Consider the following 131,603-nt stretch of genomic DNA (forward strand, 5'->3'; position numbering starts at 1 on the left):
GACTTCTTAAAAATCCTGGCTGTGATTTGTTATCGAAAAAAACTCAAGTGTTTTACAACAATTCGTTTGTATTGTTCGAAAACGAAATTGATCCCTGAGAGATTTTTAAAATTCTTATATTAAAAAGCCGAAGGCTTACCGCCGTTTAACCGAGAGACATTTCTTCCGAATGCGACCCAAATACTATTAACCTGAGAGGTCCCTGGGGAGTGGGGCGGCGGGTGATGAAAACGGTTTTTCAGTTTTTGACGCTCTCGTGATGCTCCGATCAGGACGCGACCTATCTCATTCGACGTAGACTTGTTTTTTAAATGTATAATACCTAATTTCTTTAAGTATTAACGAAATTAACGGGGAGATTGAGAGCAAAAAGTAGAAAAAAAGGGAAAACTTCGAAATGATGGGAAAAAGTTCGCTTCTAAAACTAGAAGCTGCGATTGCTTCTAATTGAAAGAAGAACTTTCCCTTTCATACATATGTAATAATTGGAGACACTATTTTCCCTATTCGCGAGATATTTGTTTAAAAAAAAGACACCCTGATAGAATTTAGCTCGATTCACAAGCAGACCACAGTATTATTTTTTATAGCTCGTCTGCTTGTGAAACGTCAGGCTCAATCAGTAAAAAAATATAGACGAGACAATATAATTTCATTGCATTTATATCTTACGCTGCGTATGAGCTCAATCAGTCAATTCACTAGGCTATTTCATGATATCGTTTTTCTCAAAAATTTCATTTCTTAAAATTAAGAGAATGAAAAGAAAATTAAAAATCTGGAAGGCGCCACGAAGGGGCTGGGGCAATCTCTGAGAGATTTACCTTGGTAAAGATGGAAGGCTATGCCGTGGTTATTGGGGCCCAAAATGTTTATTGTTTCCCTAGGGGTTCCAGCCGGGTTTTGATTGGCTGAAAATTATTGTGCGTAAACAGGGGAGTTGTTCGTTTTCATTTATTTTTTATCGGATTCGCCGTATTCAACTTCGTGCCAATGGGTTGTTTCTAAATATGTAGGTTTGTTTGTTAATTTTATATATTTTTTTAAAATCAAAATTCAAATTTCGGTCGTGAAAGTCGGGTTCTGATTGGTTGGTGGCAGGTTGGTGGATTTAGGGACCCTCCTGTGCCACGGGTTTTCGTTTTTTGGGTGAAATTTTATTACAGTTCGATTCTCCATGTAAAACTTTATGGAATAGGGTATTTTTTGTGATGAAAGGTTGGTTTGTTAATTTTCAATTTGTGTTTGTTTAGAAATGACGAGGGCGGCTGTCGTATGTCATTTGTTTGTTATGCTGTCATGGAGAGAAGCGGAAAACGTCAGGTTTTTTTACGGGTCAGCCCACGCAGCCCCACATAAATCTGGAAGGCCGACACCCAGTGGCGTTATTATATCTGCAGATTGGCACAGTGGAATAATATTCGACTGTAGTGCGGGAAACCCGCGTTCTAATTCTGACATAGCCTAATATTTTTTCAAGATTAGAGGTCCAATACATGTCACATTTATAGCCAAATGAAAGCCCGTTCGGATATCCTTAGAATGTCCGAAGGCGCTGTTGAGGGCGGTCAAAACCGAAAAAAATTACATCCATAGGACATCCAAATCGGATATAAGGCTGTCCGGAGGATATAAAAAAGATGTACTCAACATCTGACCCCGACATCTGTCGGACATCTGACGGACTGCATTGTGTTATGTGGGACCCAAGCTCTGGAATAGAGTTGACACCATTAGAACCTTTGTTGTGTACTTTTATCCTTCTTTATTTACCGTGATCTAACTTCACCCCGTATCGTATGATACCTAAGGATTCAGATTCTGTGTATGTATTGGAGCTGGAATGCCAACTAGCATGGCCAGTATAAACGTATTCTGTGTTGGTAAATATTGGTCCTGGAATGCCAACAAACATGGCCAGGGAGGCAAGGTGTCGTGGTGAGACAGATCTTGTGAGTGCAATACAGTAAAACAAGTACTGAGTAATTGCGTATGTATGTCAGGAATGTGTCCGAATTTTTGTGTTTATTAAAATTATCTTAGTTATTTTACAAACGTCGATAGCCCTTATCAAGAGCTATTCATTTCTGTAAAATTTTTAAATTTTGGTCTTATATATTTCCCGCAAAATATTATTTAAATATTACGTATTATTGGGGGTAGGGATTACCGGATACCCGCTAAACCACACCGACCTACCGGAAAAATGGCAAATCGGGTAACTCTTCCAATAAGTACCTTTTAAGCAATATTTTTGCAGAAATGGACAGATCTAATCAAGATATATCCATTCCTATAACTTTTTTAAGTTTTGGACTTATAGTTTCCCCGATCATTACAAGATCGGGTTTTGGAACCGCCAACGTAATGCTCATGAGATGACAATTTACACTAATTTAAGAAAACACACCGGTACTTAATTCAATCGATTATATAAGATAAAATAAAAAAACAATTAATGTAAGTAAAAATATTGTATTTGTAAAACTTAATAAAGAGCAAACAATAAATGTAAATAATAAAAATACACGAAAAAAACAAACAAATCAAAGTGGCAGCCCCACAGAAAACCACGCTGTGTACATCAGGAAAATGTGGGAGTGGAAAGCAGAAAGACATGGAAGGGTGTAAGGGTGGAGAGAGCCAATCAGAGGAACAGAATAGTCCCTCTGGGATGTAGCGGTGACCCTTTGAGAACGTCTCGCGGAGACCAAGTTGGACACAGCGGCTTTATGGAAAAATTTATCCTCACTTGGTTTACCAAGAGGGTCTAGACACCCTTTATTTCCCAACCTCGTTTTTCGTTTTTCCTGTTTTTAAATTGCAATTTACGTCTAAAATCCTTAACTTAAATTCATGCCGTAAACAGGGAAAGGTGGGTGCTCAAATTCCTAAAAGGTTAATTTTTTTTCCATGTTTTTAAAATCCCTAAATAGCGTTCACGGGAGTATTTTATGTGATAAAGGGGTGGAGCTTGACGAGTCGTTTTTTTGGTATTCGGTACGATAACGTCTAAACGGCTAAAAAAAACGTGACCGTGCTCCGTAGGTGAATTTTGGGCCAGTCCGCAGGTGAAAGTCCGCAGTTTCTCCTGTCCGCAGTCCGCGGTCCACGTCCCCATTTTATCCTGGCCCTCCGTTGGTCACCACTCGTGGCATCCGTTTTCATGGAATAACATACTTGGATCTGAATCCGTTCACGGGTGAAGACTGTGTTGTTTAGTTACGCCATGGACTACTCTATTGTTAAGGACGGGACTGTTCGACATTTCCTATGCCACCCATGTATTTTTTTTTATTTTCTATTAAATTCAGTTTAAAAAAATAATTATTGACTTACCAAATGTCCCTATATAGAAAATTTACCCTTAAAGAGATATTAATTATTGTGTATCAGAAAATCGGGAAATTGGGCGGTCCGCCGGTCCCATCTGGGAGCCAAAAATCATAACTCTTTGCTTGTTTTCTTTCTACAATTTCAAGTTCAGTTGTCAATTAGCAAGATCAGGACCTCGGTATATCGTGTACGCGTACCGTGTACCGTGTACCGGTATATCGTGGAAAACGATCGTGGAATGGCTAGCCCCGCCCAGAAGGGGAGGAGCTTATTATCGTGGAATGGATCGATTTCCACGGTATATCGTGGAAAGCGATCGTGTACCTACAGTACCCACCCAAATTATTGTGCACTTTGTCGTTTTTCGTCCCTTTTTACATGGCCTCTTATGGCACTACGTCCCCCCCTTTTTTTTAACTTTACGGATCAGGCGTAAGAGATACGAAAGTAAAAAAATTTTAGACCACTGGTGGCGCATGTTGCATGTCCCAAAAATACAGCTATAGTCGTTCTACTATAATAAGTTTTCTATGGAATGAAAAAACAAAATTTGGGTCGCAGAAAACAACACAATTTAGGGAATAAAAGTCGGGTAAAAAATAATTTGATTACACAAAAAAGAACTTGAGCTTATTCTTTTAACGGGGGAGAAAATTATAAGTTCGTGCGACTTTTTGTTTCAAAGATATGCACGAAAGAAAAAAGGGACATTTTTGGGGGGTACACTAACAAAAGTAATGGCGGCGCGAAACTGGGAAAAGAGGGAAATTTTGTACACCTGAACGCACATATACCGTTCAGGATATAACACGCTCATAGATGAGCAACACATCAAATAATGGCAAACTCATAGATGAGTATGCTGATTTTTTTAATTTTCTTATCTTTTACGCCTGAACCGTAAAGTTAAAAAAAAGGGGGGGACGTAGTGCCATAAGAAGCCATGTAAAAAGGGACGAAAAACGACAAAGTGCACAATAATTTGGGTGGGTACTGTATATAGTTATTCTATGTAGAATTGTCATATATAATACCTATATATAGTATCCTTATATAATATCTATAAAGAGGCATTGTATAGAAGAACTATATACAGGTACTGTATAGTACAAACATATAAGTACTATAAAAATGAAATACTATTTCATTATAAACTATACTGTTACATCTAAATATATAACTAGCTATATGTAGTAATAAATATTATGTGTAACAGGTATATACAATTATTATAATATAGAATTATATAGAATAATCACATACAGTACTTGTATATAGTTATTTTATATATAGTGTTGGATATATAGTGCTTGTATAATGTATATCTATATAACATTATACATGCTCCTGTTCAGACTTATTGTACTATAGACAGTGCTATATGGAGCATTGTACGTATCATTTTATAATAATTAATATACTTAAAATATGTACATGATATAAAGTGTATATAGTTATGGTATATACAATACTATACATAGCACGGTATATAGTATTATATAGTACTTGTATATAGTATTTATATAATATAAGTTTACTAATCTTTATTTATTCACTGTATAGTACTACTGTATAGTACTACTGTATAATACTACTGTATAGTACTACTGTATAATACTACTGTATAGTACTACTGTATAATACTACTGTATAGTGCTGCTATATAGCACTACAATATAGAACTACTATATAGAACTACAATATAGAAGTACTATATATAACTGCTATATATAACTGCTATATAGGACTGCTATATAGCATTACTATATATATATATTCCTTACAAATATATATATACATATAAATAGTACGTATAAACTACTATATAGTATTACTACTTACATATGATATACATATATATATAGTACCTATATATAGTAGTAGTATTTTTTTTTTAATTTTTATTGAAAGGCCTACTCAGATTTGAGTGTTGCCTTAGCTCAGACCATACAGTTACAGTGCTCATGTTTCGTTGTGCTTAACATATAACAATTATTGCAAGGCTATACAATCAGTTTAAAACTATACGGGAGCAGAATAAAACAGTACGTTAGGACAGAGGTTTTGCGCAGAAAGACAGACAAGCGAGAAGACGGAGAAGAAGGAAGAGAAAGAGGGAAGAACGAGAACAGACGAGCTGGAAAAGGCAATGGCTTGGAGGGCATTTTGTTTGATTCGCTAGTAACGGGTAAAATTAAGATTTGGGGTGGGCTTTATGTTGTTGCGAGCTGAGACTTTGGGCGGTACTACATATTTTTATTTTTAACCTTTCGGTCGTCAGGATGAAGTCTTTAAACTCTTTCCATATGCACCGGAACTTTGGGATGTCCTCGAGCGATGGTGGAAACGCTTTGTTGCTGCTTGAGCACGCCTGGATGAAGAGTGATCTTTGATTTGCGTACCGTGCACAGTGGAACAGAAAATGTTCTACTGTTTCGTCGCCATGGCCACACTCACATTGAGGTGATGAGGTTGTTTTGATGAGATGAAGATGGTGATTTAGTCTGCAATGCCCCGTTAGAACTTGGGTTATTTCCTGATGTATGTATCTTCCATTTAAGCAGCTGGCGTCCGATGGTCGCGGGAAGAATCTTCTTGTTTGTGTCCCTGTTTTGCTGCCAGCCCACTCGTCACTCCACAGCTTTTGAATTTCCGTCTTGATCTTATCTTTGAGAAGTTCTATTGACCAGGGTTGATTTTTAGTTACTTGAGAGCCAAGGTCGAGGGCAGCTTTCGCTGCTTCTTTTGCGAGATCAATACCTTCTGCTTCTTTAGCAGAGGCTAGATTGAGATGAATGTGGTCCCGATTGTCGTAGCACAGCTTTCTACAGGTGGTTGCTGTTTTGTTCAGTTTTTCATTTTTAGTGCAGTCCTTGAGGGCAGGGACGGATTTGCAAAAAATATTGCAGATAGTATAATTGCTCTTAGTTGCAGCAGCATATTGCAGTGCAGCTAGCAGGCCTAGGATTTCCGCCTGGTTTTCAGTTGTATTTGCGGCTAATTTCTCTTGTGTGGTTTGGACGACTACATTTGATGCACAACAGACAATCCCAAGACCTACTCCTGCTGTAGATTTGTGGCTTTTAGTGTAGATGGCCAGCCGTTTTCCTCTGTTGAAAGTGGAGTTTCATCATCTGATCTGTAGTTCAGTTTGCTCAGCTCCCATGGTGGGTGCCTTCGCGAGTGGAATTTTCGCGTGTTGTCCATTGTTTGATCGAGTTTTGGTTTATGCAGTACCACACCAATGGTTGCAGCAGAGGAGGGAGAAAACTCGACATGTTTATGAGAAAGATAATAATTGACCGAAAATTCAAGAATTTTTAGCTCGATAGGTAAGAGATTTGAAATAATTAAAAGGGAATTTAAGGGCACATTTTTTTAGAGATCTTGTGATACATTTGACCATTTCTCTTTGTACAGTTTGCAATTTGGTTTTGTATGATTTGATTAGAATAACTCGACACCACACTGATCATCCATAAAGGAGTTTGGGTACAATAATAGTTTTGTAGAGAGTGACCAGTTTTTTTGTGTCTAAACCCCAAGTGCGCCTTAAACATCTCCTCAGAATGTGGATTTGTCTTTGGGTCGCCCGACAATTTTCCTCAATATGTGATTTCCAACTGAGTTTGGTATCTAATTCGAAACCGACAAACTTGGAAGTCGCAGAGGGTGAGATGATGTTTTCTTTGATTTTAAAATTACAAGGCTCTACTGTTCTTTTGTTTGAGTAAATCATGAGAATTGTTTTGAGTGCGTTTATATCTAATAGATAGCGATCACATTTTGCAACTGTGTCGTTAGCTATTAGCTGTAAATTGCGGATGGCAATATCAATAACTTTGTGCCAGCAGACGATAGCAATATCGTCCGCGTAGCTAATTATTTTGTAGGGGAAAGGATAAGACATACTTATGAGCTCTTCCGCCAGGATGATCCACAAGAATGGAGAGAGGACTACGCCCTGTGGGCACCCTATTCGTATTGAACATTTGAAATGACCCTGATTTGTTTTGATTATCGCGGTCCGATCCTTGAGCAGGCTTGCGATTATGTCAATGAGATAGAGTGGGCACTTCCTTTTGGTCAGTGCGGCCAGTATCGCTGCCGGCCAAGCGAAATTTTCGAGCAAAATTTTCGGTCAAACGCCCCGCTTATGTCCAGAAAAACCGCTACTGTGTACCCTCTGATTTCACGGTTTGTTTCGATTGTACTGACCATAGAGTGCATGGCACTCACTGTCGACCCTCCTTGACGAAATCCATGTTAACTCTCTCCAAACCATTTCTCCGTCACCGACAACCATGTTAGCCTATTGTAAATAATTTTCTCAAATATTTTACCAAGGGAATTCAGAACACTAATTGGTCGGAAGCTTTTAACATTTTTATATGACTCTTTATTGGGTTTTTTAAGTATAGTTACCTTCGCGTCCTTCCATGGCTTAGGATAGTATTTGAGGTTTAAGCATTTATTGTAAAAGATCCGGAGGGTATCAGCTAGTTATGAATATACCTCTTGTATAATTGAGATTGAGATCCCATCTGTGCCCGAAGACGAGCTTGCGTTTAGTGCGAAGACTGCTGCTTCTACTTCTTCACTAGTAATGGTTGGTTGTACTTCATTTGCGCTTGCTTTCTTGTAGTTTGCATACGTGTCGATAATTTCTTCCTGCTCTGGGCCAATTGGTTTTGGGGCAGGAAAAAAGCTGTTACTTAGCTCTTTGATTATCTCTTCTTCTTCCGTCATAGACCTTCCATCCACAACAAGTTCCGTGGGCACTTGGCTGGTGTTCTGACTAATGTACAAAGGTTTGAGGCTCTTAAATAAGTCCTTATTCATGTTTATAGTGCAGAAGTTCTCGAACGCTTTTCCTTTGCTTTTTCTTAGCACTTTTTGATACATCCGTTTGGCTGAGCGGAAATTTATTTCTTGCGGTGAACACTCTTTACTGGTACGCTTCCTATCCTTGATGTTATTGGCTTTGAGAAATTTGTCATACTTGGCCGTTGCAGTGCGCATCGCCGCCTTCAGTTTATCCAGTTCCGGCGTCCAAAAATCTAATTCACTTTTGCTCTGTTTGTTTCTTGGCAGTTCCTATTTAATTGCACTATTACCTATTATTGCAGTTATATTATTAACAATACCATCTAGGTCTGCTTCGCTTTGCAAACCATCCCAATTTACATTTAGATTACGCAGTTCACTATCCAATGTTGATCTTAATTTACTTTTATCTATGTTGGTCAATTTTGGTACTTTTGGTTCTTTTGGCTGTCGGTTTGGTCGGCCAACCATAAGTTCAAAGTGTATGTATGGGTGGTCGGAGAGGGATACAGTATTCAAGAATTTCCACCCCGAAATTTTTACTTTGTCTCCATAAAGTGTGACATCCACTTTAGAAGTTTTTGAGGGTATATACTCTAGTTTGGAATTTGGGACGTTAGCAACATTCAAGTTATTTTTTATAATGAGGTGTTCAAGTTCTGCTCCCTTCTTGTCTGTGCGACTACTTTCCCAGAGCTTATTTTTTGCGTTGGTATCCATAGGGGAGACCGGACCCATATTGGACAGTTCCGGTTTTCGTCTCTTTTCTCCCATTCTTTAGAAAAAAAAATAAATTTTTCTTTACTAAACTAATCTTTACCCCTTCGCGCACCCCCTGAATTTTTTTCAACTTCATAACTTGAATGTAAAAAAAGTTATAGAGGTTTGAATTTTTGGTCGTTTTTTGACCTACCCGGGGTGAAATTGTACAGTGACCTGTACCACTTTAGACAGGGTCTAAATAAAGGGATGGGATTAAGTAATTTCAACCAAAAAAATCTGAAATATAGGTAATGCCACAACTAATTAAATGTATAATTTTTTTAAGTGATTTCCTATAAAATAAAAAAAAAATTCTTATAATAGAAAATAATGATAAGCGAACATGGAGGGGGGCGGAGCTTAAAATTGATTGGATATCAATCGATTCTTTATAATTGGCAGGTAGCCATTGCTTTGTCGTGATGTATGAATAGGCTAATGGCTGCTAGTTTTCGAGGAGAGCATTTTGTGAATGAATTGTGCTTCATAACGTTGGAAGAAACTACTGGTAATGTAATTTTTTGGCTTGACGATAGTTGTGGCTTATTCTTTAATAATGAAACAGCAGAATTTTGTCGATGTCCAGTCAGTAAATCGTTTGATGTAGGCCTAGGCATTGACATGGCACAAGTTAATGACTCTTCTCGTAATTGAAATGTAACATTTGTAACATTTGTTAATTATTACATAATTATAAACTTTCAATATAATTATACTGTTATTGTAAATTTGTAGTAGGCCTACTGCTGTTGCCTCACATTCAGCCCAGTTGCAGCAATCATACTTTCAGTGATAAACTATGTTCAAAACTGCAGTTTCCTTCCTACCAGCAAGTCAAAGTAAGAAACCTTCAGACTTTCAACGATACTTTTCCAACATTATTGTTTCCTTACTAGGCCTACCAGCAAGTCAAAGCAAGAAGCCTTCAACCTTTCAACGATACTTTTACAACATTGCAGTTTCCTTACTTCAAGCAAGTCAGTCCTGTCTAACAAAACCATGCCGAGGAATTATATTGCAAAGAGAGAAAAGCCAATTGAAGAATCATTACACGGAACGATTTCCGATGTTTTGAGTGGAAAATCTTCAATAAGGAAATCAGCGGAGAAATTCAACCTAAAACCATCTACAGTTGCATTTTATACCAAATGATTCTCCTCAAGTGGGCTGTTTCCTCCTGCACAAATCAAACGTAAAACTCATCCTTCGCAAATATTTTCTTCTGAAATGGAATATCAGTTGGCAGAATACTTGAATAAAATGCATCGTTAATTCAACAAAATCTTAATCTAAATTTATTGTTATGAAAACGCACCTAGAAACATACAAGTTAAAAGTTATTGGCTATCTATCGTAAAAATGAGTGCGCTACGTATCTGTTAGTCAACTGGAATTTTAAATTTCGCGCGTTGAATAGGCTCCTCCCATTCCACGCCCTTTGCTGTCCGATTTCACCCAAGTTAATCGTCCAATATTCCCCCAAAACACCCTATCCCGGTAAAAGCGTGATAACTGTCACAGTACATCACATATAATTTTTTTCTTTTTTACAGCGTGTATAGGAATGGCTACCGAACACATACATGCACGTAGTTTTATTTTACAATAATAAATGAAAGAGTTAACTCAATAAATTGAACGGAAAAATTTGTAAATTTTGACCGTGTTTTTTATTTTGTATAATAACTCATAAAATAATAGACATAAATGCATGAAAATTTAAACACATGAAGAATGCATAAAAAATAACATAAAATATAAAAATGAGATTTTTTAAACTTATTTTACTATTTTTCCGGACACTGTACAAGGTGGTACAGTGTCCAATATGGGTCCGGTCTCCCCTATCTATTATTGTTGTTTTGAAATGATTAAAATTAGGATTATAAAAAATGTTTATTACTGCGTCCAATTTGCTATTGGATGGCCTGCAGTAAATCGAAAAGATAAAGATTGGCTCATCAACATTTATTTTAATACCTATGCATTCATTGCTTACCGGGTTTGGGACTGTTTCCGCCAGAATCGTTCGTTTAGTTAGGATTATGGCTCCATAGGCATGATCTTTTCTATCAAGGTTTTGATGGACGAGATAGATATCGGGCACCGAAGGGACATGCAATTCATTATCAAAAATATTAATACACGCGTAGGGTTCTTGGATAAGGGCAATGTCTATACGTAGTTCTACAAGAATTTTAAAAAAGTGTAGTGAGGCCGTTTTGGAATGTTGTAGGTTAATTTGTATGCATTTCAGATTATTTAAGTTGTTAGGTTTCTCTGTCATCTATGATAAGAGTTTTTTGAGCCTATCTACTGCCTTAATCCGCTCCGGGCATTTTGGGTCATCCGATTTATGCTTACCATTTTTACAGTTAACACACTTGAACTTACTGTCCAGATGCTCACATTCTTTTGTTTTGTGTGTCTTCTCTGCGCACTTTCCACAGACTTCTGTCTTTGATGGGCAGTTGGGAGAGATGTGGTCTAGCTTATGGCACTTAAAACAAGATCTTATTTCCCGGTTGAGATTTATTTCTTTAATGTTGTGTTTCTTGAAACCATTGATATTCGTGTGGATTATACCTGCTTTTAGGATTGCTACTTGCGCCTTCTTGGATGTAACATAAATTTTTACATGTCCCTTTTCTCTGGACAGGATTTTGATGCTGCTTATGTTGCCTCGCAACAGCGCGTTCCGGTATTCGATTTCAGTTTGAAGTTCCTCTAAATCATTTGTTCCGGTGGCAAAGGCAACAACCGGGTAATTTAATTTCTGTTCTGAGATTGATTTTACCATCCCGGTTAGTTTAGGATCTTCTTTTATAATCTGTTCTGCCTTCTTGGCATCTGCTGCATTGTTGAAGACTAGGCGGGCTTGGTTGTTTCTCTTTGAGAAGTGTTGGAGCGTGGGCCATTGTTCGTTGCTTTTAAAAAACTGATCCATTGACTTACCCTCCAAATTGGTGGTATCTAATTCTGGGTCCAGCTTAGCTATTAACGTTACTGATTTGGCAGCTCCAGCGAGGGATGCTGGTTTCGAGGCCCCAAACGGAGTTATGCTGTCTTGTTGCCCTGTTTCGTCTTTCTTAAAAATCCAATCAAGAGTACCTTTGCCAATTTGGATGTGGATTTTGTCCATTTCAGTTTGTAGCTTGTTGTACTTTTCCGATAGTTCAACATTTTCTGCTTCTAGTTTTTGGATGATGCTAATAAAGTCTTCTGGAGCCATTTTGCTAAAATCCTTTTCGCTTTCTGTTCGTTGTCGCTTCTGTGAAATGTTACTGTTTGATCTGTCCCTTGATCGCAAAAGAGAGCAAATGTTTTTGCACTGCTTTGAGCAGTACTTGTAGTTACCTTGGCCTAATTGTGTGAGTTTCTTCTGACAGTTCCTGTGCATGCATTTTTTCCCCCCACCGTTAGCCTCCCCTGCCGTCCCTTCCATATCCATTCCCTCGTCGTCTGGCATGCCAGTTAACGGGGACGTTCAAGGTAGACTAGCAAAGTATTCTCTGGCTTACCCACAACAATGACTTTTGCCTGAGGCAAAATATGAGTAGGTCTGTCAGAGTAGGCCTTCAGTTGGGAAGATTATTATTACGTTAGCAGAAAGTATCCAATAAGAGTCACACACTCGATGCACTGAGAATCTGTCTCTTATTTTAGCCTAAGCTCACCATACAGGTGTCACTATTTTATTTGAAAATTTACTATAGATGAGAGCTAAAATACACGATATGTGTCTCATAACAGACGACGGTGGTATACGTAGTAGTATATAGTAGTAGTATATAGTACTATAGTTTATATAGTACTATAACTACTATAAATATTGTTTAAGAGTTGTATTTTAATCATATTTATCTGCTTAGATGCCATTTGCTCTATGCTAAAGATGAAATTGGAAAAAAATCGCTTGACACCGAAACTGGAAAGTGCTATCTCACAGAAATTAAACCAGGTGCGTCCGACTGCAGCCGACAAACGTAAGTTGCGCCAATATTGGAAAAGGCAAAAGACACAAAATCCACGAGATACATGGCATTTTTATTATGTAAGGGTCTGCATAATATAAAGAAATTTTGTTCCCCAATGGTTTCGTTTTCATTTTATTTTGTATACCTAAATATAATATACAATAATTATAATATAAATATATATAAAGTTTATATACAAATATTACATATAATTGTTATATATACGTGCTATATATAAATGTACATAAATATTATATATAAAAATAATATATATAAATATTATGTATGGATACTGTATATAAATATTTTATATGCATATAATATGTAAATATTATATGTGACCTAGTAATTTCCACCATAACGAGGAAGATCTTCCGCATTCTCCGTCGGTAATGCCAAATCTGCAAAAAGCTATAAAAAAGTTTTAAGATAAACAAGACGCGACGCAGGAAATAAGCAAAAGCTATGCAAAGAACTCCACAATCGCCGGTGTTTTCATCTTGCATCCGCTGGCATTGGGCTAATTCATATTCCATGCGTGAATCCTTTGTTCTCACCAACGACGACATGCAGGCTAGCGCTTGCTGTCTACCTTCCTCAACGAAGTTCATACTAGAAGCGGTGGAATCCGATATATCATTTAAAATTTTGTAATCCTTTATATGTTATCTATTATAGGTTAAAGGATAAAATTTATATATAAAAACAATGTACAATAAAAGCGTATTAAAATATTACTATATACAAATACTATATATAAGTACACGCTGCCAGTACACGATATACCATCCAACGACAGTCGTCTGCTAGGCGAAGGGCTCGGCCCCGTGTCCAATGGGTAGGTATTTGGGCGAATGGGTAGGTCTTCTCGGCAAAAAAATTGGATCCGGTGGGTAACGGTTCCTAAGACTTTGTGCCCACTACCTACCCGGGTACCATGTGGGTAACACAATTTCGAAAACCGTTTCCATTACCCGGGTACAAAACCTGATTATCCCCGATTTCCTACCCGATTACCCGAGTTTTTCCCTGAAATCAAGTGACGCCCTTTGAATTTCCCGCCACAAAAAAATTTTTTTTGCTACCCTTCCTTTTAATTTAACTTGGGGCTTTACAAGCCGCCATTTTCCAAGATGGTGGTGGGTATACCCGGTTTGCCCATCAAATCCGCCCAGCCTACCCACTTTGGCAAATAGACTACCCAGATCGCTCATGGGCGACTTTTTTTGGCGACGAACCGCTGGTAAACCGGGTTTACGAGAACCGGGGACGAGCCCTAGCTAGGCGTACTTCGTGGAAAACGTTGGTTAGACTCCGTCCCCATTCCACGATCGTTTTCCACGATATACCAGTACACGGTACACGGTACGCGTACACGACATACCGCGGCCCGCAAGATCATGCGATTTTAGTTGATAGATGGCACCCGAAAATTTCGACAGAGTAATAGCACGGTCTAACAGGAGAGGTAGACAAACGCGCTATCCCTGGCATCAGCTGGGATAGCTCACTGGGGTGGGAGGGTTCCATGGCATTCCGCTAGGAGCGCCACGCGCAGAAAAGGGCTAATGCGAAAAGACAAAAAAATATATCGTGCACCTCAGCAGTCAGCAAGCTTGGCTGCTTGGTCGCTCAAGCTGTCAACCGTGCTGTCAGGCTTCTTGCCTAATTATTATAAATTATTATTCTGTCAGCATCTGGTTTATTTTTAAATGGTGTCAACGTAGGAAGTTTCAAAAAAAATAGACAGCGACATCAGTCACGAAGAATGTCCAAATTATAACCATGCAAATTTTAATAACTGCCAAAAAAAATAACTGATTTCAATGTTCACTTTTATATCAATTGTATTATTCAGTGTTTCGGATTTTTTTTTCAAATCAAATCCAAATCCAATCAAATCCAAATCCTCCCGGATTTTTAAGGGATTTGGATTTGCCTTATTTTTCAATGGCTTGGATTTGGATCGGATTTGATCCCCCCAACAAAAACCCGGATTTTTTCAAATCCAAATCCTTTATAAAGAAGAAGGATTCAGTCATCTGGTCTTGTTGAGAACGATGTCTTGCAGTCCATTAGATCCGAACTGAAATACCGATACAAACATTTGCGTACGGACCATTTTTAACCGAAATTACGAATTCACAATATTAAACATTTGGTTTTTATAATTTAAGAGACTCCCAAGAAATTCAAGAGGGCACGGCAGGTAGGGCAATGAATTCACCTCCGTCTAAGCGCCAAACCTTGACTCGGGCTCTATTTTCAACGGTCATCCAGAAAAGGGCTCAATCTGCTAGCGCATCAAAGGTCCTTGATGAATTTGAACTCTACCTCTCAGAACCAGTGTACCAGTCAAGTGGTCCAGATTCTCTTGACAATGATTGTCCTTCTGACTTGCGCTTTAGTCCCTTGGGTTATTGGAAAGTAAACGCCCATCGATTCCCGTTGTTGGCTTTGATAGCAAGGGAGCTCTTCGGGGTGCCCGCTTCGGGAGGAGAGATCGAACGGGTCTTTAGCACCGCCACGGACATTGCAACGGCTAAACGAAATCGCATTAAGCCTCCTCTCTTCGCGAAAATGCTTTTCATAAAGCGAAATATGAAACTTAAGAGTCCTGTGACTCCTGTCAAACAAAAATGATGAATTGTGGCTAACTCTTTGTTTTTTTGCTGTTTTCACCATTGTCAGTCAGAATACTCAGAAATAAAAAGATTTAATCCAACTTAAGAAATCTAAAGGAACCTGTTATTATAGTTTTTTTTTTTATATGGATTTTGTAAGAAATCAAAAGTCGAACAGACTTTTTAGCAAAACTTCTATTAAAAAGTAAACTAATCCAATTAAGTCTTGGGTTTTTATTTGATGTTAAATTAGGGATTAAAGTCAAAAAAATTAAAAGGAAATTTTAAACATTTTTACCTTGACACAGAAATATGTAGAAGAATTTGTATGTAACTATGTGTTACATGTTGCAATCATAAAATTAACAATAGATTGTGAATTGGATTGGATTTGGATCGGATTTGGATCGGATTTGGAACGGATTTTCTCAAATTTAAAATGATTTGGATTTGGATTTGGATTTGGATTTGATTTGGATTGGATTTTGCTGATTTTTTCGAGCTTAGGATTTGGAGCGGATTTCAAAACACACGCAATGATTTGGATTTGAGTCAAATCCGGAAAATTTAGAAAATCCGAAACACTGGTATTATTCATGTTGTATTCAATTTAATTTGTGATATTCCTATTTTAATTTTTCAACTGTTCAATAAAACCAAGATTTGAAGCCTATCCCAATCTTTTTAAACTTTGTATAACACTATTTTCTAGTTCGTATTAATCCTGTACCCGCCATTCATAGATGCTCGAGCGATGCTGAGGTGCACGATATATTTTTTTTGTCTTTTCTCATTAGCCCTTTTCAGCTCGTGGCGCTCCTAGCGAAATGCCATGGAACCCTCCCACCCTACTGAGCCAGTCAGCTCTTATGGCGTTTGTCTACCTCTCCTGTTAGACCGTGGTAATAGCATGATATAAGAGCTTAAGGGTAGGAACACTCCTATCCCTGAAAAGTGTCGTCGTTTTCAGGAATGTAGTTGGCGCTGCTAAACAACGTAGTCGAGATTGTTAGGGAGGTATAGGAAAAAAACATGTTTTTCGATTTTTTTTAGTTGTAATGTTTTCATAGCTACCAAAATTTTTATTCCTATAGAAAATAGCTTTATATGTACTGTTCATTTTTCAGAAATGAATTAAAATTAATATGTAAAAAGTTATGAATTTTGAAAAATCGCTCTTTTTACCAACGGGGTTTTGAACATTTTTGGCGCGTATATAAGGGAAGCTTGGTTGGGCAATTTTCCCCATAAGCCCGCCAAATGGTTGCTGATTAGCATTTCTCATAGTTTATTTTCATTTTCATTTGGTGTTTTCTTTATTCCGTATTTTATTTGTAAAATAATAAGACAAGAAATGTAGCAATAGAGATTGTTTTATTGACTGAAAGATCAAAAACTTTGAAACGAGAATGCAAATACCTATGCGGCATTTTCAAAACCTAAACCAATTTATTACAAATATTAATGGAAGAAATGAAACAATTTTATTCTTTAAATATATCTTACGTTAATAGCTATGAAAGGAACAACGAAAAATTAAAAAACACATCACTTGTCACTTGAAAAAATTGATAAACACACTGAGAAATGCTAATCAGCAACCATTTGGCGGGCTTATGGGGAAAATTGCCCAACCCAGCTTCCCTTATATACGCGCCAAAAATGTTCAAAACCCCGTTGGTAAAAGTAGCGATTTTTCCAAATTCATAACTTTTTACCTATTAATTTTAATTCATTTCTGAAAAATGAACAATACATATTTTCTATAGGAATAAAAATTTTGGTAGCTATGAAAACATTACAACTAAAAAAAAAAAATCGAAAAACATGTTTTTTTCCTATACCTCCCTAACAATCTCGACTACGTTGTTTAGCAGCGCCAAATACATTCCTGAAAACGACGACACTTCAGGTATAGGGGAATCCGAGAGGAGTGTTCCTACCCTTAAGCTCTTATACCATGGTAATAGAATACTGGTGTAGCCACGGCCATGTTAACTCCCCCTCTCGGATTTTTTCCCAAAAGTTGTTGACAATTTCGTGTATCGATTGTGAGAAAAAAGAGGCAAGATATCGATTTAAGTGTCCCATAACCGTAACTGCCACCTATGAATTGAGTTTTAAGGGTTGTTTTTGTTATAACAACCCATATGTTTATGCATACATTTTTCACACTAATGAATTAAGCCACTTTTTGTTTACTTTCTGAAGTATAGACGACGAAAATGAGCGAAAACATAGTGAAAACGTAATACATCACAAGTTCACAACACAGCCGCTGTGGCGCTTTCGTTATGGGACAGAAAGACTTTCAGGCCAAAAAGGCAATGGGAGGGCCCGCCATAAGCGTGGCTACACCAGTATTCTATTACTCTGATTTCGAGTTCAGTTGTCAATCAGCAAGAACTTGCGATTTTTGGTTGATAGATGGCACTGGCGGCCCGCCCAATTCCCCCTCCTACCAAAATTAAAATTGCAATATCTTCTTAAATGATACGTTTTATAAAGAAAAATTAGATGATTACAATCGCCTTTTAAAGCTGCATTTAATTGTGTATTTTTTATTTTTCCATGAAAATAGCCCACAGACCCACAGTGACACCAGAGTAATAGAATACTGGTGTAGCCACGCTCATGGCGGGCCCTCCCATTGCCTTTTTGGCCTGAAAGTCTTTCTGGCCCATAACGAAAGCGCCACAGCGGCTGTGTTGTGAACTTCTGATGTATTACGTTTTCGCTATGTTTTTGCTCATTTTCGTCGTCTGTACTTCAGAAAGTAAACAAAAAGTGGCTTAATTAATTAGTGTGAAAAAAAGTATGTATAAAAATATGGGTTGTTATAACAATAACAACCCTTAAAACTCAATTCATAGGTGGCGTTACGGTTACGGGACACTTAAATCGATATCTTGCCTCATTTTCTCACAATCGATACGCGAAACTTGCAGCAACTTTTGGGAAAAAATCCGAGAGGGGGAGTTAAAATGGCCGTGGCTACACCAGTATTCTATTACTCTGGTGACACCCTTTAACAAGGCGTGATAGGGAAACAGTCCCGTCCTTAACAATAGAGTAGGCCATGGTTACGCCCAAGTTTGTAAAAGCAGGTAAAAGTAGTGTTGTGGGCATTGAGGAATGCTTTTTTTGTTGCCTTTGTATTAGAATCAAAAGATCTTGAAAAGAGAGAGCATGATCAATAGGTAGTTTGTGGTAATGTATGATGGAAAACAACACTGCTTTGAAATACCTAAATCCTGATTGGTATAAAACCCCAGAAGGAGAACTGATTGTACAACAACTTTATTGCCCAAACAACAACAAAATTCTGAAACATTTTGGTATTAAATGATCTTTTTGGAGAACTGTTTTTCAGGGAGAATTAACAGTACTTCATTTATATGTCTAGGAATTCTAGAACATCCAAGTATTGCACCAGGAACCCAGGAAGTTGTATTCAAAATTGGAGTGCTGGGTAAAGCTGGAAGTGGGAAAACAAAAACCATATCTGTTTTGTCAGGAAAACCAACAGTTTTCCCTGGTTATATTGAAACTATAGGAATCCATGTCAAAAATATTTATTGGCCAGCACAAGTTCAAGCTAAAACTTGCTTGTTCAAATTACAGTTTTGGGAATCAGGGGAATCCTGTTCAAAGAGATACAACTATATTTCAACTGTAAGAAAAACCATACAGATATTAGAAATAATATTTTAACTTTGGGTTTCTGTAGGCATGTCTGGAAAAAACTGATGCAGTGGCCATAGTCGTGAATAGGGCTGATAGAACATCTTTGGACTATGCAGATAGTAAACTTGACTCTTTGACCCATTCAGTTGTAATACTGTTTGTAATGGATACTGATCAAAATGTTCAAATTCATGATCAAGAACTAAGCCAGTATGCTAGAAGAAGAAGGCTTCCGTTTTTTTACCTCCCACCTCACACTCTTGATTTGAAATATTTAGCACCATTTTATAATTCCTTGTGTGATTTTGTGTTTTCAAATCAACACAAGATTATTTCGGACTCTCTGTAGATCAAGGTTAGGGGTTAAATTTTTTGGGTCCACCATTAATAAAGGGAACAACTGACTTTTTTCTATTCATATTCAATGTACATCACACACTTGAATCCAAAGTATTCTGGCTGCTTAAACTAGTATTAATTCTATTTTACATCAAATGTATCTCAATTTTATTGAATGAGAAGTACACATTTACAGAAGTGTCAAGAAGTATTATCAACATCAGTATTATTTGGAGCATTACTACTGGATGCTGTCCTTGCTTTGAATGCTTTCCTTGCTTGATTTTTTCCCCTTCACAATTTTGGAATTTCTTTCTGCCCTTCGGGCAATCAAATCCGCTTCCCATTGTTGATGAAACATCGTATACAAACGCAACGCAGCTTGTGCATCTTGTACCTTGAGAAATCGTGATCCGGCAATGTTAACAGGGTGTAAATAAAATTTTAGGTAAACTTTTAAAATTAATTCTTATTCGCCATCCAAGCGACATAGCGGATATAAACTTGATTATGTGGTTTTACCGAACTGTGTTCTCCCGTTTGAATTTCAATTCCCAAAAATTGTTGTGCCAGCCTTTTCAAACTTGGTGTTGCTCCATTTACTACTGAACGAAACACTTTGAATCTAAGAAAACAAAGGGAAAAATTTTTCATTGACGTTCGCCTAATTTAAAAGATAATTATATAGTAACACAGACCGTGACGTATCCCGAATGTTCGATTTGGGGTGTTTGATCATGAGTACTTCCAAATCGTGGTTCAAGCCATGCCCAATCAAAATTCGACCCTTTAAAATTTCAGCTACTTCATGGCAGACGATTCCAAGTTGAATTGCTAAAATATTCAGTTGAACGAAAGCTTTATTTTCACCAATAATCACTATTATACCATTTTTTAAATTGTGAGGTCTTATTCCTGAAAAGGAAGTTCTGTAGTCTGTAACTTCTTCTCCAGGTAAAACAAACTTGTCATAGATACATTCTCCATGTTGATTTACAATTGACACCCTTGCTAGTGCGGATTCTTTTCCTTCATTTCCAATCCCTACCATTTCACAATCCAAAGCCAAAACTTTGGTAAGCCTGATAGGAAAAATTAAATAAGATAATGTGATAAATGGAAACAATTTAAAAAACTTTGCATACTCTGTCGATTTTCCATTCAAGCCACTTTGAACTGTGCTTGTCACACAATTATTTTGACTGTCCAATAAAATGGGGTCAACATCATCAAACCAGACATCAAGATCTTCACTAGTTTTTTTACATGCCACAATTCCTTCAGAACTTTCTTCATCCTTCTTTGCTGCCTCCTTTTTCTTCCTTTCTAAGTATAATAACCTACCTTTCGACTGCACTGGCTTAATCTGCATGCTCAGTGTTTTCCAATTTGAAGATGCCTCACCAGCCTTAGTTGGTAATCTAGCAACATTTTTTGGACGTTTTGCTTCCAGTTGTTCTTTCAGTACTGGATTTTTTGTTAAGTTTGTGTTGGTAGATGATTTGAAAAAATACTTCTTCTTTTTTACAGTTGTTGCAAGAGGCTGTGAAACTTTAATTGGGTTTGATTTTACAGGAGGCATAGTGAAGAGCTTTAATGGCGGAGGAAATTTCAATACCTAGCTGAAGGAACCGACTTCAGTATTTGTGATTAATCTTAGAGCTTTGAAAAATAGAGTACAAATTTCACCACGTGACAAATTAAATGGGGGAAAGAATAACATGCGGACGCTGTACCGCCAACTGGGTAAACTGCAGACATTTAGATGCGGACGGGCCAGGATAAAATGCGGACGCGGACCGCGGACTGCGGACAGGAGAAACTGCGGACTTTCACCTGCGGACTGGCCCAAAATTTTTTGACAGATTTTTCGTGGACTTAGGGATAAAATGCGGGCCGTTTCGTACATGGAGCGATTGAAAGTGCGGACCGGACAGGATAAACTGCGGACTGGTATCTGCGGACTCCATGCCCATATCTGATATTAAATTTCAAACTAAAAATAGTATTTAAAAGTCAACATATGCATTATTCAAAATATGAAAGTAAAGGACAGTTTATATAACATGGCTACTTCTTAACTAGGTAAACTCTTGGTACAACAATGCAAATAAAACATGTAATAATTAAAAGGATTTGGGGTATTTCCAAGGGGTATTTAAGAACTCCTGAAAGGCATAATGCTGTTCTTTTGGAAGACATTCCTTGTGGCACCATTCTTTGCAAAGTTTGGTACCACATTGCCGCATTCTGAAGGACAACTTAACTGCGCTACGGTTGTCTAATTCATTCATAGTTGTGCATGAAAGAAAATAGAATATAATGGATTTGGCCTATAGGAAAAAATAAAATAAAATAGTCAACTGCTAAGAGCTGTGCGCATTTTTATTTTTATTCATTGGAATTATTACATGCATACATATTTTTTAAGAGCAACAGTTATCGAACAACAGCCAATGCTTGACAAAAATAAGGTTGATCTGTCTTGACTAGAGTAAATTGAATGCCTGTAAAAAACTAAAATTCAAATTTTGATGCTATATACAGTACCCACCAAACGATTAGGTACACCTCCGTTTTTTTAGTGCATTCTTATGGCCGAAAGAACGACATTTTTTTTTTATTGCTTCGGGCCAACGGGTTAACCTCAAATTTTTCCCCGCACCGCACCGGTTGAAAAAAATGGCACCTCAATTCAACCACGAATGCACTTTATCAGTGCGGGGCGGTTAACTCGATTAGAACTAATTGGGGCCGATCACTAAGTTTCATTATTAATTGTCAAAATTTCTTTATTTCCAAAAGGGGAAAACTTAACAGTGTTCTAATTTTACCCTTGAACATATTTTTATTTGAAGTCCAGCATTTAATACGAAAACTAGAAAAAATAAAGGAGTAATTATCTATTTGCCGGATGGTTTATTTTTAAATTTATTACAAAAAATGAATAAAATATATGGAAGTCGTGAGTTTGTTTGCACAGGCTTTCCATTTAGCTTACGGGAACCAAGCCATTGGAAATTAACTTACAGAAAATAAATATTATTCGGCATCTAATAATATTCAAAGCAAGTATACTTATGATAGGATTTTAATGTCAAATAATAAAAAACTACTTTAAACTTAATAAATCCTGCTGAAGTTTAAAATTCAAAAAATATTTAGCCTTAATTGTTTAATTTCAATTTATACACTTGTGGTTTAACCTAAGTTCGACATCATCTTGACTTCTTAAAAATCCTGTATGTGATTTGTTATCGAAAAAGCTCAAGTGTTTTATAAAAATTCGAGTGGGTGGGGGGGAGTGGGTCCTCAGGAAACACACGATCGTCGGGGTGTGACGGGGCGCGACAAACTGTGGGGCGTCCGGCTGAACTTCTGCTGCTTTCTTCTTTTCTTTTAAAATTTATTGTTTGAAAATCATGTATAATCTACCTATAGATTGGCACAGTGGAATAATCTCCGACTGTAGTGTGGGAGACCCGAGTTCTAATCCTGAGATAGCCTAATGTTTTTTCTAGATTAGAGGTCCAATACATGTCATATTTATAGCCAAAGGAAAGCCCGTTCGGATATCCTTAGAATGTCCGACGTCGCTGTTGAGGGCGGTCAAAACCAAAAAAAATTACATCCATAGGACATCCAAATCGGATATCGGGCTGTACGGAGGATATCAAAAAGATGTACTCAACATCCGACCCCGACATCTGTCGGACATCCGACGGACTGCCTTGTGTTATGTGGGGTTGTACCAAGAGTTTGCTAGTTAAGAAGTAACCATGTGATATAAACTGTCCTTTACTTTCATATTTTGAATAATCCCACATAACACAAGGCAGTCCGTCGGATGTGAACAATAAACAGAATACATCAAGTACCAATTTGCAAAGGAAAACAGGAAACAAAAAAAACTTACAAAGGAAAAATAAACAAAGGAGAAAAGTCTTCTGTTGTCTCCAGCTCGCCACGTTTAGAGGCCACGTCTACGTCTACTCAGGGATGATTCCCTGGTACACCCGTCTCGGTGCGCAGAGGATCTGATGGTGGTCATTGGTCCCGCACATGGCACAGAAGCGCTGGTGGGGACAAGCGGCCAAATTCAAATGACCGGCGACGGAGAGCGGGAGAAAACAGCCAAAACATCTGTGCTGTGCGGATAGCAGCTCCATCCGCTCCCGGTTAGTCTGCAGCATGAAGCCATCACATTCCCGGATCTTGCGGCCGCAGGACACCATGCCCGGCTGGTTGAGGTGGGTCCTCAGGAAACACACGATCGTCGGGGTGTGACGGGGCGCGACAAACTGTGGGGCGTCCGGCTGAACTTCTGCTGCTTTCTTCTTTTCTTTTAACAGGGATCCAACAAAGCTGCTAAGAATGGTTTCCCGTGCAGAAATGAAGTGGACGTGCACTTTTTTATGTCTTTGGAGTTTTCTTCTAGTTCTTGGTCGAGTTGAACAATGGCCTTTTGGTGGGCCAAAACCACGTTGATAGCCGCCGTTCGGGTCCTCAGTAGGTATTGTCGATGAAGATGAACATTGGCCGCTCACTCCTCTTCACGTTCACGGGAATTTTTCAATTTTTCTTTGATGGATGAGACAGATGGAGACAGATTTTTAGCCATGATGTTGAGTCGGCAATGATCACTTTGGTGTTGATAGTGCGAGAGCTTAAGGGAAACTGTCGTCTAATATTCGTAAAGGAGTAAACAGTTTCCCTAAGCGGTCAAGGGTTAGACAGTAAGCAACCTAATTTTGCCTTTGCCCTTTGAACTAGGTATAGGTGGCGTTGCCATAGGACATTTTACAATGAGATTTTTAGGGTTCACAATTTTTACACTTTACAGTTTTGACACTTGACATTTTTTTTACATTGGACAATTTAACAGTTTATACTTCATTTTACTCCTTTATACAGAGATTTTTTTTAAATTCCCTCTACGTAAACGTCCTGCTCTTTGGCCGTAGCCATAACACAGAGCTTAGTCACTGGACGAATACAGGGGTTTTTGCGGTTGCTGATTTGCACTTTTACCACTCGTACAATGTTATCCGATTCACTGGGGAGGACTTCTATCACCTTTCCCAATGGCCACTGTCCACGTAGGGTATTCGGCTCAATGACGAGTACTAGGTCCCCGACGCTAACGTTTGGCCGATTTTCAGACCATTTCCTCCTTTCCTTCAGGTGTGGAACGTATTCACGAAGCCATCTGTTCCAAAAATGTTGTATCATGGCCTGGCTTTGGAGGAATTGTTTTGCTGTGACGTCCATGTTCTCAGCATCTCCCAACTTTAGCGGCACGTAGGGACGGGCTCCTCCATGAAGAAAGTGATTCGGTGTTAACGGGTCGGGATCTTCTGGATCCATGCTGAGGTGGGTTAATGCCCGAGCGTTTAGAAAAACCGCTACTTCCGTGATCACCGTTCGTAGGACCCGATCGGTAACTAAACGATTTCCCACGCTGACTTGCATGCCCCGTTTGCACGACTGCACAATTCTCTCCCAAACTCCACCAAAATGTGGTCCGTGAGGGGGAGAGAAATGCCACTGAATCTGTTGACACGCCATCTTTGATTGTAGCTCTTGGTGTCGTTCTACCAATTCCGTTAGAGCCTGACGGAGTTCTTTCTCTCCAGTGACGAGGTTGGTTTCATTGTCACTGTAGACAACGTTCGGCTTTCCACGTAGACTCACGAACCGGGTAAATCCTCCAGCAATCTTTCAGATTTGATGTGGAGATTCCGCGTATGATGTTCCCATACAATGCGCTGCGCCACGAGTTGATTGGCTGGATGTAGGATGGAATGCTTTGTGGAATAGTCAACTGGAGCCTGTAGAATACGTCCACCTACTCGTAGCTGCCCTGCCTCATCCAGAAAAGGGCTGAACGTGCGTAATTTCGATTTCAGAGGTAACTCTAAGCTCTTTTTTAAAGCGTAGATTTTTTCCGCAAATGTCAGCTCTTGAGTACGTTTAACGCATATTGTGAGGGCCGTCGAAATTTTTTCGACCGTCAGTTCTCCCACGGTTGGCTTGCAACTTATCGTCTTAGCTCTGGCGTTTGTCACGAAATTCCTGCACCAAGCGATAACCCTCTGGATCCTCAGCAGACTAGAATACCTTCTTACGTAGTCATCAATCGAGTGGTTTTCTTCCTCCGTTTTGACAGAGAAGACTCGAATTACGTTTACGTCACTTTCCTCCGACTCTGCGATATCGTCCCAAATATCCCACTCCGACGGATTGAGTTTCAGAAACGATGGACCTTCGTGGAATTTCACCAACTCGTCGACGTTCTTCGGGTCGATGCCTCGACTACACAGGTCCGTGGGATTTTTAATTTCTGAAACATGACGCCATTGTCTTCGATTTGTGTTCCGAAGGATCTTGCCAATCCGATTGTTCACGAATGTTTCAAATCGGCAAGTGCGGGAATGGATCCAACGTAAAACGGTTTGCGAGTCGGTGTGGAAAGTAACTTCCCGTAAGTCGATTTCCAGCTCCCGACAAATTACGAGGGCGATGTTTAGGCCTTCCACAGCAGCCTGCAGCTCCAATCTTGGTATCGGGTGGCCTTTTACTGGTGTTACGTGCGTTTTAGCCATGACGAAGGATACGTTGATCGACTGGTCCTCGAAGACGAAGCGGAAATACGCCACAGCTCCAAATCCTTTTAAGCTTGCATCCGTGAATACATGCAGGTGCTGTTGCGTTCAACGTCCACGTTGATGTCGGAAACATCTTGGCACCATCAGCAACTACAAATTTTTCCAGGTGCTCGTACCAGTAGTGGAAACGTAGGCCTAATTCTTCGGGAATAGGATCATCACAGCCGATTCTTCTCTCGTACGTCCAGAAGTCTTGCAGAAGAGACTTCATTAGGAAAACCACAGGAGCGACGAGTCCCAACGGGTCGTAGACACTGGAGATGATACTGAGGAAATTCCTTTTGGTGAGAACGTCATTACTAGGCTGCTTCCGTATCTTGAACGTCAGCATATCCGTTTCCCCGTTCCACATCACTCCAAGTGTTCGTTCGATGGGCAACTTCTCCAAATCAAGGTCCGGTGTTGGTGAAGCCAAACCGAACTCACGTAGAGCCGAAATAACCTTCCTTGATGAGGAAGTCCAATTCTTTAGATTGAAACCGCCAAGTTGTAAGAGTTTCTTCATCTGGCGGGCCCGTTTTACTGCCCCGTCTTCGGAATCGACGGAATCGAGGTAGTTGTCAACGTAAAAGTTTCATAGAACGCTCTCTGCTTCCTCCGGATACTGGTAGCGATGATCGTCTGCAGTCCGATTTAGGGCGAAGATACAGGTTGTTTCGGAAGATACCGATCCAAAGACGTGGACTGTCATTTGGTACGTTAACGGTCCTTGATTAATGCCAGGCGTTCGATAGACAAACCGATAGGCCGACTGGTCCTCTACTGGGACCTTCACTTGGTGAAACATCTTCTCGATATCTGCGCCAACTGGTACCAGGTTCCTTCAGAAGCGTAGTAGGACACCGAGTAGGCTAACGAGAAGATTGGGTCCACGTAACAGGTTCTGGTTGATTGACGTTCCTCCATACTCGGCGGCTCCGTTGAATACAACTCGAACTTTGGTCGTAGAGCTGGATGGGCTTACGACGCCGTGGTGTGGTAAATACCACGTTTTACTTGGCTCTTTCCAAAACTGTTCGGTCGTCAGGAGTCTGGCGTGTTCCAGGCCCATGTACTCCTTAACAACTGCATCATACTTCCGGGCGAAGTCTTCATCTCGTTGAAATCGCCTCTCCAGAGAATAAAGTCTCTTCAATGCAGTTGCCCGATTGTCCGGAAGGTTTACGTTGTCGGTTTTCCACATTAGGCCGACTTGATACCGGTTACCAACATTCTTTACTGTTGACTCGAGGATACGTTGCCCACGTAGATTGTCTTCGGAGAGAACAGGCTGCTCCATGTCTACGTCTTTCGCCTCCAGCTGCCAGAATTTCTTGACTAACTCGTTGAGGTCTTCGGGACGTTCCTCTGCTACTATATGGGCGATGAACGGACGCCCATCTTGTGGCGGGCCCATTTGACCACCCAGGCACCAACCAAACGGTGTTTTGAAGGCGATAGGCCCAATTGTTCCAGCCGGCGGCTTGACGGAATCTATGTGATCGTGGGCTTCTGCTACGTCAATTCCAATTAATACTCCAGCGTCTTCGGGTTGTATGTTCGGGACATCAAGACCGCGTTGGGGTGTCCAGGACTCCATTTGACGAGGGTTGATTGGAGGGTTCGGCGTCACCTTCAAATTGTCGATGGCGTAGGCGTGTTTAACTTCAAACCGGCTTGTTCCGTCGACGGACGAGAGGGAGAAATCCACAACGGCAGCTTGGACGTTTGATGTGGCTCCATCATAAGATACAACGTTGATGCGTTTAGGCTGACCAACGAGTCCCAACCTTTTTACTTAATCTTTCCTGATCAGTGTGGTGTCACTTCCAGTATCCAAGAATCCGAAAGTGTCGACCCATCTTGCACCGACGCTAATACGAACAGGCACGATCTTAAAACGTACACGTCGCTTTACCGTTTCCTTCTGGGTTAGTGTCCCAAGAAATGCAGTCGATGTAGACGCTGATGGAGGTGGTTGATCCGTTTTTTCCCTCAGGGGGATGAATTCGGATCCGTGAAGCAGGGGATGGTGTCTTGATCCAACACATCTACCAATGGTACATTTGATGTCTCTGGAACACTCCCTGCGTTTGTGCTTGCCGGTGAGGCATAGTAGACACCTTCCGGACTTAAACACAACTTCAGCCCGTTTTGTGGGCGTGAAAGACATAAACACGTTACAGCTGGCCAAGTTGTGAGCCCTGCCGTTACAAGCAAGGCACATCCACTGGTCAGTCTTTTCGGCGGCTTTCTCCTCCGTGTTCGGTCGTCTTTCCATGGGAGCAGCTAGCGGAGGTGAGGATGCCGTTACTTTAGAGCCTTCCTCTGTCGAAACGTGTCCAATGGTTGACGTGTGAGAAGCGTTCGGTTTCTTGACTGGCTTCTTCTCATCAAACTGTACTGATTTGGACGTCGACGTGTTCAGAGACTCAAATACGTTTTTACCATGTTGTTTACTCATGGATTTTACTGTTACCCAGTTGTCCAGGTCTAGAACGTTCAATTCTGCACCTGCCTTTTTTCTCTTCTTGTTCCACTTCTCCTGCAGGTATGTTGTCAGCTTTGCTTCTATGGCCATCAGGGTAGTACGGCTGTGAAGTTCATGCACATATCTCGACTGTGAAAGGGTCACCACTGCTCCGTGCAACTGGATGGCGAAGGTCTTGAGGCTCGCAGCATCTTGGCTCTTCAAAGGTGGAATCTGCGGCAGGTCGTCGAGATAGGTCTGGTCCATGAATTCGGTGCGGCCGTAGACTGCGTCGAGACGATCCCACACAACGGAGTACATGGTTCCATCAGCAAGGAGCTCGCCGATCTCGTTCCGTTCTTCTTTTGACAGCAGCTCTTCCAACATGAACAGGAGGGCAGGAGAACCGTCGTATTCGTTTTCGTATAATGCTCGAAATTTGGCCTTAAACCGAGCGTAATTCTTCGGATTTCCATCGAACGGCTGGATCGGGAAGTTCGGGGTACGTGAGCGACTACAGCAGCCACCATGAGGATGGTTGGTGCTGCCATTTGCAGGCTGGTGCTCAGAAGACGTGTCCGAAGACGCGTTGTCACCAATGGAAGGGCCGCAGGCTGGATGCATGATAGGCAGTGGTCTTGAAGGCTGCTCTCGTGAAGAATTGTCAGCGTCAAGCAGAGTTCTGTGATGCCGTACCATGGCTTCGAGTGACTTCAAGGTAGACCGAGCAGAAACGTCTTGTCTAGCTGATAGATTCTGTGGTCGGCTAGGTATGCGTGCTCCTTGGTCGATGACTTGCTCCTGAATCGTTCTCAGGTGCCCCTTGCTGATGCCAATCTCCGTTCGAAGGCCCTCGATCTGTGCGTTAAAGTCTAACTTAACCATTTCGATCTTCTGATCCATGTCTTGCAACGTCTTACGTGAGTCTTTAACCAACTGAGTGTTGGCGGCGATTTCAGTGGACGTGACATGGGAGCTGTCTATGAGCTTGCCTAGTTGCTCACTCATACCCTTTAAAGCCTTACTCAACGTTTTCGTGACTGACGTTGCGTTGGCTTCCATCTGGGACTTTTACTGTTACAACTTGACTTCCAGTTTCAACATTTGCTTCTTGATGTGCAGATCTAGCTGGCTGGTTTGTGTGGGAAGATCGGTTGGCGCCGACCGAGTAGACCTCTTCTGCGATAACGTTGTGCCAATCGTGACGTCTGAAGCTGACGTCCCAATAGACTGAATGAACTGACTGAGTGACGAGACGACGTGGCATACCTAATGGCGAAGTTGAGGATTTCCACGTGGTCGGTGTCGAATTGAACCTTCCATTTTTCACAGGCTTAACGTTGTGGATCAGTAATATTGGGCAAACTTTCCATATACTTGTGATGAAGATCTTTGACGTCTTCGTTGATACGAATTAACTCGTCTCGCCATGCTGCAACTTGCAACTTCTTGAGTCTGATGGCTCCCATCTTGTGATCTGCCACTGCTCTTCTGAGCTGATTTGTTAATTTCGTGTGGGCCGCCTTTCATCTCCCACGTTTCTGCTTGAGATCGTTGTCTGGAAGGAGGAGGCCTTCATTCTTCATTGCTTCTGGCTTCATTTCGTCTTCTATTGAGATATTGCCGCCCGACTCAATACTTTCGGCTTTTGCTACGGCTTCAATCATGACGTAGAAACGTTCAAAGACAAGGAAGTAGTCACACGTAAACGGATGTCGATGATTCACGTAGATACAGCGACGATACAGTCAGATACGCAAAGCGTGGTAGACCGGGCTCTACCTTCAGGCTGGCGTAAACGTATGCCAAAGTCTTGCAACAGGGAATACCCGACAATTTTACTGAATCTTAACACGTTTTACTAGGGATGACAAGAGAAATGCACGTGTTCGTTAAATTCCGGGTTTCAGCACCATTTGTTACTCACGTTCACGTGCAATGGAACGTGATAACGGAGATGAGGGATGGAGGGTGAAAATAATGAAGATGAAAATGACGGGTGGGATGAGAACAACTGTATTCTTTGTTAGTAAAGTGATGGGGGACACAGTTCTCCAGTGACGTGGTTTAAAGAGAGAGAGAGAGAGACTGGGGGTACTTAATTACTCGATTACTAGGCCAATGCAAAAAAAAAAGGGGCAAGGGCTTCTTAACATTAACATAAATTAAGAGGGCCCTTGACAACTACACTCCTGCCTGTGAGGGCAGCACCGTAGGTGACACGTTGGTACGCACTTTCAATCGCTCCATGTACGAAACGGTCCGCATTTTATCCCTAAGTCCACGAATAATCTGTCAAAAACTTTTGGGTCAGTCCGCAGGAGAAAGTCCGCAGTTCTCCTGTCCGCAGTCCGTGGTCCGCCTCCGCATTTTATCCTGGTCCACATTGGACCACAGCACCACACACCATAGTCCCAGGTTTTTCGCAGGGCCAGGATAAAATACCCAAAAATTTTGGGCAAGGATAAAATGCGGACGTGGACTGTGGACTGGAGAAACTGCGGACTTTCACCTGCAGACTGGCCCAAAATTTTTGACAGCAGTCCACAGTTTCTCCATGGGGCAGCAGTCCGCAGTCCACGGATTATACGGGGATGCAGCATTCAATATAGACATGTGTATGTGTTGGTAAGGCAGAAAAATCGATAAGTTTAGTCTTAATTTCTTAATAGTATTTAACATTAAAATTTCTAATATATATAGCAGCAAAATTTTACTTTTGTTTCTACAGGCATTGAATTTACTCTTGTCAAGAAAGATCGACAGACCGAAGACAGAGACGAGGAGAAGATGATTCAGTGTGGTACGAAACATTGTAAAGAATAGTACCACAAAGAATGTCTTCCTAAAGAGCAGCACTATGCCTTTCAAGAGTCTTAAAAACCCCCCTGGAAGTGCCCCGAATGTCTTTAAGTTTATTAAATGTTTTATTTTCATTGTTTTACCAAGAGTTTACCTAGTTAAGAAATAACCATGTGATTTAAACTGTCTCTTACTATCATATTTTGTATAATACATCATGTGTTAATTTTTTAATACTATCTTTAGTTTTAAATTTAAATTTAAAATTTAAATAGGCATGTCCGCATCAATGGGTATGGGCAGTCCGCAGATACCAGTCCGCAGTTTATCCTGCCTGGTTCACACTTTCAAACGGTCCACATACGAAACGGTCCGCATTTTATCCTCAAGTCCACGAAAAATCTGTCAAAAATTTTGGGCCTGTCCGCAGGTGAAAGTCCGCAGTTTCTCCAGTCCGCAGTCCATGGTCCGCGTCCGCATTTTATCCTGGCCAAAATTTTTGACAGATTTTTCGTTGACTTAGGGATAAAATGCGGACCGTTTCGTACATGGAGCGATTGAATGTGCGGACCGGGCAGGATAAACTGCGGACTGGTATCTGCGGACTCCATGCCCATACCAAATATTAAATTTCAAACTAAAAGTAGTATTTAAAAGTCGACATATGTATTATCCAAAATATGAAAGTAAAGGACAGTTTATATCACATGTTTACTTCTTCACTAGGTAAACTCTTCGTACAACAATGCAAATAAAACATGTAATAAACTTAAAGGCATTTGGGGCATTTCCAAGTGGTTTTTAAAGACTCCTGAAAGGTATAATGCTGTTCTTTTGGAAGACATTCCTTGTGGTACCATTCTTTGCAAAATCACACTACCGCCTTCTGAAGGATGACTTACCTGCGCTACGGTTGTCTAATTCAAATTCTTAGTTGTGCATCAAAGAAAATAGAATACAATGGATTTGGCATATAGAAAAAAAAATAGTCAACTGCTAAGAGCTGTTCGCATTTTTATTTTTATTTATTGTAATTGCTGCATGCATACATTTTTTTTTAAAGCAAAAGTTATCGAACAACAGCCAATGCATGACAAAAATGAGGCTGATCTGTCTTGACTAGAATAAATTCAATGCATGTAAAACACAAAAGTCAAAGTTTGCTGCAATAAATATTATGGCATTTTAATGTTAAATACTTTTATAAAATGAGGACTTTACTTACCGATTTTCTGCTTTACCAACACATAGTCATGTCTATATGTAATGCTCTATCCCACTATATTACGCGGACTGCGGACAGCTGCCCTGTGGAGAAACTGCAGACTGCTGTCAAAAATTTTGGGCCAGTCTTCAGGTGAAAGTCTGCAGTTTCTCCTGTCTGCCGTCCACGGTCCGCGTCCGCATTTTGTCCTAGCCCGTTGGTCGCGTACAGTATGCTCCACAAAAATGAAGCATCCCCCCCCCCCTGTCGGAAATTCCGACGGACGAAGCTCACAGCCCTCGTCCGGGTGATGACCCTTTGGCCGAAGCAGCCTAGACTCAGCCGAGTCATCCTCAATGGATCGCCGCCCCACCGAGGATAGGGAAGTCAAGAGCGGAAACAAACGACTTAAGACGGCCTACGGCCAGTGTTGCCACGGGCTGATGTTAAATTCGTCCAGCTAGGTTGCCCGATTCTCCGTTTTTCTCCATTTAGCTTTTTTTTCTGGGATCACGCCACCTAGTGGTAAACAAAAAAATTATGCTTTTAGCAAACAATCATGGTTTGTTTCTGTTTTTAGTAAGGTATTTTAAATTGCGCAAACAATATTTAATAAGAAAAAAAAACTTTTAAATCGCGTTATAACAAGTCAACTCTGGGTTTCTTTATTAGATTTAGATTGCATTCACTTTAAACTGGGTTTTAAATTAAGGATCGAATATGATAGACCTGTGTCGAATGCTGCGTTGCCACTGCCAATGCATCGGTGATGTCAGTTCAGGAATCGGGACTACATCACCGATGCATTTTTATACTAGGCAACCCAGCATCCGACACAGGTCTATCATATTCGTAACATTTCTTTGATTAAATTAAATGACATAGATAGATAGATTAAGATATAGGATTAGGATTTAGGAAGTGTGTTTAATGCTTTGTTCGCCCTAACAGATTGCACCCGTTTCAATAATTGAAATTCAATTACCGATGGTGTCTTCCGCTCTTTCTTCAACCAGTATTTCGTTCGCATTAAAGAATCCAATACTTCCTCATCCATTTGATTTCGAATATCAGTTTTAACTAACTTAAGCAGGCTAAAAACCCTTTCGGCAATTACATTACTACATGGAATTGAAAAAAGAAATGAAATAATTGCACATAAATTCGGAAATCTTGGTTTTCGAGACAGCGTCATTTTTATAATTGACAACCAGTATGATTCTGCATCCAGCAGCTCAATCTCGCCTTCACTTGTCAACCCAATTTCTTCCAGTGACAAAATTGCCTGGCATCGCCATTCAATTTCAGCGCGGGCAGGGTCGCATATTCTCTTCAGATTAGGAAATTGCCGAAAGAGTTCCATAATGGTAGGAGGGTTCATACTGCGGGCGTTTTTAGGAAAAACCATCTTGATGACCAAAAATAGATCATCCTCAAAGTTGAATCGCTGCTGAATCTGTTTTATGGAAGTGATGTAGAAGTTACGGCAGGTTTCCCAGACGAAGAGTTAATAGGCTGGTCGCAAGATGGAATCTCCTCAAAGGCATTTATTCCTTAATAAAAAATGGTGAACACAAAATATCATGAGCAATTTGTTAATTCGAATTCAGAGATTATATAATTACCACGATACACCTTATCAATGGGCAAGTATTGATTCGTTAAGTCGGGGTTGATATCAAATGGATCATCCGATCGGACATATCTTACCCACACAGCACAGCTTCCTCTTGGGACCCTCCCAATAGGCTCTTGGCCTCCCAAGCTTTTATTAGACCTCCCAATGTTGTCCTGAGGAAGGTTATCGGATTTGCATATACGGCATCATTCGTAAAATTTACCCTGTTCTATTTATAATGTTTTCAGGATGCCTTTTGTATGGTAAGATTTTATCAGTATTTCTCTACAAATAGCATCCACCACATCACTTTGCCATCCGTAATCCAGCTGTATAAGCAGCATCGTGTTGTGTTAACTGAAATCGTTTGATGTGCTGGCAACACGTAAAACGATCAATCACTCTTTTTTCAACCTTAGCCGCTATTGTGGCGGTACGGGATAGTCCCAATTCCGACCGCTAGGTGGCGAACGATAGAAGACGCGTTGGGGAAGGAGAGACCGGCAGTTGGGCGCGAGACGTAGAGCAGAGCAGGCAGAAGAGCATCGTCCTCCAACATTTCAGTTTTGTTTCTTTTGTGTTTTACCTTACCGGATCTGTGCGGTCAAGGTGTTGAATACACTAAATTTGCGAGTGATCCAGCCGAACAGTGACTTTATCTTTAATTTCCCAGCCATCCGGCGACATTTGGTGTCAGAAGTGGGATCGAGTGCTCGCTTCCCGTGGCTGCGACGGCGTGGTGACCCCTTGCTAAAACTGATCATTCGGCTTTATCGGAAACATCCAGCTTGCTGAGGCAGATTTCAACATCCATCGACATTCTCCGGAAGAAAATCTTGTCGCTGAACGTGGCATTTGGGTGTTTGGGAGCGAATTTCATCCCGATTTGCTGGATTTTGTGGCGGATTCTTCCCATCCTTGGCGCCAAACCAACATGGCGGATCGGTGAATAGACATTTCTCGTTGCATTTTTTTTTGTGTATTTTTCAATTGCTGCTGGTAATTCGTCGAGAGGACGTTTCCAAGTAGATTTCAGCCTTTTTTTTTATTTATTTATTTATTTTTTTATTTATTTTTTTTTTATTTTTCGGTTTTGTGTTGTGTGGGGTATTTTGGCGCGCTTTTTCTTTGTGTGTGAAACAACAGCGGCTGGTGTTGCAGTGGCTGACGTTTATGCGTCGCTACCGCTGACATCCCTGCTGGTTGTGCAGAAGGGCATTTTTTTAAACCAACAACGGCTAGTGTTGCAGTGGCTGACGTTCATGCGTCGCTACCGCTGACATTCCCGTTAGTTGTGCGGAAGGGTATTTTTGTTGTTATACAACAGTGGCTGGTGTTGCAGTGGCTGACGTTCTGCGTCGCTACAGCTGACATCCCCGCTGGTTGTGCGGAAGGGTAATTTTGTTATACAACATTGGCTGGTGTTGCAGTGGCTGACGTTCTGCGTCGCTACAGCTGACATCCCTACTGGTTGTGCGGAAGGGAATTTTTGAATAAACGAAAACGGTTGGTGTTGCAGTGGCTGACGTTCTGCGTCGCTATTGCTGACATCTCTGACAGTCGGGAATAGAATAATTTGTAGACCAAAAATAAATAAATAGATAAAAATAAATTGGCAGTCATTTTATTTCGTTCTTTGTCGAATTCGCCTTCTGGATATCGTTTTCTTCAACTGAAAAGTGGATTACATCTTCTCGTGGATTTCGTCAACTATTGCTGCATTCTGGAATTGAATTACCTGATATTCTTGCCTTGGTAATTTATCTAAAAAATCCATTTAAGTAGTGAAAATTCCTCTTGGCATTGCAAAACTATTCTATCATCACGATTGAAATTTGAATCTCGTGGCCGTAACTGTACAGTCTACTTAATTTTCCATGCTCTACTCACTCTGAACTCTTGTTTTGTCAGTGCATTGATGCTCTAAGTTAGAGGTAAATTAGTTTAAAAGAATTACAGTCAAAATTTGTATTAATTTTTTTTGTTATCAGTGTTGCAGGCTTGCAGCATCATAGTTACAAAAACAACTTGGTCGTCAACGTCATACGTCAAATCAATTTATTCAAGGTAAATTTGATAATGAAAAGGGTTAATACTGCTAGCAGCACATCTCAGGCTCACATAAGGAGAATGCGTCGGGAGGCAAATCAAAACGTCGCTGAATGCACAACATCATCACATTATTCGGCCTGGACCGTCTCGGAATGAGAATTTACGCCCAAAAGTGAATTCAAATGCAGGCCAGGGAAGTATGCCATCTCAACAACAGTATGCTATCACTACTCCGTCTTCACGAGCTAATTCCCGTCAACAGTCATCCCAGAGTCTTCCTGAAATGCCGAATGCAGGTGATTTTTTCAACAATTTCTTTATTAAAACTGAATTTAATGTAATCCATTTTTTGGTACTTCATCTTTTAAGTATTTCAAGACTACACTAAAAGAAGTTAGGAATTTTTAAAAATCCAATTTCGAGAAATGACTGCAAAAATCGACGATCTTTTGGACTCGAGACCGAAACCGTGTATTTGTACAATACAAAGAATCGAAGAAAATGAACAGCAATTCCTTTTGCCTTTGTATTCGTTCGATGCTATTGAACATCTTGAAAATTCAATGAAGGACCAACAATCTCGACAACAAATGGTAACAGTAAATATTCAGTTTTTATTATTTCCGTTTGCAACCTTTTATTTTTTTCAGATCCTTTTGCTGCTCCGTATCGGTGGAATAAATCTCCAGAAAACGGTTTATGCAATAATGGAAAAGTTATTCTCATACGAAATTGAAACTAAGTTCACTTGGACGGGAAAATCCTCAAAAGGAATCGAGAAAGCTAAATTTTCTGATCTGAAGAATATCTATGCTGCAATCTCTGGTAAAGATCGATAAAGATAAATTTATTCTGGCTTAATAGTAACAAATTTTGCAATGTACTACAGGTGCCGTCCTCGGTAACAAAGACCTTGCTGGTGATGAGAAAACTATAGTTAAAGTGCAGTATCAAGTAACCGAGTGGCTTCGTCACTGTCAGCAGAATTTGAAAAGTCAAATGTAGTTGATGAATAAATAAAACATTTGAAAAATGTGTTTTGTTTATATGTATTCATTTTATCATAACAATTATTGCTGAAAATCGGAGCTGGGTACGGAATACTAGCCGGTATATATATTGTCGCGGGTGAAAAGGGATATTGGTTATCTCTTCGCATAGTTAAAAGTGAATAATTGTCTAGAATTAAGGTCATCACTTGTTGTATTCGTTTGTTCTTGTTCCAATACAACTCGCGTGACAATATGGTTAATTTGTTTCATTATTGGAGGTTATGGGGAGATCCTCGGGAAGGTGAGAGAGGTACTGAGGAGGTTATCAGGAAGCCACCAGGTAACCAAAAAGATGGTTTTTAGAGGAATTTAGGAAGCTCACAAGTAAGACTGAGGAGGAAATTAAGAGGATCTTGGGAGGTCCTGGGGAACCAAATGTGCTGTGTGGGTACAACCATGAAATTGATTGCCAAGGACGTCAGCATTTCACAAACTTCCTTTTGCAGTAAATGCAGTTTGGGCATTTCAGATTGGAAAATGGTGTTAAATTCGTTGAAATGTTTAAGAGCATATTTCATGAACAGAAGCAGTGGTTTGGTTGAACGTTCATTGAGTTAATGAAGGATTTCTGTCGTTGTCTTGGTCTTTTCATCCCTGTCTTCTTTCTCGAAATAAAGTTTAAGAGCATCAAATTGCTCTAAAACTCGCAGAACACAATATTCTAACGAAAGCCAACGTGTCTGTCCCGGTGAAACCCTGTCGCCAACGTGTCTGTCCATGTTCTTCGATGTTAACGAATTGCTGAAAAGCCACCAATTTCCGTCGACGGCTCGTGCTTCTTGAGAAGTGAGCGAAAATTGACCAAATCAAGTGTTAAAGTAACTCTGGAAGTTTCTTGTTGGCATTGGACGTGACCACATGGATGGAATGACAGGAACATTTTATGATGGCAATTGACGGAATCGTTTCTTGGAGAATCGTTAAATCCAATTTCTTTTTCCCGAACAATAACACTACAGGTGTCTGCGCAGAATCCCACCACCCTGTAAATTAAAGAGATGAATTATATTTTACATATATATATACGAAAAGACAATGAAGTGTCAATTCAAACAAAAATCGATTATACCACACCAGTCCTTAGGAATCTGTTGTTTCTCTAATAGAGTTAAGATAGACTTTGATAAGCCATCAGCTGACGGATCACTACAAACAATGAATTCCAACACGTCAACCACAAGTTGGCACAAGATAGCGTCCCAATATTGCACCATGATAGCCAATTGGCTTTGGACCTTGACATCTGTGGTTTTGTCTATCACAATGGAAAAGAATGTTTTTCTAAGTTTTTCGTAGAGGCTTAGTTTAAGGCCTACTCCAAAACCTAGGGACCAGTTACAAATACTTGCTGCATTATATAACTTCATGAATTTTTAACAGCATTTCAATTTACCATCTTTGATAATAGCAGTCGTTTTAGTTCTGCCCAACTGAAGTTTTTTTAATCTGTCATCAGTAGGATGAAAGCGACGAAGAGTGGACACAGTAGATTCAATCGATGAAATTGGCAAATTCTGATGGATTAGAAAGCAGACAAGGGTCATCTCATATTCTGTGACAGCATCGGCTAAAAGAACGCTTCCCGAAACCAAGTCTGCCAAACATTGTCGTTGTTTAACGACAACTTCATAGCTTGGTGCAAGCATGATGGGATTTTTGCTCTTTGAGTGGTCCTTTAACGTTGTTTTGTGGTTCCCAATCATTTTATTGCACGGGATGCAATAAGCTTTGATGATTTTAGATTTTTCAGTGGAAACAGTCCGTTTTTCTAGCCATGGTTTAAACTGTCCGTCATTCAGCCAAGCTTCGTTGAATTGCTGGTAACGAACATGGTTTGCCTTATTCGACTGATCAGGCTGATCGAAACTGCTAGCCTGCACGGAACTGGTAGCCTGCACGGAACTGGTAGCCTGCACGGAACTGGTAGCCTGCACGGAACTGGTAGCCTGCACGGAACTGGTAGCCTGCACGGAACTGGTAGCCTGCACGGAACTGCTAGCCTGCACGGAACTGCTAGCCTGCACGGAACTGCTAGCCTGCACGGAACTGCTAGCCTGCACGGAACTGGTAGCCTGCACGGAACTGCTAGCCTGCACGGAACTGCTAGCCTGCACGGAACTGCTAGCCTGCACGGAACTGCTAGCCTGCACGGAACTGCTAGCCTGCACGGAACTGGTAGCCTGCACGGAACTGCTAGCCTGCACGGAACTGCTAGCCTGCACGGAACTAGTAGCCTGTACGGAACTGGTAGCCTGCATGGAACTGCTGGACTGCTTAGAATGGCCAGGATGTATTGGCCAACCAGACTGGCTCGGATGGAAGGTTGCAATAAAAACGTCTGTTGGCTGAGAAGACTGATCTGTTTGACCAGATGCGCTAGCCAGAACGGTATGGTCGGAAGCTTTGGAGCCATCAGTTTGCTTATCGCTGGTAACAGACTTAGAAGGATTTTAAGGTGGATACGGTTTCTGGCGTAGAGGCTGGCTTATTTGAGACTTAGCTGGATAAGTGTTCTATATAAATAGAAATGAACAGAAAATGACAGTTATGAACAGAAAAAGAACATGCACAATATCAATTTTAACAATGTTTAACTCAATATACTTTTTGAAGGGCTGTTTCATTTTCAACAAGGGTAGATCGATCAACATTTTAAACAGTATTTGTTGAGGTTTTTTTGCTGGTATCAAATGAAAAGGATTATACATCACGAAGAAGATCAATTTCCTCCTCATTGTTTACGATCATATGGCTCTGAATCTCATAATCCTCATTTATGACATTTCCAGTTGTCTAATGAGAAGAAATAAGTTTTAGAGTTGTTAATGATTTATTAAATGTGGTTAAATAATGCTGATGGAAACAACTTACTTTTTCAGTGCTTGGCATACTGAAAAATGATGTCAGCTTCTTTTGTGAGTTCAGTTTTAAAGCTGCTTTCACAGGAGGAAATGCATTTCCAGAGCTTAAAGAACGCAATCTTTCATCTTGATGCTCAACCTTATTAACGGTTTCAGCTCTTAGCGGATATTCCTCTATAATATCAATATCTTCATTCATTGTCGAACAAGTCATTGCTGCAATACAAAGAAGCCTTCAAAATAAATCTCTATATTTGTTAAATCTTAAATAACATTCAAAAACAAACCCTACTTACGACATGAGAGGTAAACAAGTTTTGAATGTTGAGCTCTTGAGTCTTAAGATTTGACTAGGTTATTTTATCATTCGTAACAGAAGTTGAACACGTTTATTTTTATTCAAAAGTGACTGGCTGTTGTGTGTGTGTAGTGTCCTCTAGTGTCCTATATTCCTCTTGTGTGCTGTCTGCTTGAAAGACTAATAACAATAAAAGCTAAAACAGTTAAAAAAAGCTTGCTACATCCTACTGTAGTACTGACTAGTGACGTAGTGAGGTGCTGAGACCATTCATAGATCATAGGGCAGCGCGCGCCTCTAGTGACGTTTACATTTATACATAATTAAATTAAAAATGATTACTTTTGAAAATAATTGACAACTAATATTCAAAAAATAACCCAATTTGTGCAATTCCCGTGGAGAATGCATTCTCCACATGTTTAGATTATTTCATAAAATCTCCACAAAAAGGAGAATTCTCCGCTCCGTGGCATCCCTGCCAGTGCTGCCACGACTTTTTTTGGGCTATCCTTTCAACATTGCCAGATTATTCAATACTATCCTTTCCAAAAATTGTTTTTATCCTCACATTATCCGATATTCCGATTGTTTTACATACTGTTATTCTCTCACTAGGAGTGTAAATGTATGTGTAGCCATAAAAAGTTTAGGTTTTTCACATTTCTGGGATATACAAATATTCAAATTTGTATTGCAAATCATGGTTATCACTTGGGTTTTGAATTTTTATTATCTGAGTTTTAAAATGCAGTTTGAGACATTTTTGAAAAGCGACACAAATGTTGACAAGATAACGTAATTTACTAAACAATAAAACAAGATAAAGACAGAAATATTCTTAGATATTAGAATTCATCTGAAACCATGATGGCGTTTGCACCCACTTTTTGCACACAATCAATAAGCTTATCGGGAAATGTAATCGTAGCTACCGTTGACTTAGTGTTTTTAATCAGGAACTTTGTCCTCATTAAACCAAGAAGAACGTCATTACTCGTGCGATTCCTGTGATCATTTCGATTGATTTTGAGAAAACTAAAAACTCGTTCAGCGATTGCATTGCTGTATGGCAGTCAGACTGGCAGTCCGGCATGGCACTGAAACAAAGTGAGTGCTGATAGCGCCAGCGAAAGCGGACAGCTCCTCTATAAAAATATTTGTTTTCCTGCTAGAGCCAAATGATTCGCCAATACATTTTCCATGATTATCCAGGAAAAACAATGATATTTCAGTATTTTGGGATATTATCCTCGATTATCCATTATCCTGCAGCATTAGTTTTTGCAGTCATTTACGATCATTAGTAAATGACTGGTTTTTGTTCAGAATTATCCTCTGAAAGGATAATTATCCTCAATATGGCAACACTGTTTGCGACCATGTCCCGTATAATACGTGCAACTCCATCTCGTTCAGGGGCCTGAACGCTGTCAGGCAAAACATGACGACAACTCCTGTTAGGGTTCAGGTCCCGGCCTCAATTTGCAGCAAGAGAAGGCAACTCAATCGTACAGCGCTTTACGCATTCAGTTGCAACTCCATCTCGTTCAGGGACCTGAACCAAAAAAAAAAAAACCCCCAGCCGTTTTTTTTTTGTTTTGTGTTTGTTATTATTTATGTTTATTGTTTATTTTTCTTTCTGTTTCCTTTCCTTAATACAATGCCTTTAACTTATAATTTTGTTTCATTTATTAGAATATTACTTAATTAAGCAACAGTATAATTCATTAAAATTACTGTAATAATTGTAATTTCCACCATGGGCATTCGGGTAGTGGAACCGGTTCCAAAACCCGATATCATTACTGTATACCCTATTGACTTGGTTTTGCAATACATCATAGTTTTATTTATTTTCCTTCACTTCACACCCATTTTAAGTTAAGGCTGGCAATATCTTCTAAAGTGGGTTTTAAAAAAAAGAAAACCGCTTGATAAGCACCTACCCGAGTAATGACCCATCAGCTATTTTTCAGGTAGGTACGTCGGTGCGGTTTAACGTGTCTCGGTAATCCCTGTATCACAGTACACAAAATTAAAATAGCTTTTGAACAATATTAGGTCTAAATTAACAAATTTTACAGAAATGGATAGGCGATGATGGGCTATCCACTTCCGAAAATTTTTAAAAATACCTAACCGAGTAGTATGAAAACTAAATAATTTTTGCGGAAAACTATAAGTCCAAATTAAATAATATTTACAGATACAATAGCCCTCATCAAGATCTATCTATTTCTATTAAAAATTTTAAACAAATATTCATAAAAAAAGAAAAAGGATTATATTTTACTTTTGTCAATAGGGTCGAGTATATCCATAGAGCGCAAAAACTATAAAAAACGTCTTGTCTCAAGTTTTTGTTTATGAATATTTTTCATAATTTTACAGAAATGGGTAGCTTTATAGGGCTATCGATATCTGTAAAATTTATTTAATTTGGACTTATAGTTTTCCGCAAAAATTATTAAGTTTACATAAATCAGGGGGGGTTACCCGATACCCGGAAACCGTACCAACCAAACCAAAATATTGTAAATCGGTTTACTACCTAGTAAAATTTTTAATTTGATAATTTTGCACAAATGGATTGATCTAATCAAGAGCTATCCGTTCCTGTAATTTTTCAAATATAGAGCTTATGGTTTACCGATTATAATTCATTTAGTTCACGATCCGTCAAACCACACCGACAAAAATATCAATCGGTTTACTACTCGGTTAGGTATTTTTTAAGTAAAAATTTTACGGAAGTGGATAGCCCCATCATCGGCTATCCATTTCTGTAAAATTTGTTTATTTATACCTAATATTGTTACCTATAAAGCTATTTTAATTTTGTGTACTGTGATACAGGGATTACCCGAGACACGTTAAACCGCACCGACCTACCTACCTGAAAAAGCTAGCTGATGGGTCATTACTCGGGTAGGTAGGTGGTATTTATCAAGCGGTTTTCTTTCGATTAAAATACCCACTTTAAAAGATATGGCCCAGCCTTAACTTAAAATGGGTGTGCAAGTGAAGGAAAATAAATAAAACTATGATGTATTGCAAAAAACAAGTCAAATAGGGTACACAGTAATGATATCGGGTTTTGGAACCAGTTCCATTACCCGAATGCCCATGAGTGGAAATTCACAATTATTACAATAATTTTAATGAAATTATATCGTTGCTTAATTAAGTAATATTCTAATAAATGAAAACAAAATTATAAAGTTAAAAGGCATTGTATTACGGAAAGGAAACAGAAAGAAAAATAAACAATAAACATAAATAATAACAAACACAAAACAAAAAAATAACGGCTCGGGGGTTTTGTGTTTTTGCCTGACAGGGTTCAGGTCCCTGAACGAGATGGAGTTGCAACTGAATGCGTAAAGCAAGTTGCGCTAGTATAGCGAATTGAGCTGTCTATCTCTTGCTGCAAATTGAGGCCAGGGACCTGAACCCTAACAGGAGTTGTCGTCATGTTTTGCCTGACAGCGTTCAGGCCCCTGAACGAGATGGAGTTGAATACGTGGACTGCGGATTGTTTCGGTTTTCAGAATTGGGAAACTGCAAACTGCTGACAAAGTTGTTGCGCCGTTGAGCCAGTCCACGGCTAAAAGTCTGCAGTTTACCCAGTCCGCAGTCCGCGTCGGCACTTTACTTTACTCTGGCTTTCCGCCCCCAAGTATCAATATCAGTAGAGCGTGTGTTGATTCAATTTTAATAACCAAATTGGTGTATATTTGACAAATTAGTGTCTGTGACACTCCAGCCCTATTGTTGTGCTTTAACACGTTCTACTCGAACACGAAGTGTGCAAGATGAATGCTAATTTTGATGATCCACCTCCAGCCTACACTCCGTTTGTTCAACAGTCAATATCGAGCAAGTGACATCAGATTTCATAGCCGTGCTCAGCATTTCTAAGATGGTAAAAAATTATAACATATCTTTAAACTATCTTAGGCTCCCAAACCTATGGTTCTACTGGAGTCACAAGTTCTGGAACAACTACCGTTATAATTACTCCCAATCCAGCAGGAAACATTTTTCTTGTTAGCGGTTGCCCAGCATGCAGAGTAATGCAATAAAAAATTTTTTTACACATGAACAGTTATTGAAGGATGGTTGCTCAGTTCTCTCTTAGAAAGTTATAAAGAAATGTTATCAATTATACAACAGCCCCAGATGCTTGTATTATATATGGTTGGTGAGCATTTGTTGTGGTAGCGGAGGCACAGTTTCATGTGAACATTGGCTCCCTTCATTGGGCTTCATCCATTATCTACTACTTATGCAACCATCCTTTATGGCTGGAGGAAAGAAGATAGAATGTTTACTAATTTAACTTCTTGTTATTCAGGTTGGTGTTCTAGATGATGAATTTACCTTTTTGGGGCTATTGTGTTGCATTCTTTTTTTCCCTATTGGTATCCTTTGTTGCTTAGCTCTGCGACAAAGGCGGTGCCTTAACTGCGGAGCCGTTTTTTAGAAGATAAATCATAAAATTTATACATGTCTCATTTCCTGGTCAGCTATGAGCAACATGATTTTGAAGGAACCTACAGAATTTGTAAAGGATCATAAGTTATGTTTTATCTGATTTATTTTTCCAAAATCCAATATCATGTAAACTAGTGCCTCTGTAATTTTTTAATCATTCTGATTCATTTTTAAAGGACAATAAATCAATGGCTATAAATGAATGGGGTATATTTTCCCATGTACCTAGAAACAAAGTCTATACTATTTTCATGAGCATGATCTTTACTGCATTTATACTAGATACCACAGATGCAACTAAGCTTTCCAATTTTTTTTATTGTTCAACATTTTTTGTATTTACAGGATCAGTAAAAAATTCTTCATAAAATTAAGAGGATTTTTTTTTTAAATCACAAACAATGTAAATAATACTACTATAACCCACAAACCTATATTTTCTTTAAATAATAACAATAATGAAGTTTTTCTAGTTCACACATTTATCTTTAGAACATTTCGGGCAAGCAACGCCCTTTTTTTCAAAACAATGTCGATGAAATACACTGCGACAGTTCTCACATTGCGAGACGGAAACCTCGAAGGGAAAGACTTCGGGAAGCTGGCCACATAATCGACATACATGACCTTTACCTCGGCAGCCCTTAGATGTATTAATATTATTAGAACTATCAAGCTAGGAATTATTAAACTGAAAGGACAGTACCAAACAATCTTGCGTAATATGCCGAAAAAACTGACTATGTATAGGGTCAAGGTAAGATAGCATATCTTTGTTATAAATGTCGATGAGGTCCTATTCGAGTAAAAGATGAATTACGAACATTTCTGCATAAAAAAGTTTTGTTCGTTTCTATGTTACTTGAACACTGTAGTAGTCTGAGTTCTCCACGAAATGTTGGCGGTCTTCTAAGAGACGAAGCAGTTTAGCTTCTAATGCCTCTTTGCATGCTAGAATGTATTCCTTCATTATCATGAAGTTACTTCTCAGTTGCTGTAATATATAGTTGATAAACATTATTACTTAATTATTTTGGTTTTTCTAAGAAATCCCATGTACACCTTGACATAAGCTAGTTCTTCTACAAAGCTGAATAGCTTAGGGTTGATGGATTCCAAATTAAGAATAGATTTTTTCATCATTAAATTTAAATACTGTTTTGATCCTTTAGATACTGGATATCCTTGGAAGTCCCAGTTCAGCACCACTCTTGATGGAATTACACTTAAACTTCCCCAATGACATTCACTGCAGAAGTAGTGACCAGAGTAATCACACAAAAGAGGTTGGTTTAGTGTAGTGTCTAGAACCAGACAAACAAATTTGATTATATATTAAAATTTAAAAAAATCAAACAAAAATAACTAAAAACTTGCTAACAATCTAGATACAAGAAGCTTACTAAATAAGATACCGGCTTTGCATTCAGCACAACGGTAGTTTTGATTTCCTAAGCCTTTCTCTGGGCAAATTTCCAGAATGTAAGTAGGATTTTCTTTAACAATAACAGATGCACAGATTCTTTTGACACTGTTCAGACATTGCCCATGTGATATGTATTCACACTCTGGAATTTTACCAAAAATTAACTAGAAAAAGATAAGCTTTTATCAATTAAATATAAAATTACCCAAACAAGCAAAACAACTTTGAACTGGGATCCAAATCAGACCAGAACATGTTTCACAATAAATTTGAGATGCATGAAACTTTAGCTGTGTAACAGTTTGGCAAATAAATTTGTGATTTTGCACCACTTTGACTTGTTTAGGATCTGTGTATATTTCAAGTTCCTGAACTTCTTGAAGCCTCAGCCGCAATTTAACTAGCCGCTGGACTAAAAGGCGTTTTTCTTCAGATGTTTCTTTCAAAGCTAGGATACTTTCTTTGCACTTGTCGATAGCCAATTGAATTTCAACTACCTTTCCCATTTTCCATACGTCTTCGTGTTGCCGTGAATAGTAGTTTTCATACAATAGAAGGTTATTCAAGCAGCCAGGTTCTTTCTTCTTATAATCGACTTTTTCATTAATGTCATCGGCTGACATTTCCCCTTAACACTAACAGTGGCCAATCTACACCCACTCAATTATTAATATTTATTTACTTTGTAAAGCCTGCTTGAATAATGAATAAGATGTTTACAAACATTAACGGTCGGGCTACCCATGGCCAGTGCTTCCACTTTTTCACCAGCAAAAACCCTGTGACGTTGCCAGAAAACCTAAAATAGGTTTTTTTTTTGTAAAAAACCCGTGACAGTTTTCATTAAAAAACCCCGAAAAAAGCCAGAAAAAGTAATTAAAAATGCTGTAGAAGTAGAACAGATATTTTTCCCATAAAAAAATAGACCGACAACCATGGAAAAATCTAATTTCTATATTGCATTTTCATTAACAAGGAAATTTTACGTTCAAAAGCACACATTTCTGAATAACTTATTTTGGAATTCACAATTACGGCAGTAATTACACATTACAAACCCTGTGTTTGATTTTGATGGGCAAATTGGCCTGTTCTATGCTGCAGTGTTCTATTACGCTAGGGCTTTCGAGTTTCGACTTTCGACGTTTCGAGTTTTGACTTTCGACGTTTCGAGTTCGACTGAATTGTTTTTCTTGTCGTCTGCAACTTTGCATGCATCTATGTTTGTAAAGGCAGGCAGCGCCAGAGCTGCCAATCATTTTTTAACGAGTATTTTTTAAAAACCCTATAAAAAACCCTTAAATGTTGGAAAACCCCAAAATGTTTTTTAACCCAAAAGTTGTAAAAAAATAGTCTAAAAACCCTGAAACGGGGTAAAAACACTAAAAGTGGAAGCACTGCCCATGGCCTACTAAATGGTTAAGGCCAGTAAACTTGTATGGTCCTCCATGAAGGGGAGAGGCGTGGCCAAATTTTCTTGCAAGATCCAATCAGAATCCATTCTGATCACGTACTGATCAGATCCAATCAGGAGAGGGAGGATACGACGACGCCATCTAGCGCTCGATATTACCACCCGTAATAATGTATAAAAATAAAAAATATAAAACCAATTCAAAATAGGGAAATTGAAAATTTTACATTTTTATATTGGTTCTAAAAACGCAATCATTAAAATATAAATTTATTCGGTTGATATTCTAATGTGGTATTCCATTAAAAAATTTAGAAATCTTGTCACATGCAGTTACACACACATAAACGGATTTGCAAAAGGTAGGGAAACTTAATTACGGGATGGGAATTAAAGATAGGATCGTGAATCCCGTCAGCACGTGTTTCAGTCTAGAATGGTCACTCAAAGTTGCGTAGTGCGAGGCTGCGCTAACAGCAGTAAAAAAAAAACAGTTTCGTACCATGTTTTTCCGTCGAATGAGATTTTGCGGGACAGGTGGATCACTATTTTAAGACAACAAGGTTTGAAAGAAGGTTTTAAAGATAGTTAGGCACCTTTGTCTAAAAACTGTGTTTGTGGTGCTCATTTCTCTGTATCCAAATATCGAGAGTGTGGGCTATCTTCCTTGCGTTTAAAAAGTGATGCGGTACCAGACACATTTGAAGTCAAATCGAGTAAGTTTATTATAAGTAATGTATACATTTATTGAGAAAGACCATGAAAAATGGAAATTACGAGACTTTTGGAGGAACGCGAATATTGAAGTTGACAACATTTGAAAAACGGTGGGCAGCTAGTCAGGCGTGGTTTTCAAATTTGGGATTGCCGATCCGAAAACGTCCATGTGACTCCTGAAGCCAGGCAGTGTTCCTTACAGTGAGTGACAGAACGCGACACTGATATTGTTTTGAATCGTCTCATTTGCCTAATTTTAAATTTTAATTAATGAGACGTACAATAGTCATACGTCTGTGATTTTTACCATACCCTACTAATCATGTTGTCTTCATCTGTGTAGTAGATGGAATTTCGGAGCGGAAACGAAATTACTCAGCCAATCACAATGCGGCATTTAATCCACCTAAGAAGAAAAATACTGTGCTTACAGTTACGGTGCCCTTGTCACCGGATAGATCGATTTATCCAGCTACCTTAGTTACTCCGGCTACACCGGCTGTTACTCCGGTTAGATCTCCTTCTCCGGCTACACCAGCTGTTACTTTGGATACGTCCGCTTCTCCGGCTGTTGCTACAGTTGGCCTCACTTCTCCAGCTAGATCCGTTTCTCCGGCAAGATCCGTTTCTCCGGCAAGATCCATTTTTCCGGCTACACCGACGGTTACTCCCGTTGGCCTCGTTTCTCCAGCTAGATCCGTTTCTCTTGATGGTCCCATATGTACGGCTGCACCTGTTTTCCGGATTCCCCAGTTTCACCTTTAAACCCTATTTCTCAGGCTAGACCTGTTGCTCCGGTTAGATCCATTTCTCTGGCTGGAACACATGCACGTCAAGCGATTAGGTTAGTTCGCCTCCTAAATCCGCAATTACAAAGAGATGATAGCGTCGACTGGGTAGATGTTTTGCCAAGGAATCAAGCATCTGGCCGTGCGGTAGGGAACACCCGCTCTTTCCTATGTTCTGAAAAGCAAAGAAAATTAAGACACGAAAATTTGCTTCAGTTGCTTAGAAGGGAAAAGAAGAAAACAATTAAATTGAAAGACAAAGTTGCTGAACTGGAAAAAGAAAGGAATAGCGTTCCAACCAATATGAAGATATGAAAACAAGGGGATTTGTAGATGTAGAAAGTACGGTTACCTTCATGGAACGTCAATACCGCTGGAACTGCTTACACGATGTAAGTAGCGTAAAAGAACATTTACGCTATCGTCTTCCTGATAAAATGCCCTACTATTCCCCACTGGATGAACGGCTACACTTTTTGGAATGGGATTTTAATCCCAAATTGCATGAATGGCACCGGGAAGTCGACGACATTGTTAAAAGGATGCCAGATGGTACTAAGGAAGAGAAAGACGCTATCAAAGAAGCGAAGAAAAAGTTCCTGACACAGGAAACCTAAGAGGCCCTCACATTCACAACATCGTCTACTGTAGCATGCATTCGCCATCTACTACAAGAGTTAGGGTTTAAATATGTACTCACCAGAAGATTCTCAAGCGATCCTGTGGAGCAATTGTTTGGGGCTATTCAGCAAATGATGGGAGGCAACTTCAAGGGAGATGCAACAGCAAATTCACAGGCGTTCGAGAAGATTCTCCGAACTGGGATAGCCTACAATTCCATCTATGACAACACCACTTTGTCTCGGGAATCTGAAAAAGAGTACAAGTTAATACGGAATTCCGAAAAAAGTAAAATTAAAATGACGAAGGCACTGGCACTGTTACCGGAGTCAAATTTCATAATGTTAAATGAAATTTACAAAGCTCTGGGTACACCTATAATTTGATTCTAAACGTTTTAACTTACCCTATGGTTTTCTTTTTCTTTGAAATAGTAAGACCAAAAACATCATCCCAATCATGTACGGTAGCCTTCCTTGCTGGATACGTCGTCCGTGTGCTGACCGAGCAAGAGTTTTGTGAGGACTGTATTGCAAGATTGCAGGGTGTTAAATGCACCGACCCCTTGATGCAACTTATATACCGCCTAGGTAAAACATATCAACAATTAGCGTGACAAATAATTTATATAAAAATTTTTCAATTTGCATTGCAGACCGTGGTGGTCTACTGTATCCTTCCGTCGAATTTGTCTCCAGGCGGTGGGCAATCTATTTATTCGTAAAAGAAAGCCTTATGCAGATATCGGGGTCGACGTTCATGCTCAACGGCCTTGTAGAATTCCCTGTTCCCCAGCTGGAAAAATGCAGAACTTTTGTGGGTGAAATTGCAAGACCTGGGGAAAATAACAAGGACTTGATTGGAGTTATTTTTAAAAAATATCTTAAACCAATTTTGTCCAACAAGAGAAAATTGCATAAAATCCTAAACCAAAAAAGGAATAGGGGAGAACGGGGTCAAACTGGACAAAAAATTTGTTTCCTCTTTATTTAGATTTCTATGTTCTTTTTCTAATATTTATTTTTAGTTAATGGTGCAGCACCTTCTTGGGTAACTTTACAATTTTTTTGTAATTTTTAAGTCTTAAAATAAATGAGTTATAAGGATTTTAATAAAGTCGGGTTTTTTTAGTTTTTATTTAAACGGCGGGGAGTATCTGGACAGGGACGGTGTGAGATTGGACACTGCCAGTTTTCCTCATAAGGAGACATAAAATAAATATAAAAAAAATATGGGTAGACTGCTTATTCAATATTTTATTCATTCATATTGAAATATTTGCAATAGAAATGAAAAATAGAGAGTTATGTCATTTTTACGAAATAGGGGGCTGAAATGGACAATTTGTAGGCGGGTAGAGTAAAATGGGAGGGCTAAACAGAGTATCGAGTATCGATTTGTAATCGATATCTTATTTGGGCGTATATGGCTTCCCCACAAGCACCTCCCACTCCAATATCGAAGTTGTCCGATATGACCCCAAAACTGTGTGTCCAAAATGACCCAACCCGGTGCTATTTAGTATTTCGTTAATAACTTAACGCTGGAAAGGCATTAAAATTTAAGTTTTTTATCAATCATTAAAGAAATGAATTGGATATTTCACATATCATTATTTTATTCATTTGTAGTGTTTTTCACTTTAAAAATGCTTACAGTAATAGGGAAGAATGTTACATCAAACAGGGCCATTTTTTCACTTCTGCGATAACAAGAACAATAATGATTCGATTTTAATCAATATTTTTTCTAGAACGTTAAACATTGCAGTCTATACAAAAATAAAAAAAAAAAATAATTTCCATAACATGTAGCACTTAGAGTCTTTGTCCAATATGACCCGTGTCCAAGTTGACCCCGTTCTCCCCTAGTTTTGATCATGCAAATAAGGAACGTAGAGCTAAAACATTGAAATAATAAATAATAAAGTACTCACTTTTATCCTTCCTATCTCTTGCTTCTAACATTAACCACGAAAAAGGATTATCCAAAAATGTTGCAACTGTTGCAGCATAAAAAGAGATGAAAGCTTAACATTCAATTTTCTAATGTGAGTTGCCTGACATTTGGTTGCAACTGCACAACCTACGTCCTGTTCTTGGCATACTGTAAAAATAAGTTTTCAATTTATAAATTAAATGAGGTGGAGTTTGAATTCCGTATATATTCACATACCGTAAACCGAAATTTGATAAATCACACTGGGAATGTTAAAACTTAAACCTGTCACACCGCAGACGTCGGCCATTTCTGTCTGTCAAATTCCCTGTCCTCTGTAAATTGTTATTATTTAAGGAGTCACACTATCGAGCGCTAGATGGCGTCGTCGTATCCTCCCTCTCCTGATTGGCCCTAATCGGCACGTGATCAGAAAGGATTCTGATTGGTTTTGGTAGCAAATCCTCTCGCCTTCATAGGGAAGAATGAAGTTTACTGGCCTTAACCATTTATAGTAGGCCATGGGCTACCTTGCTATTTTACTGTCTCATTCTAAGGCATACTTTATGGCAACAAGGTTTGGGCTAGGATAAAATGTGAATGTGGACCGTGGACTGCGGACAGGAGAAACTGCGGACTTTCATCTGAGGACTAGCAAAAAATTTTTGACTGATTTTTCGTGGGCTTTGGGATAAAATGCGGATGGTTTTGTACACGGAGCAATTAAATTTGTAAGTGCGGACCGGGCATGATAAACTGCGGACTGGAATCTGCGGACTCCATGCCCATATCAAATATTAAATTTCAAACTAAAAAAAGTATTTAAAAGTCAACATATGCATTATTCAAAATATGAAAGTATAGGACAGTTTATATCACATGGTTACTTCTTAACTAGGTAAACTCTTCGTACAACAATGCAAATAAAACTTGTAATAAACTTAAAGGCATTTGGGGCATTTCCAAGGGGTTTTTTAAGTCTCCTGAAAGGCATAATGCTGTTTTTTTGGAAGACATTCCTTGTGGTACCATTCTTTGCAAAGTTTGGTACCACACTGCCGCCTTCTGAAGGACGACTTACATACGCTATGGTTGTCTAATTCAAATTCTTAGTTGTGCATCCAAGAAAATAGAATATAATGGATTTGGCCTATAGGAAAAAAAATAAAATGGTCAACTGCTAAGAGCTGAGCGCATTTTTTTTTTCCATTGGAATTGTTGCATGCATACATATTTTTTAAAAGCAACAGCTATCGAACAACAGCCAATGCATGACAAAAATGAGGTTGATCTGTCTTGACTTGAGTAAATTCAATGCATGTAAAAAACAAAAGCCAAATTTTGCTGCAATATTGTCGCGGGTGAAAAGGGAGATTTGTTATCTCTTCGCAGAGATGAGTCATCCGCTCCTTGGACAACGCTGCGATCGTGGCGAAGAAATTATCGGGAGAAGTCCGCTCTAAGAAAGATACGCAGATATGCAGTCCGGAAGGGGAGTAATTCGCGCGATGGTATAAAACACTGCCCCGAATCTGCGTTAGATGAGTCTCCATCGGGTGAGCTCCCGGAGCTCGGCTCCGTAAGAGGAGTTCCCTGGTTTCCCTAGAGGTCTTCAGACCCTTCTCCAACTTTTGGTAATGGTTATCCCTTTTTGTTCGAGTTAAACCATTGTTTAGAATTTAAGTCATCACTTGTTGTATTCGTTTGTTCTTGTTCTAATACAACTCGTGTGACAATTGGTGGAGACGCAGCTCGTTACCCGTAAGTGACGAATTCGTGCTGCAGAGTTTTAATTTTTGAGACGCAGCTCGTTACCAGTAAGTAACGAATTTGTGCTGCGGTGTGGCAATTGTTGAAGACACAGCTCGTTGCCTGAGAGTAAACGAAGGCGTGCTGCAGTCATTGTTAGCCGATGCCGAAGAGGACAAACCAACGGCTACCTAGTTGTCTAAGAGACCCAGCTGCCGATTACATCCGCTTCGAGAACTGTCAAGCGTTCCGGTAGAAACTTCACCTACCCCAGCCTCGTCGTTGGAGAGTGGAACTTCCTTTGTTGGTGAAGCCCTAAAATTTTGAAGGTCCTATTCCAAAGGACCATTTGACCAAAGAGCTGACAGTCAGGGTGAATCAGTCGAGACTTCAAGAGGCTTATACTCGGATCCAGAAACCGAGGTCGATTTGAGAGCGGCGACGAGTCCAGTTGTTCCGGTCGGGGGACAACAATTTGTAGTGCCTCAAGGCATATTGAGCAGCCGCAAAGACAAGCTATGGAAGCTGTCAGAAAATATATTAGCCCGCCAATCTTCCGAAGAAATTCGGAAGAAGATGCGCACCAATTGATGGAGCGCTTTGAAGAATATTCCACCCACAACAGATGGCGTGATATTGGAAAAAAAATAATTTTGAAAAGTATTTTGATGACGCCGCCAGTTGCTGGTTCAAGTGTGCAAGGCTCCCGAACGAGTGGATGGTAAATCTCAAACGGCCGGAAGGTATGCAGTTGCAGCGACTCTTCCGTGGCCGAAGGCAGGCGGTTTAAAAAAAAAAAAAAAGAAAAATCCTTAAGACTATCCGGGAAATACAAGAAACATTTGAACAAGTAAGCGCAACCGGAAGGAATAAAAACGAAGGAGTAAAAGTCCCTTATTTGCCAAGAGGACGCAAGCTGATTTTTTTTTGTTTCATCAACCTTCGTGGATCGCAGAAGATTAGTACAGTCGGGTCGCCTGTCTTGAAGAAGGGGGACCTGTCGCGGGTGAAAAGGGAGATTGGTTATCTTTTCGCAGAGATAAGTCATCCGCCGCTCCTTGGACAACGCTGCGATCGTGGCGAAGAAATTATCGGGAGAAGTCCGCTCTAAGAAAGATACGTAGATACGCAGCCCGGAAGAAGAGTAATTCGCGCAACGGTATAAAACGCTGCCCCGAATCTGCGTTAGATGAGTCTCCATCGGGTGAGCTCCCGGAGCTGGGCTCCGTTAGAGGAGTTCCCTGGTTTCCCTAGAGGTCTTCAGACGCTTCTCCAATTTTTGGTAATTGTTATCCCTTTTTGTTCGTGTTAAACCATTGTTTAGAATTTAAGTTATCACTTGTTGTATTCATTTGTTCCCGTTCAAATACAACTTGTGTGACAATATTATATGGATCTCTATATATTTACATCCTATATATCGTATATACTACGTATTATATGTATTAATAACTTAACGTTATCCGTAAAAATATAAATACGGAATAGACAAACTGTACAGAAATGGATAGCCCTCATCAAGATGTATCCATTTCTGTTAAATTGTCGCTTTAAAAGGATCTACTTGAGTAGTAAACCGATTGGCTATTTTTTGTGTAGGTCAGTGTGGTTTGACGGGTCTCAGGGAATTTCCTGCCCCAATAAAAATCATAATCGGGAAAACAATTAGTTAAATATTTTTAAAAATTGCTGAAATGTAATTACTCGAATGGTAAACCGATTAGCCATTTTTAGAACAGGTCGGTGCGGATTACTGGGTAGCGGGTAATCCTCTCCTCCCAGTCATACATGAAATTTTAAAAAATTTTATCGGGGAAAATATAAGCCCGAAATCAATAAATTTTACAGAAATAGATAGCTCTCGGTGCTATCCATTTCTGTAAAAGTAATGAAAGAATATTCATAAACAACAAATTTTAAGACAAGAATTTTTTTTGAGTTTTCCGCTCTATAGAGATACTGGACCTAATGGATGTAAGTCAAAAATTTCATTCTTTTTCAAATTTTTTTGTTTATGAATATTTTTTCATGGCTTTTACAGAAGTGGATAGCCCTCACCAAGAGCTATCCATTTCTGTAAAATTTATTAATTTTGGGCTTATAGTTTTCCCGATGACAGGCACGTTTGGCAAGAGCAGAAATTATGGCCGGATGCCAGGCGGAGTCAAAGGCACTCTTAAGGTCAAGAAAGGCAGAGGCGCATACTTTTTTATCGGAAAAGGCGCCTTCGATGAAGGAGATCAGGTAATGCGCCGCTGTTTCCGTCGACATATTCTCTCTAAAACTATGCTGATTAGTGTTAATCCAGTCCCCTGCATTGGTGAGACAGACTAACCGTCTTAGGACTACCTTTTCAAGAATCTTGGCTAGGTTCGATACAAAACTGATCGTCCTGTAGCTGTTTAAGGAGGAATAGTCGCCTTTGTTGGGCTTGCCGATCACTGCAACCTTCGAAATTTTGCCACGAAACCGGAAAGAAACACATGAGAATACAGGCGTTCAGGATTACGAAGAGGTAAGGTTTGATTAACGGTAGGCTAAAAAGTAGTAGGTCGGCTGATATGCCATCTCTTCCTGGAGCAGATTTTGGGTTTAATGAGCGTACGGCGGATTCAAATTCCCAGTCTGAAATAACAGGGGGTACACCGTCGTGATGGGCGTGAATGGAGGCCAGGGGTTCATTTTCAACTGCTGAGTGAGCTGTGTTGGATGGAGGTTCGTCCGGAAAAAAATGCCGGACGTAGCCATCAGCTATCGCCATCGGGTCAGTTGACGGAGCGCCATCGATTAGGATTTCAGATGGTAAGGGGATTGATTTAGATTTACCCTTGAAGTCTGAAAGGACACGAAAAACATATACTCTTCCTGACCTTATCCCAGGCTCTGCACTTAGCAGCTCTTATCTTCCGCTGATACATCGACTTGCTACTCCGGTACAGCTGTTCGCTTTGAGCATTCCTATGTTTTGACCAGGCTTTGTAGAAAGATCGGGTTCTGCTTCGAAGGGCACAGAGATTCTTAGTCCACCACATCATGTTTTTACTACCCTTGAGTCGAGAAACAGGAACCCTGGCGGCAAAGGCGCTCGCAGATAAAACAGAGGTAAGATTCGCAACCTGGGCCTCAACTGCCTCAGAAGACTCGATATGTATTGGAATGGGTAGTCGGCCAAGAGCTTTCGCTAGTTCGATGGAGTAGAGGTCCCGATTGATGCGGGGCAGCGTTGGTACAGAAGGCCGGTAGGATTTCTTGTTAGGCTTGTCAAAATCCCCGTGATCAATTTCAAAGAAAATCTATGGGTGAACAGATAGGGAGGGAATCGAGAGGAAAAGCCAGCGGTTAACGTTGACTTGGTCACCAGCAAGGGTGAGATCAACAAAAGATGTCCATGCAGGAACGAAATCGAGCTCAGTGTGCGGTCTGTTGACGACGTTTAGCCTAGAGCAGACCAAAAAGGAATCAAGTTCAGAGCCACGCTTGTCTTTGTATACACTATTCCAGAGCCGGGACCTGGCATCCCATATAGCACATTTCTGCCGTCGGATGTCCGAATCATGGCCGAATATCCGTTAGATATCCATGTACTCAATGGGTAGTTCCAGGGATGTCCGTCGGCTAGTCACCTTGGAAGTGCAATGGATGTAGGGAAATTATATTCTACGGACCTCCTTCCAACAGCCAAGAAGATTTTCAATGGTTTCATTTAAGGATCCTCCAGCCAGTCGGGGCGCTTTTTGCAAATCGGGTTTCTCATTTCGGGCCATCGAGGCGGGCTCAGGGTGGAAAATTCATCTCCCCGAATTCAATTGGGGTTTGCAATCAATTGGATTGCAATCAATCGATTCATCAATGCAAAAAACATTATCGATTGACGGTTTCACCCGATCGATCCGATAACAACCCCGATAATAGCTCGTTCTACCCGCTTGCTCCAATTTTTACTCTGAAACCGAAAGAACAGCATTTTTTAAAAATTGCATCGGGGCAACGAGTTAACCTAAAATTTTTCCCCCCACCGCCCCGGTTGAAAAAGTGGCACCTCAATTGGACCCTAAATGCACTTTATCGGTGCGGGGCGGTTAACTCGATTAGAACTAATTGGGGCCGATCACTAAGTTTCATTATTAATTGTCAAAATTTCTTTGTTTCCAAAAGGGGAGAACTTAACCATGTTCAAATTTTTCCCTTGAACGTATTTTTATTTTAAGTCTAGCATTTAATACGAAAAATAAAAAAAAATAAGGAGTAATTATCTATTTGCCGGATGGTTTATTTTAAAATTTATTACAAAAATGAATAAAATATATGTAAGTCGTGATTTTGTTTGCACAGGCTTTCCGTTTAGCTTACGGGAACGAAGCCATTGGAAATTAACTTACAGAAAATAAATATTATTCAGCATTTAATAATATTCAAAGCAAGTATACTTATTATGATAGGATTATAATTTCAAATAATAAAAAACTACTTTAAACTTAATAAATCATGCTGAAGTTTAAAATTCAAAAAATATTTAGCATAAATTGTTTAATTTCAATTTATACACCTCTGGTTTAACCTAAGTTCGACATCATCTTGACTTCTTAAAAATCCTGTATGTGATTTGGTATCGAAAAAGCTCTAGTGTTTTACAAAAATTCGATTGTATTGTTCGAAAATGATACATATTATATCTGTAGATTGGCACAGTGGAATAAGATTCGACTGTGATGCGGGAGACCCGATTTCGAATCATGGTATAGCCTAATGTTTTTTCATGAATAGATGTCCAATACATGTCATATTTATAGCCAAATGAAAGCCCGTTCGGATATCCTTAGAATGTCCGACGGCGCTGTTTAGGGCGGTCAAAACCAAAAAAAAATACATCCGTAGGACATCCAAATCGGATATCGGGCTGTCCGGAGGATATCAAAAAGATGTACTCAACATCCGACCCCGACATCTGTCGGACATCCGACGGACTGCCTTGTGTTATGTGGGATTAATGTCAATGCTAATAATTGCAAAAGGAGCGGAAGCCACCTCAAAAACGGGAGAAATCGTGGCCAAGAAATTCGAAATGGAAGGGCGAAGGTATATGGAGGAAAAGCGAAGGGGCCCTGCGTCGTTGACAGCTCAACGCAAGCAGCAAAATTGGAGATATGCTTACAGACTATGTTGCCAGCTTTGGCCACTGAGTCACGTACTCGAATTACAGCCCCATATGCATGGTCTGCGGAGAGCAGGTGATAGGATGAGAACCCAGGGGGGAAATTTGCTACAACTGGCGGGATACATGGATGCGCATAAGGGGCCGTCCACATAATACGTCACGCGATTTTGGACGCCTTTTTTACCCCCTCCCCACTATTGGTCACAGCCCGTAACAAAATAATATACCCCCCTCCTTATATTACGCTACAAAATGCTTGACCCCCCCTTCCTTTTTAAATAGAAATTTTCTTGCAATTTAACTTATATTCATTGTAACGATCAATCACTCATGACTACATATTCAACTGGGTTAATAAAATAAAATATTTGGATTCGTAATCCTGAGAAAACGGCAAATCATTGAAGACAAACCTATAGAGCAAGTGACTGACGCGTACCCCCATTGTCTTACGAACGCATCTTGGTGTTTTAAGATTAGCTTCTGCGAATGGAAATGGAAATGAAATGGTTGACAAACATTTTGTTGTTCTTAAAAGGAACATGCGAGGGAATAAACCCACTATTTGGGGTATCCAGCAACTCCTCAACGGCCTGGACGTTTAAAGGTGGCACAGAAACGTCGGCGCACTTAGCAACTAGAATTGAACTAGAGGGGTTGTTACGGGCAACAGAGACATTCGACGGACCAGAAAAAAGTGGGCTGGCTTTACCGGGGGGGGGGGGGCGGGCTAGCTAGCTGGAGTTTTAGGACGCAATCAGCAAAAGTTACCTTCATTTGTACAGCCTCATCTTTTAGACATTTAACTTGATCTTCCTGGATTTCCAAATCGCTACTAAGACTGGCGACTTTTGATTCCAGAACAGAAACGTTGTCATCACTAAGTCGAGAGATTGCGAGTTCAAGTTCAGAAATAACAAGAAGCTGATTCTCTAGAAGGGACAAAGCAGAATATAAGCTGGATATAAGATCAGTTTTACTTAGCGAGTTTATGGTGGCAAGTGGATGATCAGCAATAAAGGCGGAAACAGTGTCAGCCTTTTGACTTTTTCGTATCGTTGGAATCCACCTTGTCAGGAGATTGGGTAGTATCTTTTTTCCACGTGTTTGACTTTTTCGTGGCCGTAGACGTGCTGGAGGACAGACGTCTTAGAGCTTGCTGGGCTTTCATGCATTCAGGAGTGCAGCAGCGATGGCCGTTATGGACAATTTGGAATGTCTTGTTGCAATGTTTACATCGTCTGTCACTCCCCAGTGGGTCGCTAGGAGCGCCACCGTCGGACTGATCCATGGAGTGGGCCGAGATTAGCGTAAAAAACTTATCGAGGAGTTGTGGTATGAGACAAGGACACAAGTGAACCGAGATCAGCTTAAAAAACTTATTCATGAGTTGCAGTTTGTGGCAAGAACACTTCAAAAAACACACAAAATGATAAAGATGAGAGAGAGGATGAAAAACGGGACAGTTCGACGGTAGCAGACGAACGATGTGAGATTTAAAATATTATACGTAGTATATAGAATATACAGGACTTAAATATATAGGAATATATATAATATATAGGACTTAATATATAGGAATAATACGTATTATATATTTTATAGTAGTAATACGTAGTAACACGTAAACTGTTTACAGATTAAATGTGAAATAGGTGTTGGCTAGATGGTGAAGTATGGAATCGTTAAAAGACCGAAGAAGAATAGATTCTTTGGAAGGCCCTATCCTTTAGCATTGGCGTATTCATCATCTGCACGTTAAGACGCCGTCTCAGAGACCTTGTTGCTTTATGGTTAAGGCCCAACTAGATATCGATCATCGCGACGGCTCTTAGAGACGTTTCGTGGTGATTCCGAGTGATAGCAGCCTACAGCACGATGCACTTTTTTGCACAGCGCGATGCATTTTCCGGTGCACACTCTCCACAGTGGAGTTTTCTGCAGCGCTGCCATTTCATTTGTTTTTTTCTTTCCTCTATTTTTATTATATAGTTTATTGTTTATTATTTTTTTATTTACACAAATAGAATGTTTTTACCTATTTTAAATCTTTTTTTATTTTATGAATAGAATTTATTACACATCAGTGTTAAGTGTGTTTTTTTATTTGATTTACTTTATTGTTACCCAAGTTTCTATGCGTCATTCCCTTTCATTCGGATATAAATGTTTAACGGGAAAACTTTAAGTCAAAAACTTTAGACTATTATGGAAATGGTTACATTTTGATAAAATCTGTCCATTTCTGTAAAAAAATGGCTTACCAAAGTACTTATTGGAGGACTAAACCGATGCGCCATTTATCGGGTAGTGCGATTTGGCGGGTCTCCCCATCTCCCAATACATGATGTAATGTAAATAATTTTTTTGCAGGAAATCTATAACTCCAAAACATATAAATTTTACACAATTGATAGCTCTTAATGCGGGCTATCCATTTCTGTAAAGTAATTAAAATAATTTACATTAACAAAAAAGTTTTTGACAGAAAGGTTGTTGTAGTTTTTGCGTTCTATGAATATACTCGACTCACTAGACATATGTATTAATTTTATTTCTTTTTCAAACTTTTTTCTTATTCATATCTGCTCACAAATTATACAGAAATCGATAGCCCTTACCAAGAGCTATCCATTTATGTAAAATTTATTAATTTTTGACCTATAGTTTTCCCGTAACGAATTATTTAAATTTTAAACTTATATCGGGTAGGTCGGTGCGGTATATTGGGTCTCAGGTAATCCCCCATCTCCCCAGTAATACGCAATGTTTAAGTATTCTTTCACGGAAAAGCTATAAGAATAAAACATAATAGCTATAATAACTTTTACATAAATGAATAGCTCTTTGCAAAGGCTATTAATTCCTGTTATTTAAATTTCATGTATTGCTTTGGTATGGGGATTACCTGAGACCCGCTTAACCACACCGAACTAACCGATGTGTGTTTAAAATTTAAATAATTTCTTATATTTATATTAGTATATATTATATTACATTACATTGGGTACTTACATTAAATTTGGTGGTTGACACGGCTTGTGCGTGTTTAGCACGTCGTTGGTCGTATTGCATGCTCTGGATGACGCGGATGAGTTAATTTTCGTGACTGATGGCGGCGTCCTCCAAATACTGGATTCTTGCGTTTTGTCGGATGTTGAAATCTAAGGAGTCATTTCTTTTTGTCACAATATTGTTGATGATGGATGGTGTGGTAACTGCGGACGATCCCAATGGGTATTTAATGATGAAAAAATGGTTGTCTCCGATCACGGTCCAACTGTCAATTTTTTGGTCGCATTTCACGGTTTGGCAGCGTGGCATCAACCATACGTGAAAGTCCAACTGTTTGGAGTCGTCTTAGAGGATCCAAGTAACGTTCATTGAAGATTCGTACCAGAATCCCACGCCTTTCTCTAATTGTCGAATTGCGATATCAGTTGGTTTTCCGTAGGTGTCGATCAAAAATAATGTTAGATGGTTATGGGATAGGGATCCATGGGATACGTTGGATTTTCCTAGTTGCGTGTTTATCACAGTGGTGGTTCTTAGCCAATATCCTACGTCCTCCGGCTCTTGGTTCAATATCCATTTGTTTTCTGATTTCATCATTGGGCTCTCGTTGCATCGCCTCGACTGTCTCATTATATCGCACTCTACTGCCGTCGTTTCGTTTTTCGTTTTCTTCTCGTGTACGGTGGAAGCTGTATCGTAGTCTTTCTAGGAGTTTGTCCACGTAACCGCCTGATGAGGGTACGGCTTCGGAAACTGCCCCCAAAATTTTGTTTATGGGCAAATTGCAGTCCCTGCCGTGCATCATGTAGTATGGAGATTCGTTGGTGGAAGAATGGACGGATGCTCGGTATGCAAAACAGATTTCACCCAGTACATCTTCCCAATTATAATGTTGGCCGTCGACGAGTTCTTTTCTTAGCATAGTCGTTAGGGTACGATTAAATCTCTCCGTCTCCCCATTGCTCGCCGGGTTGTAGGCTGTGGTGAGTCTTTGTTCAATGTTGAGTTGTTTGCAGAAGTATTTAAATAACCCGGACGTAAAATTCGGTCCTCTATCCTAGACGATGGCCAGTGGGGGGCCATGGATCAACACAACATGTTTATACGCGAATTCTGCTGTGTGATGACGCCATCTGGCAGCACAGCCCCCACCCCCTCGGTAGTATAGTCGGTTTTTCTCGTACCTACACATACGTTTTCTGTGTTTTGTACATTTCTATTTGAACCGTAAATTGACTTACCCGGCTGTAGTATAAGTGTGCCGTATCGTGTGAAATCGACGCCTGATTGGCCGAGCGCATAGCCACGCACGAAGCTACCAAGTGACTCGCGTTTCTCTGACTTTTTGTTGTTCTAGGACTGAATCGTATCGGTGGTAATCGGTGACATCGCCAAGGGTATTGCACTTTCTACAGCTTGTGTCAGTTTCTTACATCTCACTGGTCTGTGGCCGTTGCCGAAGTGAATCGCCCGACGGTCCAAGTTGGAAAGAGTTAGTGCGCTGGACATCGGGGCTGTGGGGGTATTACACCAACATGGCATTCAAACGATACGGTAAACCGCCTGCGTTCAATCTCGATGAGTACAAAGACTCTTTTGAACTGAGGCACAAAAAATTGCAAATTTTCCTCAGTTTGGCGACGATCGACACGTCACTGGATGAAAATGCTCGAGGCGTATATAAAGCCCACACGCTGCTGTCTTGCTTGTCTACCGACACCCTTCAAGCCGTCCTCTCCATGGGCCTCACCGACGCTCAGCTTGACGATCACTCCATCGTGATCGGCCATATTCGCATCCGTTGCAACGCCGGCCACAACTACCACGTGTGGCGACAGCATTTCTGTGCAAAGAAGAAAGGCGTCCAACAAGCAGCTGATGACTGGTTGTGCAAGTTGCGTGACTTGGCCCGAAAGTGAGTTCGAAACCGATTGTTGTGCCCGCTGTAAACCCACGAATTATAGGACAGCTTATATTCAGCTTAGAAAAATGACGAAGTCCGTGTAAAACTCCTTGAACAAGGTCATACGCTTACGCTAGACCAAGCGCTGGCAATTTTACGCACAGCGGAAGCGTTCAACAAGCAATAAAAAACTTGAAAACCGGAGATGCAGCAGCAATCCAAATTGCCACTTCATCGTATGGGCGATTTAAGCAGACGTCGAGCCGACCACCACATCGTGACAAAACGGGAAAACTGCCATAGCTGGCAGTAATCCTTCCAGCGCAACGTTCTCGGGCTGCTGGAACTGCGGCAAAATCGCGGTGTAGGCCCTTGGCGATTTGCCCGGCCCAAGGCAGAAAGTGCAACAAGTTTGGCCTGCCAAATCATTACGCGCAAGTTTGCCGTAGTTCAAAGTCTACTACCCTGAAACAACAGGGCATTCATGTTGATTCATCCCTTCCCAGAGTGGGGGCAGTGAACGCGTCTGATCTAGTGGTACTATCCATTACGCCTGAAAAATGTCCTACGACCAACGGCGAGGACGCCGCAGTCATGGTTCATTCTCTTCCCGACACAGGTGCTGACCTCGATGCCATCCCGGAATCGCTTTACAGGCAGAAATTTAGTAATGTGTCGCTGGGAAAAAGCATTCAGTCAGTCACGGCTGTAGGTAGCCCGATCGTTAGCATCGGCGTTTTTAGCGCGTCTATTGAGTGGACGACAAATGACAAAAAATCCCGCTTAATAAAAACTGCCGTTCACGTTTTACGTGAGGTAAAGCAGCCAGTGTTATCGAAGACAAGCCAACAGGCGTTGGGGATGCTTCCATCCAACTATCCGCACACCCGTGTCGGGTGAGTGGCGCACACGCCACCTAGCGCCAGCCAACAGCAAGCCGACCTCCGCCAACTTATGAGCAAACAGCCGCAAATTTTCGATGGAACATGCCAACCGATGACCGTGCTGCCCAGTCATTTTCAGATGATGGAAAATTCCGAGCCGGTAGCCATGCGAGGCTCCCGTCCAGTGTCAGTGCCCCTGTTACCGAAACTAAAAGAAGAGTTGGACGCTCTCGAGTCCACCGGAATAATCCGGAAAGGGTGAAAGCCGACAGAGTGGGTGCACCCGTCATTAGTAGTGATGATAAAGAACGGTGACGTCCGGCCTGTTATCGACTTTCGAGAGCTAAACAAACGAATCATCATGCCAAATTTTGAAACGGCCACACCTTTTCAAGCGGTGCGCACCATTCCGCCCGAAATGAGATTTTTTGCTGTTATTGACGCGCTGAAAGGATATCATCAGGTGCCACTGGATGACCCATCTATTGACCTGACAATTTTCTCCACGCTTTTGGGGTGGTACCAATACCTCCGATTACCTTTCGGAGTCCCCCATGCCGGCGATGACTGTTGCAAATTGACTTTGCAATCCCACACCCTCTCTTTTTTTACCGTCTCGTACCCCTCCTCCTACGCACAACTTCTCTCTCTTCTCACCTAATAACCCCCTAATTTTGGCGCGCAGAAACAAGGAAAAAGAGGGTGGGGGAGAAAAGGAAAGAACGAAAAAGGAAAGGACAAGACAGCTCGTGGCGTAGTCGCAAACAAAAACTGGACCAGGAAGGTTGTCTCAGAAACCTAGGACAAACTACTCTGTTCCATTGTTAGTCTCCACTCTTTCAACAAATACAAATTGTTTCCAGCCAGCAATCGTTCTTTTCATTCCCTACAATGACTACTGTCACCGGGTGTCGGAGCTGTTTGACGATCTCCCTAATTGCAGACGCATTGTTGAAGACGTTTTCGTCTATTCCGCTACCTACGACGAGCACGTCGAAGCGGTACGAGCGTTATTCTCCCGAGCAGCAACCCACAATGTGCCCATCAATACAGTCAAAAGAATGTTCGCCCAACCCGCAGTGACGTTTGGCAGGTACGTCGTCGAAGCAAACGGTTTCCACCCAGACCCAGCGCTCACTCGGGTATCCGAGAATTCCCAGTGCCCACTTCAATCACCAACGTCCGCTCCTTTTTTGGGCTGTGTCAGCAATTCGGCCATTTTTCTGACCAGTTAGCCGCCGCCTTAGACCCCTTATCCCCTCTACTCAAATCAGGATATACTTGCACCTGTCCACAATCAACGACTTGGCGTTTTACGACCCAGGACGCCTTACTAGTCTCCACGTCGATGCTTCACGGCTAAACGGACTCGGATTCTTGCTCAAACCACTCGACGATTCAAATTTGTGGCGTTTCGTGCAAGCAGGTTCTCGTTTCATTTCAGATGCCGAATCATGTTTCGCGATGATCGAACTCGAGTGTTTAAGTGCCGCCGGGGCAATGCATAAGTGCCGACACTTCTTAGAAGGACTCCTTTCTTTCGAATTAGTGACGGATCACAAACTGTTAATCCCGATTCTTAACAGCTACGCAATGGAAAAGTTAGATAACCCCCGCCTACTGCGTTTGCGTCTAAAAATGAAACGATATTCGTTCGTCGCCCGCTGGGTACCCGGCAAATAGAACGCCGACGCCGATGCCCTCTCTCGGGCCCCAATTGATCATGTGACTACCGGGGATGAACTGGGCGATGGGTTACCATCTTTTCCCGCAAAAATCAGTCTCATCGAAGCCGAGTTATCGACGGCTTATCCAACTATCGACCCTGTGCTAGAGAAGATCAAAAGCGCAGCAGCCATCGACCCCATCATGATAAAACTAAAGAATCAAATAATTGCAGGTTTTCCGAACGATAAAGGCAATGTAGACATTGACTTGCGTCCCTATTGGTGCGTAAAAGATCGGCTCACAATCGATTAAACCGAAGTTATGATCGCCGTTGGGCCCCGCGTAGTGATTCCCAATCCCTCCGTGCATCCATTTTGTGTGATTTGTCGGCGATGCACCAAGGCGCTACTAAAACTCGCCAGCGAGCTCGACTTTCCGTATACTGGCCCGGCATCAACAATGATATTGTGAACGCCACCAAAAAATATGATGAGTGAAACAAACATCTGCCGTCGTTACCACCTGAACCTTTTCCTCTGCGTCCGCCGGCGACGCGCTCATTTGAGCAAATAAATGCGGACCTAGGTGACATTAACGGTCGACATTTCCTTGTCATGGTGGATGGTTTTAGTGGTTGGTCTTACGTGGTCGCATTTCGTGACACCAAAACTTCCGCTCGTGCTATCATGGGCCATATCTGTTTTTTTTCTCAGTGTAGGAGCTCCGATTGCCTTCTGCTCCGACAACGGGAACAATTCGGTGTGGCAGAATTCCGGCTTTCCTCTCTGAGTGGGGATTTATTCTCCTGACGTCTTCGCCATACTACGCCAAGTGTAACGACCGCGCAGAGGCCAAGATAAACACCAAGGAGTCCCTCGTTCGCTGCTCATTGACGTCGGGAGCGTTTGACGAAACGAAATTTGCGAAAAGTATTTTACTTTTTCGCAATGCACCACCCTCAAGTGGTGCATCTCCAGCACAGTTAGTGTTATACCGCCCAGTGCGCGATTGTTTGCCGGCTCACCGCCGCTCGTTTGCGCCCGAATGGCAAAAGGCAGCCGACACGCTGGAAAACGGGCAAGACGATCTAAGGAACTCCAAATTGCCCATTATAAATAACGTACTCGGCAATTGACCGCGTTTGTCGTCGGCAACCATATCTTGATCCAGCACCCCGTCAGTAAGCTGTGGGTCACCCTCGAATTATCGTGGAAGTTGGCCGGCACCGAGATTACCTCATTAAGACTCCGGCTGGGCGAATCTTTCGGGGCAACCGGCGTTTTCTCCGCCTTCGCGTCCCGATTTTTCCAACCCCCGGAAGTGCACCGGCTGCTATCCCAGTCCAGCCGGTATCAGCTTCACTACCTCAACCAGTACCGGTCAAAGCACCAGCCATCCAGTCTCAAGACGTCCAGCATCCAGCAACAGGCGGCCCAGCTCCACCCGTTCTACGTCGGTCGACGCGTCCCCGCCAACCGAGACGTCATTTCTTTTCAGCCGATTAGACACAAAAGGTCTTTCTCAACATTTCTATGATATTCCAACGTTTTGTGTCCCGATCATTTCCCTCTTTCCTATTCTTTGTAGAACAAAGTTAACACTACCGAATGTTATCTTTGCTCGTTGAAGGGGCGTGTGATGACGCCATCTGGCAGCACAGTCCCCACTCCCTCACGGAATCTAGCTCGGCCCTAAAAGCCCTTTTTTGTCCTTGAGTCTTGTGTATACATCTATGGCCGACGGTCAATTCAAATACAGATTCCGTATTCTTCACATCACGCCTCGTTCAGTTCATTACATGCTGTAGTACGGGCAGTTTGATCGGGTAGGGCAAAAGCGATCACGTATTTTGTGAAGTAATCGGTGATAACGCAAATACAGTTGTTTCCATTAGGGGACAGTGATTAGATAGGGCCTAAAAAGTCTATCCCGATTACTTGAAACGGGAATTTTGCTAGCTCATGAGGAAAAAGGAAAGTTCTGAGAGTAGAGTTGGTATTTGCTATGCACACTTCGCAAGCGGTAAAATATTCTTTTATATCTTTTCTCGTCGTAGGCCAGTAGTAATGATTTTTAACTTTTAAATAAGTCCTGAGATATGCCAGATGACCGGAAATGGGTTCGTCGTGCATCTGCTTCAAAACTATTCGGCGTAAGGTAAGGGGAAGAACCACTTGGAGATTTAAAAGATTTCTTCTGCTTTTCGACGTTGGAGTTTCTATTCGGTAGAGTATGCCGTTTGTAACTTGGTAGAGGCTAATTTCCTTTGCCCAGATTGGCATATTTTTTTCGGTTTCCGAGAGAACTCCATCTTCGAGGTATTTCTTGATTTACTAACATAACGGGTCCACGGCCTGGCTTTATGTCTGGGTACGTCTCGTTCGTTTGAATATGGGCTATGCGGAGGCGAGACAGACAATCCGCGTTTTGGTGCACAAGTCCTGGTCGATATTTAATTTTGTAATTCGTACCGGCTAGTAAAATAGCCCATCTGCCTAATCTTCCGTTGTTGTCTTTTTGTTCCTCTAACGACTCGTCCTGATCGCACTATGACGACGAAGAACAAGGAGAAAAAAATAAACATAAACCCCAAAACAGAAGAGACACGAGCCATTTTCGGCCAAGAATCAGTGCAAATAAACAATTTTCAACCAAAAGTAAATGAAAACAAATGAATGCAAAATTCAATGTAAACAAATTTCACAACAAAATGCTAGAAGGGTTACTGGTCAAACCAATAGACATTACCCCCCCCCCCTAAAAAAAAATTACTAATAAAACAATTATGAAACCAAAATAACAGCTACAAATAGCTATTGAGAAGAGAAAGAAAAGGTACACAAGAAACACCAACATAATTTCAGCAATTCAAATAATTCCCAACAGAAAAAGAGAGAGAGAGAGAGAAAGAAAAAACAAATAAAACGGGTCGGGTAATAGTTATAAACGCTCTTCCACCTCGTCCTCGTGAAAAGTCAACCCACCTTCCAATTCGACTATGCGTTGAAGTTCGATACGATAATTCAAACAACACCACTAGGTGGCTTTTTCATTTTTTGATGTCTGCGTGTGCGACGTCTGTGTGCGTCCCTTTTTAAGTAACGACTAAAAACGTCATACTACCGTCCTTTTTTTTAGTGATTAACTCCGTAATACCGTGTCCTAATTACTGTTGTCTCTTCTTGTGTAAACTAAAGGTAAGAACCAAGTTCTAATGCATATTTGCGTATTGCATATTTGTTTATTGCATATTCGTGCAGTGCATATTTATGCATAATCAAGTGAAGCCCTACTGATGAAGGCAGAGAGAAGCCCACATGCTGTATGTGATGGCTAGCTTAAATAAAGGACGAAACTAACGAGATGCCCTTGTTATTTCTATATTCAACAGGTTATGGGCCCAGTACCTAGGAACCAGAATAACACAAGATGGCAAGTTCAACAGAGGAGAAGAGCACGAAAGCTGTCCAGTTCAACGGCAGCAACTTTGCTGTTTGGAAGTTCAGCATCTTCCTCAAACTTAAACTCAGAGGTTTAGCCCCAATTGTGGAAGGCTCGAAACCAAAACCAATCCATGCTGAAACAGAAGATATTGACAGATGAGTGAGAGACGACACCCACGCCATGAGATATATATTTGAGACCTGCAACGAGGAACAGCAGCAGAACCTCCTCACCTGTGAAATCTCTCATGACATGTGGCTCTCAATAACGAGTCAACATCAGCAGGGCACAGCAGAGAGGAGACAATCTTTAAACCAGTCTTTCTTAAACTATAAATTCAAATCCGAACACTCCGTTCGCACTCACGTTGAGTCCATCAAACTGTTATCAAAGAGCTATAGCGATGCCGGAGGCATCATTGACGACGCCCAGATTTGTAACAAGGTGTTAACGTCATTACCTCCGAGCTACAATCACTTCCGAACATCATGGGAGTGCATGGCCGATGCCGACAAGACCCTGATCTCTCTCATGACTAAGGTATGCAGCCAAGAGTCTCCTCTTGGCTGACTCAATCTCAGAAACGGTGGACAGAAAAGCTCCGACGACAAGTCCTTCTTCGGCGAAATTCCCGCTCCTCAATCGACGTTCACTCACGCTCCCTCCCAGGACCGTGGCCGTGGAAACTCTCGACGCTTTCAAGGAGGAAGAAGCAGACCAAGAGGTAGAGGCCGACCGATAGAAGGCCGTAACTCTAGATTCGCAGATTCAAACGGCTCGTCACGGAAGAGAGGGCGATGCATCAATTGCGGTAGCCCGGGTCACTAGGCAGACGACTGCCGGGACGATCTGTACGACGAACCATATTACCCCAGCTGGAAACCCAAGGAGGCATCGTCAGCCACCGTCGATCTCTCATGGCGAAAGGAAAAACCGGCGAAAGATGACACGGCTAAGGTCGCAAGTCACTACATCACCTCCCCCACCGAATTTCTCCTCGACTCCGGAGCCACACAAAACATGTGCCACCAAAAAACCTGTTTAGCCAGTTCAAGGATATTCTTCCAGGGACCAGGTGGATCAATGTAATCGGTCAGGATCGAGTGGAGGTACTCGGCATCGGCAACGTATCCATCACTCCCATCATCAATGGCGACTCGTGACCTTTCACTCTCCGTGACGTTCTATACGCACCACGGATAGGCGTCAACCTCGTCTCAGTCGCAGCGCTTACCAATGACGAGTCACTCGTCCATTTCTATGAGTCAGAGGCATTCATCACTCGCCGTGGCATTCTTATCATGACGGCGAAACGAGTTCAAGAAGCACTCTATCAACTGAACTTCGCTCTCTCAACAGACGTCGCCATGCTGGTCCGCTCATCATTCCCAATTTTCCTTCGCGATTGGCACGAACGTTTCGCCCACCAACATTCCGAGCTTATCGTCAAGATGGCCGACAGCAAAGCAGTCACTGGACTTAATCTTCCTTCACGTGACAGGGAGCCGCTCGAGCAATGTCACGATTGCATCGTTGCCAAGATGACCAGGAAGGTGTTTCCCCATAGTACTTCCCAACAATCGCGTATCGGAGCCCCGGTCGTCAGTGACATATGCGGCCCAATGCAAGTAGACAGCATCGGTTGAGCCAGGTACTACGTCTGCTGCCGCGAAGTGTTCAGCAATTATCGAAGCATCTACTTCGTTAAGCACAAATCCGAGGCATCGGATTGTTCCAGAGCCTTAATCGCCTCTGTCCACGCTCAGACAGGCAAACTGGTCACCATTCTTCAAACTGACGGAGGAACAGAATACCTCAAACTTGATCCATGGCCCAAACGAAAGGGAATTACGCATCAGACAACTTGTCTTCCTCTCAGCCTCTGGGCGGAGGCAGCAAGTTGCGTAGTCTACACACTCAATCGATCACTCTCCACAACCTGTCTCGTCAAGACTCCTTTCGAGTCATGGACTGGTGAGAGACCAGACGTGTCGAATCTACGGAAATTCAGATCCGAGTTCTACGTCCTCGTACCAGAAGAGCTGCACCAGAACTCGTTGCCGTTGGAAAATTGTGTTTCTTCGTCGGCAACTCGCCAACACAAAACGGAGACCGTTACTGGGATCCCTCTACCGGCAAATTCAACACAAGTCGCGACGTGTCCCCCATTGAGCATCGCTACGAGCCTCGAATCCCCACAATCGATGTTCCAAAGGGGATTGACGTATTCTCCACTTGTAAAAAGTACGGTGAACAGCAACCAGTAGATGACGAGCCAGCCAACACACCCGAATAACGGCAGCCAATGGAACTCGGAAACAATGACAACGAATCTGAGGAAAACCGACCGGACGCCGAAGAAGAAGTACAGCCAATCGTTTCCCCAGCAGCAGTAGAGCCAACCGTCGAGCCACTGGTCCTTCTACCCCGTCGGTCCCAACGACAAGGAAGGAAGAAAGAAATGGTGAGCATGTTGGCCACTCTCGACCAAGACGAAGAACCCAACCACAACCGAGACGTAATCGTCACCCAGGACGCAGACGATTGGAAAATAGCCATTTACAAGGAATACAACTCCTTAATTGAGAACAACACCTGGGAGCTGATCACTCCTCCTCCCGGTCACTCAGTAATTAAGTCAAGGTGGACATTTAAAATCAAACCGGCCACTAGAACGAGGCAGAAAATATTCAAGGCTCGTTTCGTGGCCAAAGGCTTCTCACAAGTTCCAGGAGTAGACTACAACCAGGACGAAGTGTACACCCAGTCATCAAGCACGACTCACTCAGAACCCTGCTTGCCCTAACCGCAAAGCTCGATCTTTTCCTCCACACACTCGACGTCAAGACTGCTTTCTTGTACGGCGACTTAAAAGAATATCTACTAGTGGAGCAACCAGAGGGATTTGTTCAGCCCGGAACAGAGGAACTCGTTTGCCACCTGTTAAGACCACTCTACGGCTTGGTGCAGTCGCCTCGGAATTGGAACGATAAGTTCAACCATTTCCTTGGAAAAATTTGGCGTGACTCGCTCGACGGCCGACCCTTGTCTTTACTACAGCAGAGGAGAGAATCCCGACGACTACACCATCCTAGGCATCTGGGTGGACGACGGGATCATAGCTACCAAGACAAAGGAAAAGGCTGCTCAAATCATCAAGTACCTAGAGTCGCATTTTTAAATGACCTCTGGAGACGCGGACACCTTTGTCGGACTAGAAATTGCGAGAGATCGAGAAAAGAGAGAACTCTACGTCCACCAGAATAGCTACATTCAAACAGTTCTCAAGAGATTCAGAATGACTGGCTGTAACCCTTCGACAATTCCCACCGATCCTAACTCACGTCTCACCAGAGCCGATTGCCCGAAGAACACTGGTCGGCCTCCAATGGATTCGACATATTACCGATGCGCAGTCGGCGCCCTCCTGTACATCGGTCGGATGACTCGGCCCGACATTCCCTTTTCAGTAAACGCGGCCTCCCGATTCGGTGAAGACCCAGGAAAACCCGCTTGGTCAGCAGTTAAACGCATCCTTTCCTACTTGTCTGGTACCTCAGACTATGGCATTCGTTATGACGGGACACAGGACAATACTCTCACTGGCTACAGCGACTCGGACTACGCAGGTTGTCCCGACACCAGTCGGTCCATCAGTGGCCTGCTCTTCATGCTCAACATCGGCCCAATCTCATGGACCAGTCACTTGCAAAAATCAGTGGCTCAGTCAACCTATGAGGCAGAGTATTATGCCGCCGGCCGTGCATCTCGTGCTATTGTCTGGCTGAGAAAACTTCTCGATCAGTTAGGGTTCAGACAACCGGAACCTACTCCCCTTCTCTGCGACAACAATAGTGCCATCTCTATGGTGCTAAATCCGGTCTTTCACGAGAAAGCCAAGCATATTAGAACCAAACATCATTACATACGAACTCAACAGGAGAACGGTACTGTCAAAATGATCAAAGTTCCGTCCGAAGACCAACTGGCAGACTGTCTAACCAAGCCTCAACCGACGGCCTACTTTCAGCTGAACAGGTCCCGCGTAGGCGTCCGACCGGCTCCGCAACAAGTGTCGAACAATTTCAATTAAAATAATTCAAAGTTACTTCTTCTTACACTCTTCTCTTTTCCTCTCTTTCACTCAATCTTTTTTTTTGCTTCAGGGGAAGTATCTCTAAAGTGTGTTTACATTAAGGGGAAGAGTTCGATACGATAATTCAAACAACACCACTAGGTGGCTTTCGCATTTTTTAATGTCTGCGTGTGCGACGTCTGTGTGCGTCCCTTTTTAAGTAACGACTAAAAAAGACGTACTACCGTCCTTTTATTTTAGTGATTAACTCCGTAATCCCGTATCCTAATTACTGCTGTCTCTTCTTGTGTAAACTGAAGGTAAGAAGTTCTAATGCATATTTGCGTATTGCATATTTGTGTATTGCATATTCGTGCAGTGCATATTGATGCATAATCAAGTGAAGCCCTACTGATGAAGGCAGAGAGAAGCTCACATGCTGTATGTGATGGCTAGCTTAAATAAAGAACGAAACTAACGAAACGCCCCTGTTATTTCTATATTCAACAGTTGAGTCAAGGCTTTTATGGTTGCCCGGTTTGGCGCAAACGAACGAATAGAATTGCTCCCAAACCAAAGAATAAACTCGCCATAACCGCTATTAATTCAAAAGGGTACCGAACTGTTTCGGGTTGCCCCGCGCCCCGTCTAGCTTTCTAATCTTCCTTGAGATGTTCCCCCATGAGGGCTACGCGACCTTGAATCATCGCACGGCGCGTCAGTATCGGCTGGCTATTCTGGTTTCTTGCCCCCCTTTCCCTTTCTAGTATAGTCTCACTATCTTCGGGCGCTTTCAAAACTTGCCCTACCTTTTCAAGTTCAGTGAGCGACGGCAGTGACAAGTTGTTCAGTGCATACTTGACATTCTTCCTGAAGCTTGCTTGAAAAATCCAGTTATCCGTGTGTGCGGTACACGACATTGGAACTTCAAAGACATCAAAAGGTTTTCTTCTAATTAAAGTGTTTACCTTTTTCACGACTTTGTGGGCAAGTTATCGTTATTGTTGTATCTTCAGTAGTTGAATAACCCCACCTACTATGGCCCAGATATACAGTTTGTTGGCCAAGCCAAGGTGAAACATGAGTCGTGCACTGGGTGCGACTACGGGCCTCGTCCTTTACAAATAAAGACATTGCACACCCGGGTTCCCTGTGTTTCCGATTAATGGCGCTACTTATCGGACAAATTAAAGTCGGTGACATTAAACAACGAAATGCATCGTCTGCTGATAACTCTACAAAGGCTTGTCTATCAGTTGCTACGGCTAGGAATGGTGAAAGACGATAAAATTGTGCACCTTGCGTGGCATTGCCTAAAGGGCGTGGCAAACTGATTACTTTATAGAATGTAAAACGAAAAGGAAACTCAAAAACAGATAAATGAATAAAAAGACCATTATTAACCGCGGTCACGACTACTTTAGCTTCAGTGTACACCTTCCAGACATCGCATTTCTGAATGGATGGACTCAAGGACCATCCTGACGGCAGGACAGATTTAATTTCTTTCAGTTTGGCTTGAACTTGCAGCGGTGGAAAAAGAGTAGCTGGTAGACGTTCCATAGCCATAGCAGCCAATCCAACGGCAAAATTATCCATCATCTCTTCGATCCATCCCACGGCGGACCCAATTTGACGGAACGCATTTCCAACTTTCGTGGTAGCAATTCATTTCCTTTCGATCTCTTTCACCACACCGTTCATTTTGTTGTCCATTTTCCAGGCCTCTCGTTCGATTCTTGCAAAAGCCGTCTGTAGCTCGGCTACGGCGTCGCCACTTGCCTTAGTTTCCCACAGCGTCTCGTTAATGAGAGAGGCATGAACTTCCAGGGCATGCACAATGGATGTTGTCTCCGTCGAAAGCTTGCTGATCCGGCCATTCACGTGTTCAAGATCTTCTTGGGTAGAGACCCCAAAAAGCCAGTTAAGAAGTCGACCTCCATCCACTAGGCCACGTTTCACTCTGGACTCTTGTACACCGACGGCTGTTTTTAGTTCGTTCCAGCGTTAATGAATCTTCTGCAACTTCAACAATTCTTCTTGTGCCCGTTCTTTTACATGTTGTTGCAATGCCTGTTTAAACTGAGACTTAGCTCCGTCGTAGTGATCGGACATGGCATTCATTCGAATGTCGAACCACTCGTATAACGATTTTATCACTTGGTCCACTGGATCAAACGTAAAATCCGTCACCACTACCCACTCCGAGTCGGAAAATGCTAATTCTCTTCCCGACTTGAAGATCACCACGTGATAGGCGACGATTTCGCTGGCAGCTACCGGACCCGGACCCGACATTAGGGTAAGTAAAAACATGAACGGAAAGGCCAATAAGAATGTTTTCCTTGGTTCCCGTATTCTTGTAGAGCGCCGAAGGCCGACGACTTCGGGTGCGATGGATCTAGCATGTGACGGCTCATCACGTACAGCGGGAGTGTCACCCGGAGAGTTCTGGTTCAATACTCTTATTTCAGGTTCGCGGACTCCCGATGAGCTCCCAACGGCAGCTTCTCGTTCCGGCGTCAGAATGCTTATGCAATCGACGAACGGTTTCATACGTTCCACATGAACGATTTCTGTTTTAACCGTTCGGCCCAGCCGCAGCTCGTAGTTACTAGGGGTGGTTTGTCGTACGACCGTGTACGGTCCCAACCAACGATGTAAAAGCTTCTCAGATTTTCCTACCTTTCTGATAGGCTTGTAGATGAGTACCTCTTCTCAAGGCAGATATGTCGTTGCCTCCTCCGGCCCTCGTCGTAAACTGTTTTCTGCTTCTGCTGCACAGCAGCCATGTGAGCCTGTACTTCCAATCGGGCCTGTTGAAAATGTTCCACCGCCCACTCGGACGGATCCCGGTCAGGTTGGGGTGCCGAATTCGGATCCGCATTCAGAGCACCATCGATGGGGAGAACAGCTTTTCTTCCGTACACCAGATAGAATGGAGTTCGTCCCGTGCTTTCATGTCGGCTGATGTTGTAAGCAAACGTTACGAAAGGTAACAACTTGTCCCAATCCTTATGGTCGGAGCTGACATACATGGGCAGCATGTCAGCTAGGGTGTGGTTCAAAGTTTCCTCCAAACCATTGGCCTGGGGACGGTAAGCCGTTGTCGTGCGATGGTTCGTCTCCAGGGCCTGCAACACCTTTTGAGTTATCTCAGCAGTGAAGCAACGCCTCTGGTTGGTCGCCAGTTGGCGTGGAGCTCCATGTCTTAACAGCACACATTTCACCAAAAAATCTGCCACCTCCGACGCATCTGCTGAAGGTAGAGCTCGAGTCTCCGCCCACTTGGTGACTTAATCCAAGGCTACAACAATACTTTTATTCCCACTCTTGGACAGCGGAAAAGGTCCCAGAATATCCATCCCCAGTCTCTCAAATGGACGTTCACTCCTTTTAATTTCCATAAACCCCACTGGTTGCTGGTAGACTGGTTTTCGGGATCGGCACTCCCGACACGCCTGCACAAAATCACGCACGTCCTCGGCCAAGGCCCAACAGTAGTATCTACCCCTCACTTATCAAGAGTACGAGTGACACATAGGTTGCCGGCAGTAATGTCATGATGGCAAGAGCGCATTATCTCGTTCTTAAAGGATTGAGGCACACATAGCCTTAGTAAGAGGTCGTCGTCAACCACCTTGGTCTGGAACAGCAGACCGTCCTTAAGGCGATACTGGCTGTATTTCCTTCCTTTCTACAGCCCAGCGAAGAATTGGTCCCACTCCACTTGCTGCGCTTGCTGAAACTCACTCTTACTTTCAGTGTCAACACTGAAGGCAGCTAGAGTACAATGCAGCTGTTCGTCGAACTCCTGCGGTGCGTCGACCGGATAGCGGGAAAACGCATATGCATCCATATGTAGCCTTCCATTACGGTGTATGATCCGTAGCAGAAATGCCTGAAGCTGTAGGCTCCAGCGAGCTAGACGTCCGGCTAGATCCTTCTTGGTTAGAAGCCCACACAGAGCGTGGTGATCGGTCACCACCAAAGTATCCATTCCCCATACGTAAATCCGAAATTTCTTGACGGCCCAAACTAAAGCGACTCACTTGGAGACAAGAGGCGACTCGCGTAGGCCAGTGGCCTCTCGATGTTATTTATGCGTTGTAGTAACACCGCTCCTAAACCGTAATCGCAGGCGTCAGGGTGTATCTCGAAAGGCCTTGTAAAATCGGGATAGGCCAAAGTGGCCGCACTCACTAGAGCCTGCTTCATCAGCCCAAAGCTGACTTCTTGCGACTCTTCCCACACGAAGCAACCACCCTTTTTAAACATGTCCGTCAGGGGTTTGGCTGTGTGTGTAAACTAAGGAATGAACCGGCGATAATACGAGCAAAGCCCCACAAAACTACGTACGCACTTCAACTGTTCACTCGGCTTGCATAGGGTCGACGGAGAAGGAAAGTTTGCGACCGCATTTATCTTTTCTGGGTCAGGCCTAACCCCATCCCCACTAATGGCCCGTGGCCTTGACTTCGCTGGCCCCAAACTGACACTTCACCAGCTTAATTTTCAACCCGGCCTTCCGCAGGGCGGTCAACAATTGCCGCACTCGCACCAAGTGTTCCTCCGCATCAGCCGCGTAGATGATGATGTCATCCAGGTAAACGAGGCAAATCGTCCATCTCAGACCGGTTAAAACCAAATTCATCATGCGTTGGAACGTCCCCGGTGCGGAGCCCTACCCGACGGGCATAACCAGAAACTGATAAAGCCCGTCGGGGGTGACAAACGCCGTCTTGACCTTATCCTCTTCGTTTAGTGGTACTTGCCAGTACCCACTCTCCAGATCCAACGTCGAGAAGATGCTAGCGTTCCCCATCCGATAAAACGTCTCTTCGATCCTCGGCAACGGGTAAACATCCTTTACTGATATGGCGTTGTGGCTCTGATAGTCGACACAAAAATGCCAACCTTTCTTTCATCCATTATTTTTTCATCACTAAGACCACAGGTGATGCCCACGGGCTTGTTGAACGTTCAATTACACTTCGGCTCAGCATTTCGTCCACTTGTTTCTGCACAATAGCCCTCTCTTTCTGAGCACTCTTGTAGGGAGACTGATGTGCCGGCATGGCTGTACCAGTATTTATACGATGCTCTGCAATCTTGCTCACCCCCAGTTCTCCCTCCTTCAAAGCAAAACTAGGGTCAAATTCCTCGAGTAGCTCAACCATCTTCTCCACATCAGCAGGGGGAATCGTCGATGCTACTTGAGCCCGAAAAGCTTGACGAGGAATAGAGGTCACTCGCGGCGTAGAATCTGAGCCACTTTTCACTCAGCTGAGTCCTCCCACACATCGTCGCCCAGCGAATCTGGCGTTCCCCCCTTCATACACGGTGACAATGGAGGGTTCAACCGCTTCGATCTGCCCCAAAACGGTCCCCTCCCTTAGATAGGCACGCCGATTGGTTAAGTTAACCATCAACACTTGTCCTAACGGATGATCCGACACCAGCACTTTACCCGCCGTCACCCCCTTGGCTCGAGCCAGATGTTCCGAAGGTTCAATCATCCACGTTGCCTCATTGAGAGTCGTGGCTTCTATCTCCACCGGAACAATGGCTCTGGGCGGAAGCGTTCTACCCGTCTTCGTGACCAATCTACGTGCGTTCACGGCCTCTAGTTCTTCGATTACGTAAATAGGTAACTCTCCGAGCAATAATTCAGCGCTATTCGGGACGTAATATATATAGAGCCGCTTGAACTGGCTCAAAAAATCGTTGCCCAGCAGTAACTCGATCCCTCTCATTTCCAATAGAATTACTTTTCCACTGGCCTTCATTCCTCTATGCTCGATTTTTAGCTCGAAAGCTCCCAGCGGGGGAGCTTTCTGGCCGTTTACCATGACTACCGACGGTCCATCCCATCCCATACGACGAGCTCCTAGTTTCTCTTGCAAGCTCGGAGACGCCACCGACACCACCGCTGTTACCGAGTTGCCATGGCAACTCGGCCGGGCTTCGCACGCGCCTTTAATTCCCCCCCCCCTTTTTTTATCTATTGTTTATCTAATTCGCGCATCTTTATTCTTTTGTTTTTGCGTAAGTGATCGGATGACGTGTATTAACGAGGCAGTCACGTTTTTTCAACGGTAGCGTCTGGTCGCCATTTTTGTCACCTCATTTTATTTTTATTTTCGCCTGTGTCTTAAAGTTTAATACAAGTTCTTGCGCCCTGCCCGTTCGGTTTTGATCGTTTTTCGCAACGCCTTTCGAACGAGCGTTATCTTACGGTTAGTTTACAACATTTTTGGTGCCGAAACCCGGGAAGATTCGACCCTGGTAACTTAAACGCAACATTCGTTTTTCGACATTCATCCTCGCCATTCGTTTTTCACCCTTTATTTTCACCATTCGTTCTCGTCATTGGGTTTTCGTCGTTCATTTTTGTCACTGGATATTTCTTTTGTGCCTTTGTCTCTTTACATCCCAACGCTGAATCAACCACCAGCCCAGGAAGGGTAACGGTCAGAGTTCCCGGATTTTGAGCAAAAGCTTTCTTTACGTGCCAGTGTTTAAGTGGTTCTCCAAGCCTTTCTTTTTTCATTCCGAGCATCGTGTCCACTCTCTTGAATTCATCATGGCTACTCAAGATGAGCTTCGTGATGTTGATTTGATCGTTGCCGCTCCTGATGCTGTTATTCGAGGCCTTTCGCCGACTAGTTCGTTCGCCTCAGATTCGACAAGTCGTCTCGATCCTGCAACCTTGATCAGCAAACGTTTCCATCATCGGAGAAATTTCACCCGCAACGTGAATAAAGTCAAGATGGTGATTCACGAGACAGGTCCTTCCATCTACTCAAACGATCTCCTCACGAAGGCCAACGATCATTATGAGCAATGTATGTATTACCATCATCGTTATTGTGCAAAATTGGGTGTCACCGACGACACTTGGTTGGAGAATTTGCGTCATGATTATAATACGGCTCATGAAGAACTTGCCACAGCCCGTCACACCCGGCCATGATACCGAACAACCAGCGCCTAGAGCAACGACCCGCACGAGAGCTCAAGTTCGCCCCAGTTCTGTCGAGTCAATCCGTCAACCCGAGTTCGCCCCGCTGGATGTGCCCGTCAGCACATCTCGACCCGGTGTGGTTGAGTCGACCCGTCAACCCGAATCTGCCTCGCGGGGTGTGCCTACCAGTACATCTCACCATTCCCGTGAGGAAGATGTCTCTCACACCGAAGTGGTTGTCTATCTCGTTAGTGGCAGTCGTCATCAGGCCGAGGGTAGCCGCCCGTCTTCTTTGGCCAGCTCAAGGTCTTCGGTTGCCGCCAGCATTTCGTCTTCTCATCGTTCGCGGAGCTCTTCCATTTCGTCTCTGACTAGAGAACGCCTTGCTGCCGAACTCGACCTTGAACTGGCCCGCAAGCGGCGAGAAGAAGAACAGACTGAAAATGACCTTCTGAACGAGCTAGCCCGTAAGTTACGTGAGGAGAAGATTCGTATCGGGGCCAAACGAAAAGAACGGAAAATCGAGGAAGAAATCGCACGTCTTCGTATGAACGAAAAGTTGTCAAAGAGGTCTGTTCTTTCGCCTTCGCCGACCTCCTTGAGTTCTTTCAGTGAACCAGATGACGATATCCATATTCCGTTGCCGAAGAGTAGGCCTCGCGACAAAGTGCTGCTTCCCACCGGGCCGTCCGACAAGAGCGCAGATAGCTGGATCGAAGATCTGGGACAGAAACCGACGGCCTTACCCGCTGCAGCGCCCATGCCTTGGATGTTTGGAGGATCGCCTCGGTTCACGTGTAGGACACCGTTTAATGGCGACCCTCGAGATTGGCTTCTCTTTGCCTCAAGATTTCGAGCCCTCGTCCACGACGTCATTCCGAACGATGCCCAGCGTTTGGCCATTCTTACCGAGTGGGTTGGCCCTAGCGTTTTTCGCCGCATCTCCCCATTGTTAAAGGCTCCTCGTGGGTACACTGCGGTTCTTGCCTATCTTAAGAAGCACTACGGTTCGAGCGAGCAGATCGCTCGCTGTCCAATACACGATCTTCTTAGTCTTCCCTTCGTCAAGCCGGGTGATCGCCAGACGCTTGAAAGTTTTTATGATCAGCTGCACGGAGCTGTTGTGGTGTTGGAACAAGGGGGATTGGAGCACGATCTTAAGAGTGCTGCTAATATTGATCAGGCAGTAAAGAAGCTGCCACCTGTCTTTCGCCATCGCTGGGCCCGTTACGCACGTAAGCGTTTACCGAAAGGTGTCGACCTTAGCGACTTGGACCGGTTCATGGAAGAGGTCGTGGAAGAGGAGCGGATGGCTCGTTCGGCATTCGAGTTGGCGCCTAAGATTGATCTTCGTGAAAAGCGTGTTACGTTTCCCAAGCCAGCCATTGAAAAGCACCCTTCAAGCAGACCTGCAATTCTGAAACCGCCACCCGTTCGTCCACCCCCTACCATCTTAGCCACCCAAGTAGCGAAAGACGTAGATGTCGAGTGTCCAGGCTGCGGCGGCGCTCATCGATTTGTTTCTTGCCCCGAATTACAGAGGAAGTAGCCGAGTGAACGAGCGCTGGTTGCGAAGGAGAAAGGCGTATGTTTCAACTGTCTTGGAGGAAAGCACCGCAGTGCGGATTGTCGTTCAAAACCCGCTTGTGAATCCACCGTATGCCGTGCACGTCATCATTCGCTTTTGCATGGTGCGGAGAGAAGTTTTCCTGAGAAAAAAAGCACACCTCGTCAGTTCCCGTCATCCGTCGGAGGCCAAGAATGTTTTCAAGGACCTCAAACACTCGCCATTGCTCCCCGCTTGACATCTGATGTTCTCTTGGCCGTGGTTCCCGTCCGACTTCGTGCGGGTTACCGGACTCTTGAAGTTTTCGCCCTACTCGACACCGGGAGCCAAGCTACCCTTCTGCGTGAAGACGCGGCTAATGCGCTTGGTCCTACGGGCCGGCCACGCAAAATTCGTTTTGGAACCTTTCATGGGAAAGACCGGTCGTCGAGACTCGTCTTGTGGGCTTCTCCGTGTCGTCGCTAGAGGGAGACCAAAGCTACAAGGTTTCCGACGCCTTTTTTGTGCCTCGTCTAAATGTTGGGCAACGCAAGATAAAAGATGTTCTCGCTTCGTTCGATTATCTTCGTGACCTCAACTTTCCTGCTCGAGACGCTGGTGAAGTCCAGATTTTGATCGGGATGGACGTTCAAGACGCCCATCTAAACATCGAGGATCGTCGCCCTCCAACTGGAGTTCGGGGTCCTAATGCTGTGCTCACCCCATTTGGCTGGTGCGTTGTTGGAAAGACCTATCCATTACCGGCAGTGGAAGATCCAAGCATAAATTTCGTTAAGCTGGGAACGATCGAGCAGCTGGAAGAGTGCGTCGAAAGGTTTTGGAAAACCCAATCTCTCCCAGTTCGTGAGGCCCCCAGTACATTTATGTCGTCGTCAGACCGTGTCGCAATGGACCAACTCGAATCGACCATTCGGCACACTGGAACGCGTTACGAAGTAGGCTTTCCTGTTCGCCCGCATTGCCCGAAGTTGCCGGACAACAAAGAGTTTGCACGTCGCAAGTTCTTCGCACTGGAGAGGAGACTTCTTTTAGACAACGACCTTCGCCAAGCAGTTACGGCGCAGATGAAGGAGGTGTTTTGCAGCGGCCACGCAGTGAAAATCACTTCTGCAGCTCCCGATTCCAAGGTGTGGTTCCTTCCTTATCATCCGGTTCGACATCCAACGAAGCCTAGCAAGATTCGTCTCGTTTACGACGCTGCTGCCCTGTTTAAAGGAACCGCGATCAACGACATCCTGCTGAAAGGTCCAGATCTCACCACGCAGTTATTGGCCGTGCTGCTTCGGTTCCGTGAAAGGAGAATTGGCGTTACTGCGGACATTGCGAAAATTTTTTATCAAGTGCTGGTTCGTGAGTCAGATTGCACGATGTTTCGTTTTTTGTGGCGCGAGCCTGGAACCGAAGATCCTATCCAGGAATTCCAGATGACGGTGCACATTTTCGGTGCTGTCTCATCGTCAACGGTTTGCAGCTTTGCCCTTCAGCGCCTCGAAAAGGATGCGCCCGAATACCTGAAGGAAGTCGCGAGGCGTATTCGTTCCAGCTTTTATGTGGACAACCTGTTGTCGTCGTTCGACGAAGTGGATGAAGGCGTTTCCATCAGTCAGAAGCTGGTTGAACTACTCAAGCTCGTTGGTTTCGACCTCGTCCAGTTTCTGAGCTCTTCGCGTTCGTTGTTGGACCAACTTCTGTCTTCCTCTCGTCTGTTTCCCGAGCTCGGTCTAGATTTCGACGATTTGCCCACCGAGCGCACGTTGGGGTATCTGTGGAGTTGTGAGCGAGACGAGTTCGTTTTTCGTTTTAAGAAGACAGAAGAGGCCTTTTCAAAACGCTCGATTCTTTCTGCAATTTCGAGCATCTATGATCCCCTTGGTCTCCTAGCACCCGTCGTTTTGGTGGCGAAAATCATCTTCAGGACATCTGGCAACTCAAAGGTGGCTGGATGAGATTCTGCCCGCCGATATTCTAAATCGTTGGGGGCGCTTTGTGGAACATCTGCCGATGCTCGAACTGCTGAACATTCCGAGAAGTTTCTTGACTAGTCCCCAGTCGGCGTATCGTTCTTTAAAGTTGCACGCTTTTTCGGAGGCTTTGAAAGATGGTTTCGGTGTTGTAATTTATCTTCGAGCTGAAACCTCTGGCGAGGTCGAAGTCTCTTTCGTAATGGCAAAAGTAAGAGTTGCTCCCATCCATTAGCTTTCGATTCCGAAGATGGATCTCAAGGTGCTTTGCTAGCAGTCAGGTTAGCAAACTATCTGTTGAAGGAGCTGACTCTGCCCATATCGAATGTTTTTTTCTGGGTTGATGCGATGACTGTTGTTCGGTGGATCCATGCCAGCCATCGTCGTTACAACGTGTTCGTCGCAAACAGAATAGCTGAGATCCTGGATTCAACGACCCCTCCGCAATGGAGACATGTTCCTGGTGTACTTAACCCAGCAGACGAATGCAGTCGTGGTCTCTGTCCGTCCGAGCTCGATCCAAATCATCGCTGGTACCGTGGACCTGAGTTTCTAGTTTTGCCGCCCGAGCAATGGCCGGCCCAGATTCCAGCGACAGAATTGATCGACCACGAAGACGAGTCTATTGGCTGTTTCCTAATCGCCAATCCTAGCGGGCCAGTAGATGACGTGGCACGAGCCGATAATCTACATCGCCTAATTCGCATCGCCGCTTGGATTGAAAGATTCGTTCGCAACATCCAGATCCTCGTTCATCGGAGAGGTGCCAGAGAAAGGTCTTTTCTGGATGGCAATCATGAAGAAGCAGCGACCGGACAAAGTGAGTAGTTGAAAACGGGCCGGCAGCAGAGTGCGGACGAGCTGAAGTCAGCCCGTCTCCTTTTAATTCGTGTTTCGCAGCGCGACTCCTTCCCTGACGATTTAAGCAGTTTGCGGAAGGCAAAGTCCGTTCGCCAGGAGTCTCGGTTGCTGAAACTGGCCGTTTATCTAGATGACACCGGAATCATTCGTGTTGGTGGCCGCCTCGAAAATGCCCCCATCAGCGCTGAAGCCCGTCATCCTGCCGTTCTGGAACCCAAGCAGCCGCTCACCCGATTGTTCATACGCTGGGCGCATATTTCCGTGGCTCATGGACGAGCTGATCGCACTCTTGCGGAAGTTCGTGCTCGCTACTGGGTTTTGAAAGGACGCGAAGCAACAAAGTCGGTCATCACGACTTGCCTGTACTGTTCCCGCATGAGAGCCAAGCCGTTTCAGCCGATGATGGCCCCGCTTCCAGCGGAGCGGGTCCAACCGTTCAGCCCTCCATTTACCCGTATTGGAGTGTACTTCCTCGGTCCCTTCCCTTTTTCAATTGGCCGGCGAACAGAAAATCGTTGGATTGCACTTTTTACCTGCCTCTCCACCCGTGCTATCCACCTCGAAACTACCCCGTCCATGGATGTGAATTCCTTTTTAATGGCTTTTACCCGTTTCGTCAGTCGTCGGGGTGCCCCGACCGATGTTTTTAGCGACAACGGTACCAATCTGACAGCAGGAGAACGTGAGCTGCGTGAGGCGGTTACCCGCCTTAACGACGTGAAAATCGCTGACCAACTTGCTCAGAAAGAAATTCGTTGGCACTTCTCCCCGCCTTCTGCCCCGCATTTCGGAGGTGTTTGGGAGCGTCTGGTTCTCTCGTGCAAGGAGGCCCTGCGCGCTATCCTCGGTCAGCAGACGGTGAAGGAGGAAACCTTTGCAACGGTCATCATCGAAGTTGAGGGCCTGCTCAACAATCGACCGTTGACGGATCTAGGTGCGGTCCCGCAAGAATTCGAGCCGTTAACCCCGAATCATTTTTTGTTGGGGCGCCCCAATCCCCACTTGCCCGCTGACGTCATCGACCCGGAAATCAAATGTTTTCGCCGAAGATGGTTTCATGCACAGCAGATCGTGGATCGTTTGTGGAGCCGGTGGTTACGGGAATACCTGCCGACCCTCACGACCCGCAACAAATGGACCCGATCGCGAAACAACTTGGAGGTGAACGACATGGTGCTTATGGTGGATCCAAAGTCGCCGCGCGGACACTGGCCAATTTATCGTGTTGCCAGAGTTTTACCTGGCTCTGATGGTGTAGTACGCGCGGCTGAAATCATTACGAAGTCCGGCAAGACCTACACCCGCCCAGTTGTGCGATTATGTCGCTTGGAAGCCTTTAGTGCTGCTTAATGTTTACCGCAGCAGGGCCGGCTGTGTTACCGAGTTGCCATGGCAACTCGGCCGGGCTTCGCGCGTGCCTTTAATTACCCCTACTTTTTTATCTATTGTTTATCTAATTCGCGCATCTTTATTCTTTTGTTTTTGCGTAAGTGATCGGATGACGTGTATTAACGAGGCAGTCACGTTGCAACGGTAGCGTCTGGTCGCCATTTTTTGTCACCTCATTTTATTTTTATTTTCGCCTGCGTCTTAAAGTTTAATACAAGTTCTTGCGCCCTGCCCGTACGGTTTTGATCGTTTTTCGCATCGCCTTTCGAACGATCGTTATCTTACGGTTAGTTTACAACAACCGCTCCAGTGTCAATCACGGCCTTGATCCTTTTTCCCCGGCACACTACCTCTTCAGTTTCAGGCGGAAAGAGTCAATAAGCAGTACGGCCGCCTCTCCTGAGCCGTTTTCGTCGGCCGACACCATGCCCTCGGTGTTCCGGTCATCTTCTTCGGAGTCCCATCACCTAGCCTGCCAGGCCTTTCCATCTTCCTTACGCCTATCGTTTCTCCATCTGTTCTCTCCCTCGTCTCGACGATCACTCCGCTGACCGCCCATCCCATCTTCTTTCAGGGCCGCACTTTTCTGGTCTTGGCCCTTCTGCGCCGTACAGAAACGAGTGATGTGCCCCGCTTTGGCACTATTATGACAGATAGGCTTCCCGTCCGAAGTCCGAGAGGCGAACGACACATCATTTTGAGGTCGCCCCGAGTTTCCCCGTCCACCTTCCAGCCTGGGAGATTTTGACACGCGTTTTAACTCGGCGATCTCAGTTTTCAATTCCAGCACCAGGTCTCTCAATTCGGTCCCAGCTTCCTCCTTTGGAGGAGGTAACCCCTTCATTGGTCCCAACACGCTCACGGCCCATTCGAGTCAAATAGCCAACTCCGACGCTTCCCTGTGCAGCTGAACCACAGTCAAGAATTCCGCTGTAGTTCTCGGGCTAGTCACCCAGATCTTCTCGACAAGGGTAGGCTTCAAACCACAAAACAGATAGTCCACTTTTGCCTCTTCCAACATCCCTGGGTCTACCCTCCGACACAAATCGATGCCGTCGTAGAAGTATTCCACCCGTTATTCGTCTATCCCTTGCTTCCGCTGTCGTAACTTTGCCTCTTGATAGCGGCCATAATGTTGCTGCTGGAAGGCCCTAAGAAATCTCGTTCGTAGTCCGTCTGTCCCAGGCACAGCCACCACCCCCGGTTCTGCTGCTACTGCCGGTGTATCCCGCCACACCGCCGGCGCTCCCGAGCAGAGAAACCATTTCCTAGCCACCCCATCCAGCTGTATCCCAAAATTCTCGGCCATCTCAGCTGGTCCCCAGCGGTTATAGAGAGCCGTACTCTCATAACGCTCTAGCCAATCCACTGCATCCTCATCCTTCCCCCCGTAGAAGATCGGAGGAGCCCGGTACTTCAATTGGGGGACAGGTGGTCGTTGGGCCATGACTACTGGTGACGCGGCCCGAGAAACCGCTGAACTGCTTGACGACTCACTCGCAAGCTCCTCTTCATCTACCGAATCTGCAAGTGATGACTCTCCCGAGGATATGGGTCGGCTTCTCCAACCGTGCCCTCCTGACTGGTGCTCTCTTCCGCCTCGGGAGTCGCCCTGAGCCCTACCGCGTCCTCTCTTAGGTCGCCGGAATCCCACTGAAGTGACTCCGTGTAGTAGGCCCCTTCTATCCTCGCTTCCACCAAGTTAAGCCTACTCTCGGCCCTACTACTTGGCAGGGGTGGATAGGTAGCGGATCGCTCTCTTGCGCCCGCCTCTTCTCCCGAGTCGTCTGGATCCACAACCGTCCGTTCCCCTAGACCGCGGTCTCTCGGCCTCCGCTGTAGCAAGAACTTCCGATAATTGCACCCCCGATTCGCCCTCTCTCCAGAACTCCCGACCAGATTCCCTGATTCAGCTCCGAGGCTCGGGGCGGGGTGACTAATCGCTAGAGAGGGTTGCGTCCCAGTACTAACACAAACTTTGGTCGTAACTTCCGGTTGAGCTTTCGTTACGTTGGCCCCCCCCCCCTACGTTCCCTTACTTCGCCCTCGGGTGACGCTTCAATCCCCCTTAACCGTTTACTTTGCCGCAGTGGACGAGTATTCATCTACACCCGATCATTCAGGATCGACGATCCCCCCGGTAGACCTATTTTAACCCGCAAAAAACAATACAAGATCCGCTCTCTTACTTGAGTTGTGGACGTTCAAACGAATAAGAAGCTCGGTAAGCCCTGTGGTCCTATACCCAAGCAATTTAAGGTACCAATACCCGCTGGTCACACCTTCCAAGGACCTCTCAACAGCACCTGCCTCCTAGTTTCTTACTCTCTCACTTCGTCCCCCAACAACTCAGAATCCAGCCCAATGATCTTACCTTATTTTAACAGGAAGGTCTACCCTGCATCTCCACCATGTAACGAGTTATCGCCGATGGGTTCGGTGTATCAATCTCGATGTATTTTAATCTCTTCAACACTCAAGCACTACACAAAGTAAACATAATTGTTCTATTAAACTACTGGCCACGAAGGTCTACACTACAGTCCCATTTATAGTCTTTCAGGCGTGGGAAAGAGTCAGTCGGCAAATTCGATGTATCAGCAATCGGATGACGCTCGAATGACACTTCCGTCGGTCGTTTGTCTATCCGTTACAGCTATAACGGATGGCGAGAGTTCTCTTACGAATGATGCGTGAACGCTACAATATATTCCCTCTGGTAAATCCATACTCTGGGAAAATAAAAAGAGAGAGCTAGTGTCTAATTTATCACCCTGCTCCTTTAATCCGGTCTCTATAACTTGAGAAGATCTAGGGCAATTGAAACCCTTCTAACTAGAGTCATGGCTACGTTGACCGCCGGCTCTTGGCTCGTCGGTAATAAGCCCTTTTTTTTAACTTCCCTATTACCTTCCGGTTTGTCACGGACAAGAAATATAGTTTTAGAGCGGCAATCAAAAATAAACTCGTGTTTGTCTGCGGCGTCCAGACCCAATGTACATGATTCTGATATACCGTTCGTGACGATAAATTCTTTGTCTAGTATATTGCACCGTAAACAACTGGTAGGGAAACTAACCCTAACATGAAAAATTTTTTATGGTGTACATCGTATAGTTCTACGTCGGACTCACAGCGATTCACTCTTCCAACGCTATTCGATTAAAAATATCCATATGGAAAAGGCTCCGCGCTGCACGCGTATCGAATAATGCTTTAAACGGAATATCGTGAATTTTCACAGAAAGTCAAGGGGCTACTAATTTACTGAAAACTGTAATTCTTACGACTGATGGTAGGGTTTTAGGGCTTAATGACCTATTCTTCGTTAACCCCATTTTATGGCTGGTCTTTATTCGTTTCCCTGGTTCGGTGAAGCATCAGTTTCGTTAGACTTAATTAAGTTTTTCTTCTTGGGGAAAAATTTCGTTACATGGCCTACTGGTTGACAAAAGTAACAGGTAGGTGGCGTCTCTGGGGTCGTTTGCCGTTTTATAAATCAAAAGTTTCGATGCTGTGGTTGGTGAGGCCGCGGTTTGAGCCCCCAGCGGCATTTTGCGTTGACCTATTTCGTTGGAAAGTTTGCTGACCTGAGCTATTTTCGTTAGCCCTACCGAAAGTGTTTCCGACTGGTTGTCGGAATCCGTTCATTGGGCCTTGGCGATTAAAACTGTTTTGGGGGCGTGGTTTGAGAAATTTCCGTGTCTTGATTGGTTCGGGGGATAGCTGAAGTTATTTCTGAGTGGTTGACGTATCTCATTTGTTTGGCGAATGTTAGTCTGCATGATGCTGCCGAGGTTTGTTATGACGTCCGTTAAACGGTCAATTTTTCCGCTCACGGGCGATGTGTTTGTTTCTTGTCGAGCAGGTTCAGTGGTGGCTAATTTCACGCAGGATGCGATTGAGTTTATGTATACACTATGTTTTTCGATTGCTTGTAAGATAGCTGTTTCGTTTTGAGTGCTAGCTACCGCGTTAACAAATATCCTTTTGTCTTTTTCTATCGAATCCGATTCGACGCGCTTTGCGTACTTCTGTGTGATAGATACGAGTCCTTTGAATGTTGATACCGATTTGTGTCTTACGATGTTTTGAAGTTCTTGTTCCAGTCCTTGCAAAAAATTTTGTCGAAGTAATCTTAGTTGCGTGGTTTTTTCTTCGGGCGTTTCCTGGTTGTTGGAGGGATTGGCACGTGTGTATAGCGTTTTAACTTTTAAGTCTGTAGGCATAATTTAAAATAATTTCTTTTGGCTTCCGCTCTATGTCGTCGAATTGGTTTTGATAAAAGTCAATGTCTTGGTGTGTGGAGAGATGGATGTCACCATGCATGTAACCATGGATGTCGGATCCATGGTAATTTTCTTGGAAGAGCAACTTGATATCTTCGTATTCGTAAGTATCGATGGATTCCAAGATATTTCGTAGTAAGTCGTAGCCTTCGACGGACATTTTAGTTGACAGCATACTGATTATTTCTGCGTTGTCCCAGTTTGATATGGCTACGACGTTGTCGAAAAGCTTAATCCAATGATGGAAGCGAACAGCGGGGCTGCCTGAGAAATTTTGCAGTTGATTCAGCATGACAGACTGTGAGGATTTTGTGTCTTTTGTGGGGGATAATAAACTGGTCCGTACGTATTTGGAAAACGAGGGATCGGATTCTGATCTTCAAAAGTGACGGAAGGGGTGTAACGTTGTTGAGGTCGAACAGGGGTTTGATCAGTTGACTGAATCTTGTACAAAATAGCGTGATCCCGATCCGGTGTTTTTTGTTCAGAGATATTGCTAGGATTTCGAGTGGCTGTATGAGAGAGTAGGTTTCTTGTCGTGTCGTATGTTTGGTACTCGCTTGTTTCCGGAGCACTGTGGTGTACGTCTGCGCTACGAACGTGAATTGACCCGTTATTTTCACAAAGTGGAGAATGGATCTTATTTCGTTGACTGCAGCTCGTTCGCTTCGTGCTGCGACAGTTGTAGAGCTTTCGTGAGTTTCTTCTTTTCCGCGAGTTTGATTAAGTTGTGCAATAGTTCTGAAAAGTGGGGCTGAAGTGGAAAGTGGGAATGATGGTCACACGTCTCTAAATAAGCACGCTGAATGGCCCGTCAGAGGGGATGGATTTGCTGTTTGGATGGGGTGCTCTCTAGCTCCGTTATTATCCAAGCGATTATTGCCCTGCTTGTAGGTACGCTGGGCTTATGTGTTTCAGCTCTTGCCGGAGTAGATGGGCGTACTGTTTGTGTAATGTCGCAATCCTCGTCGTGATGTTCCACTTTTCCATGCGCGGAAATTGTTCTTAAAGGGTATTGTATGATATCGGGGCTTATTTCGTCTCCGTCGATAGCGTTGCTGGGTTGGCTTAGCGCTGTCAGGATGTGTTCGATTTTGATTTACGGCGTGAAAGGTAGGGGATTATTGATGGCGTTTGTGGTGGAGTTGAGCGTGTTAGGTGTAATGTTTCCTTGGGAAGTACTGGTATTTGGTGGCGGAATATGGAGATGCCCTGTGAGACGGTCGACTAATTCGAAAAATGAGTTCCTAGTGGGCAGGGAAAGATCGGAAATGTTTGGAATTATGGTCGAGAGGGTTTCTTCAATAGTCTGGTTTTCAACACGATCTTGGTGGAATGTGATGGCCTCCTTATTTATTACACAGATATTTTTTATTGGCTGGTCGGTGCTAGTTTCGTCGGATGGGGTGTTATTTGTTAGGACCTTGCTGTTTGCTGGGTCCGTTTTGTCACTTACTGAGCTGATCGTGGGCGCTGTGTTTGCGCTCCTTGTTGAGGGATGACAGTAATTTGCGGGGCTTGGGAAATATGGCCTAATTGCGTAGTTATGGTTTCTGTTTTAATACTGCCTTCGTTGGAGCTTTTGCTACTTATTGATAAATTGATTTGATTTGTCACTTTTTTTGGGTAAAGAAATTTGCAATCCTGGTTATAAGTGGCGGAATTACGTTGTGAGTGTTTTGGGTGCGTATCTTCTTAGTTCGTAAAATAGCCTCGGGAATATTTACTTGCTTCAAAGGAACGTACAGTATCCTCCACAAAAAAGAGGCACCCCCCCGGTAGCCCAAAATATAAAAATTATTTATGAGCGCTAGATGGCATAGTTTTTAATTGCAAAATACAAACAAAAAAAGCATGCAATTTTTTTTTTGTTTGTTTTGACTGCAAAAACGAGACGGTTGCCATGATTTCAGTATTTTTTGCTGCGAGCAAAATTTGGAAAACGGAGAATTCGAGAAAAAAGTCGGGGAAAGGCTAACCTCTGAATTGTTACCTTTCCCCCACCCCGACTTTTTTCTCAAGTTTTCCGTTTTCCATATTTTTTCGCGACATAAAAATTTATTGGAAACCATGGCAACCATTTGAAGCTGTGTGATTTCGATGGACGCGAAAGATTCCCGAAACAAAGAAGAAGATTTTGCCCATACACAGACCGCTTGGCAAAATCTTACTGAAAAAGACGCTTATCGTAAAAAATTAGCGAATGACAAAAAGACTTCAATTATGCTTTGAAGCTAACGGCTGGTGGAAGAAATATTAAACATATTTCATTTGTCAGTTTGTTTAAATTAAATAAATCCTCTTTAAAAAACAAGGCTCAGGTAAACCCCCCTTCACTGTCCCCTCTCCCATGGGTACGCGCAATCCCCCCCGCCCGACCCCCCTTCTGGCCGGCTCGGCAGCGCGTCAGTTCCGTAAAACTTGAAACTTTGTACGCGTTTTACGGACACTCCCGCTCATTTGCACACCCTAAACCCTATATTAAAAATGATCAGCGTAAAAAGATCTACAACCATGTATTAATTGTTTTTGGATTAGAGAAAACTTGTCTTGCTAGGTAAGAGCCAATTTTTTTTATGTTTTCTTAGATTTATTTTCTAAATGATATAATTTTATCCGTCTTTTAAAATCGTCTGTAACCAATAAGTTTTCATGTTGCGAGAAAATATGAAAAACGGAAAACTGAAGAAAAAAGTTGGGGTGGGGGAAAGGTAACAATTCAGAGGTTAGCCTTTCCCCAACTTTTTTCTCGAATTCTCCGTTTTCCAAATTTTGCTCGCAGCAAAAAATACTGAAATCATGGCAACCGTCTCGTTTTTGCAGTCAAAACAAACAAAAAAAAAAGTTGCATGCTTTTTTTTTGTTTGTATTTTGCAATTAAAAACAATGCCATCTAGCGCTCATAAATAATTTTTAGATTTTGGGCTACCGGGGGGGTGCCTTTTTTTTGTGGAGGATACTGTAATTTAGCGTTGAACGTGTAGGTCTCTTCTGGGAAGGAGGAGAATTGAGAGGAGTGTACGTATTAGGCTGAGTCAGATCAGCCGTGAAAGGTGGAATTACAAAGAGTTACGTGGAAACGTTCTCAGTCTTTCAGATTTTTGGAAAAAGGTACGTCTAGTTTTAGGCTTAGCACCCGTATACAGCGACATTGTAAGTGAGTTTGAAAACCGCTGCCACCAGATGTAAAGGAGTACACGATGTTATCATGTTGTCTCCAATACGGAAAAGTTAAATTTAATGCGGCGTCTTAACTCACAATGTCTTGTATACTTAGCAAGCATAAAACAACACGCACGCAATAAATTGAGGAAAGAAGACTCATGAGACTTAAACAGTTAAATGTTACCAATGGGTACTAACTTCGAGGCATAGACGTAATAAAGTAAGAGTCAAACAGCTACTTAGTGACTACTTAAGGGTTACTGATTCTACGGCTTGCAAGAGTTACGGTAGCGGGCTCGGCGGGAGAGCGGCAGAGGCCTAAGTTGGCACACGGAACAGGCAGAGTAGATCTGAATGTCCTTTGGGAGTTTGCGGTGGCTTATTTTAGATTAGTAAATATAGTAGTCGATTTTATTTTAGTAAAATTATTTTTTTTCTAAAAGTTGAATGAATTAATTTGTGGTAGTCCCATATAAACCCATGCATAATCTGCCCCATTCAACCTAAACGTTGCCATTTACGGAATATCATTTTTTGGTCCATATACGCCCTCTCGAGTACGCCTACCATCTATTCTATACCTTGGCTATGACTGAAATCACACTGTCAGACGTTTAGGCATTTTATTAAACCTACATAAAATTCTTTGAATGATAAGAAATTTATTATATTACCTAGAAATTAACAAAATATTCTTACTTCTAATGTAAAATTGTTTTAATGTTGTCTACGAGTTAAACACAGCAAGTTGTTTTTTAATTTAAAAAGTGTATTTTTTCGATCGGGGTGCATTTTGCCAATCGGGTTTTGAAATTTGGGGCTCGGGGCGGGGGGTTCGGGGCTCAGGGTGACAATTTTTGAACCCCGATGTCAATCGGGGTTCAGGGTCGAAATCGATTATTATGATGAAAATCGGGGAGTTCGCCCTGGTTGCCCCGACAAAAACCCGACCCATTTTTGTAGTTTGAATTCAGGCGCCATTTTTCAAATGGTGTCGGGGCAGGCGGGTTATCCTCAATTTTGCCCCGCCCCGCCCCGGCTGACGAAGTTGCACCCTGATTCAGCCCCGACTTCCTTTTCCAGGGCGGGGCGGTTAACACGATTTTGGCTAATCGGAGCCGATCGCTAGGTAACGGAGACCAAGTTGGTATTAGTTCAGTGTCGATAGTGAAGCGCTGCAGAATCGTCTTGTTTTGTCTGATTTTTTTTTGGCGGGCTTTTGCCGTTTGTTAGAGAAATGGAGGATATTCGCTACGAACGTAAAGAGCTTGCATATGAAGACCTGTCGGCTACATTCAAATTAGCTGATCGAGATTTCAATAAGCAGTATGCTGGCATATATGCTGTAAGGCTTTTGAAGTTTCAAACTTTGCTGGAGGCTCGCGTTGAAATAAAATGGGGTATAAATTTACTTTTCCAACTAACTGTCATTTCCAGATTTAACTAAGTATTTTATCCAGGTAAACAGTATGAAATAAAAAAACTCGTTGATCTTGTTCCCCATGAGAAGGTGTATATATTTTTGTGTCATTTAGGTTTCAAGTGTGCATTAAATAATTTTTTAAATCTTAGGTTCTTGTCTTTGGAATAATTTACAAACAACAGGAACTGAAACCCAGTATCTTGAGAGAAGTTAGTGATGAAGTAAGTTCATTATTCTGTGGGTAAAATCATTTTCCTAATTTGATTTTTACTAATTTTGATGATTATGTTTTAGCATCAGTTACTGCCACTTCCCCCCAAAACAAAATATATTTCAGGAAATGACTTACTAATTTTAGAAGATGAACTGCAGCGCATTTTGCTTGTTGGCAACATAAATGCAGGTGACTTTGTCACTGGTGTCGTTGTTGCATTACTTGGTCATGAAGATGATTCCGGCAAGTTTATTGTAGAAGAAGTTTGTCCTGCTAATATGCCAATCATGGTGACTCCAGAAAAACATCATATTGATACAACAAGGTTGTAAATTTTTTATGTCCCTTATGTTCCAACTTTGCTTACCCTGCTTGTAATTTTCAAGGTATATTGCCTTCATATCTGGCATAGATCTAGGAAGTGGCAAAGATTCCCTGTTACTTATTCAGGAAATGATGTTCATGTTAATGGGAAAAACTGGGACACCACAAATTCAGGAAATGATGTCTAAAGTTTCCAGGTTGATTATCGCTGGTAAATGAATTAAGTGAATTGACAACCTGAAAAATAGGAAATACTTATTGGGTTATTATTAATGTATATTTTTTAGGAAATTCTTTAAGTTCTTTAACTCAAGATCGTGATATTTTGGATAAAGCAAAATATCTTGTTCGAAATAACATGGCAGCCAGCATAGAAGCAGTTCAGCAGTTGGACGACATCGTTTTTCAATTAGCCGTAAGTACAAAGAATGATAAAAATTATTTCATATTTCTAAACGGTTGTTGTGATGATAACAGAGCTCCATGACCGTTGATTTAATGCCTGGTGCTCATGACCCTGCTAATTTTGTCCTCCCTCAGCAACCACTGCACCACTGTTTGCTTCCTCAAAGTTCCGAATTGTCGACGTTTCATGCAGTTAGTAATCCATATAGTTGTAGAATTGGGGGACGCTTAGTTATGGGGAACTCGGGGCAACCCGTGTTGGACATTCTGAAGAATTCTACGTTAGAGCATCCATTGGATGCTATGGAAAAATGCTTGGAATGGAGACACATTTGTCCGACTGCACCGGACACGCTTGGCTGTTATCCATACATTCATGACGATCCCTTTATTTTTCCTACTTGTCCTGATATCTACTTCGCTGGTAATCAGGAGGCATTCGGAGATCGAATTTGGAAGAGTAAGTTTGTCTTGAATAGTTTCTCAATGGTTATCTGTTAATTTTGTCCTATTTTTTATTATTAATTCAGCTGCTGAAGGTTACCCTGTCAGGTTGGTTTCATTGCCGCGGTTCTCAGAATCTGGTACCATAGTAATTGTCGATGCGGATACTACGGAATGTTTCACGCTGTGCTTCGGAGCTGAAGAGGATTCTTTCGTAGATCATTAAAACATAGTTTGTTCCTCGAATGGAACTAATAAAGATAAGTTTTTTTTGTGTGCAAGTTTATGTTTTATGTATTTTTGAATAACGGGGTGTCTCCGCGGTGAATGCGTTTTCTCACCCTATATATGTGGCGAGTCATGCCACTATTGTGGTTAGCAGGAAAGGTTGGGGGAGGGGGGGTGCTCCATGTGGTACACCAAAACCGTGAAATCTATTGCCATGTCAGTACGTCATGGTAATCGGCATTGGAATTATTGTTTTCTAATCTCCATCTTCTGACACGCACAGCATCTAGACCAAAAGACAAACATGATAGGCCACAAATGGTGGGAAACGATTCCACTTGAAATAGTTACTCTGATGGCAGAATAATTACATAATAATCCTTGTGTTGGGATATCTATTAATATTTTTAAAATACCAGTCCTTGTGTCGAAATAAACTGAAAGGATTACGAAAAGGTTAACCCTAGTGTTGAATTAAGTCCACATTTAAATGAAATTAGTCATATCGATTTTTTGTCCTTAAGTCAATTTTAATATCTTCATTTAATAAAGCTAATAGCTTTGTCGTGTCTCATTTAAATACTAGTCCTTATGTCGAATTTATTTCGGAATTCCATTCCTCGGCCCCGCGCCAATCGGGGAGCTTTTTAGTCGATCCGGTGCGGGGATAATCTTAATCAGGGAAGTGATTTCGGTGATCGGTGCCTTCCCCGATTATCAATGAATATTGATCTAAATTGGCAGTTGCCCTGCGGCCAACAATAACAAAATGTGACCCTAGTCACGTGATTCTCGTTGGCCTATCAGAACGCAAGGTCACTGGTAAGACTAACCCACTATGGCTGAAGCAGTGCTATCGGTGCAGCACCGATTATAGTACCGTTCCGCACCGAAAAAAGAAACCCCCGCACCGCACTTCCCCGATTCATTTAAATCGGGGAAGCTTAGCGGTGTCCCCAATTAGAATGTGATCGGGGATGAGCCCTAGTTGAGGTTCCTCCACCACAAGCTAGGCGTTGCCGTCATTGGTGCAACATGGTCCCTCCCCAATCTACCAGCACTGCCGCTGCCGAACGGTCGGGGCAGGTCGGGGACTTTATTAGTTTTGTTAACTTATGTTGATCGTTTTTTTATTCGTGCAATACAATGCCTTTTACCCTTATAATTTTGTCTACAAAAATGGGGTCTTTTGGGTCGGGCATGGTCAGGGGGTATAAGTGATTTTCCGCCCGGTGGGACTGCCATCTGTCGACAAATGCATTTTCTGCGTGGATTGAATCAACACACCCGCAAGAGGCATTCCCACCGGGCGGAAAATCCCTCTTTCGTCCCGACCCCAAACCCCCGTTTTTTTGTGTAGTAATCCTCGCAAGAGGGTACCCCTTTTCTGTGAGGGAAAATAGACAGAGTGGAGGAACCAGGGGTCTATGACTCTGCGTGGAGTCATGAGGACTCTGGTGGAGTTTTCAACCCATGTAATCTATGACTCTGCTAGAGGGGACTTCGCATACTGGTTCTCAAGCGAAATCTGTCAAAAATACTAGTTATCAGAACTCACCTCCCGTAGCATGGACTACTCTACCTAAAGGACGGGATTCTTTCCCTATCTCGCCTTGTTAAAGGGTGTCTTATTATAAATGGTGTTTAATGGGTGGGCTATTTTCACGAAAAAAATAAAAAATATACCGTTAAATGCAACTTTAAAAGGCGATTCTAACCACTTAATTTTTTCTTTATAAAACGTATCATTTAAGAAGATATTGTGATTTTAATTTTGGAAGGAGGGGGAAAAGGGCGGGCCGCCGGTTCCATCTATCAACCAAAAATCGCAAGTTCTTGCTGCAGGCTGGTCGCGGGGCAATATGTCAACTTGGTCTCCACGAGACGGTCTCGAAGGATCGAGATCATCACCGCTATATCCCAGAGGGACTATTCCGGCCCTCTGATTGGCTCTCTCCTTCTCCTCACCCTAAAGCCCCTCCACCCCTTCTGCTTGTGGTGTGTGGTGTGTGTGGGGCGTGTGTGGAGTTTTTCGTCGGGCTGTCGCCTCCATTTGTTTATTTTTCGTGTGTTTATTTATACTATTTATGTTTACTTTTATTGTTTGTAATATATTCTAATACACTATTTATACCTTTATTAAATCGTTTTTCAATTTATAAAACAAGAATGAATTAAACATCTGTATGTTTCAATTAGAATTATTGTGAATTATCACCCATGGGCATCTGGGTTGGTGTGGGCCGGAGAAAAACGGTTTCAAAACCCGATTTTGGGAGAATCGGGAAAACTATAAGTCCAAAAGCTTTAACAATTATAGGAATGGATACATCTTGATAAGATCTATCCATTTCTGAAAAAATATTACTTAAAAATTTCTTATTGGAAGAGTAAACCGATTTGCCATTTTCAGGTAGGTCGGTGCGGTTAAGCGGGTATCCGGTAATCCCCACCCCCCAATAATACGTGAAATTTAAATAATTTTTTGCGGGAAAATTCTAAGACCAAAATAAATAAATTTTACAGAAATGGATAGCCCTTAACAAGAGCTATCCATTTCTGTAAAATTTATTTATATATATTTAAAATTTATTTAAAAAATTAAGTTAATTTTTATAAACAAAAAAATTTTGGACAAGATGTTTTTGTAGTTTTTGCGCTCTAGACAAAGATCGGATGCTGAGTTGCCAAGGCTGAATTCCGACCTGGGGTATTTTCCCTCTCGGGCCCTATAGGAGGGAAATGAAAAATAATATATTTAATTAAGTTGTAGTTAGTTTTATTACAAAATCTTTTGGAATCGTGTACTATACCTCTGTGCTGATATAATACAAAAAATTTTATCTCCAAAAAAGCTGTTATTTTTCCAGAAAACTTTTTGAAAGGTACTTGTTTACCTTTCCACAACACCCCCCCTCCCCGTATTACAACTGTAGAACAAGAAGCAGACGTTTTTCTAAGTAAATTTCTGTTTCCTTATGAATAAGTCCTTTAGTATAATCAGATAACTTAAAAAGACTAATTGTGTCAAATAACTCATTACTGACATCACAAACTACACTACTCATGACATAAAAAACGAAACCAGTTTGACACTACAGTCATTAGTCACAGTCAATCACTTAACGTCTGCTACGGTACATTGTAAACAAGTACCTTTCAAAAAGTTTCCTGGAAAAATAACAGCTTTTTTGGAGGTAAAATTTTTTGTATTATATCAGCACAGAGGTATAGCACACGATTCCAAAAGATTTTGTAATAAAACTAACTACAACTTAATTAAATATATTATTTTTCATTTCCCTCCTATAGGGCCCGAGAGGACAAATACCCCAGGTCGGAATTCAGCCTTGGCAACTCAGCATCCGATCTTGGTCTCTAGAGATATACTCGATCCTATAGACTTAAGTAACAATTTTCATTGTTTTTAAAAATTTTTTTTGTATTAATATTTTTTCAACCCCGATCGCAATCAATTGATCGACGTAAAAACATAATCGATCGAGTCGAAATGGATTATTATGATGAAAATCGGGGAGTTCGCCCCGGTTGCCCCGATAAAAACCCGACCCAAATTCGCAGTTTGAATTCAGGCGCCATTTTTGCAAATGGCGTCGAGGCAAGCGGGTTAACCTCGATTTTTGCCCCTTCCCCCCGCCCCGGCTGACGAAATGGCACCCCAATTTAGCCCCGATTGTCTTTTCCCGGGGCGAGATGGTGGTTAACCCAATTATGGCTAATCGGGACCGATCCCTAACCATACATAGCAGAGTTTCGGATTTTTTTTTTCAAATCAAATTCAATCAAATCCAAATCCTCCCGGAATTTTTAGGGATTTGGATTTGCCTTATTTTTCAATGGCTTGGATTTGGATCGGATTTGATCCCCACAAAAAAAAACCCGGGTTTTTTCAAATCAAATCCAAATCCTTTATAAAGATTTGTTTCGGATTTTTTTCCAATTTAGAATTTTTTTCCTGTACCACCCAGCCACTGTTTAGTATTTACCTTTCTTGTCGTCTGCAGACTCTGCACTTGATCCTCTTACCTCCATCGTGTGTAAGACCAGACATATACTCTTTACCGTTTTATTAGATTGAAAAATTTCGTTATTTCGTCATCGTATATTAAAACTATTAGAAGGTAAGGAATGCTACCAGTTACCCGTTTTTTCCACTAGGCACTAGGCAGCCATATCTTTATTTTATTTTATCCTCTTCTTTTCGCGAAAATGCTTTTCATAAAGCGAAATATGAAACTTATGAGTCCTGTGACTCCTGTCAAAGACAAATGATGAATTGTGGCTAACTCTTTTTTTTTGCTCTTTTCACCATTGTCAGTCAGAATACTCAGAAATAAAAAGATTTAATCCAACTTAAGAAATCTAAGGTTATAGTTAAAAAAAAAAATATGGATTTTGTAAGAAATCAAAAGTCGAACAGACTTTTTGGCAAAACTTCTATAGACCAAGATCGGATGCTGAGTTGCCAAGGCTGAATTCCGACCTGGGGTATTTTTCCTCTCGGGCCCTATAGGAGGGAAATGAAAAATAATATATTTAATTAAGTTGTAGTTAGTTTTATTACAAAATCTTTTGGAATCGTGTCCTATACCTCTGTGCTGATATAATACAAAATATTTTATCTCCAAAAAAGCTGTTATTTTTCCAGGAAACTTTTGAAAGGTACTTGTTTACAATGTACCGTAGGAGACGTAAAGTGATTGACTGTGACTAGTGACTGTAGTGTCAAACTGTTTTGGTTTTTTATGTCATGAGTAGTGTAGTTTGTGATGTCGGTAATGAGTTATTTGACACAATTAGTCTTTTTAAGTTATCTGATTATGCTAAAGGACTTATTCATAAGGAAAAAGAAATTTACTTAGAAAAACTGTGCAAGTGCAATGTAGACTGTCCCTACGTACTGCCAAAAGAAATGTGGCAGAAAACTATCAGTGTTATTGAAAAGTTTTTACCACCTATAAGAGAGCATGAGCTTTACATGTATTTAATTGCAAGACGGGCAGGGATACAAAAATTCAACTTAATGCAATCAAGACCATACATGAAGCAATCAAGTATGTGGAAAGTGGTATGTGGAAAGTGCCATGTATCCGAAGTGTGTAATTTATTCTAATGTGCTGTTGTCAATGTATGATGATAAGTGTGCTTGTTTATTCTGTATGGGTTTCTTCACAAAGTCAATTTCAGTAAAAAGAAATATAAAAGTCCTAGGAATTTTCGTATCGTGTGGTTTAATTAATTGAAAAGTATACATGCAATAAATGATTCCGATTAGCATATCAAGGTTTACCAGAATGGCAGATGAGGTAATATATTCAGTGTTTCAGTCTAATTGTAGAGTTTTCAAGAAAAACTAATGGAAAAGGTTTAATGGGTAGGGTTGTTTTCCGAAGTTCAAATTCCGCGCCTTAAAAAAATGGCCGCCATTGTGGACGTCAAAAGAGTTTGTTAAGTTTTTTAAATGAACATTAGACCGCAAACATGATTTCAACAAGATATTGTATTACAGATACCATGGATGACACAATATATTATTGACAGAGTCTTACCCTATGACCAGTTCTTAAGAGATTGAGAGCACAGTTATAGAGACAGGTAGCAGACATCCACTATGTCATCCTAGGGACATTTGACGGGGAGTGGGGTTAAGCAACACCAGGGTTAAGCAAGACAACACCCCTTGGGCGCGCTTGAGTTGGAAGGATTTCACAACACGTCCCTCAAGTTAAGCCCACCCCAAACAAGAATATTGGAATTCAAAGGTAGGAAGAAGAAATGTCCCTCAATGGGTTTACCAGTAAATAAGGATGCAGTTCAAAGGCATTTGGAAATATGAGACTTCATTATATGTAGGGAAACTGATCGTCCCTTAAATTAGGCATTCCGAATACTAAGCTCTTGAACGCCCAAGTTGTGGCGCAACATTTCGAATCTCGGAGTCGGAAGGGCTTTTGTGAAGACGTCGGCTAACTGAAGTTCTGTCTCGATGTAAAAAACATCAATTTTGCCCTCCTGTTGAGCATCGCGTACAAAGAAGAAGCGTACGTCCATATGTTTTGTGCGTTGATGGAATATTGGGTTGAGAATCAGAGCAATGGCGCCTTGATTGTCGCAACGTAAGGGAACGGTTAGATCGGCACCACCTAGTTCAGTGTACAGACGCCTTAGCCATATTGCCTCCTTTGTTCCATCAGAGGCTGCGATAAATTCTGATTCTGTAGTGGATAGAGCAACACAGATTTGGCGACGGCTGCGCCAGGAGATGGGCCATTATTGAGGATAAATACTGCTCCAGATGTTGACCCCCTTGTAATAGTTTCTAGACTGTGTATTTGCCAGTAAACTAACTCTACTTAAGCCGGTACAACCATGCGCTTATATACCAAAAGATTGAAGGTTAAGAAGGGAGGGGTTTACAATAACTTTTACTTTTATCATAAACTATTATCCGCAGGGAAGGTTGCATTCGTAACGACCTTCTTGCTGGATGGGGCTGCTGTTGCTGGGAGGAGTTGCTGCGGTCTATTACAGCCTGTTCTCCAGATCTCCGGCATAATCCGCGTCGACGTAACCACAGAGTTTGTTGCTGCCACAACCAAATAAGAGTCCATGGTTGATGGTTTTGCGCAGGTAGGCCAGGATTCTCTTCAGTCCCTTCCAGTGCTCCATGCCAGGGTATTGGGATAAACGTGAGACCTGTCCAACGGCAAATGAGATGTCTGGTCGCGTCAGATTATCAAGATGCATTAGGGAGCCGACCCCTTCCAAAAAAGGAACATTGGTCATTGGGGCTTTTTGTTCTTTAGTGCGAGGGCACATGGATGGCGACAGTTTCACGCAAGGGTCAGCTGGAACGGTGATAAAGCTGCAGTTTGTCATGCCGAATCTTGCTAGAATCGTTTTTACGTAGTCTGGTTGAGAAAGGTGAATAGTCCGATGAGTGCGGTTGCGTTCAATGTTGACACAAATGAATCGGTCTGCTGGAAGAGAGCGTATTTCGAATTCTTTGCCAAGGAATTCAATCATTTTCAGCAGAACTGCATTTTGATTGCTCAGGATCAGGCCGTCATCTACGTACAGGATGAAGAAGGTTATTTACTCATCTGGCTCCCCTGGACGGAGGTAGCGGTAGTAAATGCAAGGATCACATTTAGATCTTTCAAGGCCGAAAGCTACAATGAATTCATTAAATTTTACGTTCCAAACGCAGGAGGCCTGCTTTAAACCATAGAGACTCTTGACAAGACGACACACCTCTTCTTCTTTTCCAGGAATTATGAAGCCTTCGGGTTGTTTCATATAAATTTCTTCTTCTAGTGTTCCATAGAGAAATGAGGTTTTTACGTCGAGTTGGATCATTTCAAGATCTTTTTCTGCTGCAATGGCCATAATCATTCGGAAGGAGAAGGTCTTGGCAACTGGTGCATAAGTCTCGGTGTAGTCGAGGCCGTGAATTTGAGAGAATCCTTTGATCACGAACCTTGCCTTGTATCGTGGGGAAGTCGTCTTGAAACCGGGCTTGTACTTTAAGACCCATTTGCCTTCGATTACTTTTCGGTCGGATGGCAGTTGGCATAGTGTCCAGGTGTTGTTCTGAATTAGAGAGTTGTATTCTTCATTTATCGCTTCAATCCAGAATTCAGCCTCTGGACATTTAATTGCCTCACGATAGGTTTCAGGCTCCGTTGGATGGAGTGTTGAATCTTGATTGGCTGGGTCATTAGAAAGAACGGCTTGTTTGGCGACTGACTGGATCTGTCTTGCTCTAATGCGCGTTGACCGGCGTGGTTGATCGATGCTGTTGACTTGAGGAACTTCTGCTGCAAGTGGAGTAGCATCGTGGGCATCTTGATCTATGATCAATTCGGTTTCCTGAGTAACTTTGTTGTGGATCAGGGGGTGAGTTGGAAGGTTTGATCCTTCGCGAAGTGTTTCGTCTGTGACGAGGGGAATTTCGTCTTCGATTGCAGCTACTGGGCAAGCTTCGTCTTCTTTAGGAGTTTTTTGGGTGATTGGAACGTGAGTTTCTCTTGTGTCCATTCATGCTTCTTCGTTGCTTTCAGCAAGCTGTAAGGGGGGAAAAAAAATTGTATTTTACATGAATAATAAGAAATAAGTAGAAATAAATATAGAAATATAGAAATGTATATACATATATATGTATATATATATAGAAAATATAGAAATATGTATATAAGAAGAAATATGTATGTGAACGAACCTTCGATGGTAGCAGGTCCTTTGTTATATGGTCACGGTAAAGAACGGTTTCGTCGATTTTGACGTCTTTGATAACGACGATTTTTCCTGTTGTGGGAATATAGATTCTAGACGCGTTTTGAGTTGAGCATCGCCCGACAAAGAAACCTTCTTGACTACGGGGTTCCAGTTTTTATGAGACGGTTGGGTTTCTGACAAAAGCTCTTGATCCAAATATCCTGATATGAATCATGTCGGGTTTCCTTTTGTTCCAGTATTCATAGGGAGTGAGTTGGGAAGTTATTGATAGGACCCGATTCTTTATGTAGGTGGTGTATGAGATGGCTTCTGCCCACAAGCAAGCGGGTAGGCCGCTTTCAATTATCATACATCGGACTGGTTCTAAAAGGGTCCGGTTGAGACGTTCTGCTGAGCCGTTTTGCTCTGGTGTGTGAGTAGCACTAGTTTCATGACGAATCCCATGTTGGGCGAGCCACTCAGCGTTTTCTTTGTTGACATATTCTCCTTTGCCATTGTCCGAACGAAGTGTGAGCATGTAAAAGCCGGTTTCGTTTAGGAGAAGAGCGTGGTAAAGTCGAATCAAGGCCGGAACTTCGTTTTTCCTTTTCATGAAGTAGACTGTCGTGCATCCGCTATAGTCGTCCTTGAAGTTGACAAAATAATGGGCCCCTCCGATGCTTGTGGTGGCGATGGGACCCCATACGTCTGAGTGGGTCAGTTCACCGATCCTTGTTGCTCTGTTCCTTCCCGTTTTCAGAGGTATTCTAGAAAATTTGCCAAATTCGCAGTTGGAGCAGAGTGTCGCTGGGATGTCACGGTCGCCATTGATGTTTAACCCAATGGTCAGATCTTCTTTTACCATCTTCAATAGTGTGTGGTAGCCTATGTGGCCTAAGCGGTGATGCCACGTGATGATTGACGCTCGAAGATCTGCTCCAAGCGCGACGAGAGTGAGAGGTTGGATGTTGTCACTTTGGGTCGAATGAATGTCAGGCTTCATGTGGAGTTGGAATAAAGTCTCGTTTTGTTTCTCCCCGGTGAGGACTGTTTCGCCGTTTCTCTTAAAGAGAACCTAGGGAAAAGAGCCCCCAAAAAAATTGTGAATGGTTTGTTATATAGCTGATTTTGAGGATAGTATGATACCTTGTTATCGTCAAACGTGACTATTAGACCATTGGCATTTGCTGCACTCACGGAAAAGAGGTTTGAGCCAAGTCCAGGGACATATAGAACTTCCGTTAGTGTCCTGGATGTTGTTATCTGACCAACTTCCACAATAACGTCAATGTTGCCGACGCCTAGAACGTCCAGTTCAGAGTCTCCGATGCCTGGGATGAGAAGAAAAAAAAATTTGAGATGAGAGGCTCCTTTTGGCCAAAAAAAATGATTATTTACCTTTGACAGACCAAGTGCCAGCTTTGATCGGTTTGAAGGTTGTGAAAAAACTTCTTTTATCACTCATGTGTTTGGAAGCTCCTGAGTCCACGAGGAATGGATCCAGATTTGATAAAGACAATAGGGCGTTGGATGAATTGGATGGGTGACCCCCACCTCTGCCTCTACCTCGTCCTCTTTTCGTAGTGGCCCAGTTTGGTGGGTAGCCGTGTTTTTGGAAACATACTTTTTCTTCGTGGGTTGGGCTGTTGCAATGGCCGCAACGTGGCCGTTTGTCCACAAAACTACCTTGCAGACCCATGACAATGTTCTCTTCCAGATCCTCCGCGACCAGAGTTGAATCTTTGGCGGCTGTTGTTGGCGGTGAATGCGGCTTCATTATTGTGTTCTATTTTTTGGTATGACTTCAGAACATTTTCTTCAGTTATGAGTCGCTGCAGTAGATGATCAAGAGTCCGGTCATTTGCTGGAAGACTGGTCCAAACAGTCCTGACGATTCGGAAGTTTTCCGAAAGTGTTGCAATGGCCTTAAAGACAAGTTGGACTTCAGGCAAGACCTGTTCTCTTTCTATTAGCTGGTCAGCTATATTTGAGAGTTTCTGAATCATGGTTCTCATATCGTCTCCTGTTAAAGAGAAAAAAAAACCTTGATTAGTGAGAAAGAAAAGAAAAAAAAATGATAAGGAAAGGTACCAGCTGTATGTTTGAAGTCGTAATATTGTTGCCATAGAAGATGCAGCTGTTCTTCGGTTTAGAGCTGATATTGTAGAATTAACTTCGCCCATATTTGTGCGGCATTGAGGCCAGGAGTGTACAAGTTTTCTTTCATTTTTCTCGTAATTGAGGCAAATATGAAGTTAATAGCGGTGATGTTTTTCTTCGTCCATAGCCTTTTATGGCTGCATCATTCAGAAATTCCCCAGCTTTATTTCGATCCTACAAATGAAGAAATATGATGTTAATATGGTAGCGCCAATGTACTTTGTCGCTTAGCACCGGATGCTAAGAGATGCAAATGTGCGATGTCAATGGACTTTGCCACTCTGGCCGGATGTCAGAGGACTCAAAAGCCCGTCTATGACCGGCCAGAGGGGCAGTCCAATGTAGTGATTCAGACTAGTTGTTAGTGCTGTCAGTGCTGTTACTGTGTAATGCTGTGTGTGTGTGTCGTGTAAGCTGTCTATGACTGAATACATCTCTTAAACCCAGTGAATCTGTTACATGGTGGAGATGCTCCTGCGTTGTTCACTGATCAGGCACACGTTTAAACTCAGGTAGGCGTTCGCTGTGAGGGGTCTCTGGAAAACGAACTCAACAATTTATTGCCGGGCACGAGGCCACAGCAACGGTCTGGGAGAGCATGTATTTGGAAGTGGGATCGCAGTGGATCCTCGTGTGAATGTCACACGGGAGAGGTGTGATAATAGACGCTGGGGAAAGGAGCCGTAGACGAGCAGCAGAGGAGGCCGCCAAGGAGATTCAGACCAATTACTCGGGTTTGAGGGCGGCGACACCTCTAGCACGATCTTCAACAGGATTGCAGGCAGCATGCGCTGCTTCAGCTCGGTCAAAGGGCCGTTCGAGAGGCCCTCCTGGAGAAGTGAGTGACCTCACTTTGGGACAGAAAGGTACGTGGTTGTCCAGGGAAGTTTCCCTACCGCGGGAGGTTCCAGATCCGTCACAATTCCAGTCTGATTCCGAGCCACGGGGAGAGGAATTCGAGGACGCACAGAGCTGCCAGGATTCTGGGAATCCGAAAGCAGGGGGTGCTGTGACGGAAGGGGCATACGAGTCCGTAGCTGCACGTAAGCAGCACGAGGGGGCTCGTGAGGTAGGGAACGAAGGAGGGGTTAACGCACGTACCGGGGCGGGTAACGAGAAGCGACAGGAAGTGCGGGTCGTCGATCATGATCAGGGATTGCGCACGCGTCAGGCGGAGTTCGACGACCGCGAGTCGCTTATCCCGCAGGTGTCAGTCTCCAGTGTCCAGGAAAGGATCGACGAGCAGCGGAGGAAGTCGTACGACCCAAATTCGCTCGGAACGCAGGGTTCGGTGACCGGAAACCGAGAGGTGTGACAGGGGTCGGCGTGGGCGGAAGACGCTGCCGACAGAAAACGCATAGTTAGCGTGGAAGCCGATACCTCCGGGGTCATCAACAGATCGTCGGGTAGCGACAGCGGACAGCCGTTGGAAGCGAGGGGTGACGAGAAGCGAGGGGTGGGCTTGGAAAGAAGAAGCCTGCGCGAAGGCCTACGGCCTAGAGCATTTAGTACTCCACAGGAAGCGGCAACGGTGAGACAGGGACGCGGAGGATTCAGTGTAGAAGGATCGCCAAGCCGACAGTCTCTGGAGGATCCTGAACTCGAGTGGGACCCGTTTTTGGAAGAGGAGGAAGACATGGCGGAACGCCCAATGTTCCACTACAAGGAACCGGAAAAGTTCCGGGGCACGCCAAAGGAAAACGCAATTGAGTGGATAGACCGGTTCGAAAGGATTGGTCGCCATAATCGTTGGTCGAATAACGATCTTGCAAGGGCTATTGATGTTTCGCTCGAGGGTGCTGCCTACAAATGGATTGTAGGCCTTGAGGCGAGAAACGCACGCCCGGAGCACTGGGAGGACCGGGAGGTCCAAGTAGCCGGAACTGACGACGAGCCAGCGCACTACAGAGAGGTGCGTGGGCTCAAGACGCTTTTCCTGAAGCAGTTTGTGGCGGTAAACCTGAAGCGGCAGACGGAAAGGAAGCTGCGCATGCGGGTCCAAGGGAAGGAGGAAGACATCACGGAATACTACCATGATGTTATGGATATGTGTCGCATGGTTCAGCCAGATATGGCTGAAGAGGTGCGCATAGACCACCTTTTCAGGGGATTGAGCCCGGCTCTCTACGAGAGGCTGTACGTTTTAGGCATTAAATCGTGTGAAGAATTCCTGGAGGAGGCCAGACTTCACGCGGACGCCATAAAAACAGCCTATGAGAGGGGGTATGAGGATGCGCGTAGAGAGCGCGAGAAACCGGCAGTCGGGGCAGTAGACCTTGACAAGGTGCAAGACCTACAGCGCCAGATTCAAGAACTGAGGGACGAGCTAGCCCGGGCAGGAGATCCTTCGAAGAGGAAGGAGAAAGAAGAGGATCAAGGCCAGCCCGACCCGAATGCAGTCGTTTGAATATTGGTGTTTAACCCGGATTAGTTTTATCAAATGTTAAAGTAGAAAACATGGGGACTCTATTTGTTATGCCTTGTGGGGTTTGTTATCCAGTTTGGGGAACCCATGTCAGTAGGTAGGAGGGGGATGTAGCGCCAATGTACTTTGTCGCTTAGCACCGGATGCTAAGAGATGCAAATGTGCGATGTCAATGGACTTTGCCACTCTGGCCGGATGTCAGAGGACTCAAAAGCCCGTCTATGACCGGCCAGAGGGGCAGTTCAATGTAGTGATTCAGACAAGTTGTTAGTGCTGTCAGTGCTGTTACTGTGTAATGCTGTGCGTGTGTATCGTGTAAGCTGTCTATGACTGAATACATCCCTTAAACCCAGTGAATCTGTTACAATATGATGAACATAAAAGTAATGACAAAGTATACATATTGAGTGTAATTTATATATATATATGTGTATAAATGAACTGCAGCGTTAAGGCTAATTAGATTGTTCTGTGTCAAAAAGGCAATGAAATGGATAGCATGTAACTAATTGGTATGACTGCACAGTAACAATGGAGTAAGCAGCGTTAAGGCTGATTGACAGTATCCCTGAATAATTGCAGAGCCATCAAGCAAGCTGAGTAGTGAAATGAGCAGCATGAAGGCTGACTGATGTAAGTTTGCAAAGAACAGTAAAAAATAAACAGCGTTCAGGCTGACTGTGTTGACCTCTTAGTAACTGCAGCGCAGTAATGAGTAAGCAGCATGAAGGCTGACTAATTGCAAATAAGGAACATTAAAAATATGCAGCGTTAAGGCTGAATGCAAAATGCTGTGTGTTCTGATTAAGTGGATTGTCCATATGAGAATCGCATTCCTCAAACTGCAGTAAACAATTAATAAGACAATTGCTGACAGAACGATACAGCTGAATCATTAATATTTACAAAAAAAATAAAATGAGCGAGATTGTTACCTCTTCTGGGAGACTTCATTACCCAACACTACGTCTTTCAAGTCATGGTGTTGGAAGACTAAATCAATTTCAAAATTCCACTCTCGGTGGTTAATGCCATCGAATTTCGGCAGGTGGGCAATTGCCCTTAAAGGTTGGTTATCTTGAATCTCGTTCTCGTCCATTGTCAGTCAGTGTTCAGCAACGTAAATCTGGGCCCATAACCTGTTAAGTTTTGTAACTGAACATTAGACCGCTAACATGATTTCAACAAGATATTGTATTACAGATACCATGGATGACACAATATATAATTGACAGAGTCTTACCCTATGACCAGTCCCATATAGCACATTTCTGCCGTCGGATGTCCGAATCATGGCCGAATATCCGTTAGATATCTATGTACTCAATGGGTAGTTCCAGGGATGTCCGTCGGCTAGTCACTTTGGAAGTGCAATGGATGTGCGAAAATTATATTCTACGGACCTCCTTCCAACAGCCAAAATGATTTTCAATTGTTTCATTTAAGGATCGGCCTCGAGCCAATCGGGGCGCTTTTTTGCAAATCGGGTTTCTCATTTCGGGCCAAGGAGGCGTGGCTCAGGGTGGAAAATTCTTCTCCCCGAATTCAATTGGGGTTTGCAATCAATTGGATTGCAATCAATCGATTCATCAATGCAAAAAACATTGTCGATTGACCCGATCTATCCGATAACAACCCCGATAATAGCTCGTTCTACCCGCTTGCCCCGATTTTTACTCTGAAACCGAAAGAACGGCATTTTTTTTTTATTGCTTCGGGGCAACGGGTTAACCTCAAATTTTTCCCCGCACCGCCCCGGTTGAAAAAGTGGCACCTCATTTCAACCCCGAATGCACTTTATCGGTGCGGGGTGGTTAACTCGATTAGAAATAATTGGGGCCGATCACTAAGTTTCATTATTAATTGTCAAAATTTCTTGAGAGGGGGAAAACTTAACTGTGTTCAAATTTTTCCCTTGAACGTATTTTTATTTGAAGGTCAGCATTTAAAATGAAAAATTTAAAAAATAAAGGAGTAATGATCTATTTGCCGGATGGTTTATTTTAAAATTTATTACAAAAAATGAATAAAATATATGAAAGTCGTGAGTTTGTTTGCACAAGCTTTCCGTTTAGCTTACGGGAACCAAGCCATTGAAAATTAACTCACAGAAAATAAATATTATTCGGCATCTAATAATATTAAAACCAAGTATACTTATGATAGGATTATAATTTCAAATAATAAAAAACTACTTTAAACTTAATAAATCATGCTGAAGTTTAAAATTCAAAAATATTTAGCATAAATTGTTTAATTTCAATTTATACACCTCTGGTTTAACCTAAGTTCGACATCATCTTGACTTCTTAAAAATCCTGTATGTGATTTGTTATCGAAAAAGCCCAAGTGTTTTTTAACAATTCGATTGTATTGTTCGAAAATGATACATAATATATCTGTAGATTGGCACAGTGGAATACGATTCGAGTGTGATGCGGGAGACCCGAGTTCGAATCCTGATATAGCCTAATGTTTTTTCATGAATAGATGTCCAATACATGTCATATTTATAGCCAAATGAAAGCCCGTTCGGATATCCTTAGAATGTCTGACGTAGCGTTCTCAGTCGATTTGCTAATAATCGATTCCAATCGATTATAATTGACTAATTAATCATTCGATTATAATCGACGGCAAAATTAACCAATCGACGCATAATCGATTAGCTTTTTTTTAAATATTAATCAATCGATTTGAGAAAAAAATAATCGATTAATCGACCGATTTTCTATTAAAAATTTTCAAATTTTTTTTTTTTCGCTTTTGCTGCCACTAAATTCCATTAAACAGTTGTCAAAAGAAGCATTATTCATTCTCACCTCCACGTCCACGTCATTCTCACATCGTCTGTAGTAGACAGTGGATCTTCGAGACTTCGACAGTTAGTTCAGAGACGACTCGATAAAGAATTAAAAATTGAAAATTCCAACAATTCCAACATCGTTAGGTAGGTTGAATGAATCTTGAATTATTATTCTTATTTTATTTTTATGTTTTGATGTGATCTTAGTTATTTATAGTGAGTGACAAAATAATGTCAGACTCAGATCGACGTCCAACTAGTGCAACTACAACTAGAAAAAAACGAATTTGGAATTTCCTTAAGCATCAACACCATTACGAACTCGATTATAACTCGATTATAATCGATTATAATCGATTGTAAAAATTTTTAATTTTTTTTCCTTTTAATCGATTTTAATCGATTATAATCGTTGCGAAAAATTAATCAATCGATTATAATCGATGGTAAAAAATTCTAGTCGATTGGAAATCGATTAGGATTTTTTAAATAATTAATCAATCGATTGGACCATTTTTCAATCGATTAAGGTCGAGTGAGAACACTAGTCTGACGGCGCTGTTTAGGGCGGTCAAAACCAAAAAAAATACAGGACATCCAAATCGGATATCGGGCTGTCCGGAGGATATCAAAAAGATGTACTCAACTACCGACCCCGACATCTGTCGGACATCCGACGGACTGCCTTGTGTTATGTGGGGTTCTTAAGAGAGTGAGAGAACAGTTATAGAGACAGGTAGCAGACATCAACTATGTCATCCTAGGGACATTTGACAGGGAGTGGGGTTAAGCAACACTAGGGTTAAGCAACACCAGGGTTAAGCAAAACTAGGGTTGAGCAACACCACTTGGGCGCGCTTGAGTTGGAAGGAAATCACAACAGAGTTATTTGATCAAGCGACATTTACTGATTGAAAAATAGAAATATTAAACTATATCTTTATACCTCCGTGTTCCTAACATCTCGAGGAACATAAATATTACATCGTTTACGTATTTATACGAAGTATAAGTACCGAACGATCGGTGCAAAGATTCGTTATCTTTACTTCCTTCCCCTCCTCCTTAAATCAATTAAAAACCTTCAAAGTTATTTTGTGGGCGAAACAAACCTCCAAACTTGATAATTTTTACGGCAATCGATACCCCTGATAAGGGCTATCGATTTCTGTGAAATTTATTTTACAATTTTGAAACTGTAAAAAGTTTCAGAAAGAATTTTTTTTTCGGTTTGATCGGTTGGGTCCCATATGGCTCGAGATCGGAAAAATGAAAAAAACTTAATCTTGTTTTTTGTTTTTTCAGTTTCAAAATTTTTTAATGAATTTCACAGAAAATGATTTTCGGCAATCGATAGCCCTTAATAAGGGCTATCGATTGCCGCAAAAATGATCAAGTTTGGAGGTGTGTCACTGTCGCGTTTCGTCTGTTGAATAGGTATTCCATTTTGTGCACTTCACAATCCCCTTTAGGCACGTATATTGATATAAACTCAGTAGGGTTGCTGGTTGTTGACATGACACTTACACCGATGGCTTCCACGGTGGCTGGAAGATTAAGGTGCAACTGGGAGAAAATAACATATTTATTCACTAGGATAGCCACTCCTCCGCCTTTTCTGTTAGGGTGGTTCTTCTTGAGGACGTGGTATGAGTTAAACTTAATGTTGAATGAGTTATTTCAATGGGTTTCACTTAACAGAACTATTTCTGGTTTAACTGAAGAAAGAAAATTTCTGAAGACTTCTTATTTGGCTTTGGTTAACCCTCTGGCGTTCCACTGGATAGACTTGAAATTGGTAGGCGTTGTCGTGTTCGTTGGTCTATTTTTCATTGTCAATTGTGTCCATGTCGTCGGCCCATTCATGTCATCAGTTGTCATGTGCTGGTGTACCATATTGTGGTTTTTAAAGATATCTCCAGTGGGTCCGGTGTAGTGTCTGACACTGACTTGGCTGGAAGGGCCCTCTGCCCACTTAAGTTATTTATCATACGTTCCAGTCTGTAAAATCTGTTTTTTTGAAGGCTTGCGTTATCCGAATGCTTTTTGTCTAGCATGTTGAACCGCTTATTGAAATCATTGATCTTCCTGTTTGTGTTTTGTTGCGGGGATATCCCAGATACCCCGCTGGCATTACGACAAATCCCTTTTCCCCCTGCTAGATGTCACGACTGGTGACACCCCTTATCTTCGGCCCTCACCCTCTCTCGGCACAGAGTCTCAAGTCACTCGAACTGTCAAGCTGGGAACATTTCCCCCCTTCTCTTGCTGGGATATTGTGTAATACGGGTGCCATGCTAGGCCCCGTCGTGTAAAAAAGGTACTAAGATTGATTAAGAAGTACATTTGATGGTCCTGTAGATTGTTTGTATTTCGATTGTGTGAAAGTCTTGGTTGTGTGTCTAGAAATACAAACCCTCGTTAATTCACTAGCGTCTGAATAAAATAGGCTTGTGGGCCTTTATCCCGCAACAATTGGTGTCAGAAGAGGGATACTGGCCTCAGAAAAGATTCACACTCGTGAACTGCTCGCAGAACCATCGTCGTGGATTAATTATATTTTTTTTCTTTGCTCAAATCGTATTTTTTAAAAATTGTTTTTTTTTATTGTTTTTTTCTTCTTATTCTTTTCTCTTGCTAATATTTGATTTTCGGGTTCGCTAATTTTGTCTAGTCGTCGGGGGCGATAGTGTGGTCTTGCGTAAAATCATTTTGTTGCCGGTGGCTATAGCGTGGTCTTACGTCATTTCTCTTTTTGCCAAGGCGATAGCGTGGTCGCCCAGACACTTTTTTTTTCTCTTTTTTTCTCTTTCTCTCGCATTTATTCGTCCCTGCTTTCGATTCATTCTATTTTATTTTATATTTTTTTTATTTTATTTTTTTTTTCTATTTATGTCGCCGAAACGGGTTGCTGTAGTTGCTCCAGTAGATTATCATATTAGGACGCGAAATGCCTCGAGTAATTTGATCCCAGTAGTCGTTATGCCTCGAGTAGTTGCATTGATCCCCGATAGCGATTCAGAAAGTGAAGAGAGGCCTTCGCGACGATTAAATTTTGATATCTCGCCTGTTAGACAAGAGCCGGAGCAAGTAAACGTACCGGTAAACATGGATCCCGACCTAGCCCAGGCTCTCGCAAATTTTGCAAATGGCGCTGCTCAGGATCGGGCACAGTATCAGGGGCGTCACGATGCATTAATGAATCTTCTAGCGGCCCAGCAACAAGAAAGTGCAGCTTTGCGTGCACTGGTAACTGCTCAGCAGCAACAAGCAGGGGCGGCGCTTGCACATGTAAATAATGCAGTTGCAGAGTCAATCCCCATGTTTGAGAGTAAAGTGGGAGAGTCCGGTAGACATTTGGTCCGTATCCTCAATCAGGCCGGAGATGTAGAAGGGTGGACAAACGCACAGAAGCGACAAGTCGCCGTCAGGCGTCTAGGAGGAATTGCCCTTCAGTGGCATTTGCAATCGGGCGCCAATAATCCGAATTGGCAAAACTGGTCCAATGCGCTGGGGACTAACTTTACACAACGTTTATCACCATCGGAGTGGTATAAACTGATCGAGGAAAGGGTCCAGAAAGCGGGGGAACCAGGGATCGCGTATGCAGTGGAAAAATCTCGTTTGCTTGATCTTTCCCCCCGTGTTTTTACAAATGCGCAGAAGGTTTCGTATCTGATAGGTGGGTTGGCGAATTGGCAGCACGTGGCGGCCATGATGAATGACACGCCGGCAGACGTCGACGAGTTCATGACGAGGTTAAGAGACCTCGAGACGTTATTCTCTACATTGCGGCCAAATGGTTCCCCCTTCCCCCCGAATAATCCGTTTTTTCAGCCGTCTACGTTGCCACCAGTGCCGATGCATCCACCACCGGTTCCGACACCCCTTCCTCCTGCAGCACCACACATTGATGTCGGATCGGCACTGCTGTCAATGGGAAAGCAGATCGCTGGATTGACGGAACGACTGAATGGATTGACGCTGGGAGGAGGCCAGCGCCAAATGCAGCGCCAGCCGGATAATCGCAGCTGCTTTGAGTGTGGAGCGATCGGTCACATCAAGAGAAATTGTCCTCGGGGGGCGGGAAACGGCCAGGCCCCTTCAGCTGGCCCAGGCCATCGCTGACGGGAGAACACATGGATGAGTCGTCCCGACCAACTCAACTGCCTGTCATCCGCGTTTACATCCAAGGAGTTGGTGAGACAGACGCCTTGCTGGACACAGGATCCAGCATAACAACAGTAAGGTTACCAGTAGTAAGACGAATTGTTAAGAATAAAGGCATTCGTATTCTTCCAGGGATAAGGGGAATAGATAATAAGGTTGTAAGAGCAGTAGATGAAATTCCTTTACAAATTTGTTTTAAAGACACTAGAGTGTTTCTTGAAAAGGTCGCAGTTGTTGAAATGGCCCCCTTTCCCTTGATTTTGGGCGTAGATTGGCTGGTGAAAGCCAATATAAATTTAATCTGTAAGGATAATCAAATTGTTCCAGTGTTCATAAAAGATGTAGAAGAGGAAGCTGATATTGACAAGACCAACACATCGATTCCGGAAGAAGTAAAAAGATCACTGCCGTCAGAAGAATTTTTTCAGGATTTGGCTAAAGATTTGCCGGCGGTGCGACGGAAAGGATCCGTTAGATTTAGCGTGAAGAAAGCCGTTGAAGTTCCGGGCGAATCGCTCCGGATGTTAAAAGGATCAGTCCCAATTGATTTCATCGGAACGGGCATCGTGCGGTTCGGATTTTCAGCAGAGCCCTCAAAAACCTGGGTGGTACCTTCCGCCTTAGTTTCGTTCAAGAATGGGAGGGCCAGGGTCCCATTGTTGAATTTGGAATCAAAGCCGGTAATAATAAAGCGGAGAAATTGTGTAATTTTCATTGATATTGATTTAGACGCTCAAATTGCCGTCGTTCCAACGGAACAGAAAGAGGAAAAGGATTCAAATGACGGAGTAGCAAGGCCAGTGCGAATGAGTTGCGCTGCAATTAGAGGATATTTACGAGCGACAATTCGTGAGGACGTCAATACGGGACCTAATCTATCGGGAGCCGAGAAGGAAAAAGTCTTCGAATTGCTGGACCAGCATCGTCGCTGTCTCCCTTCTGAAGAGACCCAGCTAGGCAGAGCGATGGAGATCCAGCACAACATCGATACCGGTAACTCTCGTCCAATCACTAGCCGCCCGTATAGGATTTCACAGTTTGAAAGAAAGGTAATCTCAGAAAAGGTGAATGAGATGCTAAAGGGTGGAGTAATTCAGCCCTCCAATAGCCCGTGGTCATCACCTGTAGTTCTTGTAAAAAAGAAATCCGGCGAGTATAGATTTTGTATTGATTATAGAAGGTTAAATGCTGTTTCTAAAAGGGATGTTTATCCGCTACCACGGATAGACGATTTTTTTGATAGACTCGCCGGCGCAAAATATTTTTCCACGTTAGATCTTGCTAGTGGATACTGGCAGGTACCAGTTGCGGAGAAGGACCGTCAAAAACCTGCTTTTGTAACGCCCGATGGGCTATTTGAGTTTAAAAGAATGCCGTTTGGCTTGGCAAATGCGCAGGCCACATTCCAGAGATTAATGGATCAGGTGTTAAACAGGCTCAAATGGACGGTATGTTTTGTCTATCTAGATGACATTATTGTTTTTGGTAAAACTTTTGAAGAGTATCAGAGTAGGTTAAACTTGGTTTTGACAGCCCTGGGCGAGGCCAACTTAATCCTTAATATGAAAAAGTGTCTTTTTGCAGCAGATGAAGTTAATCATTTAGGTCACATCGTCAAAGCGGATGGAATAAGGCCGGATCCGGAGAAAGTAAGTGCCTTGGAAAGGATGGAAGTAAATTCGGTGAAGTCACTAAGGGCCTTCCTGGGCCTTGCATCATACTATCAAAAATGTATCCCTGAATTTTCACATCTGACTGCTCCGCTCGTGACTTTGCTGAAAAAGAACGCCAAGTGGAATTGGGAGGAGAGGCAGAAGAAGGCCGTTCGTGCCCTTGTCCGTCTATTATCGGCAGAACCAGTGTTGGTGCATTTCGACGAAAACCTTCCAACTGAGATTCATACGGACGCAAGTCATTTAGGATTAGAAGCCGTCCTTGCTCAAAAAGTGGACGGAGAGGTAAAACCGGTTGCTTTTCTTAGTAGAGCGTTGTCTGATGCTGAATCCAGGTATCATTCAAATGAGCTGGAATGCTTGGCCTTAGTATGGTCATTGAAAAAATGTCGGTGTTATGTGTATGGACGACCTTTTACCGTCCGTACAGACAACTCCGCAGTAAAATGGTTGTGGGACAAGAAAGAGTTGTCGGGGAAATTTTCAAGGTGGATGTTGAGCATTCAAGAATATGATTTTAAAATTGAGCATGTTAAAGGTAAAAACAATGTGGTCGCTGATGCTCTCTCGAGGAATCTTGGCGGAAAAGAGGAATGCCGGACATCCTCGACAGAAAATCGCGTTAGCTGTAGATTAAAATCTGATGGATATACAGCCAAAGAACTTGCATTTTTGCAGCAAGTGGACAAAGAATTACGTCCAATTACTAACAGAATCCTAACTAACAGAAAAGATCCTGATTTTGCTTTAAGAAAGGGGGTAGTGTATAAAAAGAGTAAAAGTAACGTGGGTAGGAAATTGCTTTTGCTGGTCCCCTCAATTTTACGTAGAGATTTAATAAGTAAATGTCATGATGAGCCGCAAGCTAATCATTTTGGTATAGAGAAAACTTGGGCTCGAGTAGTAGAAAATTATTGGTGGCCACGGATGGAGTCGAGTGTGCGCGCATATGTATTATCATGTATCCATTGTCAATTTCACAATGTTCCTCCTGGAGCCCCTGTTGGCTTTCTGAATCCCATCCCCCCACCTACTAGACCATTCGAGACCATCGGAATCGATCATCAAGGCCCGTTGCAGGAAACTCAATCTGGGAATCGTCATATTCTATTCGCCATTGACTATCTCACCAAATGGGTGGAGGCGGTTGCTGTGCCAAGTACAGCCACGTGTCACGTGATAAAGCTACTTAAGGAGCAGATCATAAAACGACATGGGGTGCCGAGCAGAATGATTTCTGACCCCGGATCGGCATTTACTAGCGGTGAGCTAACCACGGAGCTGGACAAATGGAAGATTCGCCACGTCATCGCCACTGCAGAGCATCCCCAAACGAACGGGTTGGTGGAGAGGCTTTACCGCACAGCCTCCAGAGCCATTGCTGGATTTATTTCCCCTACCCATCGAGATTGGGACGAGCGGCTGTCGGATGCTGTATTCGCCATTAACTCTGCTAAACAGTCAACAACGAAGCATTCGCCGTTTCAGCTTGTCTATGGACGACTCCCCAATAGACCGGATAACAACCTGTTTGAGTGGCCAGAAGATGGACCAGTGTAAAGGAGAAAGTTCATCAAACGTGTGGAACAATTGAGAAAGGCGGTCAGATTTAACATTATCCGCCGTCAGGACAGAACAAAAATGCTTTGCGACGCTCGCAGAAAGGCATCGAAGCCGTATTATCAAGGTGACCTTGTGCTAGTGCGTCGGATGTTGAAAAAAAAGGATTGACAAAGAAGTTCTTGCCAAAATATATCGGGCCATTCCAGATTGTAAAGAAAGTGGCAGAAACCACTCATCTAGTGGAATAGTTGCCATCTAGAAGAAAGAGGAAAGTGGTACGAAGGTTTAACGCTCATGTTGTGCAATTAAAGCCATTTCGAGCGAGAAGTGACGAGTGGCATGTGAGTGAACTCGACGAACCAACCGAAAGTGAAAACGACAATGAAAATAGAAGTGAAAATGAAATGTCTCAAGTTACCGTTGATCCAGTCATGGAAGAAATTCCGGCCCAGCATGTACCTGCCCCCGAATTCCCAAATAGCCCGCCAGTGAGGACAAGAAGCGGACGAACTTCCCGTCTCCCCACTATCCTCGAAGGTTTTGATTTGAATTAATGTTGTGTCATCTGTTTTCGGAATTAACTATTCGATTTGTTTTGTTTTGTTTTGTTTGTTTTTGTTGTTTTTGTTAGTTTTTTTTTGTTTTTTTTTTGTTTTGTTTTTTGTTTTTTTTTTTTTTGTTGTTGAATTTAAATAGGGCTTTGCTCCAACCACCCATAGTTTCCCCCATCCGTGAGCTATTTTCGTGTGGGATGTGTTATGAGTGTTCAGTGCCTTTTAGCACGGGTGAAATTATTGTTGGTGTTATGTATTGTTTATTATGTATGTGAATCGTGAAAAAAGTCACAGGCCAGGAAAGGCCGAATGTGGCGGGGATATCCCAGATACCCCGCTGGCATTACGACAAGTCCCTTTCCCCCCTGCTAGATGTCACGACTGGTGACACCCCTTATCTTCGGCCCTCACCCTCTCTCGGCACAGACGGGTTCGAACTGTCAAGCTGGGAACATTTCCCCCCTTCTCTTGCTGGGATATTGTGTAATACGGGTGCCGTGCTAGGCCCCGTCGTGTAAAAAAGGTACTAAGATTGATTAAGAAGTACATTTGATTGTCCTGTATATTGTTTGTATTTCGATTGTGTGAAAGTCTTGGCTGTGTGTCTAGAAAGACAAACCCTCGTTAATTCACTAGCGTCTGAATAAAATAGGCTTGTGGGTCTTTATCCCGCAACAGTTTGATAGATCACCAGTCAGGCTTTTGATCTCTCATTGGATTTGGGGAATAGCCGTCATAGTAATTGCTTTTACCTGTTCCTGCAATACCTGGATTTGTTTCTGAAGTACCGCAATCTCTTGGTTGGGCGGAAAGGGTGTCGTCAGCTGTGGGGGAGTTGTGGTGTATGAGCTCGATTGTAGTGGTGGTGTTACGGCTCGCCTGACCGTTGAGCTGTAGCTGCTGGAGTACCGTGTTCGAGCCTCATTGACTGCGATCCCCTCCAGTGCCACCATTTCTATAATCCTTTTCACTTCTATGTAAGCCGGGCATGCAGTGTAATTATCGGCCTCATGTGCATTGCTGCCGCAGTTAATACACCTGGTGGAACAATCTAGGTGTCCTGGGTGTTGGTTGCCACATTTCTTGCAATTTGTTTCATTAGCGTTGCATTTGGTGGCTGTGTGGCCTAATCTCCAGCATTTCCTGCATCTATACGGGTTCGGGATCGACATCTGGACTTGATAGCTCATAGAAGCTATCTTCACCCTTTCTGGGAGTATAGAGGAAAAAGTCAGCAGAACTGTCTCTGATCTAGTATCTGGTTGTTTCGCACCGGCAGGCGCTTAACGTGGGTTTCATTTTGTCCATTCAATACGCCAACTTTGCTTTCTTTAGACCGGTTTGGCAGTGAGCAAGACGTTGGCCTGCCTGCCAAGTTCACTATTTTCAACAGCTTTGCTTGTTGGCTGAGGTCTGTGGTGTGTACTAATAAGTCACCACCCGACTTCACTTTAAATTCCTTTGGTTCCCCAATCATCGCGAGCATGGCTTTGTGGATGGCGTCCCTTTCAGCAATCGCCATTTTTTTTTTATTTGCCCTGTCATCGGTGAGTTTGATTTCACTGGGGTAAGACTAGTTAATGGGTTGCAGTGCCTTTTTAGGGGGGGGGGGTTATTACGGGTCACTGTTCTTTTAACACACGGCGTCGTAGTTCCAGAGAGACAAGGGGATGGGCGATGAAGCACTTCGCGTGCGATTGTCGAGCGTGAAAGAGAGGTGGGAATGTGATTTGTACGCACTGTAAGCGTGTTTGGGACACGTCTTCACACCGGCTCGGTTACGAGAGAACTCATTTTACAAAGATTTTACGTTACGAAAAAAGAGCAGACAACGGAAATAATAACAAGAAAGACAATTTCCCGATAGGGATTCTATCAAAACTCGCATATTGCCATTCCCCTTATCAAGCACCCCTACCCTTCTCCAACGACCGGTGGACCGACCGACACTTTTTTTTAGACTTTTTCTGAGACTTTACCCCAGAGATGGCGCTGATGGCGCGGCGATTTCAGGGGTGTCGGCACTAATCTTTCGTTCGTTTTTTTATATTCGATGCTGTGCCGCTGAGATTGGTTTCCTTTTGTAGAAGAAATAACGCAGCAACTCCCGGTCGAGTCCTCGTTTTTATCGGCTGAACGACGAAGGAGTGTGGAGCAGTTTAGTCGGCCCGTTCGAGTCAATTTCAGGGTCTCGTACGTTTCCTTTATACGATTTCTTATTTTAGATGCTGTGTCGCAAAACTTTACGCCTTCTTGTAGAGGAGATAACGCGCAGATTAACAAAGGGGTCGCGTTAATTATCGGCTCAACGATAAAGGAATGCGGAGCAATCTAAGAGCGACTAGAAGTTTTTGGAGATTTTTTTTCAGAGAGATGGCGCGTCGGTCATGAAGATAGGGAAAAATCAGGCCGCGAAGTTATTTTACTTGACTTCTTGACATCCATCATTAATGTTGGTCACCAGTCTTCAATAACTGAACACATGTAAGTGGTAACACTAAATATATTTCAATCTGCTGGCTATTAATTTACCTTTTATCCTAGAGCACTTCCCAAGGATGCTGCCAATTAACTACGAGTACGGTTGCTTGACATCATTTTGCGTCATCATGTGTGGTCACCAGTTTACGATATCTTAAAACATGTAAGTGGTAATACTTTATGTATATTTCAATCTGCTGACTGTAGTTTTTTCTTCTTGTTATTGTTACAGTGAAGTTCCCAATTATTTTGTTGCCAGCTAGCAACTGTACAGTTGCTTGACATCATTTTCATCATTATTGTTGGTCTGTGATAACTGAACACATGTAAGTGGTAACACGAAATATATTTCAATCTGCTGGCTATTAATTTACTTTTTATTTTAGTAGATTTCCCAAGGATGTTGTTGCCAGTTAACTACGACTACAGTTGCTTGACATCATTTGCATCATTACTCTTGGTCACCAGTCAACGATAACTGAAAACATGTAAGTGCCAATGCTTAATATTAAAATTTGTTGACAATAGTTTTTTTCTTGTTGTTACACATTTCACAAGGATTTTGTTGCCAGTGAGCAACTATACAGTTGCTTGACATCATTTGCATAATTATTGTTGGTCAGTAGACTACAATACCTTAACACATGTAAGAGATGATAAATTAAATATTCTTATCTGCAGACTATTAATTTATTATTTATTTAAGTTTATTTCCCAAGGATTATGCCATTACTTAACTGTTACTACAGTTGCTTGACTCATTTGCATTATTATTGGTGGTCCCGATACTGTGATAACTGAACACATATTAAGTTATAATACTTAAAATATTCCAGTTTCTGCCGACTTAATTTATTATTCGTATTATGCAGCCAAAATAGAAATTGTGAAGACACGGACGATGGCAAGGATGACACTGTCCTTGTCTTGGAAAAAAGGATTCGATGGAAATACTGTGACAACGGTTGATATGGACTCGGTCATCTCGAATAGATCGCCGTCTTCTGAAATGTACAATTCGCAACAATTCGTAGAGATTGCAAGAGCGACGACGATGATACGCTGAATAGATGTCATCGTGGTAGGTAAATATATTGATGAGATTCTGTCGAAAGTACAATAGTATAAATGAAAAAAAAATTGGGACGCTCTTGTAATAGGCATGCTTAAAAAGTTCTAGCAACATACTACACATTATTGTAAAGAATCGAGATCTCTGACAACAGAGAAACGATGTCTTCGACTTTCTAAAAAGTCACCCCTCTGGCGCCCCAAGCAATACGGGGAGTTGACCGTTGCGGGAAAAAGCCCCCTTGTTCTCGAACAAAGAGGAAGGTCAAGTTGACCGTTGGAAAGGACGCTACCACGACCCACGCCAACCAAAAAAAATGCTTCCTCAAGACCTAATAAATAGGACTAGATTTAGCTTGCCCCTTCAGTCTTCTCTTCTCTCTCTCGCCAGTTGTACCGATCTGTCCCGACCTGTGCCAGCCTAAATACAATGCGGTAAAGCAAAAGATTTTATTTACTTTTAAATTCATGTGATAGTTTGCACGCTCCACGCGCGTGTAAACCATTACATTGGTGGCAGCGATTATCGAACTTGCATGCCATTTTTTGTATAACCTGTATAGCAGTTCTGTTGGTCTTCAGCTAACTCTGCCATTTTTTATATAACCTGTATAGCAGTTCTGTTGGTCTTCAGCTAACTCTGCCATTTTTTTTATAACCTGCATAGCAGTTCTGTTGGTCTTCAGCTAACTCTGCCATTTTTTGTATAACTTGTATAGCAGTTCTGTTGGTCTTCAGCTAACTCTGCCATTTTTTGTATAACTCAGATAGCAGTTTTGTTGGTCTTCAGCCAACTCTGCCATTTTTTCTCCCCATCCATTTTTTCTTTTCTCCCTCTGCAAAGCATCGCCGCCATTTTTTTTCCCTCGGTGATGCGCTTTACGACCAACGAAAACCCCTCGTCAACGAATGACCAATGCAAAGCCAGTAATTCTAAGGCGAAATCAGACAAGCCGGGAATAATTTTTTTTTCAACTCACCGAGAAGGTCTATTCTAATTTGTTCTCCCAAAACAGCTGGCTCTGCCAATTGTTAGGTCGAATTTGATTTCCTCCTTACGTTAACTGTTTTTTCTCTCCATCCATTTTTTCTCTCTCTGCAAGGCATCACCGCCATTTCCTTTTTTTCGGTGATGCGCTTTACGACCACCGGAAACCCCTCGTCAACGAATAACCAATGCAAAGCCAGTAATTCTAAGGTGAAATTAGACAAGCCGGGAATTCCTTTTTTCAACTCACTGAGATAGTCAATTTTAATTGCTCTCCCAAAACAGCTGGCTCTGCCAATTGTTAAGTCGAGTTTGATTCCGCCTTACGTTAACTGATTTTTCCTCCACCCACATGTTTTTCTTCTTCTTACAAGCATCATCACCACCATTCTATTTTTACGGGATGCGATTTACGACCTCAGGAAACCCCTCAGAAAAAATGCCAATGCAGCGTCAGTAACTTTAAACCGAAGTCAGACAAGCCGGTTTCTATTTTTGAAACCACTTGGAAAGCCCAATTGAATTTTCTCCCCAAATCAATGGGCCCCGCCAATTGTTAGTGCACAGTTTCATTACCTTCTTACCTATCGTCACCCCCACAGTTTTACAGCCTTGTTCAGTATCACGGTAATTATTTTTCCCCCTTTACGATATTTTTTGGGGTGATACAATTTGCACCATCTGGATCGAATGCGTGCACCGTCCCGATCGCAGAAAACCACTCGCCAACGAATGGCCCACGCAACGCCAGTAGCCCCTAAAGCAAAATTAGGCAAGCCTAGCTTTTTCAACACACTCGGGAAGTCTATCTTGACCACTTTCTCTCCGAAATCAGCGGAACGACGCCAGCCCACCGTTGACGACGACTGTTACTCAGACGACGACTATTACGAAGACGAGAACGACTACCTTGTCGAGCCTAAACCTCTGCCCGGAAATTTCTCGTTCGAAGAAGCCCGTGCAGCATTTTTTAGTAAAGGAAAAGGTTCACATAGCCCGTCCAATCCAATCCGAAACTTGATCGGGGAAACGTCCAGTCAGCGTCAAGACGATAGGGCCCACGCCGTCAGCAAATCCCTACCTAGGACACCGGTCACCCATACTCGCCTTTATCCCGAATTAAACGCTGACGTGGAAGACGTCGAACTTCGCACCGAAGAGGCACCTGAGCAGTCGGGTCCGGGTCTAACGGTGCGGAAAAATCGCAACATCCGAGTAAAGGGCCAGCCGCCGACCCGAGTCAGTGAACGTAATCGAAAAAAAGCTTTCCAGCCCCTTGTACCAGAAACGATTAAACCTGTCGAGTCCACTCTGATTAACGACATCTATCTCAAACTCGAAAGCGATCCCGAGTCAGCAGATGAGAACGACGATTTCAGCAGCGTGAAGTCTCATAACGATTTAGAAGTCGAGCAAGACCTAGAACGCACCAGAGAACGTGTCGAGGAAGATTTAAGAGGGAAAGAGAAAGTAGAAACGCCGGCCGACGACCAGTCACTCCCACCCCTTAAATATTCTTCGACGCCTATTAGCAGATATCAGAATTTTTATACAGACCAATCACAACAAACGACAGAGAAACTAGCTCCTACTAATCAAGTAGGAACACAGACGATCTCCCCTTCAACCCGATTGGTGGGAACGCAGACGACCCTTCCCCCTTCGAAAAACCCCAACCATCCTCGTCAAAACAAATAGAAACAAAGTTCACACCGTACAAAAGCGTAAATTTCAAATTGACCCCTTCTCAGCAAACGATCGACACGAACCCACCTAGACCAACGATGGCGCATCCAAACCCATATGAGACTTTGTACAAATGTCTGCGGGAGACAGGGGCGTCAAGAGAAGAAGCCGCAGCAGGAGCGAAAGCCGCCTTGGCATTGACAAAAACAGCTTGTGGCGCGAGCGAGTTCCGCGCGGTAGATATAGTCGAAAAAGAGGCCAACTGCTCCACTGCTACGAACCAGAGCTATTACAATAGTCAAAAGTTATTGCAGAACCAGCAACAACAAATGATAGCGTTATTAGCTCAGGTACCCGCTTTCAATGGAATGGGGTCAACCAAATTTGAGGACTGGATACAACATTTTGAAAGGGTAGTCGACACTGCTGATTTTGAAGAAGGGAGAAAAATAAAACTTTTAGGCTCAAAGCTTTTTGGGTCTGCAGGGGACTGTATTACAACCTTCCAGCTAAACTCTCCAAGGGAAGCAAAATCATTCGTTAAGGTTAAACAGAATCTCCATGAACGCTTCCACGGAGGGGATAACAGAAAAATGTACTTTACAGAGTTTAAAAATTGCATCCGTAATTCTGGGGAATCTATCAGGGACTATGCTTGCCGGTTACAGAAGCTTTACTCGTTTGCCTATTCAACGGAAGTAGGAAAGACAATTGATGCAGATGTCCTCAAATTAAGAGAGACTATGTTAATGGATGGCTTTCTGGGAGGGTTAAAGTCCAACCTACGCGAAAGAATGAGTTTTAAAGACTATAGGAACTTAAATGACCTGGTAAAAGCAACAGAGAAATGTGCAGCTATCTTAAACGAAGCCAAACTAGAGAAACGGAGCGTCGAATTTGTCAACGCCGTTTCGGCAAATGCTAATGCCCAGGAATTGAGGCAAACAAAAAACGAGATCTCGGAACTAAAATCAGTCATTGAGCAGCTTTCGCAGAAAATGAGAGCCACCCAACTTACAGATAAGAGTCACGAGTCAATCAATGCCGTCGCCACGGGCCATAACGCACAATTAGCAGAAAGCAAACAGGAAATAGAGGAATTGAAAAACCTTTTGAAGGCTAGTAATAAGAGTTATAGTGATATGATGAAACAATCCAGAGACTCAGAGAAAATGATGAGAAATCTGCAGCTCCAGGTCGCCGGTATGAGCCAAGCGATCCCCCAGGCTCAACCAATGAGACAGTATCAACAAAATCACAGTGGCCTGGTTACAGACAATAGTACTCGGGCTCCGCATCAACCGCCAGTACATCGTAATCCACCACCATTTTACAAGGATAATCACAATAATCCGGTTAATGGACCCCCTCACAGAGGAGAGCGGTATTGTGCTTATTGCGCAAATAACGGCAGGAACCCAACAACTCACAACACTGACAAGTGTGGATGGGGACCAAACGGGCCAACCTGCTTCAAATGCCATCAAGGTGGGCACATCGCGCGTGATTGCCCATCCGCACCACTTCGTTCCAACGCCCGATATGCGTCGCCAGCTCAGAATCCTGGTCAGCTCAACCCCTGGAATCAGGAAAACTAGAAGCCACCAATTGTAACGTGGGGCAAAACGGTGGGCCTTGTCCTAAACCCCGACAGATTATTAATCAAGTAATAGAAACCAGAAAAAATAAAATCCCACGGCTTCCCATCCAAGTTGGAAATGAGAAATTCAAGGGCCTTTTAGATAGTGGGGCGGGTAGAAGTTTAATTAAGACAGAAGTTTTTAACAGATTGAAGGAAGGTGTAATGAAGTTTACTGCTGACGTTCCGGTTGATTTATACGGTGTAGAGAACACCAGACTAGTTACAAGAGGGCTAGTGACCCTACAAGTTCAAGTTTTAGGCGATAATCTTCTGCAGGATTTTATCGTCGTTGATAGCATCAGCGAGGAGTGTATCTTAGGTTTAGATGCACTGTACGAGCACAAGTTCATCATTGATGGTAGCGAAAGGAGAATTTACCGAGTCAAACAAACCTTGAAACCGGACTCCTCGCCCACCATCGTAGCAAGAGAGAAGATCACGATCAAGCCCTTTAGTGCCACTGTCGTTGAATCGGAAGGGAATGGGGCTAAGCTACCTCCCAATCTTGCGTTTTTTTTCACAGAGGACCGGGACTGAACAGCGGATTACGAGTTGATCCTTTCATCAGTAAGAGTAGTGAGGAGGCCGTTTTTACAATAGCGTTAATTAATGAAACGAATAAACCCATCTCCCTGCCAAGGTATGAAATAATTGGAACGTTAGGATTTTGCCGGATAGAAAAAGATAATATCAATTATTGTGCTGAGCGCGAGCTGTCGTCCAGTGCTGTAGATTTTGCCAACAATTTGCCACCTGATATGTCAGGAGTAGACAGAACCAGCATTACAAATTTTTTAATCGATAGAAAATCAATATTTGCCTCCACTACAGGAGAATTAGGGAAAACGGGGCTAGTAAAGCATCACATTAATACGGAAGGACAAGGACCCATTAGATTACGCCCCTATCGGATACACCAAAACGTAAAACCAGAGCTTGACAGTATTTTGCAGGAATTATTAGTTAACAAGATAATAAGGCCGTCCGTATCTCCATGGGCGGCCCCCGTAGTATTAGTAAAAAGAAAAACGGAGGAATCCGACTCTGTATGGATTATAGGAAACTCAATGGTATAACAAAAAAAGATTCCTTTCCCTTACCTAGAATAGACGATGTTCTAGACTTACTCCACGGGCAAAAGTATTTCACTACCTTAGATTTAGCTTCAGGCTATTGGCAGATAGAAATGGACGACAGCTCCAAAGAAAAGACAGCGTTCATAGTGGATAACAACCTGTACGAATGGAATAGGTTGTCGTTCGGGTTGACTAATGCACCTGGCACATTTCAACGGTTAATGAATTATGTTTTACGTTCCGTCATCGGGAAAATATGTTTAGTTTATCTCGATGACATTATAGTCTTCTCAAAATCGAAAGAAGAACATTTAGTAAATTTAGGACGCATCTTCAACCTTTTAAAAGAAGCCGATTTAAAACTCGGCCTCTCAAAATGCAAATTCATGTGTGAATCAGTGCAATATCTATGGCATGTGATTTCAGCCAATGGAATCGCCCCGGACCCAGAGAAAATTACGCTGTTGAAAAATTATAAAAGGCCGACAACAATTGTAGAAATTCAATCGTTCTTAGGGCTCGCATCCTACTATCGGCGTTTTATCAAAAATTTCGCGGATATCGCGCATCCGTTAATAGAATTGACTAAAAAGAAAAAGGACAGGGATAATAACAACAAGAAAGTTAAGAAAATTGTAAGAGAACAGAATGCTGGGGATGCCACCTTCACATGGGGAGAGGCCGAACAAAAGGCTTTCGAAACGTTGCGCGAATGTCTCATTACGCCACCTGTCGTCGCCTTCCCTGATTTCGATAAAGAGTTCCTTATTTTCACCGACGCTAGTAACTATGGAATCGGCGCGGTGCTCAGTCAAATTCAGGATGGGAAGGAAGTCGTGATTGCGTATTCGAGTAGACACTTGAATTCGGCGGAACGGAACTACTCAGCTATAGAGCGCGAAGCTTTAGCCATCGTTTATGGAATCAAAAGATACCGTCACTATTTACAGGACGACAAATTTGAAATCATTAGCGATCATAGACCACTCCAGTGGTTGGAAACTCATAAGGATGAGAAAAGCAGACTAGGTAGATGGGCGATTGAATTGTCGGCAGTCAAGTATAAAATTACTCACAAACCAGGAAAGGAGCACGCAAACGCAGACTTCTTCTCTCGTATTCGTGTTGTAACTGCCGAGGAACGAACGGATTTCACTGACAATATTATCGAGGAGCAACGAAAAGATGAAACTTGTTCAAAAATCATTCGTTATCTCAACGAAGGTACATTGTCCGAACAAGACGAATTGGAAAACCCAGACTGGATAAAGGAGATCGAACTGTTCCACATTAAACAAGGGGTTTTGAGGAGGGATTTTCTCCCACCATCGAAAAAAGGAGGCAATTCATTCAAGAGCAAACGGTCGTGCCGTATTCATTGAGGAAAAGTATTATTAAAGAATATCACGCTTCGCTATTAGCAGGGCACCTCGCCTTTTTACGAACGTATCTCCGGATACGGGATAAATACTATTGGCCCCACATGTTGCGTGATATTAAGGATTATTGTAAGTCATGCGAAGCTTGTGCGTTACAAAGACGGGTAGTAACGAGAGCGTTCTTACACCCGTTAGAGATCGCGACGGCTCCATTCGAAGTTATCGGCATGGATTTCCAGGGCCGATTAAACCCGAATCCTCTAAAGGAAATAAATATGTACTCGTCATGACTGATGCTTTCTCTAAATGGACCGAGGTCGTAGCCTTGCCCGATCAAACAGCAGAAACGACCTGCCGGGCGCTGATGGACAAAATCGTTTTATATCATGGGCCCCCAAAAATTATCATAACAGATAGGGGGACGAATTTCACATCTCAATTATTCAACAGTTTATGTCAAGAGCTCAGGACTAAACATAAGACAACGACGGCGTATCATCCTCAATCGAATGGGATGACAGAACGCTTTAATAAAACAGTGGTGGACATGGTGCGAAAATATATTGCTAACGGCTTCGAGCAATGGGAAGAAGTACTCGGC

General features: G+C 42.6%; 11 protein-coding genes, 1 long non-coding RNA gene and 4 pseudogenes across 17 annotated transcripts; 9 read left to right on the forward strand and 7 right to left on the reverse strand.

The window, feature by feature from the left end:
* Window positions 1-11,212: 11,212 nt before the first annotated feature.
* On the reverse strand, window positions 11,213-13,513 carry LOC123470444 (annotated as a pseudogene).
* A 4,985-nt stretch (window positions 13,514-18,498) lies between these two features.
* On the forward strand, window positions 18,499-19,757 carry LOC116919629 (ciliogenesis and planar polarity effector 2). Of its 3 annotated transcripts, none has more exons than XM_045170965.1 (4): window positions 18,499-18,633; window positions 18,727-18,864; window positions 18,933-19,201; window positions 19,257-19,757. In XM_045170965.1, exons 2-4 carry the CDS (start codon window positions 18,744-18,746, stop codon window positions 19,560-19,562), a joined length of 696 nt encoding a protein of 231 aa, XP_045026900.1. In that variant the 5' UTR covers window positions 18,499-18,633; window positions 18,727-18,743; the 3' UTR covers window positions 19,563-19,757. The 3 variants fall into 3 exon arrangements, with proteins under 3 accessions (XP_045026900.1, XP_032781534.2, XP_045026901.1); XM_045170966.1 differs by having other exon boundaries at window positions 18,540-18,633; window positions 18,802-18,864; XM_032925643.2 differs by having other exon boundaries at window positions 18,524-18,864.
* LOC116919628 (RNA exonuclease 4) lies at window positions 19,704-21,292 on the reverse strand. The gene is made up of 5 exons (XM_032925642.2): window positions 20,698-21,292; window positions 20,441-20,634; window positions 20,251-20,386; window positions 20,075-20,177; window positions 19,704-19,949 (listed from the first exon to the last, which is right to left on the reverse strand). The coding sequence occupies exons 1-5, from the start codon at window positions 21,132-21,134 to the stop codon at window positions 19,794-19,796; spliced, it is 1,026 nt and encodes a 341-aa protein (XP_032781533.2). The 5' UTR covers window positions 21,135-21,292; the 3' UTR covers window positions 19,704-19,793.
* Window positions 21,293-36,070: 14,778 nt separating this feature from the next.
* LOC123470574 lies at window positions 36,071-37,380 on the forward strand (annotated as a pseudogene).
* Window positions 37,381-37,530: 150 nt separating this feature from the next.
* On the reverse strand, window positions 37,531-40,793 carry LOC116919580. 3 transcript variants are annotated; one of them, XM_045170968.1, is made up of 6 exons: window positions 40,555-40,793; window positions 40,269-40,474; window positions 40,002-40,190; window positions 38,791-39,910; window positions 38,472-38,721; window positions 37,531-38,380 (listed from the first exon to the last, which is right to left on the reverse strand). In XM_045170968.1, the coding sequence occupies exons 4-6, from the start codon at window positions 39,653-39,655 to the stop codon at window positions 38,128-38,130; spliced, it is 1,368 nt and encodes a 455-aa protein (XP_045026903.1). In that variant the 5' UTR covers window positions 39,656-39,910; window positions 40,002-40,190; window positions 40,269-40,474; window positions 40,555-40,793; the 3' UTR covers window positions 37,531-38,127. The 3 variants fall into 3 exon arrangements, with proteins under 3 accessions (XP_045026903.1, XP_045026905.1, XP_045026904.1); XM_045170970.1 differs by having other exon boundaries at window positions 38,467-38,721; XM_045170969.1 differs by having other exon boundaries at window positions 40,551-40,793.
* A 3,372-nt stretch (window positions 40,794-44,165) lies between these two features.
* Window positions 44,166-45,259, forward strand: LOC116933367 (brain protein I3). The gene is made up of 3 exons (XM_032941149.2): window positions 44,166-44,438; window positions 44,520-44,632; window positions 44,917-45,259. Exons 1-3 carry the CDS (start codon window positions 44,375-44,377, stop codon window positions 45,043-45,045), a joined length of 306 nt encoding a protein of 101 aa, XP_032797040.2. The 5' UTR covers window positions 44,166-44,374; the 3' UTR covers window positions 45,046-45,259.
* Window positions 45,260-45,354: 95 nt separating this feature from the next.
* Window positions 45,355-47,251, reverse strand: LOC116933366 (differentially expressed in FDCP 8 homolog). 2 transcript variants are annotated; one of them, XM_045170971.1, is made up of 6 exons: window positions 46,688-47,251; window positions 46,472-46,624; window positions 46,119-46,360; window positions 45,919-46,050; window positions 45,763-45,852; window positions 45,355-45,699 (listed from the first exon to the last, which is right to left on the reverse strand). In XM_045170971.1, exons 1-6 carry the CDS (start codon window positions 47,103-47,105, stop codon window positions 45,526-45,528), a joined length of 1,209 nt encoding a protein of 402 aa, XP_045026906.1. In that variant the 5' UTR covers window positions 47,106-47,251; the 3' UTR covers window positions 45,355-45,525. The 2 variants fall into 2 exon arrangements, with proteins under 2 accessions (XP_045026906.1, XP_032797038.1); XM_032941147.2 differs by having other exon boundaries at window positions 46,460-46,624.
* Window positions 47,252-51,825: 4,574 nt separating this feature from the next.
* Window positions 51,826-52,422, reverse strand: LOC123470575. Its single transcript, XR_006644307.1, has 3 exons — window positions 52,198-52,422; window positions 51,959-52,128; window positions 51,826-51,889 (listed from the first exon to the last, which is right to left on the reverse strand). It is a non-coding gene; the product is annotated as an uncharacterized LOC123470575 (long non-coding RNA).
* A 4,329-nt stretch (window positions 52,423-56,751) lies between these two features.
* LOC123470445 lies at window positions 56,752-59,015 on the reverse strand (annotated as a pseudogene).
* A 14,061-nt stretch (window positions 59,016-73,076) lies between these two features.
* LOC123470446 (secreted RxLR effector protein 161-like) lies at window positions 73,077-73,871 on the forward strand. Its single transcript, XM_045170704.1, has one exon. It carries the CDS (start codon window positions 73,077-73,079, stop codon window positions 73,869-73,871), a length of 795 nt encoding a protein of 264 aa, XP_045026639.1.
* Window positions 73,872-83,007: 9,136 nt separating this feature from the next.
* On the forward strand, window positions 83,008-84,333 carry LOC123470449. The gene has a single exon (XM_045170708.1). The coding sequence runs from the start codon at window positions 83,008-83,010 to the stop codon at window positions 84,331-84,333; it is 1,326 nt and encodes a 441-aa protein (XP_045026643.1).
* A 363-nt stretch (window positions 84,334-84,696) lies between these two features.
* Window positions 84,697-86,559, forward strand: LOC123470452. The gene is made up of 2 exons (XM_045170709.1): window positions 84,697-85,168; window positions 85,340-86,559. Exons 1-2 carry the CDS (start codon window positions 84,697-84,699, stop codon window positions 86,557-86,559), a joined length of 1,692 nt encoding a protein of 563 aa, XP_045026644.1.
* Window positions 86,560-90,245: 3,686 nt separating this feature from the next.
* On the reverse strand, window positions 90,246-91,047 carry LOC116933983 (annotated as a pseudogene).
* A 4,144-nt stretch (window positions 91,048-95,191) lies between these two features.
* LOC116919638 (DNA polymerase delta subunit 2) lies at window positions 95,192-97,143 on the forward strand. Its single transcript, XM_032925651.2, has 8 exons — window positions 95,192-95,452; window positions 95,513-95,562; window positions 95,625-95,696; window positions 95,770-96,014; window positions 96,076-96,224; window positions 96,301-96,428; window positions 96,491-96,878; window positions 96,949-97,143. Exons 1-8 carry the CDS (start codon window positions 95,290-95,292, stop codon window positions 97,086-97,088), a joined length of 1,335 nt encoding a protein of 444 aa, XP_032781542.2. The 5' UTR covers window positions 95,192-95,289; the 3' UTR covers window positions 97,089-97,143.
* Window positions 97,144-115,701: 18,558 nt separating this feature from the next.
* LOC123470454 (mitochondrial fission regulator 1-like) lies at window positions 115,702-116,847 on the forward strand. Its single transcript, XM_045170714.1, has 2 exons — window positions 115,702-115,968; window positions 116,557-116,847. Exons 1-2 carry the CDS (start codon window positions 115,702-115,704, stop codon window positions 116,845-116,847), a joined length of 558 nt encoding a protein of 185 aa, XP_045026649.1.
* A 10,069-nt stretch (window positions 116,848-126,916) lies between these two features.
* LOC123470489 lies at window positions 126,917-128,648 on the forward strand. Its single transcript, XM_045170769.1, has one exon. The coding sequence runs from the start codon at window positions 127,004-127,006 to the stop codon at window positions 128,501-128,503; it is 1,500 nt and encodes a 499-aa protein (XP_045026704.1). The 5' UTR covers window positions 126,917-127,003; the 3' UTR covers window positions 128,504-128,648.
* Window positions 128,649-131,603: the final 2,955 nt, after the last annotated feature.

This window comes from Daphnia magna, linkage group LG3, assembly GCF_020631705.1.
Source record: "Daphnia magna isolate NIES linkage group LG3, ASM2063170v1.1, whole genome shotgun sequence".
Taxonomy (NCBI): domain Eukaryota; kingdom Metazoa; phylum Arthropoda; class Branchiopoda; order Diplostraca; family Daphniidae; genus Daphnia; species Daphnia magna.

What these genes read in the sequence shown, in the direction of transcription:
- LOC116919629 (XM_045170965.1), top strand. Translation starts at nt 18,744, where the DNA reads ATGATGGAAAACAACACTGCTTTGAAATACCTAAATCCTGATTGGTAT. An exon ending in CAAAATTCTGAAACATTTTG is followed by an intron (nt 18,865 to 18,932) that starts GTATTAAATGAT and finishes TTATATGTCTAG; the next exon opens with GAATTCTAGAACATCCAAGT. An exon ending in GATACAACTATATTTCAACT is followed by an intron (nt 19,202 to 19,256) that starts GTAAGAAAAACC and finishes GGGTTTCTGTAG; the next exon opens with GCATGTCTGGAAAAAACTGA.
- LOC116919628 (XM_032925642.2), bottom strand. Translation starts at nt 21,134, where the DNA reads ATGCCTCCTGTAAAATCAAACCCAATTAAAGTTTCACAGCCTCTTGCA. An exon ending in TTGAATGGAAAATCGACAGA is followed by an intron (nt 20,635 to 20,697) that starts GTATGCAAAGTT and finishes TTTTCCTATCAG; the next exon opens with GCTTACCAAAGTTTTGGCTT. An exon ending in AAACGGGAGAACACAGTTCG is followed by an intron (nt 19,950 to 20,074) that starts GTAAAACCACAT and finishes CGATTTCTCAAG; the next exon opens with GTACAAGATGCACAAGCTGC.
- LOC116919580 (XM_045170968.1), bottom strand. Translation starts at nt 39,655, where the DNA reads ATGCAGGCTACCAGTTCCGTACAGGCTACTAGTTCCGTGCAGGCTAGC. An exon ending in GACTGCTATTATCAAAGATG is followed by an intron (nt 38,722 to 38,790) that starts GTAAATTGAAAT and finishes ACTGGTCCCTAG; the next exon opens with GTTTTGGAGTAGGCCTTAAA. An exon ending in CAACAGATTCCTAAGGACTG is followed by an intron (nt 38,381 to 38,471) that starts GTGTGGTATAAT and finishes TTTAATTTACAG; the next exon opens with GGTGGTGGGATTCTGCGCAG.
- LOC116933367 (XM_032941149.2), top strand. Translation starts at nt 44,375, where the DNA reads ATGAATGCTAATTTTGATGATCCACCTCCAGCCTACACTCCGTTTGTT. An exon ending in TGTTCAACAGTCAATATCGA is followed by an intron (nt 44,439 to 44,519) that starts GCAAGTGACATC and finishes AAACTATCTTAG; the next exon opens with GCTCCCAAACCTATGGTTCT. An exon ending in GCGGTTGCCCAGCATGCAGA is followed by an intron (nt 44,633 to 44,916) that starts GTAATGCAATAA and finishes CTTGTTATTCAG; the next exon opens with GTTGGTGTTCTAGATGATGA.
- LOC116933366 (XM_032941147.2), bottom strand. Translation starts at nt 47,105, where the DNA reads ATGTCAGCCGATGACATTAATGAAAAAGTCGATTATAAGAAGAAAGAA. An exon ending in AAGTTGTTTTGCTTGTTTGG is followed by an intron (nt 46,625 to 46,687) that starts GTAATTTTATAT and finishes GTAAAATTCCAG; the next exon opens with AGTGTGAATACATATCACAT. An exon ending in CAAAGCCGGTATCTTATTTA is followed by an intron (nt 46,361 to 46,459) that starts GTAAGCTTCTTG and finishes GTCTGGTTCTAG; the next exon opens with ACACTACACTAAACCAACCT.
- LOC123470446 (XM_045170704.1), top strand. Translation starts at nt 73,077, where the DNA reads ATGACTGGCTGTAACCCTTCGACAATTCCCACCGATCCTAACTCACGT.
- LOC123470449 (XM_045170708.1), top strand. Translation starts at nt 83,008, where the DNA reads ATGGACGTTCAAGACGCCCATCTAAACATCGAGGATCGTCGCCCTCCA.
- LOC123470452 (XM_045170709.1), top strand. Translation starts at nt 84,697, where the DNA reads ATGACTGTTGTTCGGTGGATCCATGCCAGCCATCGTCGTTACAACGTG. An exon ending in AGAAGCAGCGACCGGACAAA is followed by an intron (nt 85,169 to 85,339) that starts GTGAGTAGTTGA and finishes CCGTTTATCTAG; the next exon opens with ATGACACCGGAATCATTCGT.
- LOC116919638 (XM_032925651.2), top strand. Translation starts at nt 95,290, where the DNA reads ATGGAGGATATTCGCTACGAACGTAAAGAGCTTGCATATGAAGACCTG. An exon ending in ATCTTGTTCCCCATGAGAAG is followed by an intron (nt 95,563 to 95,624) that starts GTGTATATATTT and finishes TTTAAATCTTAG; the next exon opens with GTTCTTGTCTTTGGAATAAT. An exon ending in TGAGAGAAGTTAGTGATGAA is followed by an intron (nt 95,697 to 95,769) that starts GTAAGTTCATTA and finishes ATTATGTTTTAG; the next exon opens with CATCAGTTACTGCCACTTCC.
- LOC123470454 (XM_045170714.1), top strand. Translation starts at nt 115,702, where the DNA reads ATGCCTCGAGTAGTTGCATTGATCCCCGATAGCGATTCAGAAAGTGAA. An exon ending in GTGCAGCTTTGCGTGCACTG is followed by an intron (nt 115,969 to 116,556) that starts GTAACTGCTCAG and finishes CCGTTTTTTCAG; the next exon opens with CCGTCTACGTTGCCACCAGT.
- LOC123470489 (XM_045170769.1), top strand. Translation starts at nt 127,004, where the DNA reads ATGGCGCATCCAAACCCATATGAGACTTTGTACAAATGTCTGCGGGAG.